This window comes from Zootoca vivipara, chromosome 7 (genome assembly GCF_963506605.1).
Source record: "Zootoca vivipara chromosome 7, rZooViv1.1, whole genome shotgun sequence".
Lineage (NCBI taxonomy): Eukaryota > Metazoa > Chordata > Lepidosauria > Squamata > Lacertidae > Zootoca > Zootoca vivipara.
In genome coordinates, this window is record NC_083282.1 from 78,047,205 (window position 1) to 78,191,383 (window position 144,179).

Below are 144,179 nucleotides of genomic sequence, written 5' to 3' on the forward strand. Positions count from 1 at the left end.
TACCCGACACCATTGACAAATCATTGCCCTCTGAGTGTTTCCCACCTGCTTCTTCCATCATTTGTTAGGCTGCAGAAAACGCAACTTTTCCGGAAAGAACTAAATAGTTATTTGCACATGACAAGCTTAGAACATCAGCCACCCTTGGTTCTCGCGTAACATATTCAAGAGAAATCACATTTCGTTATTCGGTCATGTTGGATGTGCAAGACGCACAGATCCATGAGCCCAGTGGCTTCATTCATTTTTATTGCGGTATCGCAACCATAACATTAAAGGAAAAGAAAGAAAATATTTGTAAGGGCAAATGATGAACACGGCAGAGAGCAAAATGAGCTAATGAAAGCCTAGCATCCAAACACAAGCCCTTCTGTATACAAAAAAGATTTAAGTAAAGCCTTCATTTGCTAGCACTTCAGTTCATAAAGTATGGCTCCACTTTATAATCCCGCAACAGACAGGAAGGAATTCTATATTATTTACTTCATTTCAGAAAGAGCACTGGAGCGCACATTTTTCGAATAGCGTTTTGATGGTAGTTTTGTTTTTTTGGCTCTGTAAACAGAGATCATTGTTTCAATGTTGGTATTTCAACGAAGTGAACTACAACCCTAGTAGTAATGTGTCTTAAGAATTCCCTTTTCTCTAGACCCCCCCTCTCCTCCCCCCTCCAAGTATTTATGGTTTAACAGGAAATGTTCACCCGTGTAAAAATGTCACAGGGCTATCAACCTGATGGATTCAATCTGCAGATCAAGCACAGACTATGTAAACAAGCTAAAAAAAATCCCATAGCAACATGCAAAATTATATCCTATCCCCAAGAAGGGAATCATAAAAACGGAGACCACTTAATAGCAAAGCTAATTGAAGGGACGCCTACCTAAGGGAAGCAGATTTCATGAATTAAAATCACCCATTCAGTACCACCCCACACAGAGAGCAATAGCAGCAACAGTCGGGTGAAGCCTTTACAAAAGGGTGTGTGTGGAGAACAGCCTATACGTTTTGTGGTGCTGCTCCTCTCTGCAGAGTTTGCATTAGGGGTAGGGAGCCTTTGTTAGTCCAGGGGCCACATTCCTTTATATGCAACCTTCTGAGGGCCACCTCCCAGGTGGGCGGGGCCAGAGGCAAAACTAGGCGGAGCTACAAATGTACAAATGCCTCTAACCTTCACCCTGACCAGCAGGGACAATTTGGGGACACATTCTGGCCTGGTGAAAACACTTGGGGAGGGTGCAGAGGGGTGTGGCCTGTAGAGAGTTCCAGGGGCCAAATAGAGATGCCTGAAGGGTATGTTTGGCCCCCAGGCCTCAGGTGCTCCATCCCTGGTTCATATGGGGCGACAACATTCAGCTGGAGGTGAATGTGTCAGTGGTTTACTTTTGAGGCAAACAATGGGAACGCCCTCCCATCAGATGTCAAGGAGATAAATGCCAGTCCTACTCAGAGTAGATCCACAGAAGTTAATGGGCACGGCTCACTTTTTTTAAAGTGCTTTGTCTTGGACCCTTATTAAGTGAGGCCTTGTTAGTGTCACCTCCATTAGGGGCTGCTCAGCTGACAGGGTTTATTCGGTGGCAGGTCCGTTTGTGGAAGGCCATCTCCGGTGAGGTGCATCTTTCTCCTTCATTACAGACTTTCAGGAGAAATTAACTTTCCTGTTTACCCAGGCATTTGGTGGGCGAAGGACACTGTTTATTGCAATCCTGAAATCACTGTTTGTATATTGTCTCCTATGGTTTTGGAATTGTTAATGTGTTTTCCACCCTGGACTGCTTCGGGAGTAAGGACAGGACACACAACAGCAAGAACTCATGTTCGTTTATTTCAGTGTATCTATTCTGAGTACAACATAGTTGGATATAAGCCGGTGGGACATAGAATCATAGAGTTGGAAGGAACCCTGAGGAACATCTAGTCCAACCCCCTGCAATGAAGGAATATGCAGCTGTCCCTTACGGGGATCAACCCTGCAGCCTTGGCGTTATCAGCACCACGGACTAACCAACTGAGCTACCCAACCTTGCCCAAAAGTAAATTGGTTCAGGATTAAGGCAAAGGAAAGTGAGGAGTCCATTGATTAGGAAAGTCCCTCACAATTGCTCACTATAAACAAACACCTATGGAACTAAATAAATTTTGACCCCGAATGACTGAATCTGTGATACGGAAAACAGGAACCCGAACAACAACAACAACAAAGTCCACACTGACACTTGCTTCTGCTGCTTCTTTCTCGTTATCTTTTGATCTTAATTACACTTTGATTTGACATCATTATCTGAAGAGAGAAAAATATGTTATTCCCAGACACCCACCATGTGTTCCTTGCCTGCTCTTTTCCATCACACACACCACCACCAGCACAGATTTTACGACAACTTTTTGCTGAAGGCCATAAAATCTGCTTAAGCAACAAAAACAGGAAAGGGGGGGGAGAAAAGCCCCACACCACATTAAGTTTGATCATATCCTCCTTTTTTTAAAAAAAAGAAAATTAAAATGTCGAACTTTGTGCAAAATTGGTTTTAACCGGTTGAAAGGAGTCTAGGTGCAGCTTTTGTTTTTGAAAGGCTTTTTTTTTTAAAAAAAGGGGGGGATATTTTGCGGTGGGTTGGTGGGGAAGGCCTCGTTTGCTGGGAAGCATGACGACATCTAACGGACTGAGAGAGCGCTCTAAGCCTTCTGGCCTAAATTATCTGCTAACACAAATAATCAAATTCCAGGGACCACACGGCTCTGGCGCCACTAGAGCAAGAGGGTGGGGTGGGAGTCTTGGCCCCAGCATTGAATTAGCAGGTGGCAGCTCAGGCTCAAACCACACAAGATATTCAAGCTACGTACGTACAATTCTGGACGGGTCTCTAAGGAAGGCGTGATCCCTTCACAGCATCGTGGGAAGTTTTTAATGGCCTGCTGAAGGCTAGGCCTCTGCGATGTTTATATTAATACTTGCTTGCCTTGGTCGCCACTCATTTGGCTCTCAGCTGAGATGCATCTGGCCATTAACCTTTTTTTGTTGTTTAGTCGTTTAGTCGTGTCCGACTCTTCGTGACCCCATGGACCATAGCACGCCAGGCACTCCTGTCTTCCACTGCCTCCCGCAGTTTGGTCAAACTCATGTTCGTAGCTTCGAGAACACTGTCCAACCATCTCATCCTCTGTCGTCCCCTTCTCCTAGTGCCCTCCATCTTTCCCAACATCAAGGTCTTTTCCAAGGATTCTTCTCTTCTCATGAGGTGGCCAAAGTATTGGAGCCTCAGCTTCACAATCTGTCCTTCCAGTGAGCACTCAGGGCTGATTTCCTTAAGAATGGATAGGTTTGATCTTCTTGCAGTCCATGGGACTCTCAAGAGTCTCCTCCAGCACCATAATTCAAAAGCATCAATTCTTTGGCGATCAGCCTTCTTTATGGTCCAGCTCTCACTTCCATACATCACTACTGGGAAAACTATGCGGACCTTTGTAGGCAAGGTGATGTCTCTGCTTTTTAAGATGCTGTCTAGGTTTGTCATTGCTTTTCTCCCAAGAAGCAGGCGTCTTTTAATTCCGTGACTGCTGTCACCATCTGCTGTGATCAATTTCGTGACTGCTGTCACCATCTGCAGTGATCAATTTCGTGACTGCTGTCACCATCTGCAGTGATCAAGGAGCCCAAGAAAGTAAAATCTCTCACTGCCTCCATTTCTTCCCCTTCTATTTGCCAGGAGGTGATGGGACCAGTGGCCATGATATTGGTTTTTTTGATGTTGAGCTTATTTTGCTTATTTTGATGTTGACCATATTTTGCACTCTCCTCTTTCACCCTTATTAAAAGGTTCTTTAATTCCTCCTCACTTTCTGCCATCAAGGTTGTGTCATCTGCATATCTGAGGTTGTTGATATTTCTTCCGGCAATCTTAATTCCGGCTTGGGATTCATCTAGTCCAGCCTTTCGCATGATGAATTCTGCATATAAGTTAAATAAGCAGGGAGACAATATACAACCTTGTCATACACCTTTCCCAATTTTGAACCAATCAGTTGTTCCATATCCAGTTCTAACTGTAGCTTCTTGTCCCACATAGAGATTTCTCAGGAGACAGATGAGGTGATCTTAGACTACATCTAATCTGGTAGCCCAGGATCAGAGCGCTCTCTGGAGGGAATGAAGTTTGGCAACTTCACATCACACCAGTCCTAAAGGATCTACATGGGCTCCCATGTAGCACTATTCAAAGTGTTGACGCTGACCTTTAAAGCCCTAAATGGCCTCGGCCCTGTATACCTGAAGGAGCGTCTCCACCCCTGTCGCTCAGCCTGGACACTGAAGTCCAGCTCCGAGAGCCTTCTGGCAATACCCTCACTGCGAGAAGTGAGGTTACAGGGAACAAGGCAGAGGGCCTTTTTGGTGGTGGCGCCTGCCCTGTGGAACGCCCTCCCATCAGATGTCAAACAGACAAACAACAAAAAGATCTCCACCTGCAATGTTATGAGGAGGGTAAGGGTAGCTCAGCTGGTAGAGCATGAGACTCTTAATCTCTAGGTTGTGGGTTCGAGTCCCATGATGGGTGGAAGTATTCCTGCATTGCAGGGGGTTGGACTAGATGATCCTCGTGGTCCCTTGCAACTCTGCAGTTCTATGATTCTATGAAGGAGATGCATGGTGGTTGTTTTTGGAAGCAGGTATGATGATTCTGCATCATTATTAGTTCTGACCAAATAAAAAGCAGGGCATTTTTTTTGGTATTTTTGCTCTCTGCTCTAACCTTATGCATGGGAAACTACTTTTGAAACTTTCAGAAAGCAGCTTGTGATGAACCATGAGGGCCAAACAAAAGAAGTCCAGCTAATATTTAAGCCCTCAGGTGTAATGAAACGAGTTCCCTGGCTGGGAGCCAGTAGACTTAATGAAAATTAAAGTGCTACAAGAACTGTCAGCGGATTAAAGTTATGTTAACTATAAGCGTCTCAGTAGCTTCGGTGATGAATTGGTTTGAGAGCAATCCGTCACCTCGTTCTTAACCTATTCGTTTTATAATCTATTAAAACAGTTACAGTTAGCACGCTCGATGCTGAAGATTCAACTAAATGACTCGAGACAAAATCTTGGAGCACGGGAGAGCCTAATAGATGTGCGTACACAATTTGTTACAACTCCCATCAGTACTGGAATCCTCTCTCATTAATATATGAGAGTCAAATCTCTCTCTCTCTCTCTCTCTCTCTCTCTCTCTCTCACACACACACACACACACACACACACACACACACACACAGTGACAGAACATGCATCTTACAAGAGGGTCTCAGGTTCAATCCCCCGTTATATCCAAATGAGACAGGGAAACACTTCTGATACCATGGAGAGCTGCTGACAGCCAGTGTATAAAATACTGAGCTAGATGGACCAATGGGCCTGACTTGGTAGAAGACAGCTGCTATAGTGAATTTGATAACCAAAAGGACAGCTTTAGACCTATGGGTAAATTCGATTTGGAAGAAGTGGGACAGAAAAAAAGCCAGAAAGGGAGCACTAGTCTTTTCTACTTAGGGTGGAAAAATAACATGCATGCACATGCACACACAACAGAGAGAGGGAGAGAGATCTTTTATTCAGTCTGTGCAAATGACTAGAGCATGGGTAGGCAAACTAAGGCCCGGGGGCTGGATCCGGCCCAATCGCCTTCTAATTCCACCCCGTGGATAGTCCAGGAAGCAGCGTGTTTCTACATGATTAGAATGTGTCCTTTTATTTAAAACTAGTGGAATTCAGCCCGTTTAAAAACGGGCGCTAGAACGCTGCTCTGTGCAGCGCCGGCATGGGACGGAGCTTCGGAGGTCTCCGAAGCCCCGTCTCATGCCGGCGCTGCGTGCTGAGGCGGCGGGGGGGAGGAGCACTTCTCTCCCCCCGCCGCCTCGCCGCGCACCTCCCGCATGAGACGGGGCTTCGGAGAAGGTCTCCGAAGCCCCGTCCCATGTCGGCGCTGCGTGGTGAGGCGGCGGGGGGGAGGAGCGCTTCTCCCCCCCCCCCGCCGCCTCGCCGCGCACCTCCCGCATGAGACGGGGCTTCGGAGAAGGTCTCCGAAGCCCCGTCCCATGTCAGCGCTGCGTGGTGAGGCGGCGGGGGGGAGGAGCGCTTCTCCTCCCCCCCCCGCCGCCTCGCCGCGCACGCCAAGCCAGTCCCCGAGCCGAAGTGCGGCGCGGCGGGTGTTTTTTGCCGTTTGCCTCCCCCTTCGCTCCGGGAAGGCAAACGGCGAAAAGCCCCCGCCGCGCCGCACTTCGGCTCGGGGACTGGCTTAGTGGCGGCGGGAAAAAGGGGAGGAAAAAGCCGGCTTCCCTCGGCTCCCGCTGCCGCTTCGGCTTCCTCGGGGAAGGCAAGCAGGCGGGCTGTCTGCCTGCTTGTGTTCGCCGAGGAAGCGCAGTCCCATGCCGGCGGTGCGCGGCAAGGCTGCCGGGGGGAGCGCTTCTTTCCCCCGCCGCCTCACCGCGCACCTCCAGCATGAGACTGGGCTTCGGAGCGGCGGTTGGCGGAGCGGCGGTTGGCCGTTGTCCCTCCGTCCAATCCCTGTGTCTCTGGGGGACATGCGCAGTGACCCAGGGACACACGGGACAGCTTGGACGCAGGGACAACTTGCATATTATTATATAGGATGCATCTCTGGGTTATTTGTGGGGCATAGGAATTCGTCCATTTCCCCCCCCTTCAAAATATAGTCTGCCCCCCCCCACAAGGTCTGAGGGACGGTGGACCGGCCCCCTGCTGAAAAAGTTTGCTGACCCCTGGACTAGAGAAAGACCTCTTCCCCCTCCCTCTCCCCCCCCTGTGTACTGGCATAAATCAAGCATAAGTGCAAAATGCACCAAGCTCCCACCCCAGAGATTATGCAGATTAAAGAAGTGAACATTAAGAATATAAAAAGCAATGGTGCAGTATGTAGGAGCCAGACTCATTACTAAGGGCAGCAGCACTTGACATGTCTGCTGAATAAGCAAGTTTTCCAAAGTTAAAGGATGGGGGTAGCGGATGGAGGAGGAAGAGAGAAGATCCAACATGTTTCTGCTTTTGATTCCTCCCCGCCCCTGCCCCCTTTAAACTTAGTGGCAGGCAGCATTTCCTGCTCAGAATTTCAGATGAGATTTAGGCACTCTCTCCCTTGAAATTGTCTTTGGGAAAGTGAGAAAATCGTTGCACAGCAGCATCTACCAACACCTGGATCTTTTATGACAGCTCATTTCAGAGATCATGCTACATTATTCAGTGTCAGGGGTGGTGGGGATGGGAAGAGAGAAACTCAAACTGGTTTAATAGTTATTTCTTCTTGCCGGAGAACCCTGGGCCCAGAACAGCAAATGCAAGCAATATGTGATGTGTTTTCCAAGCAAATCCCAGCAGCCTACAGATCGTTCTTCTACTTCAATTTGGGGACTGGGCTTTAAAAACAACCACCCCACACTCACCTAGAAAAAGGCTCTGTGCTAATGCAACGCCAGCAGCAAAGCGTGATAAGAGATTCATAGAGTTGGAAGGGACCCCCCAAGGGTCCTCTAGTCCAACCCTCTGCAGTGCAAGATCTCTTTGCCAGATTAAGAACGTTAAGAGCCTGCTGGATCAGTCCAGTATCCTATTCTCGCTTTGACCAACCAGATTCCTGCAGGAAATCCACAAGCAGGACCTGAGCAAAAGAGCACTTTCCCCTCTTCCAGCAACTGGTATTCAGCATTATTGGCTCAGTGGAAGTGGAACATAGTACCCATTGATACCCTTTAAATCTTCCCGCAGTTGTACTCCTAGAGGTCGCAGCCCTGTTATTCCTTCACCTGAAGGAGGATGGGAAACAATGCCAAGACCGGCAAATAAATAAATGCAGAATCCCCTTCCAAAATACAGTAACGCGAGAGTTTGCATAATTTCACAAACGAACATTTTGAGCTCTTCCCACTGTGTCGGTTTCATTTGAATAAGGAAAGGGCGGCAGGGAGCGGTGCAAGAGAGCTGAACTCTTCAGCTTGAAGGCGGTGTTCAAATCGCTGAACTTCTTATTAAATCAGAAAACGTTACAGGTTATTGCAGTGACAGAACATTGGCAGCACTTGCGCTCAATTGCTGTACAGCTCACTAGCACTCTCTGCTGGGGAAGTGCTTAGGTGCCTGAAAGTTTATAGGACTGCACAGCTCTGCTTCGCTTACACGACTACCGGTAGTTTCAACCGTACATATAGCAGAATTGTAGATTGGACCCTGACGGTTTTCTAGTCCAACCACCTGCCATGCAGGAATATGCAGCTGTCCCTTGCAGGGATCGAATCTGCAACCTTGGCGTTATTGGCACCATGCTCTAACCAACTGAGCTATTTCAGCATTCATGTTGGAAATGTATATCCAACCAAGCACTACTGCGGTTTCCTCTACTTATAGTGACCGTGGTACCTGGGAAAGAAATACCATAACCAAACTTTATTTTGCACTTCGCTGGCAAGAGGAACTTCGCCTGCTGCTTGTTACTGGTGTTCTACCACCGCCAATATTAATTACAGTATAGGGTTTGGTTTGTATCACAATATGCCACATCTGCACAAGTTGCAAGCCTTTAGGATTTGTTCCTTTGAGATACTTATAACCTTGCTTTCCTCTATAGAATCTGCACTCAGTCACTTGGGTCTTGAAGGTTGTAAAGGCATTTTTGGAACAGCAGCACCTACTGAGATCTCAAAAGCAGGAATATGATTTCCAGTGCTCTACACCACTCCCCATGAACAGCAAAGCCAAGACAGGTAAGTTGGTCTAAGGCAGCGTTTCTCAACCGCTGTTCCGCGGCACACTAGTGTGCTGTGAGACGCTGGCTGGTGTGCCGTGACGTGCGGCGACGAGAAGGGCGATATGCATTGTCACGTGCCTGGCGGCCGCCAATAACCTGCACTGACCCACCGGAAAGGAAGCCGGCCGGGTCACGACGCGGGGCGAGCGCAGCTCTCAACAGCCACCACCACGGGAGGGTGGTTTTAGACAAACTTAAAGAAGCTGGCTGGATGAGCTCAACCTGAAACTTGCTGAGCAAAGGATTGTGCTGGCAGAGAAATCAGCGGCTTGTGAAGCCTTATTACAGGAGATTGCAACCAACACAGCAATTGGCAAGTGTTTCTTAGTCATAATTATATACTAGTCAATATAGGGCGGCACAGAGTTAAATTTTTTAACTTTTTTAATGGTGGTGTGCCTCGTGATTTTTTTCATGGAACAAGTGTGCCTTGGCCCCAAAAAGGTTGAGAAACACTGGTCTAAGACACTGTTAAATCTCTGCACAAAATGCTGCTTCAGTATGTTTTTGCAAACTTCAGCTGCATCTCTCTTTTCCCATTTAAAGTCCCTGCACATAAAACACCAAACATGAATATCAACAGGATACGTTGCGAGGTTGATTACAATTGCAATGCACTTATTAAGCAGGTTTGTACTGGAGTACTTCCCTGAAAAGCCAGGCTAGCATCCTTAGTTTGATGAATTGCCTATGCACATCAAACCTTGCACATTTATATCTGAAAGGCAGGGTACGTTTTTAGAATAGGTGACACATGGCACAAATGAAAGCGTTTCAGATTGCAAAGCGCTTTGTGTGCTGCTTGTTCAAATTCGGGCGTAATGCGTTTTTAGCACATTCGTGGAACGTTCGCTGCCTTCGTGCTTGTGGCTGTTTGGAAACGTGTCAGAGGGAACAACACCTCACCATCACAGTTCCAATATTTTGCAGAACACTACGGTAAAATTATTCTGCATCTGAACAAGCTGAAAAGTCTTCAGGAGAATGAAATCAGGCAGCTTTTGAAAACAGTGGCTCAGGTTAAGAGGGCTGCTCCTGGACAATGCTTTCATCTCAAAACATTGCATTATATCAGGCATGTCCAAGAGGTAGATTGCAATCTACTGGTAGATCGCAGGGTCTTCCTGGTGGATCATGGTAGATCTCTGGCCCCTCAGTGATCTCCTTCCCCCCCCAACTACTTTGGCTTCCTAAAAAAAAGCTCAACAACTTTGGTCCATCCAACGACTGGGTAGATCCCTGCCAGTTTTTTTTTAATATTGTGAGTAGATTGCAGTCTATTGGGAGTTGGATGTCCCTGCATTATATTATATGGCGTTGCAGTTTAGGAAGACTGGGTTTCTAGTGTAGGTGGTAGACAAGGTACTCTAACTGAAAGGCTGTCTAATAGATCTATAGTTTATCAGACCACTCACCTTCAGACAAATAATCCCTGGGAATCTAACCTCAGGCCCACAAATGAGGTCTTAAATGCAGAACAGCAAGCACCTGAAACAATATCACATCAACGAGTAAAGCAGACATCCTGCTAGCTGTTCATTTCTATCATCCCACCTACCCAGCCTCTGTTATATGTTGTTGTTTAGTAGTTTAGTCGTGTCCGACTCTTCGTGACCCCATGGACCAGAGCACGCCAGGCACTCCTGTCTTCCACTGCCTCCCGCAGTTTGGTCAAACTCATGTTCGTAGCTTCGAGAACACTGTCCAACCATCTCGTCCTCTGTCGTCCCCTTCTCCTAGTGCCCTCAATCTTTCCCAACATCCGGGTCTTTCCCAGGGAGTCTTCTCTTCTCATGAGGTGGCCAAAGTATTGGAGCCTCAGCTTCCAGTGAGCACTCAGGGCTGATTTCCTTAAGAATGGATAGGTTTGATCTTCTTGCAGTCCATGGGACTCTCAAGTCTCCTCCAGCACCATAATTCAAAAGCATCAATTCTTCGGCAATCAGCCTTCTTTATGGTCCAGCTCTCACTTCCATACATCACTACAGGGAAAACCATAGCTTTAACTATACGGACCTTTGTCGGGAAGGTGACGTCCCTGCTCTTTAAGATACTGTCCAGGTTTGTCATTACTTTTCTCCCAAGAAGCAGGCGTCACCATCTGCAGTGATCAAGGAGCCCAAGAAAGTAAAATCTCTCACTGCCTCTGTTATATAAATGCACAGAATAAGATTTGGTCTAGAGAAATTTAACTGACTGTAGAATAGGAAAAATACTGTCTGCCCCCTCACCATCCATGAAGAAATGACTAGCAGGATTATTTTGCTTTGTTCAGGGATGGGAACCTGAGCCTCCCCCTCAGCCCAGTGCTGTTAAGCTATAACTCCTATTATCCCTGCCCAATGGCCACGCCTGGCTGGGGTTGATGGGAACTGGAGTTCAACATCTGGATGGGCACAGGCTCCCCATCTCTGGTGCAGTTAACAGATTCAGCTTTGTTCGGATGTTGCTAGACCTCAACTCCCATTATCCGCAGCCAGCACAGCCAATAGCAAAGGATGATGGGAGTTGTAGTCCAATATACCTGGAGGGCACCAGGTTTTGGAAGGCTGTACTAGTTTAAAGAACTGTAGAGTTGGAAGGGACCCCAACAGTCATCTAGTTCAACCCTCTGCAATGCAGGAATCTCAACTGGGACCCGCCATCCAATTCAAAACCATTCTGCACCCTGCTTAGCTTTGCAACAAATGGGCTAACACCACTAGGAGGCCTAAGTTTTTGTCAGTTTCCTTCTTAACTCAAGGCATTCATTTCAAGTAAATGGCCTGAAGATGCTTGATGCAGTTCAAACTCCAATCTGCACTGGGTTCACCAGTGCCTGGCTACCAAGGGACCTCTGCTAACAGTGCAAATCCTTTGCAAATTTACCCTGAAGGAAACCCCACTGAGTGCAATGGGGCTTACTCCCAGGGAAGTGTGTTTTGGCTCACAACCCAAGGTAATCTGAGGGAAAGTTGTAATAGGCATGGAGCAAAAAATATAAAGAGGGGAAAGCTGCTAAATGAGAACGCCTCTCCAGCTGCTATTTTCTTACACTTGTCCAAGAAATCAAGTATGCCTTCTGGTTGTGCCTAAATAATGGATCTTCCTATTAAAAACATTTCCCAAAATCTAAGCAAGATGACATTTAACAGCAGCAGACACGGATGAGAGGGGAAACGCCTTGCTGCTAGCCCCAACGCAATCCACGGAAGCTGCTTAAGCAATTCCTCGGTTCTTAATTATTACTTCGATGGGCCATTCGATGCGCCAAACCCTCAGCGGGGATCTCCATTCTAAACATAAATACAATTACAGCACAGTAATATTAATGCACACTTTTATTATATTAAAATCAGGCAATGGTCTGATACAATAAAAAGGCTGCTTATGGAATACTGTTATGTTAAATTTTTAATTACAGAGGATGTTAAATCCTTACAACTAATATTTTCCTCAAAAAGAGTTAATGGAAACATCAATTATTTGTTGACTTGATAAGCTTCTGCTTTTAAACGTGACTTTTTGTCGTTTTCTTTCTTTTTTCTTTTTACACAAACACTGCATTTTTATTCTGTAAAACTCAAAAAGAGAGGACACACTAGATTGTTTGCATTTAAGCTTGCATCCATGTTTCAGCAGTCAGTGGTCCAAAACAAGAAGTCCGAAAAGGAAGTGATTTGCCAGGAAGCCTTGCCGATCACCGTCTCCCTAACCCACTCTGCATGGCATTTAGGAAGTCCTCCTCCTCTCTGCAGTGTGCCAGGACCGAATCTGCCCTGCACAGAGCAGACCTCTCTCTAAGATGTGTCGCTCAAGTGGAGGTAGTAACCTTCAGCTCAGGGAGCTGGAGTGTTTTCTTTCACATTTCCTACGTAAAAGATCATTCCACGCTATCTGGCCATTCTGAAGAGGCGTCAGCAATCCTGGTAAATTACTGCTCTTTTCACCATACCAAAAGCCTACCTAATAGCATCAGCCATGGCCAGCTTGGCGGTGTGGAAGCAGCGCCACAGGGCAGGAAGGGAAGGGGATACTTGCAGGCAAAACAAAACCAAAACAAAACCAGACACTCTTGTTTTCCCAGCTGGCGAAGACTAAAACCGATAGCCCAGAAGAAGTCGAAAGCACGAGGCAAAAATAATAATAATTATAATAATTATAATAATAAAATCAGGCAGTTTGCCAGCCACTTACCTCTTTTTGGGGGGCCAGGTGTAAAAGACAGCATCACAGAAGGGGCAAATAGAAAGCAGCACCCCAACTATGAGAAAAGGGAGAAAGACTGAAAGACACCCCTCCGCCCCAAGGCCCACATTATGGGGGAAAGTGATGGTGCAGAAGTACAATCTATGCCTTAGCCAAAGGTTATGGGGAGAAAGAAGAGCCTCCTCTCACAGCCCCTTGCAAAATTAAAAAAAAAAATACTATAGTATTCTTTTTTTAAAAACCCAGAAAATAAAGAACCCCGAGACACACTCAGCATTTTACTAGAGCCTGCACAAAGGGAGGGATGACTGAGGATACCAACACATCCCATTAGTAGTCCAGATAACCTCAGCCTAGGACTGAGGATTAAAACCTTTGGGCACAGTCCTTTTGAGGCATGGTCCTCAGCAAGCCTTACTGGAATGAATGAGATCTGAGCAACGGCCTGGGACGACACTCTTGCGCAGCCTCGCTTCTTCTCAAAGGTCTAGGAGAACATCCCCGCGGATTGTGCCCTTCGTGTCTACCCTAATAAATAGCCCTGAGCGTCAACCCTATTGCGGACAGACAAGTCAGACGGAAAGGGAAAGAGAAAGGGGGCGGGGAGGGGGGTGGTGGAGAGAGATAAACCCAGGCCAAACACACAGCAATGTGATTGTGTGACATTTGCTTTTTATGCTTTTTCACAGTTGAGTTCAATGTGCCACACTGGTCTTGACAGTAATAAATTTAAATAGACTTTTTCTTGATACCAGAAGTTCAACTATGGACAGTGGTTACACATGACAGCATTATTTGTTATAGCACAACTTATTTTCAAATGGGGGAAAAAAAATTAGTATCATTTACAGTATCTCAAGGTAGACTTTCCTTTGCAAGGGAACTTCCTTTCCAGTACTTTGGAGGTCTACAAGATGCATCTAGAAAATTTACTACCGTGGAAAATGGAGAGAGCTTAAATTGATGAAGGGGCATGATTTTTTGTTGTTGTTGGTTTTTTCCATTAATTACTGTAACATTGTCCTTCAGGTGGTTGAGGGAGTTTCATATTTTCTTTAGACATCATTAGACGCCGGAGCTCTTGCAGAACAACTTTGATACTATAAGAATTCTGCCATTTTGCTAGGACTGATATGGCTCTTGGATCCACCTAGAAACAAATAAAAGAACCACAACCATGAGTTTTAAATTGCTTTGCATTCCCACTGTACCTGTAACACTAAAAATGGCCGTTGCCAGGATCTAAAGCAGGGGTCCCCAGACTTACCGGCGTTTGGGCCGGTTCCCACCGCGCCGATCGCGCGGTGGGCCGACGGGCGGGGGAGCGCACGCCTGTGAGGGCCGGCGGGCGGGGGAGTGCGCGCTCGTGCGCATGCGCACGGGCGCTTACTGGCGCGGCGGCGCGCTTCCAGGGTGGAAAAAGCGCCGAAAATCCGTTGTGCGCATGCGTATGGGCCTCCCCCGACCCGGAAGTGCACCAGAAATGACCTCTTCTGGGTCGGGAGAGGCCCACATGCATGCGCACAAAGGATTTTCGGCGCTTTTTTCCCGACCCAGAAGAGCGCTGCCGCGCCGCGCGCCGTAAGAGCGGGCGGGCGGCGGGGGTCCTCGCGGGCCGGATTGGCAGGCCAATTGGGCCGCATCCGGCCCCCGGGCCGTAGTCTGGGGACCCCTGATCTAAAGACTCACACAAGTACTATCACATGCTCAAGGTGACTTTTGAGTTGTATTTCTTAAAAGAAGAATACCCCCAATGTATTCAGTTCATCACTTTTACCAAACCGGATTTTCAAAAAACCCCACTGGTGGTGGGGAGTTTGCAGAATAAACACATCTAAAGTACTTCGGATTCTGGCCTAAAGTTGTAAATTTTAGTCAGCAAATTAATCAGCCAAAGATTTAGCAAATCAATTAGCTAAAGCCAATTTAAATTAGTAGGGCTAGAAGTTGAAAGGCACATTTGCTTATTTTTAGGCTATTTTGGTTCTGGTTACTGCCACAGGAAATTTACAAAGAAAAAAACTGAAGACCTCTTTTCCATCAATCAGCAGGTTTTGTTTATTAACTGATAAGTCATTGTACTCCCTTCAGTATCTGGAAAAGGCATCTATCTATATTGCAGTTTTGGTTATTACGCAAACTTGTTTAAATTGAACCAGTTAAAAGCTGGATGATGGAAGAACTGAAATTCTTCCAAATGCATACAGCTGTAATGCAGACACTAACTTTGAAGGGAGATTTAACAAAGAAACAGCTATATGCTTACATAGATGAATTAAATTGTTCCCATCTGAAAACTGGCAAACAAAACAGTACAGTGGTACCTCGGTTTATGAACACAATTGGTTCCGGACGTCTGTGCATAAACTGAAGCAAACTTTCCCATTGAAAGTAATGGAAAGTGGATTAATCTGTCCAGATGGTCCACGGAGTACTTAAACTGAAGCGTTCATAAACTGAAGTGAACTTTCCCATTGAACGTAATGGAAAGTGGATTAATCCGTTCCAGATGGGTCCACAGCGTTCGTAAACCAAAAATTCGTAAACCGAGGTGTTCATAAACCGAGGTTCCACTGTACAGTGGAACCTCGGTTTACGACTACCTCTGTTTACGAACGCTTCGGCGAGCTAACGCCGCGGACCCGGAAGTGTTTACATCCGGGTTTCCGCGGCGTCGGATGCACAGAAGCGATCTGTACAGCGTGTGTCTGCGCAGAAGTGCTCTATCGGCACTATGCACAGAAGTGTGCCTTCGGCGAGCGAACGCCTCCGTGGAACGGGTTGCAGTTGCAAACCGAGGTACCACTGTACATGAAATACTGGGACACAAAGGATGTAACACTTACCACTCCGTTAGAACTATTTACTCCATTCATATTAATTTTTGTTACAAATCTTACAAATGGAGGTGCTTCTGGATATTTAGGCCCACATTCTATTTTAAGGCTGTATATTCTGTTTTCATAAATTGTCTGAGGGAGGAAAAAAATTGTGTCAGATGATCTATCACCGAAGGAAGACCACATTCAGGTGATATACAGAGAGATAAGTTTCACATTAGCATAGATAACATTCCCACTCTGCTGTGCCCTCATTGTTTGCATGAACTGATTTCATGATACAATAGGAAACGACTTTTCAATATGGATGGACATTCATGTCTAATGGAAGCGTCAAACGTGTCTTTGTAACTCCAAGATGTAACTGATCACACTCTTCTCTTCTTTTTGACAAATCAATGTTTCTATCACTCAAAACGCCACCCACTTCTGAACAAACTTTGCCCATTTTGTGATGACTGGTTGTCAGGGTCTGCAAATAGGTGGTGGGGGGAGGAAGGAGCTGTAAGCTGGCACTCCACTAAATTAGGAATTCCCAAACATTGGTCTCCAGCTGTTGTTGGATTACAACTCCCATCATCCTTAGCTAGCAGGACCTTTCGTCAGGGATGATGGGAACTGTAGTCTAAATCCAGCTGGAGACCCAACTTTGGGAAACCCAGCACTAAATCATGGCTTGCTTGCAAGGATCCTCCAGCATGAGAAGGACCTTTGCTTCCATATATGGATGCCTGAGAGGGGTCACCAGTCCCTTATCACCTCCCCAGCCTGCTATGGGCAGCCTTCCCATAATTCAGAACCAGTTATGGGATGGGGAATGGAAGGCTTTAGATAGGTGGCACAGCTTGCTCAGTGGAATTGTTGGATCCAGTAAAAGAGTAATGGACCTGGGGCCGCATTCTGACTTAGCTTTCTCAGGAACCAAAAATAAAAAAAAGATTGACAAGTAAAGAACAGCTGGCATTAGGTGCACACTGTTCAATGTGACCCAGTGACTTGCAAATTCAGGATGTGAATTGTGCTAGAGCAGCAGACTTCTGCTAATTGAATAGAAATTGTCTTTCCTTTTGTCTGCAGCAGCAGCAGCAGCACCCCCCCCCCCACATCCACCAAATCTCCTCCAGAAGGTTGGAGGACCCTCTGGAACAGATCTGAGGGCATGCGGGGAAGGGAACTTGCATTGCGTTGAGTAGAACATCATGCACGCAGCATTGGATACGACCTAAATTTGTTAGATTCATACCCTGATCTTCCTCCTAGGAGCTCAAAATGGGTTTACATATGGATTCTGTAATAGCAATCTATAACTTACCAACTTGTTAAGGCACAAGATTTATTAGTTTGGAACTGCTTTGGTAAGAATAAGGGGAGGAATTCAACACAGTGCTATGGTAATTGTTCTGTTACCGACGTATTTCAGCTTGCCAGATGGAACAATCCCCCTTATCTTTTCTCCCCCTGCGTGTTCTGGGGGCTCTCCCAGCAACCCCCCGCCAACAGGGGGCATGGGAGGCACATGAAGGAGGAGAGCAGAGAAAGCCTGCTAGCAGAAGTCCCTTATGTAGGCATCTGCTAGTGGGACTTGTTTGCCAAAGTAACATATGAGAATGTCAAAAAAAGAAAAGAAATAACTGAGAGGGGGAAAGACTTGCAACTATCCAACCAAAGTAAGGAAAAGAAGAAGAGAAGCAGGCAGAAGAGGAGACTTCAGGGTGCATTATTTTACCTGCCTGAGAATGGAGGTGAAAAGAGCAAGTGTCCAAGGCATGTCCGTGTGCATGCACTGTATTTTAAAACTTGTGTCCTGTGGATGGTTGTGTGTGCTTGTGTACATGGTATGACTAAGTACACCTAAGTCCAGCTCAGAGATGCGTCTGCATGCATGCATCTACATGACAGCAAGTTAATCTTTCCATGAGTGAGGGTATTTCAGAATAAAGCACTTTTTTAAAAGAAAGAAAGAGAGGCATCACAGAACATGGTTGACACCACCTACATAGGAAACTCCCCATTTATGACTGTTATTGGACACGGTATGACATTTTACTCCAGGCATCCCCAAACCCGGCCCTCCAGATGTTTTGGGACTACAATTCCCATCATCCCTGACTACTGGTTCTGTTAGCTAGGGATGATGGGAGTTGGAGTCCCAAAACATCTGGAGGGCCGAGTTTGGGGATGCCTGTTTTACACATTTAGATAAACATGCTATTTTCTAGAAATGGTGTAAGAAAAGTCTGATATTTTACTGGTCTGCAAACTGTCACTCAAGGGGTATGCTGGACTCCAGGGGATGAATACAAATTATCTACCAGGCACAGAAAATCACAGCAACATCCCATAATGTTTTTAAAAAGCCAAACTGTGATTTGCTGCTGCTGCAATCTAAAAATGGTTCATACTGTATACTCTTCCAACATTTAGCAGGGATAAAGACAGAAATACTGAACCTAGTTAATTTATTTATTCCCAATTTTGGACAAAAAATCTTACTCCAAGTATTTAGCATGACGTGGTCTATACTGTCCACTACCTATATGACAAAAGCCACAAGCACACTGGCAGAAACAGACATAGAGCAGGGATTTATAGGATATTGTGTTTAAACTTATGCTTACTCTTGGAGGCCCAATAATCATGCCTGTCCATCTTGTAAGTGTCATATCTTCATCATCTTCAAGACCCCAGCTAACTGTCCCATCTCCAACTCCTTTCTGACCTTCTTCAAGTTCTTCCAACAGTCGAAAATTACGAGGAACTTTTACACCTAAAAACAAATCAGGATGCAGTTTTGAGATGAGAACTTATGGTGATAAAATAAGGTAGCTGTTGCTTTTCACCAGTATGTTGAACACTGTATTAATTAATAATGCAATCCTATGTATCAGGGGATTGTTGTGGCTACTCCCGAGTAAAGACGCTCCAGTCCGTTCTGTCTTTAAGGGTTTTATTGTGCATACTATTTACAGTGCAGAGATAGCAGAAAACATGACCTCCTAGTCACTCACAGAATCCAGCAATGGCGCCCTTCTGCTCCGGGGCAAGCCTAATAGCTTGGCCACCCCGAAACACCGCCCTCTAAACCTGCGTTTGGGCGCACGCCTCAATTCGGGCGCCGGAAGCTGCTGTGCTCCCTCTTCCACTTGTTGGCTAGGGCAGTGCAGGGGCTCTGATACATTGCTGAGCCTTCCCTCCTCCATTCTGCTCCACTCCTCCCCCCCCCCACCGTCTGACCTGCTGCTACTGCTCTCGCTGGGTGAAATGCTGGTCAGGATGATGGGGGGAGGCTCCCTGTAGGGAGTCCCCCTGACACTATGAATGTTTACTCAGAAGTAAGTCCTGCTGAATTCAAGGATATGGGTATAGGACTGCAGCCCCAAAAGTGAGATATGGTGCAGTTAGTAAATGGTGCAGTAAGATAATACTAATGTGAGCAACAATGCACATCAATTTCAACTATATACAACATTTTAAGAAAACAACATGCATCTAAGGTTAGTTTCTGCAGAAGGTATCCCATTTGGGCTTTACGGAGAAATTACAAAATCTTAGACTAATACTGAAGAGGAGCTTGGAGAAAAGAGAACCCTCCATGAAGTGGCAGAACAACCACATTATGCTACCAAACTTAAGACGCTATTATGGCATGCCCAAGAGTTATATACTACACTGGGCCGACACAAAGCAAATCTGCTGGCCAACTTCAGGTCCCCAAGAAAAATCACAGGTAACAATTATCTGTGGCCCTTTCTCGTTTCTTTGGGAAGAGAGTAGAGCTGGAGGGGTGTGTGCGAGAGAATGCCCATCAGAATGTCTGCTTTGCTTTGCCTTTCCCTGAATGCAAATACGTACTGTGGAGTTGACAAGTTTCCCCAGAAATTGGCACCCAGCCAGACTTGTGTGCTGGTTTTTATGAGTTCAACAGGTGGCAGAGACAATCAGAAGGAAGATTGGGGGAATGATAGCGATGGAGGAATGGGTTGAAAAACCCACCAAAACTGCAACAAAAATTCTGTTCTACGGGTAATGTGGTGATGCAGCCCTCTCAACTTTATAGAAATGAAGGAGTTCTTAGTGATCTAAACTGTGCTGTAGCACCCCTGTGAAGCAGGACCCAAGTTCAAAGGAAGGTACCCATTGACTGACTAAAGTTGTGGGAAACTAAACATAAGAAGGAAAGAAAGATCTATGCTTTCACCCATCCTGCGCAACCCACCCAGTTTTCACCCATCCTGCGCACATGTCAAAGGAACAAGCAACCTCTCTCCATCAGGTCAATTACCCATTTGGTTCACCGTCTTACTTCACATAATCAACAGTACCAGCTGCTATACTGTCTGCACCAGTGTCTTAGCATGTGTCTAACAAACATTTAGTTTCAATGCAAGGCTTGGGGGGATGCATGCTACTCCAGCAAATTACTACTAGTAATAATAATAATAATAATAATTTATTTGTACTCCGTTCATCTGGCTGGGAAATGCATGAGTTGCTTTTCCACTAAGGTAAAAATATAATAGACGTACAACAGAACCTTACAGAGGCAAACCCCCTTGCCCAACAACTCAAAATACAATGAATTAAGTATACTAGTATATTCCAAATTAGCAGCGAAAAGGTTTTTCTCAAGAAAACAATAGCTATCCAACAGTGATGAAAACTGGAACTCACTGGAACACATTTCAATTACATTCCATGAAGGATGAGAAAGGTAAGAAACAAATATTTAGCTTATATTATTTAATAAGTCTGATGCAGAGGGAAATGCAATATAAACTGTTTATAAGCAACATGAACTAAGCAGAAAACAATTCAGATCTGTTTAGCAGATACTATAAACCATCTGAGTGAACCTACTACATTTTTTTCTTCAGTGAAACCATGACAAATATTAACTCTCCAGGTTCACAGTTTCGGGCAAAGTCAAAGCGTTTGACTGAATTTCTATCCATGTTATTTTCCTTATACCTTTAATTACATCTTCTACTACCTAAAAGGTCAACTCTGGCAGGTCTTCCCTATAGAGTAAGGGCTTATCCATATTTGATCATTATTTAGCAGTTAATCCACACACCCAATTCAGATGAGACCGGTTGTCCACCCCTACACATAATTTGAATTTGTATTTGAGGAGCAATTTGGGTCTTTCCTGTTCATATCAGTAGGCATTCCCTTTTGTCCTTGTTTCTTAATTTGTTGATTATATTATGCCAACAGGGGGGTTGTTAGCAGCTTCAAGAAATACGTTAACTCAAATTAGGCAATATTTCACTGTTTAAAAAGCTACCCTTGGTAAAAACTCTGATTTCTATTATTCAAATTCTACAATATCACCATATGATCTTTCTGCCAAATCTGAATTGATGATCTAAAGGGGGTATTCCAGATCACTGCTGTACAACTGTCAAACGAACACATTTCTATGGAAACATCAGTAATAACCTCAAAATTTTAAGGTGTACTCTCTCCCCTGCAGCTCGGCACTGCAACTAGTTTATTTGAGGAGCCAGATTGCACAAGAAAGGAGGTACCTGGCAAGGTAACCAGCAAATATTTGTTCATGACATCAACCCTGCCCGCCTCCCAAGATGTCATGCTATGTTTTGGAGGCATTCCAAATTTCTTCGAGCCCCTGCAGTCTGGCTGGGTTGGGTTCCCATTTCTTTCCCCACCTTCAAGATAGGGCGGAGGTCAGCATTCTTCCCTGTTGTGCCGAGTCTCAGAAAGCAGCAAACCCTCTTGCTGTTTTCCAGAGCACTCTGGGGCTCAGTGGGAAATTCTTGGAGATTCCTCCCAACCATATTTGGGAGACCCTAAGTACAAGAACGCTGCCAATTCACCCAAAGCATGGCAACAAGCAACACATACTTTTTCTGCCAAGAACATGACCAAACATGTAATGGGAAGGACACAGACATGTACATGGCAGAGCAAATGGTCTGCCTCTGCACCAGAAGGCCTAAATGGCCTAGGGGCTCAGCTAGTTTACCCACCCTATTTTGACTGATGGGAGATTTATCTGGTTTACACAATTGTTTTACTGGAATAGTTTAGCAGGAAGAGAAAACAAGCTCTCAAGCTTGCACCTTGCATCTCTGTGGCGTCATGCCAGTCTGAGATACAGGGTTATATTCAACATTAACCCAGAAAGGCACTTGAGTGTTTCACATTCTATTGCTTCCTGTTCAAAGCTTAATTAAAATATTAATCTGTCATATTAACCAGGCAGAATTTAATGTGGCAATGAAATGCAAACTGCTCCGTCCTATTGGGATCTCATTATGCTTTAAACAGGGGTTTAAAACTCAAATGGTTTCCCACCCCTTTGTCGAAATTAGCATTTAGCAGATCCTTTGATTCACAGCATTTTCTACCGTTCATTTTTACATCTCCCAAGAATTATCACCTGCTTTTGCTACCAATCTCTCCTTGTCTGTCACTTAAAACATCTATACTCTTTTATGCACCTTAGGAAACACCTAGGTATTGTAAAAGGCACAGAGCTTCTGCAATCCATGTCTCATTCTCCTGATCTTAGTACATAATGCAACTGTCACTGAGCTGCAACTTTCCTTCCGCACTGGGGAATACACAGCACATGCAAGAATAAAAAAATTTTTAAGATATTTTGTCTTAACAGAAGCCATAAAACGGATCAGACAAATTCATGTAAGGTACACTTATCAGAAGACATTTGCCATAATAGCTTTATATTCCAAGGCCTTGCACTTCTGCTAGGGATCAATAAGGGGCAGCTATTTCCATCAAGCACTGCTCAAAAACTTCCCAGGGCAGCTCACTGGCCACAATTCGTTACCCAGCTGGGCCTTTGGTCTAAAAACTAGAAAGTCAGTTCTTACAATCTTATGTCAGAGGTTATTCAGAGTTCATGGGTAGATATTACTCACTGTAATCTATGAATACCATTCCATGCCGTTAATAGAAACGGCCAGGCAGCATTACCACAAACAAAATAACATTCACGAGATTACAGTGCTGATCCTTGTGATTTCATAATAAAATTCATTATTTCTAAAGAGATCAGAACTCATTTTTTTTTAAAAAAACCAAACAAACAAATAGAACAGGGTTCTATGGATATTACACAGCTTTGTAAAAACAACAGTTTGGAACATATGTTACAGCTAATCTATTTTAAATTAACCTACTTTTATCTATAATTCCATATAGCCACAAATCTTAAGTTTTCATAATTTTGATAGTTGATAGATCCTGGGGTGCACCCAATGCTACCCCTTGCTACTGATCAAGAGCCAGCTCCATCTGAATCGGAAGCAGGGAGAGAAGGGAATGTTAAACATCTGGCAGAATGGTGACCCAAAGACACTTTGCCCTTATTAGGGTTTCATCCTACTCACAAAGAAGAGAATTGGTTTGGAACTGTCCTAAGTTTTAAATAACCCTTTCAAGATTTTTTGTATACTGAATTCTACATCAATGGAAGCTAGTACCAATGAATCTTGTTGTTTCTACTTTTCACAGCCTATTCTGAATGAACCTAAAACATAAAACTATTTGACATTTTGGACAATGCATTTTAGATTTTCTTTGAACACATAATGCTAAATTTGATATGGGACTAACTTTTTCACCCAAAGGAACATCCCCTTTTGTATGATAAAGCAAATTTCCTCTACAGCCTTTGCTCAAACTCACATAAACATACAGTAGAATATAGCATCGACTTTCCTTTCGCCCACTGTTCAGATAGGCTATAAATTACTAACCTTTCTATTAAAATGTAAGAAAAACCTCCCTTTCTGGACCACAGCATGGGTTTCTGGATATTAGTGTTCATTATTTTTCAAACAAGTAGACCAAAATTTTCCACACAATCCTCTAGAGCTTTTAGGCATTTAGCCTTTCCAAGCTTAGGAACCCACCTTTAACCAGGGATCTATCGTTTTTTTGCTCACCTTGTTAGGAAAGCCAAATATTGTACTCAGCAACCACAGCACCCTCTGCTCCCATCAAGCCCTCCTGGTATCTCTAGGTGGAAAGAGTAGACTGCTGGCTACCAGATCCTGAAGACACCACTGGACAATGCTCTCCCTGCCCACCCTTCCTGCTCTGGAGTTTACAGGTGGTGTGTATTGTTATTTTGGCCCTGCACAGCCAAGGTTCTTTGGGCACCCTGGCTACACAGCTGTCAAACAATCCCTAGCCTTCCTCCAAACTTTGGCACTGGGCTGTTGGCAAGGATTATTGGTAGACAATCGGTAGACACCACTACAGCTTCACAGGTAGAAGGAAGGCTGCCAACTCATCATCACAGGTGCCCAAGATACAGGCATTTCTGGTTGATTTCAAGTAGTAAGACTAGAAAAGCCCCCCTCCCCACTCTGTTTAGAACCCTGGGGAGTTTATGCCAGTCAGAGCAGCCAGTGGTGTGGCGGACCATTTGCCTAACAGCCTCATTTGTTCATATACCACTTATTGCTCACTGCTACTAGAGGAGCGCATGTTTGCCAGCCGCAAAAACAGTCACAGTTGTTACTCCTGTGCTGAATCTTCATGCAATACAAAAGTAATGAGGGGAAAGCACAACAAGAAGAAATTAAGCATGACAAAGGACAAAAGCATGATCCCACCCTAACCTGAATTACTGTTAGAAGTTCTGTACCATGACACTCTGCCCCAAAACGTATTAGGAACTGCCCAAACCCACCCTGCAGGCCCGGGGTAGCAAAGATGGTGCCCTCAATATGTTGCTGTTATTATTATTAGTTGCTTACTTCAAAAAATATTGTCTCAAAATCTTATCTCTCTCTCTCTCACACACACATCTCTATCTATCTATCTATCTATCTATCTATCTATCTATCTATCTATCTATCTATCTATCTATCTAATTCAACATACATCAGAAGAATTTTTTCAGACATGCTGGCAAGGGCTGGTGGGAGTTGGAGTTCAACATCTGTAGGCCACACCTTCTACCTTCAAGATATGACCAAACCCCATTATTTATTTTTCAAATTTAAGCAATAACTGCCAATACACGTGTGCTCTTCCATGATCAAAATTGGAAGCCACCTCTCATTACTTTTAACTGCGCAAGGTCAATATTGCGGTAGAGACTGACAGGCAGGCACAAGAGCAATATTATCTGAATGTGCATGGGCCTGGTACATTCTAAATTACTACCCAGCTATCCTGCTATTTAAGGCATTTTATAAACCACTTACTCAATAAACCTCTGAGCAGTGTACATAACACAGTTAAATTAAATCTCAGTAAAACACAGACAGAACTGACAGAATTTAAAAACAAATATACATGACTGAATTATGTGGCCAGAAAGGCTTGCTGAAATAAATAAATAAAAGCTTTTGGCAGTCGCCTAAAACTGTACAATGAAGGTGCCTACCTAATGTTATGTGGAAGCCACTCACCCAAACTGTAAGTCTGTTTCTTTGAGAAATAGGAGAGTGGCATCTCTCTGTGAATGCTCTCAAAGCCATCCAGGAAAATAAAAGTCATTTGCCTTGTTCTTCTTCCAACCAAGTCTAAACTGCAAAGTCAGCAGCTGCAAAGGATTAAGAGACTGCAGGCTTGACAGGATGAAAGGACAAGAGGTCCCCATGTCAGCATCACATTTTATACAAACAGCCCAGTGCTAGAACTTCCTGCAAGAGCAAACAGAGAATGTACCACCCAATGTTGTAGTGCAATGGCAGAAAACATGGCATTAGGCTGTTACTGCAGTGACAGTACACCAAGCTAGTGCAAGTGCTGTGAACTGGGGTGCCAGCACTTCGAATCTGGTAGCTGAAACAAAACGCATTTATAGGAGGAATGAAAAACATTTCTGTAAAAATGTGAGCCTCAAGCAGGTTTAAGTAATTAACTGACATTTTGCAAAATACTGTTAACCATACTTCCGCCTCAAACTTCTAAAATGAAGGCTGGTTCTAAAAGCAGCAGAGGTAGCTTTTCAATTCCTCATTCAATAATTATTTCCTGTGTGGTAATGTATTTAAGTAGGTCTCTATGCTAAAGTTTCAAGGCAGAACTTGAAAAGAAAACCAATGTTATAGCTCTATTCTGCACAGGCAAGGCAGAAAGTATCAGTTATGAGGAGTGAAGCAAACTTGAACCATTTCTCTGGTTTACGATTTTTGTATTTTTATGATTTTGTATTTTTACTTTTTACATCTACGTTGTTGTTGTTGTTTGTTAAAAAAGAACACCTTTAAAACTAAGAACATGCATTTTTGTCCAACAAGTTCAGGAAACATATTTTTGCTCAACAGAACTTAGCCCGGAAGTAGGAGTGATAACAGAGTGGTATATTGCTTACAGCATCAGACTAGGGAAATGTGAAGTCTACTAGGCCATTTTTGGCCAGTCATATTGACTCAGGCTCACCCACCTCATAAGGCTGCTGTGAGGATAGAGTAACAAAGCCCCTAGATATATACTGTATTCTATCCTAAGCTCTGAAAAGAAGGGTTTCGAGTATTAAATAACCACCTGACCATAGAAGCCTAGCATGCCATTTCCTTTATCAATTTTTGCCTTATGGATTATCAAAATGTCTTGATCAGAGACAATTTGAAGCAACAGCCAGAAAAGAATTTGACAAGATCAATGGTAAACCCTGAGAAAAAAAAATCATCAGTAAAATAAGAATACTTCACCCATCTGACTGGGTTACCCAAACCACCCTGGGCTGCTTCCAAACAAAATATAAAGGGACAAAACAAAACACCAAACATTAAAAGCTTCCTGAAACAGGACTGCTTTCAGGTGCCTATGAAATGTTGCATAAGTGTTTAACTCTTTGACATCTGATGGGAGGGTGTTCCATAGGCTGGGTGCCACTACCAAGAAGGTCCTCTGCCTGGTCTTGTATTGAGGGAACCACCAGAAGACCCTTGGAGCTAATCCTCAGTATTTGGGCTGAACGTTGGGGGTGGAGAGGCTCCTTCATGTACACAGGGCCAAATACGTTTGGGGCTTTAAATGTCAGCACCCTTTGGCATTTTATTAGCTACCAAACCAAGTTGCTTTTAAAGAGAGGTTAAAATACCGATCACCAAACTGCGGGAGGCAGTGGAAGACAGGAGTGCCTGGCGTGCTCTGGTCCATGGGGCCACAAAGAGTCGGACACAACTAAACGACTAAACAACAACAACAACAAAAATACAAGATCATTCTAACTCAAGAGATGGCTACTATTCACACATGAAAAAGCATTCCTGTACTTCTGCCCTGACTTTGTCTATCCTGAATCAGTTTCATTGGACTACTTTGAGTGTGCCTCTGAATGTCAGCTGCTGAGAATCACAACTGGGAGAATACAGTTGCACTCAGATCCTTCCTTTGGTCTTTCCACGGACATCTCGTTGGCCACTGTGAAAACAGTGGTGCTGGACATTGGTCTGATCCAGAAGGCTCTTCTCATAAATTCTGGTATTAAGAGAGAGTAACTTCCCTCTAATCACTTTGTCCACACTGCAGCAATCATGCCAGGTGCATCACAATTGCTCCCATTTTACAGGATGAGATGTGACCACGGAACTTCATGGCTTCCTAAAAGCCATGCAGTTTGTCCACAGCAAAGGTGGAGCTTGAACTCATTTTTCCCAGATCTACGGTAACTAGCTTCCTCACTATATACTGCACTGATTTTCCTAGAAGCCCATCCATTTCTTTACAGGTCAGAAATCTAGAAAAATTGTATACTGACTTATGCCTTATCCTCTTGTTACCAACACCAAAGGTTACTATCACTGACTCTACTACCTCCTGAAAACTAATCACAATTTTATGGACAGTAGCAGTTATAATGCTGAACTTGAACATGGAGAGTAAGGTTCAAAACCCTGTTTAGCTATGATGCTTTCTGATCGTCATTTGTAGACTAACCTAGTACAGTGGTCGTACCTCTGGTTGCGGACACGATTCATTCCTGGGTGCCGTTTGCACCCCAAAAAGTCTGCAACCAGAGTGGCGCTTCTGCACACGCGCAAAGCGCGATAAGACTGCTTCTGCGCATAGCGCGCAGAACGCTTCTGCGCATAGCGCGCAGAACGCTTCTGCGCATAGCGCGCAGAACGCTTCTGCGCGTGCGGTGAAACCCGGAAGTAAACACTTCCAGGTTTGCCACGTTCGCAAGCTGAAAAGACACAGCCTGAAGTGGACGCAACATGAGGTATGACTGTAAATACTTATTATACATATAACGCTTTAGTATCCAAAATGCTTCACTTTACAATGGCAGCAGTCCTTATGATGGCCTGGTTAGGTAGTCCAGTATTGCCATGATAGGCGTGGGGACTGGGCTCAGGATTGGAAAAACCTCCAGCTTACCTAACAATTCCTTACTAGTGAGCTTATAGCAGAGGCATGATCTGAATCAGAGACTTCCTGGTTCATAGCTTAGTTCCTGAACTCTGCTGCCTTCCAGATATTTTGAAGCACAACTCCCATAAGTCTCAACCATTTGTTATGCTAACTGGGGCTACTAGCTGTTACTATGCTACACTAGTCAACCTCTTGGGGCTATTGTGTAGCAAGAGAAGCATTCTGGAGGATGAACGAGACAGTAATAATTAGAGAGCAGCATCCTTGCAAGACCTCTATCTGTCTTCCTGTCTAGCCTGCCTCTTCTCTAAGTAGCATCCTAGAAGTCACACTCCATCCTGTACTAAACAAATGGATTAACATATTTATATCCCATTTTTCTTCCTAGAAGGACTTCCATGCATTTTACAATAAATGAAGATCAATGTACCGTACAGCAGGGGTGGCCTACGTGGTGCACTCCAGGACTACAAATCCCATCACCTGTGAACACTGGCAATTTTAGCTGGGACTGATGGGAGTCATTGTCCAAAATACCTGGAGGCCTCCATCCTGGCAAACCAACATACAGTTAACGTAATTCTTTTTTTAAGGCAGCAGTAGTGACTGAAAAATATACTGTGCTCCAAAAAACCCCAACAACCTTGAACACAGGGCACAGTCTGATGGCACAGGATGCAGCCCCCTTGCTGAACCTAATCAGTGCTGGGGCTGATCAGCATCTGGAATGGAGCCCACCTGGGAGTCCCATGCATGTTGCCTTAAGTTCCAACGTACAGTAGAAGGAAGGCAGGATATAATGCAGCAAGAATATTAAACCGCTGCTTATCATTCCAGGTCCGGATTCCTGAGTGACCACCCCAAATAAAACCGCAAGAGCCAGTGTGGCTTGATGCTTTTAAGAGTGCTTGACTATGGGAGACCAGGGTTCCAATCCTGACTCTGCCACGAAGCTCACTGGGTGACCTTGGGCTAGTCACCATCGTTTCCAGTGTTTCTCAAACTTGTAGCCCAACAACAGCTGGGGACCCAACTCCCATCATCCCTGAACAATGGTTCTGCTATCTAGGAGTGATGGGAGTTGTAGTCTGACAACATTCGGGGCGGGGCCCAGGTTTGAGGAAAAACTGTCATAGCCTAACCTACCTCGCAGGGTTGTTGAGAGGATGAAACAAGGAAGAGGAGGAAAAGCACGTACACCACCTTGAGCTCCTTGGAAGGCAAAGGCGGCATATAATTGTAATTAAAAAGAACAAGAAGAGCAACCCGTCAGATCCTGCTTTCTTAGTCGCAGCCTGCCAGGGAATCGGACAAGGGCAGTTAGAAATTAGGAGGGGGGGCGCGAGGGCCGCCGCAGCGCTGCACAGTCTTCGGAGGTGCAGTGCTTCTGAACATGGAGGCTCTACTTGGCTGCCCGCATGCGGTCCCGTCCATCAGCCTCCCTGACACGTTTCCTGCAGAGCCCACCGGCCCCCTCCCGCCCACACCAGCCTTCCAGCGCCACCCCGGCCCAGGCCCCTGGCCTCCCCGTGCCTCAGCCCCGCTCCGGCCCCACAGCACACCGGCCTCCACGGCCACCGCCCCTCGGGCCCCAGACACACCCAGCCGCGAGCCCCGGCTCCGGGTGGCTCCCGCCGTGGTTGAGGGGGGAGGATGAAGCGGGTCCCTCCTTCCTCCCGCCCCCGAGGACCCCCCGACCCCTCGCTGTCGGGGGAGGAGGCCCCGTGCCCTCCTCCCGCAGGCCAGGCCGGCCTCGGCTGCCGGGTCCCCCGCTCACCCGAGCCCGTGGTGGCCGCCATCTTGCGCCGCTTGTCGCTGCGAGCCCGGCCTCCCTGCCGCCCACGTCACCTCAACGCGGGAAGTGAGCTGCGGCGGCGATAAGTGGCTCCGGGGGCGGGAGGGCGCGGGGCCCGGCAAACCAAAAGAACAAAAGCGCACGCAGACGCACACGCCTTCCGAGGGTAGCTGGCCTGCCCGCAGCGCGCGGGTTTTCGTTTTGCTTTGAAACGTCTTTGCGGTGCACGTATTTCGCAGGGGGAAAGGAAGCGCTCGGGAGGGCGGAACCTTGGAGCATAACAAAAGAGCCCCTGTGGCCCGACTAGGTCAGCATCCTGTTCTCACAGGGGCCAACCAGGTGCCGGGGGGCGGGGTTTAGGACTGGAGCACAAGGGCATTTTCCCCTCCCGTTGGTGTTCAAAAGTATTGCTGCCTCCGATGGCTAGTAGCCATCGATAGCCTTTCTTTTCCATGCATAATCCTCTTTTAAGGCCATCAGAGGATAGTTCATGTTCCATGTTTTATGGATCAATACAGTAACTCGGTTTGTGTGGGGCGCTGCAAAGCACTGGGTTCTCGCTGCAAAACAACTGCAAAAAACCTCGGCGCAGGTTTGCAGATGACCTATTAGCTCTCTTGCAAAATAATAGCATTAATTTACAGGACAAGGTCAGTCCAAGACCATTTACTTCTTCAAGGCAGATGGCATCCCCACCACCCAACAAGTTTAGGAGCCCAAGGCCATCGAAGGGTATAAGTTAAACATTTGCTACCTTTACATGACACCGAAAGCCAGCACTGACCATTTAGGCTGAAGCCGATGGGACCTGGAGTCCAACAGAACTTGGAGGGCCAGATTCCTCATCCTTGCGTGAAGAGACTTGAATTGGGAAACCCTGCTGTCTACGGCTGATGTGTTGCAGCCCAGCAATATCTACAAGGCCACATCCTCTCCACCCCTGGGTTAAAGGTAGGCAGATAGATTCCTATGGGGAAGAGAGACTTCCTGAGATATGTCAGGTCCAGATCCTCAGGGTCTCCTGCTGTAACACACAACCACTCATGCTGCCCTTTAAAAAACAAATGTGTGAGCAAAATTCATAGTTTTCGCTATGCACTGTGTTTCTCTCCAGAATCTTCATTGACCTTCATTTCTAGTCTGAGAGAGGGAGAAAAGCTTTTCTCTATCCACACACATACAACATTTTATTTGTATGCCACCTTTCCATAGTTCAAGCCATGCTCAAGGAGGCTTACATAATTACAAACATAACAAAAGTTGTCGTAGACAATAAAACAGCAAAAAGTACCCATATTCTAGCTAAATAATTTCCAATGAAATCATAAGATCTAAAATTGATGCAAAACAACAACATACATGCACCTAAATAACACCCCAGCCCAAGAGTCTGTTTAGCAGCCTCAACTTTTGTAACTGGAGTCAGTCAGGGCCCCAAACAGTCAGCCTCAAACTTTCTCAAGTCCTGGATAAAATGAGAGTTTAATAGTGGAATTCTACGCATATTTACTCAGAAGTAGGATTCACTGTATTCAGTTATTAGACTTACTCTCAGGTTCAATATGCACTGGGTTGCACTCAAGCCGCTGCCTAAGAATAAACCGAAGGTGCAAGCCAGGTAATATAATCAAATTAAAACTTTGTAGAGGGGTTTCCATTTACTCCAGTGTTATGGATTGTACCTATGCAAATGTATCTTGTTTGTTGGTTATTTAAGTGCTCAACAAACAAGCAACTGTGCTATTCAGGAAAAAGACTTGGGTCTTCCTGGTCTATATTCAACATTTACTCTAACCGCTTAAACCCCATTGCCTCTCAAGCTTGATGTGATGGCGAGACAGTGAGAAAAATGCTGACTGCTTCAGAGTACATGTCACAAAGTGTGTACTGTTCAGGTTTCTGTATTTGTCAAAGGAGCAGTTTTCCTTGAATTTGAAACACACCTTTCCAGTTCATTTTTAAAACTTGGTGTGTACATTATTCAGGCCTCTGTATCTAGACCTCAGGACTTGCTCCAAGCCCCACCTGTCCCTGCCACTGCTGCATGCCCCCTTCAACCGTTTTCACCTAGTTGGAATGTGTTCTTGGACTGTGATAATGCTTCTTGCCTGGAGACACGAATGTGTAGAAACCTCTGACTTCTCCATGACTGGAATGTAGCCTGCTGTACAGAGTCACGTGTTCTGCCCATGCATAGCATGTGGTCCATGGAAAGGTATGCAGTTAAGGACAGAAGGTCCCTGGACTTTATCTGGAAGATCTGTATCTAAAACGGTTGGTGTATATGAAAATATTGACAGACCAAGGTGAAGGTGAATGGTTTAAAATACCCAAAATGTGGGAAGTGTTGTAGGCAGCGTTAGTTTAGAAACACTTCACACAGAAGTTATTTCCCCCCACTACATGCATGACTTTATACTAAAACTTTCTCCCATAGATCAAATGATTAAAAGTTTTTGTTTTTTTTCACATCATGGGCATGATCCAAAAAGCTGCATAGCTACTTAGATGCACCAAAAGAGACTCTGGGTAGTACCTGACAAAATTATACTTGGATCAGAGCCATGTGAGTCATCAAATATCAGCAAAGGAGCACATTGCAGCAGTTTTATCCTTGCGAGCTGCTGCTAAGATGTCTTGCCCTTAATACCAATACCAATTTTTAATACCAATTTTTTTAAAGGACCTGCTCTGTTCCGCCCCCCGCCTCCGCCCCTTTTTTTAGTGGGGGGAGGTTCCATTCTGAGCATGACTTAGTTGGATACCATTGGGCTTCTATTTCTCAAACATTATTTGCACTGCAAACCACTTTTGGAGCCGAAAAAGGTACTCAATCTCTTTTTATACATGACTGCCACAGCTAGAGTTGTATATGCGAAGAAATGGAAAAAGAAAAAAAAGAGGTACCCAGGAAAGAAATTTGGCAGAATAAAACGATAGAATACACAGACTTAGTAACTATGACTGTGAAATTAAGAAATAAGGATGAGTCACAGATAAGAAATGAGTTGGAGGTGTTTTGGAGAGTATCTTAGAGGGTACAACTGTCAATATAACCTTCAAGTAGGAATGAACATATGAGCAGCAGATAGCACTAAATAAAGGAATATTTGAGATGAAAAAGATTGGAATAATAGAATATGCAGCCGACAAGAGACTACGTAGAATGCCATGAAGAGATGGACTGGGAAACCCGAGGATAAAGGATAAAGCACGTCAAAATGCAAGTAGATAAATAGGAACCGCTACAGCGGGAAGGTAAACGGTGTTTCCATGTGCTGCTCTGGTTTGCCAGAAGCGGCTTTGTCATGCTGGCCACATGACCTGGAAGCTATACGCCGGCTCCCTCGGCCAATAATGCGAGATGAGCGTGCAACCCCAGAGGAGCGCGCAGGAGAAAGAGAAAGAGAATTCAAAGAGAAAGAGAAAGCCCTACCCTGTCCAAACCCTTTTGCACCTACAGTAGTTGGATACTTAACCTTTAAAGTAGTCATTGCAACATCCAACTGTGGCCAGCAGGAGTCCCTGTTCACCTAAGGAACTGTAAGAGACAATGGCAAAATGTATCTACTGTATAGCATGACTGATGCCAAAGTTGCAGCTATACGGCCAGCAGTCCCAGCTCTCCGATGTTAAGAATGAGATTGTGTTAAACGACCAACAAGAAAAGCGATCCACTTTAAAAGCCATTTATCCCCTCCAAAGAGAGTTAGAGGATGAAAACCAGACAGCAAGTTTGATATAAATCAAACTGATTTTCATTATACGATTTCTAAAAGGGATATTACAGATACCATTCCCACTCTCTTTTTGACAAAATAAAGAGGGCCATAGCTGCCAAGTTATCCCTTTTTTAAAGGGATTTTCCCTTATGCTGAATAGGCTTCCTCGCGAGAAAAGGGAAAACTTGGCAGCTATGAAGAGGGCCCACCTCCACATTTATAATGAATGTTCTCATTATGGTGGTAAGGTATTTTATTCCTTTTACAGAGTTAGAAGAATAGGGTATTTTGGGGGCGGGGGAGTTTGCTCCCAGATCCATCCTTGTCACTAGAAGTCCACATGGCTTCAGTGGCAAGAACCTTTTTTCAGGTCCATAACTGGTTCCCAAGTTATGTCTGTCTGTGAATTGTGATAGCTTGTCCACTTTTGCATGCAACAGGAACCTCCTGTCTTGAGTACTGAAATGCAGTCTACATGGGGCCACCCTTGGAAGACAGCCCAGAAACTGCAGCTGGTGCAGAATGTTGTTGTCAGGGTCCATGTCTGAGACTTTTGATACTGTGCCACATTGCACTTACTTTGTAGGATCACTGGGTGCTTATATGCTACAAGGCTCGATTTAAGGTGTTTTGACATATGAAAAGCCTCATCAACTTGGGACCTAAAAGGTGCCTTTCCTTGTATCGGCCAGCCAAGGTTCTGAGATTGGCAGAGGGGGCCCTCCTTGTCCCGCTGGCAGGTACCACTGTGTGTGGGGATGTGAAATTCTTATAACGTGGCCTTCCAACTCTTTGTGGCACCATATTCGTTTGCATGTTTTAAAAAAGAAAACAACACCACCTTATCACCTTTTGGCCCTCCAGACTTAGTATTTGCCCTACTCTGGAATTCCCTCACCCTGGAGGCATGGATGGCAATATTTTCAATGTGTTTCTGTTGCTTAATTAAAACATTTCTGCTCTCTCAGGCTTTTTGAAGCTCTAGTTGTATCTGCATTCAGATATAACTATATTTCTGATGCTTCCTGATCTTATCTGTATTCCTTTTCTATTGTTGTCCTGTTTTTTTGTTAACCACCTTGGGACTTACCTTGGGGTGAAAAGTGATTTATGAATTTAATTTTTAAAAATGCTTCCTACAAAAAAAATGCAAATGCACAGGGACTTATAATCAGGTAGCTCAGTTTATTATCTTTTAATGGACTTCAGGGCACAGTTCCCCTGGCAGGTATGTTTAGCCTGAATAAGCAGATTGAGAGGAGATACGATTGCCATCTTCAAATATCTAAAGAGCTATCACCTAGACCAGGCTTCCTCAACCTCGGCCCTCCAGATGTTTTTGGCCTACAACTCCCATGATCCCTAGCTAGCAGGACCAGTGGTTGGGGTGATGGGAACTGTAGCCTCAAAACATCTGGAGGGCCGAGGTTGGGGAAGCCTGACCTAGAAGATGGAGCAAGATTCTTTTCTCTTGCTCTGGAGGGTAGGACGCAAACATTCAACGGCTTCAAGTTACCAGAAAGGAGATTCCAACTTAACCATCACAAAGATCTGTCTGACAGCAAGAGCTGTTCGACAGTGGAATGGTCTCCCGTGGATGGTGGTGGGCTCTCCTTCCTTGGAGGTTTTAAAGCAGAGGTTGGATGGCCATCTGTCATGGACGCTTTAGTTGAGATTCTTGCATTGGACCAGATGAGCCTCGGGAAACCTTCCAATTCTACAATTCTATAATGGTCACACACCCATCCAGGAACTGAACATAAAGAGCAGCTTTATACTGAATCAGACCATTGGTCCATTTAACTCAGTACTGTCTACAGACTCCACACTGACTGACAGTGGTTCTCCTCAGTTTCAGGTTGAGGTCTCCTAGCCCTACTTGCTTCTGCATGCAAAAGAAGATACTTGAGCTGTTCAGAACATGCAGGACAAGTGTTGACAGCCACCAGTCATCTTAGAGACCCATCTGGCATTATCAGCTGATGGCATTGGATAATGCCTTCCCTTTCGTTTTTATTTTATTTGCCTGGAAGGTGTGTTGATTATTATGACAGCTTTTGTAAATGTAAAAATCTATGGTATTGTTTTAATTTAACTCAGTTGATAGAGTCTGAGATTCTTAATTTCAGGGTTTGGGGTTCAAGCCCTAGACTGGGCAATGCAGGGGGTTGGACTAGATGACCCTCGTGGTCCCTTCCAACTCTATGATTCTATGAACTCACTGTTTTGAGGGAGTTACAGGTAGGTAGCCGTGTTGGTCTGAGTCGAAGCAAAATAAAAAAATTCCTAGAGTAGCACCTTAAAGACCAACTAAGTTTTTATTTTGGTATGAGCTTTCGTGTGCATGCACACTTCTTCAGATACACTGGAAACGGAAGTGTCAGACCCTTATAAATATACCCCCACCACCCTCTGTATATATATAAGGGTCTGACACTTCCGTTTGCAGTGTATCTGAAGTGTGCATGCACACGAAAGCTCATACCAAAATAAGGTGCTACTGCAGGAATTTTTTTATTTTGTTTTGAGGGAGTTTGCTTTGTGAACTGCTTTGGTATTTTCTAACTTCAAAGTGTGGTTCATAAAGGAGCCCAAATAGACAAATATTTAGAAGGTCACACCATTTCTAAAAAGAGAGCTAAAGATATTGTGGAACCTGTTAATAACAGCAAGATGGCTCAGAAGTGGTAAACTGTCCCAGGCCCTCCAGATGATACTGGCCTACAACTCCCAATGGCCATGACAATCTGTCATGTTGGCTGAGGTTGATGAGAACTGGGAAGTCCTGAAGGCCAAATAGGTAAAATAAAAATAAAGCACACAAAATGTACACAGCGCCACAAAGTTAATGAAAGGCTTGGTTATAAGAATGAAACCATAAGCAATACCTCTATTTTATCAGAAAGTTAACAGTGTTTGGCCATCAGATTTATATTAAGAAATAAGTATTCAGTGGGAAACTTGAATTAAAATCAACCCACTGCAGCACAAATATCTACATTTCTAATTGTTCTGTAGAGGCACAGAGTTCCATAGATCTACCTTGATGGATTTATTTTCTAGAACACTGACGTTTCAACAGTATTCTGTACAAATCAAGAAATCCACTCACAGTTTCATGGGTTTTGTCAGGGTCAACATGATATATTAAATTGCTCTGTGATTTGTATTTGCCTGCTAGAGATGCGGTTATACCCTCAAACCGCAATAAAAATAAAAATTACAAGGAGACTGAACAAATGCAATTAGTATAATCGAACTGCTTTGTTATAAATATATTATATACATTCAGACCACATTAAAATATTAATCCATGTTACACCAAAAAGATTAAGGCTTTATAATATTTACATGAATGAGCAAGCACCTTTAAAAAAATACACACCATTAACCTATCCCTTTCTAACATATAAATCATGTGCCCAATTTCCTAGAGCTACTTGAACAATGATTATTGGAAGAGGAGTCATACTGAAAGGAACCCCAATTGCTGAACACAAAACGACCTAACACAAGCGCCTTTATGTTTGGACACTTGTGCAGAACACGTTCTGTTCTTCTTCCCAGGTTGCTACCAAGTCAGTTGCAGGCTTATACAGCAACAGTCTGCTCAGATATCAAGGGAGTAAAAACACTTGTTTATTTCAGGAGACAGACGACAATAAGGATCCTTATCCACTAGCAGAACAAGACTCCCAAATGTTCTGTTGCACACCACATAGACTAAGACTGGACATGATAGCAAGATGAAGCAACTGGAAGGTGTACCAAACATTAAATGTATTGAAGTGTTGACAATTTCATAAACTTCCCTTCCCCTCTTGGCTGATTTTTTCCCCATGCAGTTTGAACCTGCTCCTTAAAAACGCAGTGCTCGTCTGCTTATCTTCATTATTCCATATTGGTCTTAACCCTGTTTTCAAAGTGGCAATTCATGTTGATACAACACATTTTACTGTGCCAATGACATATCTTACTAGAAAATGGTGCATTGTCTTCAACTAATGGCTTTTGAGACTCAAGGACAAAAATGGTCAACATCAGCAGATGTGGCTAACAGAAGGTGCTCCGTACAAATGGAATTAGCCATTTGCATTTTCAAGTATTATTTTGAAGAGTGAGTCCTTTAACTGCAGTCTGTTAGCACTTTTTAAAAAGCATTGTGCTTTAGTCCATTATTTCTTTACAAGTCTTTAATTTGGCTGATGGCTTTTTTCTTTTAAAAATATTGGCAACAAGTATAAGGACTGCAGAAGCCTGGCAAGAGTTTATTTTATTTTCTGGGCCCATTTCATGTCATCTGCTCTCGGTTTTTCTCCGGTCAGTCCTTGAATGATAATCTCGAGGAACCTCCAAAATCTTATTTTCTCCAGCGGATAGTTGAGCCAGCCTGGAGAACGATAGAAAGGGAGAATACAGATGTAAATGAAGAAGTACAGTTGTAGATAATTGAATTAATTTGTTTTAAGGTAGTCTAGTAAAAAAGTAAAATGCGAGGGAAATGATTATTTGGGTCATTCAACAGGAGCAGTGTGTACCTCCATCTTATGGCGGTTCAGGTAGAAGCAGGTCACCTGATGTACAATCCCACTAACTTCAATAGGATTGGCTTCAGGTAAGTGTATAAACAATTGCACTCTAAAGCTTTTCGCCTATATGGGACCTTTATTTTTGAAACTAAAAGTGTTCGACACAACACAAGTCTCATTAACCACATTTTTAAGGGCTACTTTCAAACCATGCAAACTGTTAACCAAGTTTGATTTAGTACAGGTTTTCCATACGCCAACCAGCTGATTCAACTTTTACATACAGCTCCTGTTCAACTAGCATGCATTTGTAATTAGTTGCTACACGCCAATGAAAACTGGAATGCCAAGTCCAATTTTGATGAGGTGATGCAAAAGCAGCAACTGATCCCCTTTAAAATTGGGAACCTACTGCGGTAGCTGTGTCAAGGGGAAAGAGGTGTTACTGATACTCTCTGCTGCTCTCCCCTTGCAGGGAAAGTGAAGGACAGGAAATGTGGCAAGATAAATTTTGCAGTTAGTTGAGGGGAAAGAGCTCTGGAGTCGCTCAACATCTCAAATCGGAATCTGGCCACAAAACAAATTTAAGTATGACAAAATTAAGAGTAATTTAGACTGTGCTGGAATGAGTGTTAGCTGTCAAAATACCAAATGCCACAAGCCATAAACGATCAAATATAACGACATTGAACACCAGGTGTTGAATATCACTGAATTCTAGCTATCAGATATAAACCCTGGAATCATGTATTGTTGTCAAACATAGGAAGATCAAGTGTCGAAGCAATGATACCCAATACCATTTATTCCATGTCAAAATTTGCAAAGGAATGAGGGGATGTGGGTTCCACCCAGATTATGAATGCCTTATGTATAAAAGTATTGCTGTAAACAGTAATTAGGTTTGCAACACTGATGTGATTTAATAAATGTAGGGATTCCAAACTTTTATGGGTAGCGCTCTGCTTTGTGCATCCTCCCTCATTCCAGCACCAGCTCCCTGCACACATTTAAAAGTTGACCCTCCAGACCCAGGCAAGGCGCTAGAGAGCTACCGTTGGATGAAAACATTAGCCCCACAGTTGTGTGTACTCAACGAAGCTGCTGACAAACATTTTTATAAATTCACTTCAATATAATATATTCCAGGGTTGCTTACCAGATCATACAAAACAAAATTTTAAAAATGGGATAGAATTGCAGCGTTAAAGCAGTAAGAAATGAAGAGCCTGGGAAAAGAAGGCTCCCCATTTGGTGCAACCGAAAGCTGATGTATATACTGAGTCAAACCACTGGGTCCATCTAGCTTAGCACTGTTTACATTACTGGGCTGGGCTGGGCTGCGGGAGTTTTTGAATGCAGAGAGCATATGCACTTCCAGTGGGCAAAAGCGCCTCCTCACCATGGCAGGTGAACATCCCTGAAGAAGGGGCGCTCGCAGCAATGACAGTTCTCTCCGCAGTCGCTGCCTGCCTCATTCCAAAATGGTGTCGACACCCAGAAGAGGCGACTCGAAAGAGATCTAAATGTACAAGCAGGCTCGTGTTGGAATAGCAAGTTGCTAATGCATGTGTATGATATATCCCCACTGACTAGTCCCAGTCGGCAGCTCTATTGCTGCCCTAACGGAAGTTTCAGATGGCAGCTGCACAGGCAATGCATTACAGGCGACTGCCAGAGTTTGGGTAACTGCATTGCAAGCTATACCTGTCCAAAAGGAATCACAGCAGGTGCACCAACCTTAGCTGGTGGAAGGCACAGTGCACCATGTGGGGGGGGGGGCAGGAGTGAGTAACTGTGAGTAACTGATTCCAGTAATGGTCACCCATACCTGGGGGCTGAGCACATTCACCCTGTTCCTTGACTCTTAACATTTTTCCACACGTTGCACCTGGCTCCAGCTGGTGGGTTTCAGTTTTAGGTTTTTTTTAAAAGAAGCAGAAAAAATAGATCCCATAAGCCTGAAGGCTGCTCATCACTGAAATAGAAGCTTCACTTCTATTTACCTGTAGTAATACAGAAATAAGTTTCATGAGGAGACACGTGATGGATCCGGTGGTGTTTGCGCGGCAGGATAATGTGCCAGTCTTGCAGGAAGATAACCCAGCGAGGAAGACCAAAGTAGGTGTGAGACCACTTGTGAATCTGGTTTGTCAAGGTTCCAAATATAGCCAGGGCAAAGACGTAACACTCCCAAGGGCACGATTGGTGTAATGCTTCTAGAAAGGGGGAGAGAAAAGAGGGAGTAGGATCAACATGACTCTTACTGAAATAAACTGGCAATAGAAGGTGCCTAGATACATAGGTCTCCTCCCAACCCCCCCAAAAATACCAGAACTGTTTCTAAACGATGGGTTACATTTAAGCAGTTCATTGTACAACACCAGAACGCTTCATCAGAGGGAACTCTGTCTGATTCAACAAGCCAATTATTGATAAGGACATGTGTTGTTTACCGCTCAAGATTATATTGTTTTCCCATCCCACTTTGAGGCATTCGGCACTGTGAACATCAGGATACATTTGCCACGCCAAGCGTGAACTGACCTTCAAGTTCAAACTGACAGGCACTTAAGTTCTACTAACTACGCCAGAAACATTTGTCTTGGGGTGCTTCCAGATGGGTAGTTCATGTGGGATGGGTGCTCCCAATGCATGCAAATTTTTTCAGTGTCTGCACAAGATCTCTGGTGTGAAAGTATCAGCCCATATTCCAACCCCCATTTAATCTGGGGTTAAGCTTCCCAGGGAAACCCCAATAAACTAAAAACAAAAGCAAAACACTATTGCCCACAACCCATTTGTGCTAGCTGATCAACCCATTAATAATATCAAGCCCCATTCTGGAAGCACCCTTTCTCCATCCATGTTAAGCTACTCATAAAATAATTGTGTTGGATGTTTAATTACAAGCTACATCCTCAGGGTAGCTCCAAATAGGCTTTGTTTCGCTTCCGAAGCGAAAATGATCACAATATCTCAAGGTAGTCATCTTTCCCATTCTCCCTTCACTAGTGTAAGACTTGCTAGCAACTAGAGCAGGCATCCCCAGACTGCGGCCCTCCAGATGTTTTGGACTACAATTCCCATCATCCCTGACCACTGGTCCTATTAGCTAGGGATCATGGGAGTTGTAGGCTAAAACATCTGGAGGGCCGCAGTTTGGGGATGCCTGAACTCGAGGAATGCTTGGGGCCACCACTTTTAGTATTTGGCTTGGTTCTCTCACCAGGTGCATCTCTTAACATGGGTGTACCTTACAGATTACCTTTGCTTCTGCCACAGTACACACTAGATGAAGTGGTTCCTATATTCAAATACCAGGTTAAGACTAGGTTGATATAAACCTTGCAATTTATGGTTTAAATGCCGTAGTCTAGAAAAATCTTTGAAATGGTGGCAAGTTAGTTCTCATGCCACTCTACTCCTTTACTAACCTGCAACTATTATTTCTTGCTCTGACGCTATACTGCTCCACCCACAAAGATTAAAACTACTGTAAACCACTTGCAGGGGCTGAAAGGCAGTCTGTCTCATAAATACATCCAGCCTTCTCAGCTGTTCCCATACAAATAGCTTCATTCTGCCTGTCTCTTCGGAGGCCAAAGGCCTATTCTCTGTACACCGTGGAAGCTGCAAGTCAAGTTTACTCATGGATTTATAGTCACTTACCTGGTGATAAAGAAACCAGTTTGTAGGCCATGTTTGCCAATGGAACTACCGTCAACATGCAGTTATCTCCATTGGTCTCTATGAAGTCGTGTCTTGTAATTGCTGTTGGGTCAATGTGATGTTCTCTGAAAGGTCTGATAAAAGCCTTAAAAAGTAAATACAGGGGGGGGGGGTATGTCTGTCAGTCGTTGAAGTCCATAGGCTGCGCAAATTTTTACTATATACCCCTGCCCACAAATTACCTACGTAGTTAATTTAGGTCTCAAAAAGAAACATAGCAGTCTGGCCTGTCACCTAGAGAGAATTTTCTTGCCACAAGCAGGCAACTAGCTTATTTTGCAAGTTCTAGGCCACAGTGACTTGGGTTAGGAGAACAGAGGTTATTCTCTCCCCATACTGAAATATGGTGGGCTTGACTGAGGCTATGCTGGAAGTGCTGGGATGCAACACAGCTTGAACTAGAGGCTGATGTGTCTGCATAGGAAAGAATAGAGAGGAAACTCCAAGTTTCCTAGACTGTCCTTTCTGACCTAGCTTGTGCTGACCTTCCCTCAAGTGCTACTCATATTCATAGGTTGCTGATCTCATTTCCTTCTTGCTTCTTCACCCTCATCTTGGTAGACAAGACCTCTTTTGTGTTTCGTCTGTTGCGATACAACAGCAAGAATGGCTCAAGGCCTCTCCACCTGAAGCATGCATTTGCTGTAATAGAGCTTTCTTACTTTCCCAAACTCTGAGTCCCAGATTAAACCCAGGGTAGAGTGCGCTCCTCCAGCAGGGATGCGTACAGTGTTAAGGTGCAATTTCTGCTGGCTGTTTTAACTCCCAACGCGCTGTGAACTCATGGCAGAGGTGAGATTTGAATGCAGGGACTCACAGGTTACAAATAACTCTTAAGCACTGTTACTGGCCTGAATTCAAATGTTAGTGTCTGTATTTATAGGTACAGTGTGATCACCATGCAAGCAAGTGACTAGGTTGTTAGTGAAGTGGGAGCTGGTTTAGCACCACACACACACACACTGTAATCTCAAAGTTAGCAACAGGGCATGTCACAGGGATTGCTATCCAATATATCCTGGCTCACTCAACCTAGAACCAGTTTAACCTTGGGTTACACATCCTTTTTGCTGTTAAGTACACCAAGCTTATTAAGATGGGATAAAGTAGGGAGCAGGGAAGGAGAAAGCAAATGCAGTCTTTCATTAGTCTGATCAACAGAGAAGACACTTGCATTAGTCAGCATTGAGACAGCAAAGAGTGAAGCGAGGGTGAACTGTTAGTACCAAAAGCAGATTGGTAGCTTAGGGGTGGGGGAGAAAGCACAAGCTGTGTACTGCAGATCTCAGTAGCAACATTTGCTTGTTTTGAGTAACACTAAAAAGTCCCAAAGTGGTCAGGAGACATTCTGCATGTGCTCCTGTCATCTTATTCCAAAAGAATGCACATCCAAGTACTGTATATACTGGAGTATAAGCCAACCCGAATATAAGCTGAGGCACCTAATTTTACCTCAAAAAACTGGGGAAACTTATTGACTCAAGTATAAGCCGAGGGTGGGAAATGCAGCAGCTACTGGTAAATTTCAAAAATAAATACTGTCCTATGCCTTTCCCAGCTGTCGGCGGCAGGGTGGGGGGAGAAGCCGGGAGGAAGGATCCCTTCCTCACGGCTTCTCCCTCCCCGCCGCCTCGCACAGAGCAGGCATAGGTTAGTTAACCCCCAGTCCTGTGCCTTTCTCTGCCGCCGCTCACCTCACTCGAGTATAAGCCAAGGGCGGCTTTTTCAGCACATTTTTTGTGCTGAAAAAGTAGGCTTATACTCGAGTATATACAGTAAGTTGTTTTGATCTACGTTGGCATATGGCAGTTTGAACTCTTTGCCATTACACTTTAAGATGTTTGAAAGCATGAGGTCCAGCAACTTTGGCCAGATACAGATTCCAAAGCCAGACTTTAGGAATCTGTTTTGGGTTCACGGAATTCCTCCTCCCTTTGCGTGACTGGATTCCGTTCTTCCCTGGTTCGCAGTTAACTAAAGTTTGCCATAAAATCTGAATCTGGCCAACCATGGTTAGTGCAAACCAAGAAGTGAAAGAGAGAGTTGTAGGGAGTGTGCAAGCCCAAAGCATATTCCCAACAGCCAAATAATAGTTTAGATACAATGACTGTAGGGGATAATTCTGAAAAGGTGAAACTCAGGATTCTCAAGCTATTCAGTGGCTCCGCACACAAATTGTGTCTACTTAAGCAATAGTATTTTGTTCTATTACTGCCTGAAGATTGTTGAAGTTTAGCTGCTTTCCAGTTCATCCTACAACATTTCCCAATAATAAAAAGACAAACCTTTCCAACTATTGGCAGATCGACAGATCCCCAGGTATCTGCTCCCCAGTGCACTAGACCAGAGGCAAAATCAGCAGTAATGATTCCTGCAACTTTAAAAGAGAAAGGGAGGAGGGGAGAGAGATGAAAAGAGGTTTGTGAGACATTCAGATCAATTTTAAGTATGTGTAAATGCTATTTTGATGGATAAAGGCTGACATAGTGACTTCCCTCTCTCGAGACAATAAATTACTTTTGTGACCAACTCCCAAAACACAAGAAAAAACTATCGACCTGCCACTGCTGCATCTATTCACTACCACCTCTATCATATGCAACTTGTACACACAAACACCCATGCTTTTGCAAGTACCAAAGGTAAGCTATGGCATGCCACTGCCCACAAGCACCCATGGAATCTGAGGTCATTAGTCCAACTCCCTGTTCAGCGCAGGATCTGTAGCGCAGATGCAATGGCAGCATCCCTGGCAGATGACCACCAAGTCTCTGCTTCAGTCCAATGAAAGGGAGCAGACCACCTCCCCAAGCAGCTTCTTCTACTGTCAAACAGCTCTTACCATTGGGAAGCTTCTCTTGATGCTAAGCTTCCCTCCTATTTCCAGCCTAGTTCCCGCCCTCCGAAGCAAGAAAGCTCCATCTTCTGCATGTAAACTGAAGTTTGCCATCATGCTCCCTCCCTCCAATCTTCTCCTCTCCAAGCTAAACAAGGTTAACGCTTTCAGCTGTTGCTCATATGACTTGGTTTCCAGACTCTTCACCATCCCAGCCACTCTCTCTGGACATACCATAGTTGGACAGTATCCTCCTTAAATTGCAACACCCAGAACCAACAGCACATTCCAAATGGAGCCTGACCGACACAGAATAGAGTGGGACTACTACTTCCTGTGATTTGGACACTATGCTCCTATTAATGCAGTCTGCAATTGCACTAACCTTAGCAGCTGCACTGCTAGCTCATGTCCTGCTTGAGATCAGCTAATCCACCTAGATCCTTTTCACATGTATTGCTGCCAAGTTGGGTCTGTCTCCATACCACATTTCCACCATTGAAATTTGGTAGCGAAATGCAAGACTTCACATTTATTTCTGGTGGAATTTCATGTTGTTGGTTGTGGCCCAGCATTCTAACCCATCCAACTCAATCCTGACTCTGTCTTTTATGGTGTTTAGCCACCCCTTCCAACAGCTTCCCGTGATCTGCAAATCTGTTAAGCATCCCCTCTCCTCCTTCATTGGAGCCATTTCTAAAGATGTTGAGCAGCACAGGTCCTAAGACAAAGTGGCATTCCACCCAAGCCCTCCCTCTAGGTCGACACAGGAGGCATTTGCTCATAATAAAGCACTTCTAAAAGTTCAAAAAGTTTTATGCATACTTTCTCAGTAATCCTTATGGTATCCTGTAAGCTGGGTCTGTACTACCACTACATTGCAGAAGCAGAACGAAAGCCAAGGGAGTGTAGGATCTGATAGAAACTTTATAGCAGAGGCAAGGTCTGAAGTAGGAGCTTCCCAATTCACAACTGTTTTAACTGTGCTAAACTAGCTCACTGCACTGCAACTTTACAACACACACTGCTGTAGTGTTAACGACATTTATACACCAGTGACTCATCTAACAGGGTAGGGCAGGGGCAAGAGAAAAAGATTAAGTCTACCTCTTGATCCCAACGTTAGCAACCTGACGCGAAGCAAAAGAAATCCCACAAGGTTCCGAAGTTTAGCTTCTACAGTAGTAACATTTGCTTGAGACCTATATAAAGTACTAGTAAACCAGGCTGCACAGTTTTCATTCACAAATAATGATAATGCAGGAGTGATTTGGGTACTTGCTAGGAGTGAGACTGCAAAAAAAACAGAGGAGCAGTAAGGAGAGAGCTGCATTGCAATCAGATTATGAATAAAGAACTTTGATTTGACTAGCAAGGAGTGGCTTGTTTAATCATGGCATTCTGGAAATAGTCATAAAGAGCTTGCAAGCTATTCTGTTCAATAGCATGTTGCAAACAAGCAGCCTAGAAACCAAAAGGAGGCTCATCTTGCGGGCATAGATTTTGCACGTTTTGATTAGTTGGGACAAAGGGCTCGACTACACTTCCTTCTTGGGTTCCATGATCACTGGAGATGGTGACAGCAGTCACGAAATTAAAAGACGCCTGCTTCTTGGGAGAAAAGCAATGACAAACCTGGACAGTATCTTAAAAAGCAGAGACATCACCTTGTCAACAAAGGTCCGTATAGTTAAAGCTATGGTTTTCCCAGTAGTGATGTATGGAAGTGAGAGCTGGACCATAAAGAAGGCTGATCACTGAAGAATTGATGCTTTTGAATTATGGTGCTGGAGGAGACTCTTGAGAGTCCCATGGACTGCAAGAAGATCAAACCTATCCATTCTGAAGGAAATCAGCCCTGAGTGCTCACTGGAAGGACAGATCGTGAAGCTGAGGCTCCAATACTTTGGCCACCTCTTGAGAAGAGAAGACTCCCTGGAAAAGACCCTCATGTTGGGAAAGACTGAGGGCACAAGGAGAAGGGGACGACAGAGGATGAGATGGTTGGACAGTGTTCTTGAAGCTACAAACATGAGTTTGACCAAACTGTGGGAGGCAGTGGAAAACAGGAGTGCCTGGCGTGCTATGGTCCATGGGGTCACGAAGAGTTGGACACGACTAAATGACTAAACAACAACAACGACACATGACGTGTACCGTATACATATATTTGCCATGAAAGCTTCCCTTGGCCAGGACTGTGTGTGGATTAGCCCTTTGGCCCCTGACATGCTCCTGGTGAAAATCCCCTTTCCCAAAGCTACTATCTATCCTGGGTGGGAAGCTCCCATCGGAACCAGCTATAAGAGCCAGGAGAGTGGACGGATTTTCACCAGTAAGACTTAAGTCTACCCTCCCAATGCAACAGCCACTATCCTGCTTAGGGTGTTGCTCAGCATCTATTTACACTCTTGAACATATTCCTTTAATGCAATTAACATTAGGTGTAGCCTGGGCCCAATTCAATAGGCCAAGAAGGTAGTGTTGAGGGAGGCACTGGGTCCAATATATCTTACCCTCTTAACAAGGGAACTCATAACATTTGCCCTGAGCCATGAGCAAATCTGAGCACGTGGCTCACACAAATCATGGCTGGCGAGCCAAACTTCATCTTCCAATCAGGCCACTTAGATCAGCTCTCTTAGATCCCAGTTAACAGGATTTGGTTCAGAATTAGCAGGATTCCAGACAGCAGATAAGTGTAACAATCCGGAAGACAGGTCATTCACTTTTAGCAGCATGCTGCATTTTTCTCATCTATTTGCAGAAAGGAATTATTTTCTACAATAACGCACAGCCAGGCAGGGGTTCACTTTGCTCAATACAAAGAGTGTACTACATCTCTAAAGCAACCATTTACATTCATAAAGGCTATCGGCCTCTTCACCTCCATCACAATACGAGTGTGCATGATTTCGACTGAGCGCATATAATACTCTTGTGAAATCCTCCCAGGCAGAAATGCAAGCATGACATGCCTAAACACTCTACAGTGGTACCTTGGCGTCGCGGCGGCAGCAGGAGCCCCATTAGCTAAAGTGGTGTCTCAGGTTAAGAACAGTTTTAGGTTAAGTACGGACCTCCGGAACGAATTAAGTTCTTAACCAGAGGTACCACTGTATAGCCAAAGCAAGGGACATTGCTTGAGTCAAATGTTGAGATAAATAGCCATGTTTTTGCCTGGTGTTGAAAGTGAGGAGTTGCCTTTTAGGGCAGGTTTCCCCAACCTGGCACCAAGATGTTTCAAATTGCAACATGCATCAGCATCATGCAGCAAAGCTATGCTGGCAGGGGCTGGTGCGAGTTGTAGCCCAGAACATCCGGAGAGCCCTAGGTTGCGGGAGGCTAGTTTTAGGGTGTTTGAGAAGTCGTAAGGCTTTTGAGAGGAGGGCCTCTGATGGCAACAGTTTGAATGCAGACAGTCCTCCCAGCTGTACATCGCAGCCTGGGCAGAAACCGGTACTAGGAAGGAGAAGTTAGCAATTGCATCATCCTGGAAATGGACAGCAACTAAAACTAAAGCTGTGCTGAAACTAGTTTTGGAGAGGAGTGGACAGTGATAATCAGGGAAGGGAGGGGGAGAGTATTTGTTGTGTTAGGACTGGTAGGATTGCAACAGCAGTTGGAAGGGAGTGAAGTCATGTGTGCACAGGCATAAGGGGAGAATGACACAGTGGTTCTGGGGAACGGAAAGCACTTGTTGGGTACACAGGTGGGCATGCTGTACTTCAGAAGAGGTCCTGGATTTTCCATGAGACTGTGCCAGTCCTGTTAATTTTGCTCATGAGGTGACACTGGGAAGTTCAACTCTGAATTCTTAACCTCAGGTTAAGAACTTTGCTTCAGGATGAGAACAGAAATCGTGCTCTGGCAGCACGGCGGCAGCAGGAGGCCCCATTAGCTAAAGTGGTTCTTCAGGTTAAGAACAGTTTCAGGTTAAGAACGGAACGAATTAAGTTCTTAACCAGAGGTGCCACTGTATTCCCACCAAATGCATAACAGAGAACTTTCATGAGAGTTAAAAGGGCATGGTAAACAAGGAAGAGCAGCGCTGAAGCAGGCCAGCTTGCACAAGACGTACAGGCACCGAGGATTTTATTACCCCAGGCATTTTCTTAATTTGGCCTCTGATGCTTTCCCCTGCTACCTTCATTGCTGGACCATTTATTAAGCTTACATTTTATGACTGGTGGCTTTAGAAAGCTGCCTTGTACACATCAGTGTGGAAATGGAGGATAGAAATGGAAGTAAGAAAAAAACCTTGAAGTCAACCCTGATAAATGATGCTATACATCAAAGACCTTGCAGCTATAGAAATCTTGAAAATAGATATCACAGCCCAGGGCTTTTAAGACAGCCTTTGCCAAGCAGTCCAAAACAGCTAGAGGGCATCAGGTTGGCAAAGGCAATTTAAAGCAGATAAACAGCAAATAGCATCAACAACTTTGGCTCAACAACTCTGGCTTTTCCCCACTAAGAAAAGGTCAACAACTCTGGCCTTCCACACGCTCCTTCTCCCTCCAATGACAATAGGTAAATCACTGCGTTTTTTTATACTGGGAGTAGATTGCAGTCTCTTGGGAGTTGGACGTGCCTGGCCTAGAGCAAGGGCGAGGAGCTGTGACTCTTCAAAGACTCATAGAATTGTAGAGTTGGAAGGAACCACAAGGGTCATCTAGCCCAATCCCCTGCAATGCAGGAATCTTTTGCCCAACATGGGTCTCAAACCCACAACCCTGAGATTAAGAGTTTCATGTTCTACCTTCAGATGATGTTGGGACTCTACACCAACAAATCCCAATCCACATAGCCAATGGTCATGCGATGATGAGAGCTGAGGTCGCATAACATCTGGAGCAGCACAGGTCTCCAACCTTGGCCTAGTGAACTTCACCTGAAGAATCTTTTCTTGCGGCCTGCTGCCTGGAAGCACTGGCCATTAGGGGGGAATTTGTGGTAAGCAATCACTTGTACTGCAGTGATTGAATTTGTGGCTTGTGGTTTGCGATTCCCGATAAGCTACACGAAACGTTTCAGGGGAGGCTGTCAAGAATGCATTCCATCTCTAATACACCTTGGCAACACTAAGGCACTATAAGATATGCAGAACGCTAGCAGAAGTATATAAATACTTCACATTACCAGTTATTGCTACCTTCTCTGTATCATTTTGCATGTAGTTGTATTATGTATTGGCATAAAGGCCATGGTCCAACCCAAATCAGTCACATTAATATTAATAGGAGTTATTGGCATCTGTCTGTCTCAAGAGACAATGGAGTGAATTGGGTGGGGGGGAGGAGTCAATCTGCTGTGTTAGCAGCACAAAAGTGACTTACCCGGGGCATAAGCCTGGGCAGTGTATATGGAGGTCCTGGGTTGCCCAAATGACAAGACTGATGTGATCCAAAGGAAAGCAGAGAAATACATTTGGGAGTACTGTACATGTTTAATTATAATTTATCCCTAATTTCTAATCACAGAAACTTGAAAGGTCTCTGATACTCATAAGATGCAAGAGTAAATATGAATGTGGCTGCAAATTATGTCCGCTTTGTCCAATAATCTCTCATCTCTCTTCAGGAAAAGAAACAGGACACTAGTGTGACTTGTTAACCACTTACAAAGCAGAAATACCTGCCAGCTACTGGATAGGGGAGGATGAGAGCCACTCTCACCTGAATTGGACACTTATTCTGCAGTACAGCAATAAGCACGCAGAGATTCATGATTCACAGGTCAGGTATGAGGAGGTCTAATGCAATTTAGCAGCAGCTCTTAACAGAATTTATGTACGGTATTCTGAAACTACTCAGGCAAAGAGCCTCAACAAGTTTCCTAGTGTTCTCAGCAGGGTGTGTAGCTAGCCCTTATATGCTGAGTTTAATGTGAAGTATTCAATGAGTAGAATATCAGAACATAAATTCAGCAACACAGAAATTACATTCGGGGTTTCATAAGTGATCCGGCAGGAAATATATGCATGAATCACCTATAACAGGAATATGAAAGAGTTAAAAGTTGGAAACACTGTAAAGAGAAAGTGAAGTGAGCCCTTTAAAGTCAGACTGGGATGCTGGCCAAGTGACTGATCAAACATTTAATCACAAAGCTTTCATAATTTTTTTGTATGACTTCCCCTACCCCTGTGTTTCTGTGAGCCCTGACCATTTAGCCTTAGGAGTCATAGCTGCTAGCAGAATAGCTGGGCAGCTATTTTCTGCTCCTTGCTGCTCTTAACACCTGTATCTTTGGGGGGGGGGGGAGTTTCATGAGCTATGTAGGATGGCCTGGCATGTTATAAGAGCAGCCACTAGGGGAAGCGGTTCCTTTGAGGTTGTCAGGAGCTGGGACAAGGGCACCACCCTGATTGCCATGAGCTGTGTTTTTTTATGTCCATAGTGTTACGAAGCAGTGATCCTGTGAGCAAGTATTGCTGGGTGAGGCCCCTCAGGAAGGTTGTAACAATTAGTCCCCCCAAGTGGGAGCATGTGATGGAGCTGGCTGGTTGCCAGCATTCCCCAGCCCCTATAAATCTTTGAGTTACCCTGCCGGGTGAGAGCTGGGTGAACGTCTTAGTTAACTGGGTTGGTGTGCTGACAATACTGTTAGTGCCTGGTTCCTGCACTGTGATTTTTGTAATGCCAGGAGTGGTGTGTGATTGCAGAAGCGAGAGGGCTTGAAATATTTACTTGTGAGGGAGGCATGGCTGGGGATGGAATGAGGCTTACAGAAGCCAACACACAAGCTGTCACCACAGTGACAAGAAGCCATAACTTCCCAGGAGACGCATATTTCCATTAGATTTGCTGTGGAGGAAGAGCGCCTCACAGCCATGGTCTGGCATGATATGGTGCAAAGATTCTGGGAAAGAGCAGACTCTTGAATCCAATGCTGCTCTCCAGAAATGCATGCTTTAAATTTGACAAAGTGTTGGCCCTACTTTAGTTTTAGCTTCATAAGTTTGCTAGCAGATTCTGTCTAGGAAGAGATCAGGTAACAAAAACACCAGGCTACATATCAGTTTCTACCTTTATTACTTCATGCATCAAACCTTCCCAATCCGCCATCTTTTCTGCCATACGTTTACTTAGAAATTGCCATTTCATTTGACTTGTTAACGAAAGTGATCCTTTACCACTGGTGAGGAAGACTCCCAAGCAGTGTTAGAAACTCAGATATACTGTATAAACCAATCGCCAAATGGCACCTTAAATCCACAATGGAATGTCTAGGCACCTTTTTTTTGTTTTGTTATTATTATTCTTTGTTTCATTTCCATACCACTTTATATTTTAAAGAACAAATATCAAAGCTGTTCACAACACATTGAAACATCAAATTAAAAAATCCAAAAGAAAACCAATTCAAGCTTCAAGGAAAATATTTCAGATTCTTCAAGTGACATTTTGCTTCCCCCAGTTGCCAACCTGGCATCCAGAGATCTCTTATGTCGTCTCAACTGGACCCGCGCCAGTTGCAAAACGTGCCTGGTGCTTGTTTTATTTCTAACACTGCTCCCAAGAAACAGTAAACAGGTTCTCAGGTATGCTTTAGTCCAGGCATGTCAAACCTGCGGCCCTCCAGATGTTTTGGACCACAATTCCCATCTTCCCCAACCACTGGTCCTGCTAGCTAGGGATCATGGGAGTTGTAGGCCAAAACATCTGGAGGGCCGCAGGTTTGACATGCCTGCTTTAGTCCAAATAAGAAACAGCAGGAATTCGTTCTGCTGATTCTTCTCCTACCCAAGTGTCTGCACAAGGGAGGCAAGGCTGTCTCCCCTCCAGCCCTCTCTGGTTGCTAGAGGGCTCAATAAATTGGGAGCAAGGAGAAATATAAGCTTGCTGGTATGTCAAGCTGACCTATGGAATGGGCCACAGCTCAGTGGAAGAGCATCTGCTTTGCATGCAGAAGGTCCTGAGTTCAATTCCTGGAATCTCCAGGCAGGACTGGGAAGGTTTCCTGCCTTGAAACCCTGAGAGTCATTCCCAATCAGTGTAAGCAACACTGGGCTGGATGGACCACTGGCCTCACCCTGCCCAAGGCAACTTCCTATGTTGTGGGCATTTGTGGACTCCTGCTTCAAGTCACAATCCAAATTTGGAACTGAAAGTTCCTACTGAGACCTCCACAGAATTCATTCTGCCCCTTTTGTGAATGAAAAAGGCTTTTTAGAATGAGACAGAATATTCTTTGTCAACGCGTCCATGCCCTGCCTTCAAGCTCAGTAATAGATTCACTGTTGCCTGCAAACAATGGAGTATTCAGAGTTGAACTTCCCAGTGTCACCTCATGAGCAAAATTAAAAGGACTGGCACAGTCTCATGGAAAATCCAGGACCTCTTCTGAAGTACAGCATGCCCACATGTGTACCCAACAAGTGCTTTCCGTTCCCCAGAGCCACTGTGTCATTCTCCCCTTATGCCTGTGCACACATGACTTCACTCCCTTCCAACTGCTGTTGCAATCCTACCAGTCCTATCACAACAAACACTCTCCCCCTCCCTTCCCTGATTATCACTGTCCACTCCTCTCCAAAACTAGTTTCAGCACAGCTTTAGTTTTAGTTGCTGTCCATTTCCAGGATGATGCAATTGCTAACTTCTCCTTCCTAGTACCGGTTTCTGGCCAGGCTGCGATGTACAGCTGGGAGGACTGTCTGCATTCGAACTGTTGCCATCAGAGGCCCTCCTCTCAAAAGCCTTATGACTTCCTAAACACCCTAAAACTAGCCTTCCGCAACCTAGGGCTCTCCGGATGTTCTGGACTACAACTCGCACCAGCCCCTGCCAGCATAGCTTTGCTGCCTGATGCTGATGCATGTTGCAATTTGAAACATCTCGGTGGCAGGTTGAGGAAACCTGCCCTAAATTTCCATGCCGTGGGCCATGGGCAGGAAAAAAGAAACCCCTCACTTTCAACACCAGGCAAAAACATGGCTATTTATCTCAGCATTTGACTCAAGCAATGTCCCTCGCTTGGCTGTATCTGAAGAAGTGTGCATGCACATGAAAACTCATACGAATAACAAACTTAGTTGGTCTCTAAGGTGCTGCTGGAAGGATTTTTTTTTCCGACTATGGCAGACCAACATGGCTACCTACCTGTAACTTGGCTGCTGGTGTTAGCAAATTGTCTTTGTATATTGTTGTATGCAAAAGAAATATTGTTTTAATAGAATCCTAGAACTGTAGAATTGGAAGTTTAATGTTGATTATTAGTCTGAGATTATAGCAACAAGAAGAGTAGGATATGAATAATGCAAATTAAACAAAAATAGGCCCATCTTGTTTGATAGAACTCAACGCATGGAAGCCTACAGGAAACGGCCAACAGCAACAATGTAAACAATCCTCATATGGGACAGCTGCATATTCCTGCATCATAGGGGGTGGAATAGATGATCCTCAGGGTCCCTTTCCAACTCTACAATTCTATGTTCCAGAAAGGGAGTATTTCCTTGTTTACACTTAAACCAAATTGTTTAGGGAAGTTTTTAAGGACTGATGTTTTTATTATGTTTTTAGATAGACTGTAAGCCACCCAGAGTGGCTGGGGAAACCCAGCCAGATGGGCGAGGTATAAATAATAATAATAATTCAATGAAGTAGTTCTGTTGGAACAAGGATTTCTTGCTGAGCAAGAGAACTTGCCCCTCCTCCCAACCCTCTGGAGCAGATTTGGGGATGGTACACAGAGAAGGACGAAAAAGCTATGTTGTGCATATGGTAATTCTTGAATTAACAGAACTAATTTATTGGATACCACACCTGGTTCTTTTATTCCACTGTATCTGCTGACAAAAATAAACAAATAAACCCTCATCACCTTGTTCAAGGAGCACAGGGGACAATGTTAAAAAGGCAGGCCAAGTTGCAATGCAAGAAACACTTCCAAGTGTAGGAATGCAAGTAATACTCAAGTATCAAATCCAAAAAGGATACAGTATATGTGAGCACCTGGTGCTTTTTGTTTGAAATATCAAGGAAATGTCAGAAAGGACTAGGGCTGAAAAAGGTATGGGAATGGAAAGACATCTGAAGGCAGCCCTGTTTAGGGAAGTTTTTAATATTTAATGCTATATTGTTTTAATATTTGATTGGGAGCCACCCAGAGTGGCTGGGGAGACTCTGCCAGATGGGCAGGGTACAAATAAATTATTATTAAGTACCGAGTAATAGGTCCTATTCTTTAAAAATAGTGATAACAGGACTCATGAGAATTCGTTTTTCTACCAAAGCAACCATAATAGTAGCAGAGTGCCACAGCCTTCTCAAGCAACTGCTCCTTTTGGTTTCTCTGTTAAAGGAGCCAAATACAGGAGACATATTCCTAGAGTATCGGCCCAGAGTTATATTGCAGAGGCAGTTGTGTTAAGCAACGAAATAGTCTTGAGGCACATTCATTAAGAATCAGTGATGATATTTTGACAAAAGCTCTTTTGGGGTAGGACGCTGCTTCATCAAATACACAAAAGAAAAGAAAAAAACAGAATGAAACCAGCCATTTTGCTTCAACCAAAGGTAAAACCAGGTAGCTATATTGAGTGGAATACGTCCTCTTCTAAAATGCTTGATTAAACCATTCAAAAGAAGTCTTGCTTGAGAGGAGGGGAAATGCTCAAGGGTCAGGTGTTTCCAAGTAGTCGAAACTCGCAACACTTGACATCCATTGCTCAGCACTGAAGTTCCCAAGTTTCCTAGTAAACATTTTCAAATTGACAGAACCACTTGAGTAACAGCCTGCCTGTCTTTGGAGAAGAGCTTCAGCACCCATCAGAAGCACACTACGCAACAATAAAGGCAGCTATTTCGGTGGTGGTGATGCCTAATTACAGAAAGCCCAACATCTGGCACCTACATTACCATTTCCCCCAGACACTTTAAATTCCATAATGACATACGGTGGTGTTATGTTTTTAGCTTTTGCTTCTTAATATTGCTAATACAGTACTACCGTTTTATTGTATGGTTTAGTGCAGCGTTAGCCAACCTGGTGCCCTGCAGATGTTTTGGGACTGCAATTCTGACACGTGATTTTAGCCAAGTGTATGTGCTTTTAAATTTCTGGCTTTGTTTTAAACCTGACACCCACTGGGTGTTTTCAACTACAATTCCCAGTTTCTTTTTGGAAACTGCTTAAGAGGTTTTCTTTACAATCAGGTGGTATATAAATTTTACAAAATAAATAACTGCAGTTACCGTATTCTTTCGCTCCATATGGCGCACCTGACCATAGAACACACCTAGTTTTTAGAGGTGGAAAACAAGGAAAAAATATTTTGCTTTCTTGAACTGTCCTAGCCATAGCAGCCAACTCCTAGAGGCGTAGGTGCCTTTGCCCCCCCCCAATATTAAATATTTGAGGAAGCTTATTTTGCAAAGGGGGAAAGCTCCATTTTTTAAAGGATGAGCTCAACGTTGTGCAGCTTTTTCCCCAAATGGGAAAAGCCCCCTTTTGGGGGGGGTCCCAGCTCAGAGTTGTGCATCTTTTTTGCAAAGGGGGAAAGCTCCATTTTTTAAGGAGCAGCTCAAAGTTGCTGAGTTTCCTTGCAAAGGGAAAAATCCTGTTTTTATGGGGTCCAACTCACAGTTCTGCAGCTTCTCTAGGAAAGGAAAGGACCCATTTCTACAGTTACCAGACAGATAATCAAATCAGGCAGTCACATGTCTCCCTCTGCAGACAACAATTGAGGCCTAGGCAGGGGGCTGGGAAGGGAGATAGCTCTCTTATCTCCCTCCCTGATCTCTTGCAATCAGCTGCTGAGTGGGCTCCTTTCTCTTTCCCTCTTGTTAGCCTTTAGCTCTTTCTTTCTTTCTTTCTTTTTTTAAAAAGCACGATCTGCCTTTAGCCCCTGGGCAATTCAGCTCCAGGGACCACGCATTCGCTCCATAAGACGCACAGAATTCCCTCTTACTTTTTTGGGAGGAAAAGAGTGTGTCTTATGGAATGAAAAATACCGTAATCACTCGTTTCTGCTAATTGGGGCTGATGGGAGTTCTAGTCCAAAATATCTGGAGCTTGCCAGATTGGTGAAATCAGCTCTAGAATCTGCAGTGTTTCTCTAGCCGATGAGCGCTGCAAAATACAGACAAGAAACTATCTGCTTTTTTAAAAGAGAAAGGAGGAGCAAGTGTACAACCTCTCAGCGCCCACATCTCATCCAGATACAAAGTGTAGGGAAATGGAGAGACTCTAATACTTGCATTCTCCTACCTGTACACTTGTTAGGATTCCTAGTGCCTGAGCTTATCTGAGGAGCAAGACAGCTCTACCCCTGCAAAACTGTGATAGGAGCAACACCACTGTGAAGCATCTGTTTCAAAATCTAAATCATTTTTCACTAAAAAGAGAACAGCTTGCTTTTCATCCTCCTGTAAAAATTCATTTCTGACATTAGGACAAATGTCAGTTTAAAGTGCATGAACATATTCAGCCTTGTTAGAAAATTGCCAGGCAAGTGAATGGTTACTGCAAAACAACCCACAGATTGAGGGCCCAGTTCTTGAACTTTGCTAACGGGGTGGGGGTGGGGGAGTACAGTAGCTGCCTTGCTCAAGGTACATACAGTACCTTAGAGCTGAAGACTTAAGTGTCAGCTAGTGTGCACACATTTGCACTAAGTTCCTCTTTTCCAGTCAAAGCCGCAGAGCTTAAAGCAACAGGCATTAAAAACGCTCCCCATTTGATACCAAAATAATAATTGAAATAAACATTCAGTTACTCTTGCACACAATCTTGTCAAGGAGCCTCTCTGCTCCAGGCTATAATTCCACATCTAGTTCTCTACAGCCCGTTAATGCAAGACAACAAAGCTCTGTGGCAATATCACAGCTACTCAATGGAAGAGGTTTTGAGATGTGCAGGTTAGATATCAGCTGCTAGAAAGGGAATGAACAAGTCCTCAGGACTAGAACCTACAAGTCAGGACGCCTATGTTTGATTCATGCAATAATCCAATATCCTTGGGCTTCCATCAACAGCACAGTATAACAGCAGCAGCAACCCCTTTATTACTGTTTAAGTTAACAACGGGTGCCTAATGTCCTGAACAATTACTAACCTCGTAATGCCAAACAGTTTTAATTCGTTCAACAGTTTATGGAGTGCCCTCTGAGTAAGTGAATGCAAGCCTACAGAACACACAACTATAGTGTTTAGTAGCCCTGTCAAGTAGAAATTCAGCTTGTCACATGACATTGGAGGAATTCCTCAAGTGCAAGCAACTGGCTACTTCTTTGGATCTAGACCACAGATAAGATTTTTTTTTTAAAAAAAGAGTGTCAGTGGCTACCAGGAAGCTCTGCTTACACTGAATCACAACTCCACTATTTTAATAATTTACTACTATCTAAATAATATTATCAGTTAAGTTGTCAACCTTATCAATTAGTAGCTGAACTGACAACAGATTAGGGACCTTATCACCATAGATGTGAGAAGAAAAGGTAAAGGTAAAGGGACCCCTGACTATCAATTAACGTGAACGAGAACTAAAAGCAGCAGGTGAATCTTCCACTTATATGTCTACAAGCAAGACTGAGCCAAGATAGATAGATAGATAGATAGATAGATAGATAGATAGATAGATATAAAAGAAGAATTCCCCTGAAAAGAGAGAGGTGGTGGCAGTTCGATGCCCATTGAATGAATGCACTGATACATTTCATCCCCAAACAAGCTATAAAAACCCTTCCACTCAAGAACTGCCATGAGTGGCATTGCTGAAACCAAGGATGATATTGAAGGAAGTTTTACTCAGAGAAGACTCACTGAAATTAGTGGACCTATTATTTATTACTGCATTTACTCAAATGCAATGCACACCTTTTGGGGCCAAATCATGTCACAAAAATTAGGGTGTGCATTAGATTTGATGGCGCCAGCAAATGGTTTTAAGGCATGCATGTCCAAAGTCTATTTCGGGGGCCTAATCCAGTCCGCCGGTCGGTTTAATCCCGCCCCTGTGGCAGTTTATTTCCTGGGGTAAAATCCAATAAAAGGTTCAACAACTTCAATAATAATAAAAAAATAGTTCACTTCATCAAATCTGGCCCTCTTTGAAAAAAGTTTGGACACCCCTGGAATTGAGGTGCACATTAATGCAATGGTGCATTAGATTCGTGCAAATACGGTAATTTTAATGGATCTACTCCAAGTATAACTTCATTGAACACCATCCTTGCTTACTATCTTTCAGCAAAACGAATTTATTATCAGTTGAGTTTTCATCGACCAGTGGCCACTTCATGAGCTGCATAAAGTCATAGCAGTTTCTGGTTGCAATCATTTTATTTGTTTTATAATTGTCTATTTTATTATTGTAACCCATCCTGGACAGGTAAGAAATCCAATGAATTAGAATTTTTTTAAAAAAAATTCTTCAGCAGATATGTACAATGACCAAAAGGGAAAACTGCAAATGATTGGGTTAAATGGCTAAATGGTAATAAAATGCAAAAAGGAACAATTTATATGTGAAGGCAATAGACACATTTTTTAAAAGCAAAAAATGCAATAGCAGCTGCAAGGAAATTTAAGCAGCCTATAGATGGTGGGTGGGTGGAGCAGAAGTCTCTCTCTGTCATAGTCCCTGCAAAATTTAACTCTCTGAAGCTGCTCTGTGAAAGCGTCCCTTGAGATGCAAGTAGCAGCTCCAGAGAGGCTGTTTTTGTGAAGCTGCTCCAGATTTGTGGCTGCTCCAGTTTCCGCCACAGCTGCTATTTACATTTAGACAGGACATTAACAGAATCCCAAACCAGAACCAGATCCCAAAGCCAGAGAGAACAAGCCACAAAAAGCTGCTCCTGGGGGACCTGTATTGAGATGAATGGGTTTCACACCAGGCACTCTCATAAGGCACAACACCATACGCAGCATTAATTTGCAGTAATTTCTCTGAAAGTCAACAAATACATTTTATGAATGACAACACCACACTGTATTTTTCGCTCCATAGGACGCACTTTTTTCCTCCTCAAGAGTAAGGGGAAATCTCTGTGCGTCCTATGGAGCGAATGCCATGGCTCCAGCAGCAGGATCCCTTGGCTGCCGCTGCAATCAGGAGCTGAGGGATGCCTCCACCGCTGGAGCCATGGCTCCTGCCCTTCGCTCCTCGGTGCGCTCTATTGACAATTTACAATTAAGTGCCGAGGAGCCAGCCAAATAAAGTTATTGCTTATGTATCAGGTGTCAGAATGATATCTTTGTATTCGTTTAAGTATTTATAAACCACACTTTCATGTAAAATATCACAAGGCAGTATACAGCCTAACAGCACAGTATTACAATAAAAAACAGCTGTAAACATGTCGAACACATTAGTAAAGCTGGTTGGCAAAGAATCTCAGGTTTGAAAGGCCTGTCTGAGTATTAGCTCTTAGAAGACATCTAAAAGCAAGTGATAGTGGCTCCTGCTGAACTGCTTACAGGCAACGCATTCCACAGGGCAGGGCCTACCACAATAAATGCTTGGTCCTGGGAAGGGCTAGCCAAACCTCAGGGTTTCTTGGGCCAGGTGCTGTTATGGTACCAATTTACTGGACAGCACAAGTCAAGGCAGAAATTTACCGTATTTTTTCCGTGTATTGGACGCCCCCAATTTTTGGGGACCTCAAATAAGAAAATGGGGGGAAATTGCCCTGACTTGTTGACATTTGGGGGGGGGGAGGATTGCCCAGAAGCTAACAGCCCCACGCGTCTAACAGGCCACCTATCAGCTGTTCCCTCACCGGCAATCAGTGAGCTTTGGGGGGGGGCAGAGTTAAGCTTTTTTTGGGGGGAAGAGTGGTGAAGTTTTTTTCCCCAATTACTTTTAACACTTTTCGCCTTTCCCGCAGAGCCTCCATACAGTATTCTGCTTGCCTCCTCCCACTCTGCCTGCCCTACAGCTGGGAGGGAGGCTGTAGGCAATCCGTTTTTGCTGTGTGGTGTCTTCGCACGGCTCCATTTGTGCGCGGGCGGCACAACGTTACATAGGAAGAGCGCGGCGATTGAAGTAATATCCCCACTCTGCGCCCTTAACATCACCAAAACATCGTGCCTTGCGCTCCTCCTGTGTAATGTTGCACACAAATGGAGCTGAGCAAAGATGCAGCACAGCAAAAACAGATCGCACACAGCCTCCCCCACACAGCCTCTGTCTACAGGGCGGGCAGAGTGCAAGGAGGCAAGCAGACTTGAGAATGCCCCATGGGAAAGGCGCAGAGGGGAGAGATATCTTTCTTCGCCGCAGCCAACTGGAGAGGCAGTGCCACTGTGCACTTCTGCAATTCGCCTACTGTATTATATAATCAGTTCGTACTTACAAATCCCAAAAATAATTGAGAAGGCATGTTCCAGTCTCAAGCAGAAGAGAAGATGGTAGAAGTTGAAAGACATCAGAGAAAAACACAGGATGACACTAATCCATTCCTGCAGTCTCTTCCCTGTTTAACAAAAAAGAGCATTTTTTTTATTTAACAGGTAGATTGAACAGTGAACACACACACAGCTTATTTTTAAATTCCACATTGAATCAATTAATTGATGAGAACTACAAATTTGTGGAATAAAAGACTTTGCAAGTAAAGTACGGACTAACCAGTGAAACACATTGGCAATATATCCAATTGAAACATGTTGGAAAGGCAGTTTGGTCCTGACACTATAGCAGCATCGGAAACACCCATGCTGTTACAAGATTTAATCCCTGCAACAAAAACAAAAAATCCTACACTAGCACTACATAAAACTTTACTTAACAGGAAGAAATACGATTTAGAATATGAAAGACAAAAATGGAGTAGAGAGCTAGGAGTACAGATAACAAATGATATATGGGAGACAAGTATAAAGTCAATAGAAAAAGCCTCTATGGATTTAAGACTTAGACTTATTCAACAGAAAATAGTATTTAGAGTCCACTGGACTCCAGCAAGATTATATCAGAAGAAAATAACAAGCGCAGATAATTGCTGGAGATGTGGGAGTAAAAATGTGAACCTAATACATATGTTGATTAACTGCCCAATGATCAGACCATTCTGGAGCGAGTTTAGGATATTTATAGCAAAAGTAATAAAAAGAAATTGTTATTTAGGGCAACTGAATTTAATTCTAAATTCCATTCCGGAAACTTGGGGCCAAAAAAGTGGTTGTATCGTGCTATATTAGAAGCAAAAAAAACTTGTTTTGATGAATTGGAAGAGTCACAAAAAGATTCCACTGAGCATATGGATTGATAATATGGACAGGTTAGCTACATACGAAAGAATTGCTTGTTGACACAAAATAAGAATGAATATGAAGAAATTTGGAATGAATATCTAAGTGACAAGACGGATAACAGTGGGAAATAGAGGGGGGAGCCTCAATGGTGCCCCTCTGGAGGCTTCACCCGGGCAAAAAAAAACCCCAGCAAGCCCCCCCTACCCCATAGCTACGGCTCTGCCTGAAAGTCTTACTTGTGGTGGCATTACCCTTGCGTATAGGACTGTATTGCTTAGAAATTAATGAGTGAAATTCTACATTGTGCTATTACAAATGTTACATCTACTCAATAATTTCAGCTTGCCAGATGGAATGATGCCCCCTCTCTCCCCCCACCTCCATTGTTCTAGTACCGGTAGCTCTTCTGACTCCTCCCCACTCCCCGAACCAATTCTTGGAGGGCACAGGGAGGGGCGAGGGAGGAAAGCCCCATTGTGCAAGCAGAAGTCCCTGCACAGGGCTTCTACCGAACCCACGGCCCTGAGATTAAGAGACTCATGCTCTTTAATGTGCCAAATTGAAGAAGTGTATCTTGCATTATCCACCACCCCCAAACACAAGAAATGATTCTCTGAGGTCTCTGTTGGCTTACTATACATACGGTGCTAGGTTTGAGGTGCAAATCTATTACATCCCGTAGGGTAAGAGGTCATTTGAATGCAACTAGAAGCTGCACTCCGAGGAAACACTAACTACAGCTTAGGCCAGGGATCCCCAAACTAAGGCCCGGGGGCTGGATGCGGCCCAACTGCCTTCTAAATCCGGCCCGCGGACGGTCCGGGAATCAGCATGTTTTTACATGAGTAGAATGTGTCCTTTTATTTAAAATGCATCTCTGGGTTACTTGTGGGGCCTGCCTGGTGTTTTTACATGAGTGGAATGTGTCCTTTTACTGTATTTAAAATGCATCTCTGTGTTATTTGTGGGGCATAGGAATTCGTTCATATTTTCAAAATATAGTCCGGCCCCCCACAAGGTCTGAGGGACAGTGGACCGGCCCCCTGCTGAAAAAGTTTGCTGACCCCTGGCTTAGGCATTACAAGAACAAGCCTAGCCCTCCTTCCAGGCTAAAATGCTCTCCAACTAGTATAGCCACAAGGATAAGATCAGAAGCTTCCACTCCCGTTGAAAAATTAACTGCAGTTCAGTATGTCATCTACACATTGAATTTTGGTATGGAAATGGCATTTTTCTATGATCAGACATCTAGCATTAACCGGGTGATCCGTATCAGTGCTCAGACATACCAAGGTCCACCTGTAAGGGAGTGGGAAAGGTAACTGCATGAATGAACATAAATTTGCATAGAGCACACAGTTCACAAGGCCCTCTCTCTGCATAATGGTGAGGATAAGCTCCCTTCTCCACTATGCAAAGACAATGTGAGCCCAAGCAAACGCATGAACCAGGGAAGGATTAAGTGTACCTAAGCAAAGTATGCATAGCTTGCCCACACCCACACAAAGACTGGCCCTGTCTCAAATGAATCAAGCAAACCCGGAAATGTAGCTTTAGGTCAGGCATGGGCAAACTCGGCCCTCCAGATGTTTTGGGACTACAACTCCCATCATCCCTGACCACTGGTCCTCTTGGCTAGGGATGATGGGAGTTGTAGTCCCAAAACATCTGGAGGGCTGATTTTGCCTATGCCTGCTTTAGGTGATACACGAGAAACTGCATGAAGTCAGTCTGTGCAGTTTGCACAAACCCATAGCTGCCACAGGTAGAACATGACAGAATACAAAACCGACAGCATGTTTTCAGACATGGGTATGATCACAACATGGGTATTATTCTAAGTCAGCCTCTATGGCATCCAAGTTAATTAATACCCACATTCTGCAGAGGAGCAACTGCACCCTAAATAGAAGAGCTAAATGCCCAAATCCACAAGGAACAATTAACATGCAGGAAACTTCATGGCTCTTTCATGCATCTCCCAAGGGAAACCATGTTCAAGCTGCTTGTGAAGACAACCCTGCCATTTCAAGTCAAAGCTGAGGATTTTGCAAAGTCAGTGGACCAAGAAGTCACCCCATATGCATGCATCCACGTGGAATCCCAATTTGTCCATATGGCCAAAAATAAACTTAACTGTGTAGTGCCTAGATTTAGATAGACAGCAAGTGCTGATAACGCTGTGGAGCCTTCAGTGACAAATAGCAAAACACCACGTACATTGCAACAACGGATTTTAAAGTGAATCACCATCTACACCAACACATTGTAAAGGTTTCAAGAACTGGTGGTCCAGGAGACAGCTTTCTCTGCAGGAGCCTGAAAACTGCAAGTCCCTACCTTATAGAGGTGCATCCAGCATAATTATTTGCCTTTTGTCACAAGCTGAAGACACACCCTGGCCTTTGACAGCTGAAAAATATTTTGGTGATTTACCTGGAAATTGCTAAATAATGTATGACTAAAATAAAAAAAATTCCTTCAGTAGCACCTTAAAGACCAACTAAGTTTATATTTTGGTATGAGCTTTCGTGTGCATGCACCAGGGTGGATAAAAATCAATGATTTTTTTTAAAAAATCAAAAAAATCGATTTTTTTTGATTTAAATTGGATTTTTTTGCTTTACATTGGATTTTTTTGCTTTAAATCGATTTTTTTGCTTTAAATTGGATTTTTTTAAATAAAATGCTTTTTGAGGAAAGAATATTACCATCCAAAGGTTATTCCATCATGAAATAAAGATTAGTTTTTTTTTATTATGTAGTATAAGGTTGTATATGTTTAATTTATGGGGTAAATAAATTCCATTAATCCATTCACCTCTTCCAGAGGTTTTTGTAAGATTATTGGGCAGTTTCTCTGCCTACAAGATATTATCACAGGTGCTTGGTTTACTTTTGCAGTTCTCAAAACTGAATTTGACTCAACAGAGATCACATGCCTCTTCTTCACAGGAAAAATGTTATAACATGAACAGAGTTGAGAAAAAGACCTTAATCCCATTGTTCTACAAACCTATGAATACAGAAGCAACCCCTTCAGTGCTAAGTTTCAAGAAGTTCAGTGAATAGAATAGAAACAATATTTTTCTGATTGTTTGGACAGTATTTAAGTTTTTCATGTGTAGGCTGGGCTGACAGTCTAAGTTTCTTAAAATATATATGTTTTGTTTTTGTTTAGCCAAATTAGTTAACAAACATGGATGTTTGTTTAAGCAAATAACATTTGCTGAAATGTTATTGTTTCAGTTGAATAAATCTATTTAAATTGTTATTATTAAGGTAATGATTATTTTTCTCCTTCCTAAGTACAACAGTAAAGTTGTCCAAATATGAATGATTAACCTATTAAACTGGGGATAAAAAAACTAATATGAAAAGTTGTTATTCTAAAAATCTTCATCTACTTGCATAATAAAGTTATACCAGCAAGAATTAGTCTTTATGATTTAAATCAACTATGATTTAAATCAAGCCTTACTGACTAGTGATTTAAATCGTCAGTTTGATTTAAATCAAATCCACCCTGGCATGCACACTTCTTCAGATACACAGATGTATGACTGTTGTTGTAATTGTGATTGGGTTCTATGTGGCTTTAAATTCTATTATTTGAGCCAATGTAACCCATCCTGGGAATTTAGAGTGAAGGGCAGGTAACAAACCTTAATAACAATGATTATCATTTGTATTTGTACAGCTGCCAGCTTTGTGACTCCTGAAGGGGAGCTTCAGGACTTTTTAACTGTGCAAATGAATTTAATCCATTTAGTGTGTTCATGATTTATGCCAGGCTTTTGGATCCACAAAGTTAACTACAGTCCACCAGCAGCTTGATAAAACTCCCTTTTTTTTTTTGCCAACTGCCTGAGAAAATGCTTGTCAAGCACCTGGCAAACCACAATTCATGGCCGCTTGGTTGTGTTGTGCTTGGTCATACAGTGTGTAAGTCTGGTGAACACACATTGCATCCACCAAGATTAGCAGATTCCCTTCAAAAGTACTGGGCTTAAATTGCCCACCAATTTTCACACACAAGAGACAGTGAAAGTAATAAGGTGCCTGCTTTGAGGACTGAAACTCTTCCCACAAATAGTCACGTTCATCTAATACAGAACATATTCTAAAGCAAGAGTATTACAGAATCTTCTCTTAACAAATTTAATATATACAAAATACAGATTTAATAAATGATGATGACGATGATAAACATTCAGATACTGGAACAGGCAGATTTGATGTGTTGACAAGCTGCTCACTGTTTCAACCTCAGCGGCAAACAGGTAAACTGTTTGGCTGGCATAGACCACCTGACAAATGCTAAATAGCACAGGAAACCGGAGAGCTGAAAATCCACAATCCGCATATAGTGCACACTCTTACTTATATTTAAACCTGCCTGCTAAGGTGTTTTAGCCCAAAAACAGTTAAGGGTTTTTCTGTTGAAAGCAGCAAAAATGGTCACAGCCACTAAACGCTGCAATGCATTTTATTCACTTGAATGATTTAGGTTGAGCGAAGGGAAAAGTCTGCTGGCAATGTGCCAAAGACACCTGCAATTATCTTGCAACGGCGGCAGAAAATTTCCCACCACGTGAAATTTTGAAGTTATTTTACCTGTTACTGTAACAGTGTAACTGCAAATGAACTGTCAGTTCACATCCATAATGGGTGGTATCCTGGTCTCCCTTTTCTGATGGAAGACATCTCTCAGCAGAATGTGGAGAGAAGCAAATTTCCTATGATACTACCTCTCTATCCATCACCCCCCCCCCGAACCTGCTCTACAGTGTCGCGGAAACCTATATAGAGCAAATTTAAGGGGGCTGTAGGGGGAGGGAGAATTGCTGAAACTGACATATGCCTTTCAACACAGATGGAGAAACAACTTATATGACCCAAGGTTTCTGAACACAGAGATGCACTAAGAGCATTTTGAAATCATCTGCAAATTAAAAACCAAGCATGAAAATCTATGTTGCTAAAAAAAAGTATGGAAGAGACCCTGAGTAGTTAAGAAGAAATGTCTATTAAATCCAAACGCCATGGTCTAATACAAGTTCTCCAGGCTGTCATTTACACTGGTGCATAGCCACATAGAAGTAAGTCAGAGCAAAGTGAATGATATAGTCACAGTAAATCTGCAAGCTGCACAAAGGAAACGTGGAATCACGTCTGCTGCCAACCTACATAATCCCAGTGACATTTAAAACATGTGTAATTCAATGTCATTTTTCTTTCGAAGCAACCGTCAGTGGAGTGAAGCAGAGAGTGGAATGCTCAGTGCCATGACAGCACATATAGATCTAGCTTAATTGTTATGAGAGATTGTTATGTGGTTTACAGCCCCTGCAAAGCCATGATTGTGATCATGGCTCCTGGAACAAGTTAAGTCACCCTCTTGGAGCATGTAAGCTTCCTGTTTCATAGAATCATAGAACTGGAGAACTGGAACGGGACCACAAGGATCATCTAATTCTAGTCCAACCCTCTGCAATGCAGGAATCTTTTGCCCAATGTGGGGCTCGAACCCACAACCCTGAGATTAAGAGCCCATGCTCTACCAACAGAGGTAACCCAGTTTGGCTTGCATAGAATTTTAAAAACTCTGGTTTCTTTTCTCAATTTAGGCTACTTTCTGCACCATCCTCTGGGGAGCACCAGTGATCCACAATTTACATTCAGTGAACTTTTTGTAAAGCATTCAATTTTGGCAAGAACTTGGGTAGCAATCATTAGACTCCTAGAAAAAAATAGGAAACCCTGTCCCCTTTTAAAGCCACACTTGTACAAACAGAACAAAAAACCTGCATTTTCTCAACTTCTTCAGAAATCACCTTAAGAAGAAAGGAAGTGCCACTGGAAATCAAATGTGGATCAACGAGACATTCCACTGCCAGGGTACAATGAACTGACTCAAGTTCCCTCCACCTCACTGTAAGAGGCACATGGGACTAAATCATAATTGCAGGCTTAGATTCTGAACAGAAACCTAGTATTTCCAGCATTACTCACACAAGTTGCCAATTTTCATTTACACATTATGAGTAGCGCAGTATTTAATATCCAAACACTTTAATAGGCTGCTACTCTTCCAGTTTCAGATATTCAGATTGGGATGAGTGCTGGGTCACACATGGCTAAGAAGAAATCTGAAGCGAGAATCTGTTGAGCCAAGTCCAACATTTTATTTTTTAGGCCACAATGTTAGTTACAAACAATGGAAGTGCAGGGCTTCAGATCTAGAAACATAAGGAAAGCTTTTCCAACAGCTTCACTTTTAAGCCTGTTCAGTAACCAGATTGCTTAGACGTCTGTTCTGTGAAAGGGAAGGACTGCTAAGTCCTATTACCACTGATGCCATCCCCTTAATAATACACACCCCTTTCCTCTGGGTTGACAAAAAGTGGGTCAGGCAGTACCCCCTCAGAGGACCTGATTAAAGTGGAGAGCCTTTAGCTGCCGCATTCCTATTTTAAGCCTCTTCCAAACCTTAAAAAGTTCTGATTAAGGAAGCAAACTCCTTTAGGAGCACAAAGGGTTCCTATTCGTGCTGTAACCTTGAACAAGACATATTTGCTGTTCCTACAATAACTGCAAAACAGGGACACTGCCAGCTCTTGCGTGTGCTAGATTTCTGGAACAAAATCAATATAGCCTGACATGTCCTCAGACAACTGGATTTCAGACTCCCCAGACACCTTTAAAAATGTTCAGAATAGCCTGTGAAGGAGACTTAAATGTGGGGTTAATCAGTTGATTCTGCTATGAACATGAGCTTGCTCTAAAACAGACTTGTAAATAGCCGCTCACTCAAGCAGAGTCCCAAGTCACCTGCTGGTGACTAAGACAGTGAAGCTTTTGTAAATTTCAGGAGTTGGATCTTCTGTGGCACACTGATGTGCCATGAATAACACAGACAGGTTAAGTGGGGTGGACTAGTGACTCACAGGCTTATTTGCATGCTTGTCTCAAGAAGTCCAACACAGAATCCTAAGCCTTTCCAAATGCAATTAAGACTGCAGTTAAAAAAAATACCTTAAACACTTTCTTATACACTGAAGAGATGCCAGCTCCTATCAGCAGTGGCTGACAAAACAGAATTGAATCAAGAAGATCAGTTTGCACTGCAACTGCATCCACTAAGGGCTTGCATCTGCAGGCTTCATTCACTAGAGCCTGGGATGGGTGGGGTTTTGTCTTTCAGTACAGCAAGAAAGTGACCTAAAAAGCACACTTATAAGCCTTAGTCACATGAGGCAGGAAAGTTACCGAAGGAAGTACGTGCTATTTCCTGAATAAAGGCGGGACTAGATTCTCAGTGTTTGGCTGGCCAAGACAAAATGTCTTGTGCTGAACTGAAGGAGGACCCAAGTTTCTGAAAGCCATGTATATCTAAGTTACCAGCGAGTTTTGCTGCTTATTATTTCTTAAATGGTTCTATGAAGGGCAAGGGAAATAGGGAATCCTGTGAAGGTCTCTGACTTTTCTCCAGATTCCTGTTCCAACTGCCAGCCATATGGCACTTACTAAAAAAGGATAAAATATTTATGATGGGTCACAAAAAGGATTTCAAATGACTAGCATGCACTGAATTTCTGGCAACACCTCTGACCTTAATGCCCTCTGTTAGGGGTGCTTACCAACAGCGAGCAGGGCCATTCGATCATCTCTCCCTTTTCTGTTTCAGACACCTTTCTCTCACTCTCCCCACCCAGAGGGCAACTGGGGAAAGCAGATCATTCTTGACAGAGTCCTGAACCAATCACTTGCAGTGGGTTTCCACCACTAAATCTACAGTATTTCACTACATCTTTCTCCTCTCACAAAATGGGGCTGAGGGCTGCCTAGCCCAGCACAAAATGTTCTATCAGCCATGTAGCAGCTACCCATGAGGCTGAGATAACAAATATCTGATCAAATCACACTGGCTGGGCCAACAGAATGGTCTGCCCAAAATAATCAGTCTCTGAGATTCAAGGGAAAGGCCAACCAGTCAGGGCCTGTCCTCATGGCTGGGTAAATTATTTTAAGTAGGGTTTCAGCTAGATGCCCGGTAGTGAAACTGAACTTAGAAACTATTAAAAAATGAAACTTTATTGCATGCCCATTTTTCTGTTCACCACACCCAAAGCTGGAAACACAAGAATTACCTGCTTGCTTACCCTCACACCACCTAGAAGAGTAAACTAATGCTAGAGCTGATAGGGGCACCCTCCAGACAGACTTCCACTTCTATCAGCTCCAACCAGCAAGTCTAACTGGCAGGATAATGGGAATTGTAGTCCGAAATCTGGAGGGCCACAGGTTCTCCCCATTACAGGGCTGCAAAAAGGGTTCAAAGAGCTCCTCCATATGATACAGTATATACACCCAACATAGTACGGTAACTCATTTCAGGGAAAAACTGAAATGACCACTGGGCCTTTGTAACACTACTTTTGGAGAAGAAAAAAAGTTTGAAAAGCATTAGGAAAAAAGTAAGGAGGCAGCCAGAATGGAGAGAAAAAGACCATCTGAAGACAGCACTCTAATATGAGCATAGCATCCTACCCCCAAAACAGGAAATGGGCAACTACTCAAACACACTTTTTCGTAAAATGAATCATCATATCCAGATTTTTCTTTAAATTCATATGCAGTGGGAATACTAAAGCACATGTGAATATGTAAGATCATGCCATTCCTCACTGTAAAACGATAGATAATAGGGTTTTTTTTGGCCTTGTAGTCTAAACTTGCCACAAAATATATTACCTGCCCTAACCACCCAAAGCCACTATGAATAAATACATCCAACATCACTTCTGTTAAGATACACAGCCTCAGGCTTTTAGCAAATCTCCTGGGAAATAATCCCTCAGTGGAGACTGTTAAGGACATGGCTACTTTATAGTAGTTATTTGAGTGTAAAAAATGGTCAGGTTTGCCAGTGTGAGCTTTTGCAACATACCTGACTCTATGCCTCCAGAAAATCATCTCACACATTACATGGCAACAACCACACATTTGCCACGCAACAGAGATTTGCAGCTAATCACAGCTGGCAAGGATCCTTTTAATTTTTGTTTGTTGACTTTACAGGTCAAGTTCACAGTCCCATTACTTTTACCAGAAAATCACTACACTGAAAAAAATATCTATATAAAGAAACAGTAGTTAATTAACAATATTCTGCCGACTAAATCTGAATTTCAAGTACTGTATGCATGCCCACATTCCAGCTGGTCTCAAAACCTTCTCTTCCACTTCACATCCACAAGTATTGCCACTTCTAGGATGGACCTGCATATGTCAAAGGACCAATTAGAACAATATTTTCTGGATTCGTTTGATAAATCCGTTTGTTTAGCTAATAAAGGAACCACGGAGTCTCATATATATATATATATGATTAAATAACTGGGCAAATTATTTTCAACCAACTAACCTACCCAATTAGCTAAGCAATAAAATCTAGTCACGACTTGCAGAAAGAAAAGTTGGTTAGAGCATGGTGCCGATTTGCCTTCTCTAGCAGTAGAATATTCCCAGAAACTCCCTTTTCAGGGGAGTCAGTTCACACACCCGGCTGCCATTCCTCAAGTGCGCAACAATCCCGAGTAGTAGAGTAAAGGAGATGTTCCTTGCAGGTGTGAACCAGGCCACGCTTTCCACCAGGGGCGAAGTGTGTGCGTGTGCGGGGAAGGCTTCAAACGTTCCAGGTGCGCGTCCGAAGGCAGATATTGGGCGTCACGTGTGAACAGAACCCTTAACCTGCGTCAGACCCGGAGTCCCACCCGCGCCACGTTTTAACCCAGAGGCAAGAGAAAGAACACCCCCCCTCACGCCGGCCTCACCGGGGGAGTAGAGCTCGGCCAGTTCGCGGGCTCCGGCGTGCTGGGCTCCCCAGCGGGGACCGGCGCCTTCGGGGTCCCCTTGGGTAGTTGACGCAGCGGCCTCCGCCTCGGACACCGCCCTGCTCGCCCGGCTCCGGGCGCACTCGGCCGTGGCCCGGCCGCGGCCTCGCTCCCCGTCTTCGTTCTGCTGCTCACGGAGGCCGGCTTCGTCCTGGAGCTCCGGCCCCGCCATGGCTCGCGCTCCAGCGCCCGGGGCGCCTCCTGGCAGAAGCGACGAGGGCGGCGGCGGCGGCGGGAGCAGCATCGCGAGGCAACCCGCCCAAAGGCCAGCCGCCGCGCGCGACTCGCCGCCTCTTTCTCGCCCTGCAGGAGGGAGGGGGCAGGGAGGGAGGGGGCGGGCCCAGAGGGCCCGGGCCACGCCCCTCCGAGGAGGAAGGCCCGACCAATCAGAGGAGGTTCGCACGCGACCGCGCGCCGCAGCCGGCCAATGGCGCCCGAGCTAAGCGAGCGGGAGGGAGGGGCGACCTCCTCGGGGGGCCGGCGGGTTCAGGTCCCCGCCCACTCCTCTTGAGGGAGGCGCTGGAGGGAACGCCCCCTTTTCCTCGCCGCTCTCTCTCTCTTCTGTCCCTCCCGTAGGGGGCGTTATGGAGGGGGAGGGGAAGGGGGCGGGGCAACCCATGTGGCAGCCTTGGCGCCGCGCGCTAAAGGAAAAGCCCCCCCCCCCCCTGTAGATTCCGAAGCGCGCCTTGGACTTTAGGACGGAGCAATGCAAACGGGGTGGGGGTGGCGCGCTTCTGTAGCATCAAATCCAGATAGGCGGCTATATAGGGTGTTTAAATTAAATGTTCAGGTATTTTTCATAAGGGTGTGTTGTGTCGATCCTGGCTGTTGCAGCAAAAAGCATAGCGTTTGTGGCATCATAAAAGGGAAATAGAAGCTTATTAGGGCGTCAGCTTTCGTAGGCTACAGCTCACTTCACCAGATGCATGAAGTGTTCTGCAGTACTGAGTTACAGGTGTCCGTGTGCACAAACACACGCACAGCTTGCTGCAGGTTGGGTGAGATTCCAAACGGGTCGGAGAAATGCAGAACTGAAACGTCTTGTTCAAATGTGAGGTTGCATTTAAATCATTGTGGATGGCTGTTGCAGGAGTTGCTTTGGCACCAGCCGTGGGAAAGCCGACATATAATTAAAGGCAGCTTTTGCCCTTAAAAGGTGGCCTTTCAAAACAAAATAAATTGTATAGATAAATGAAGCCCGGGTTGCCTCATTCAGAAGTAATGGCAGGGCCGGCCCACCCATGAGGCAAGGTCCGACGATGGTCTCAAGAAGCAGGGTCTCTTGAGTTCCTGGGAGCTGGACTGATTCCCAAATAAGTGTGCTAGAAGAGCGAAGCTGTTAGAAAACCTTCAAGTTCAGAGACATGGGAACACAGAGCTGCCTTTTAGGGAGTTGGACCATCGATCTATCTAGCTCAGTATTCTCTGCAATAACTGGCAGCAGCTCTCCAGGATTTCAGATAGGTTTCCTCACTCTACCTGAAGATGCTGAGGATTGAACCCAGAACCTTCTGCACAAAAAGCAGATGCTCTACCACTGAGCCACAATATACTTTGGGGATGAAATAATAATAATAATAATAATAATAATAATAATAATAATAATAATAATAATAATAATAATTGAGGAATATTGTGGTCTTCATGCCCTTCTTCTGGTCTTTCTGGAGACATCTGGTAGACCAGTTCTGGAAAGAGAAGAAACTGATCTGGGTTGGTGTCATTCTACAGTATTTCGACAATGTCCCCTATTATCTATTTGTTCCTATGTTTCTTATACCCTGGTCCTATGCATATTTACTTGGAAATGTGTCTTACTTGAGTTTGCTCCTAAGCATAAGTGTACATGGGACTTAAAGAATGCCTTTGTCTATCACTATTATGCCCCATCCAGTGATGATAACCATTGTAACCATAGTAGCATCGACTCATAATGTTGTGCCGTGACCACGTCATGGAATGGTTAGCAACGCTGGCATAGTATTATAGGCATGACATTGCATTGGTGCATCTGTCCTGGAGCCTAGATTTATTGATTTATTTGCCAATATTTGTATCTTACAAGACTAGGCCCAAATGAGTCACTGCTCATTCATTATGTCACAATCAACCAGAGGGAAGCGATGGAACATACAAGTGTGAATGTGAAGTGGATAACCAGTGGGTGCCAGAGAAGTCAAAATCTTACTGTTTTATTTATTTGACAATTTTGGGGGAATAATTTTTTTATTGAAATTTGCAAGTAATTGACATATATACTTCAATATATAATAATTTTATCTTTTCTCAACTTCCCGTCCCATTTTCTAGGGTGTTTTAATTCCGTCCCCCCTTTGCTGCACAATACCTTCTATTTCAGGCATCCCCAAACTGCGGCCCTCCAGATGTTTTGGCCTACAACTCCCATGATCCCTAGCTAACAGGACCAGTGGTCGAGGAAGATGGGAATTGTAGTTCAAAACATCTGGAGGGCCGAGTTTGGGGGTGCCTGTTCTATTTCATATACCAACACAATACTGTGTGCTCTAATTCCTTCTGTTGCTTATATTTCAAACCCTGCTTGCAGGTTCATCAAACTAATATTTCTTTAAATAGTTCAAAAAAGGCTTCCATTCTTCCACAAAGCTCTCATTGTTAGATCCTTTTATTTTGGCTGTTAACTTTGCCAATTCTGCATAGTCCGTCGCCTTGCTTATCCATTATTCTTTGGTGGGAACTTAATCTTCCTTTTATTTGCCAAGAATTATATACCGCTTAATTGACGAAAGTCTTTAAGCAGCTTACATGGAACTGTATAAAATCTTTAATTAAAAGTATGAGCCAGATTTTGTACTATTTTGGTTGATATACCCTGCTGTAGATTTTGGATTCTTCACACAATAGCCAACTTTAGCACAGAAGAGTTGCTCAGACAACCTCAGTGTGATATCAGAATGTATGGTCAATAGCACTGCTTTTGTGACAACTGGACAAAAATAATCACCTATACCAGGAGTGAGGACCAGCTGTTGTTGGACTGCAACTCCCATAATCCCTGACCATCAGCCACAAGGGCTGGGGGTGATGGGAGTTGTTGTCCAATAAAAAACTCTAGATCCACAGGTTTCCCACCCCTGGCATAGACTGCGGTGATTTCTAGAGGGCTAGCCCTGTTAGTCTCTAGCAGCAAAATTTACCAAATCTGTCAAAGTCTACAAAACATGCCCCAATTAATATTGTACCTATTTTTTTTAAAGTGCCGCAAGAATCTGGTTGTTTTAGATTGTGATGAGACAGTAAATGTGCATGGACCCCAATAAAAAGGCTGAAAGGAACAGCAGCACACCCAAAGCAATTTCTTTTGGCTGCTTATTGTGGAACATGGGAAGCCTTGTTGCTTTCTTTTGTGCAGGCCACGGAACAGTGCGTCTGAAGAAGCAGCTCTGCCGGGATGCATTATTAAATAGAGAAGGTAAAAGCCAATCTGGAGTAATTTGCACATTGCAGCAAGCCAGGCTTGGGTATGTAGAAGAGGAGTGGGGGGCACATAACCCTCTTTTCCTGAAGGGACCCTAAGTAGGTCTCCCCCACTTCACTTGCTGTGCTCCCTGAGGGGAGCTAGGGTGCAGGCTGTGGTCAGGGGTTTATAAAGGGACCTTTAGTCAGCCCTACAGAGAGAACTCTGTAGTCCTATATACCATTTTTTGCAGTTTTCTTAAAAAAAAAAAGTTAAATGAAAGAATGATGATGATGATGATTAATTGAATTTATATACCGCCCTATACCCAGAGGAATGAATGAATGAATGGCTGCATAACAAATGCAGAAACCAAAGACCACTGGGTGTCAAATACAAATTTAAAAACAACTTTGGAGTATTTGCCAAATATTTGAACATGCAGAAAACAGCTGGGTGGATCTTTCCCCCCAAAGCCTGCTTTTTTAACCCCTTCTGGACATGAAATATTTCTGCTTATGTAGTCTTAAAACACTAGGCTGTGTACACACCATACGTTTAAAACGCATTGTTTACCCAACTGAATCCTGAGAGCTGTGTGTTTACCTCCCACGGAACTACAATTCCCAGCACCCTTAAGAAACTACAGTTCCCAGGATTCTTTGGGGGAAGTCATGTGCTTTAAAGGTATGGTGTGCACCCAGTACAAGAGACCTTTTCATTCCTCTGGGCACATGGAAACCTGCTTCACGTCCAGACACTCTGAAGGCAGCTGTGCATATCAGACTGACCTGTCTGTAATCATTAACCTATTTCTGAAAACAGAAGTTGAATAATTAAAGAAATATGAGTCTATTGAGCAAATGGTTGGCTAATATTCTCTGTTTTTCCTGGATTTACTGGACAGAGACTCTTTAATCAAATCCCATAGCAACTAACAGTGTGAATCTCCATAATTCAAGTTTCCTTATTACAGCCTTGCAGATAAATGCTTCCAAATTTTATATATATATATATATTTAGTGGTACCCAACATGCTAATTGGTGCTTCTGAATTTTGGTGCTGGAGGAGACTCTTGAGAGTCCCATGGACTGCAAGAAGATCAAACCTATCCATTCTGAAGGAAATCAGCCCTGAGTGCTCACTGGAAGGACAGATCGTGAAGCTGAGGCTCCAATACTTTGGCCACCTCATGAGAAGAGAAGAATCCTTGGAAAAGACCTTGATGTTGGGCAAGATGGAGGGCACTAGGAGAAGGGGACGACAGAGGACGAGATGGTTGGACAGTGTTCTCGAAGCTACGAACATGAGTTTGACCAAACTGCGGGAGGCAGTGGAAGACAGGAGTGCCTGGCATGCTCTGGTCCATGGGGTCACGAAGAGTCGGACACAACTAAACGACTAAACAACAACAACAACAACATGCTAATTGCCCAGAAACTGATTTTACTCAACCTAAGGAGATTACTTCATGTCTGCCTTTTAATCTGAACAATATTGATGCCCTGTTTGGTGGTGCCAGATACTGAAAACTAAAACATTTGGAGAACATTATCCAAATATACATACATCCAGAGAACTAGAGGAACAAAATGCATGGGAGAATGTTGAAGTACAAATTCATTTCAGCTCTGCCTGAATTCCTAGCACACAGTGGCCTTGCTAAGTATGCTCTTATTACTGAGCTGTTGATTTAATTAAATAATTAGATAAAATGGTTGGCAGCATCTTTCCAGGTTTTCAAGTAGGGGTCTGCCCCTTCCCTACCAGGGAATGCGAGAGTTTACACTTAAAACCTTCTGCATGCAATCTACCACTGATTGATGGCCCTTTCAGCAGCAGGATGACCGGGAAAGGTACAAAATGTCCCGATTAAAGAATATTCTTGGATGGATTACTCCTGGGGCCATTCTGTATATTGCTTCAATTGAGGTCCACATAAATTTCTGGGTTAGCCAAATTCTGATCCCAAGAAAGATATTGTGTCCATAGGGGTAACACAGTGGACAGTGGCCGCTTCACAGACAGGTGTTTAGCCTGGAAAAGAGAAGGTTAAGGGGTGATATGATAGCCATGTTCAAATATATAAAAGGATGTCATATAGAGGAGGGAGAAAGGTTGTTTTCTGCTGCTCCAGAGAAGCGGACACGGAGCAATGGATTCAAACTACAAGAAAGAAGATTCCACCTAAACGTTAGGAAGAACTTATTGACAGTAAGAGCTGTTCGACAGTGGAATTTGCTGCCAAGGAATGTGGTAGAGTCTCCTTCTTTGGAGGTTTTTAAGCAGAGGCTTGACAGGCATATGTCAAGAATGCTTTGATGGTGTTTCCTGCTTGACAGGGGGTTGGACTGGATGGCCCTTTTGGTCCCTTCCAACTCTATGATTCTAGGTGGTCTCAGTTTCATTTCACCGCATTTCAGCCTTTTAGGGTCTCAGGTCGTGGAGCTAGATCCAGGCAGGTCTCTCCAAATACTTGAAAAGCTGTCAGTCGGAGTAGAGAATATTGGGTGAGGTGGAACATTGGTCCAACTATATATGGATACAGATTATTATTATTTTGGAGGGGGGAATCTGTGCTTCTGTGCTGCCTTATAACCAGGATTATTTGAGTGGCTTACATTTTGAAAATTAAACATGCAAAGACAATAGCATCACGAATGAAGCATAAAGACAAACACTGATAAAGTCAGTCAGTACAATAGCAGCCTCACAGCACACAGCCAGCCTTTTAGAGGCATGCATATATACCGTATATACACACACACTTCACCTAGCATGAAAAGGAAGACAGAGAAGTCTCTCCAGAGTTTTTCACAACTCGGATGCTACCGCTGAGAAGCTCTTTTCCGTTTAATGTGCAAGAAAGGAGACATTTGGCAGTTATAGCTGCACCGGGAATGTGTTGATGGGTGAAATAAAATTGATTCTCACCCCCCTTCCCCTAAAATGAAAGGTACAAGAGAAAAGACAAATCCTTTCCGCCTAAGAGGAATTGCTGGTATAAACTGGTATAAAAATAAATTAGTAAACTCTGCAACAGCTCCATCTTGTGGCTAAGATCCTCGGTTATGTTTGCAACAAGTTAAGCATGTCAACTCTTCCCTCTCTTGTTAAGCATTTACTGATTTTTACGCTTAAATGTAAATGACCTTATGAAGAGAATGCATGGACAAATTAAACCAAACCAAATTTGAAAGCTGGAAATCAGTGCTAGTGAATGTTCATTTACCACACAAGCACTTTTTTTTGTCCAAAATGATGTTGTTGTTGTTGTTTAGTCGTTTAGTCGTGTCCGACTCTTTGTGGCCCCATGGACCATAGCACGCCAGGCACTCCTGTCTTGCACTGCCTCCCGCAGTTTGGTCAAACTCATGTTCGTAGCTTCGAGAACACTGTCCAACCATCTCGTCCTCTGTCGTCCCCTTCTCCTAGTGCCCTCAATCTTTCCCAACATCAGGGTCTTTTCCAAGGATTCTTCTCTTCTCATGAGGTGGCCAAAGTATTGGAGCCTCAGCTTCACGATCTGTCCTTCCAGGGAGCACTCAGGGCTCTTAATACCAGAATTTATAGGAAGAGCCTTCTGGATCAGGCCAATGTCCAGCACCACTCTTCTCACAGTGGCCAACGAGATGTCCGTGGAAAGACCAAAGGAAGGATCTGAGTGCAACTGTATTCTCCCAATTGTGATTCTCAGCAGCTGACATTCAGAGGCACACTCAAAGTAGTCCAATGAAACTGATTCAGGATAGACAAAGTCAGGGCAGAAGTACAGGAATGCTCTTTCACGTGTGAATGGTAGCCATCTCTTGAGTTAGAATGATCTTGTATTTTTGTTGTTGTTGTTGTTGTTGTTGTTGTTGTTTAGTCGCTTAGTTGTGTCCGACTCTTTGTGGCCCCATGGACCAGAGCACGCCAGGCACTCATGTCTCCCACTGCCTCCCGCAGTTTGGTCAAACTCATGTTGGTGATCAGTATTTTAACCTCTCTTTAAAAGCAACTTGGTTTGGTAGCTAATAAAATGCCAAAGGGTGCTGACCTTTAAAACCCCAAATGTATTTGGCCCTGTGTACATGAAGGAGCCTCTCCACCCCCAACGTTCAGCCCAAATACTGAGGATTAGCTCCAAGGGTCTTCTGGTGGTTCCCTCAATACAAGACCAGGCGGAGGACCTTCTTGGTAGTGGCACCCAGCCTATGGAACACCCTCCCATCAGATGTCAAAGAGTTAAACAGTTATGCAACATTTCATAGGCACCTGAAAGCAGTCCTGTTTCAGGAAGCTTTTAATGTTTGGTGTTTTGTTTTGTCCCTTTATATTTTGTTTGGAAGCAGCCCAGAGTGGTTTGGGAACCCAGTCAGATGGGTGAAGTATTAGTCTTTTACTAATGAAGAAATTTTCTCAGGGTTTACCATTGATCTTGTCAAATTCTTTTCTGGCTGTTGCTTCAAATTGGCTCTGATCAAGACATTTTGATAATCCATAAGGCAAAAATTGATAAAGGAAATGGCATGCTAGGCTTCTATGGTCAGGTGGTTATTTAATACTCGAAACCCTTCTTTTCAGAGCTTAGGATAGAATACAGTATATATCTAGGGGCTTTGTTACTCTATCCTCACAGCAGCCTTATGAGGTGGGTGAGCCTGAGTCAATATGACTGGCCAAAAATGGCCTAGTAGACTTCACATTTCCCTAGTCTGATGCTGTAAGCAATATACCACTCTGTTATCACTCCTACTTCCGGGCTAAGTTCTGTTGAGCAAAAATATGTTTCCTGAACTTGTTGGACAAAAATGCATGTTCTTAGTTTTAAAGGTGTTCTTTTTTAACAACAACAACAACAACAACGTAGATGGAAAAAGTAAAAATACAAAATCATAAAAATACAAAAATCGTAAACCAGAGAAATGATTAAAGTTCGCTTCACTCCTCATAACTGATACTTGCACTGCCTCCTGCAGTTTGGTCAAACTCACTTTTATATGCCTGTTGTCTTTGTCCATGGAGTTTTCTTGGCAGGGATACTGGAGTGGCTTGCCAGTTCCTTCTCCAGGTGGATCACGTTTAGTCAAAACTCTCCACTATGACCTGTCCATCTTGGGTGGCCCTGCATGGCATAGCTCATAGCTTCTCTGAGTTATTCAAGCCCCTTCACCACGACAAGGCATTGATCCATGAAGGGGGTCCAAGATGTTACAGTCCTCCAACTACTTGTTATTATGAGCCTATCTTTTCTACAGTTTTATCCCTCTTCAGCAGGTCGCAGTAGCTCCTAGATCTCCTGTCATAGGAGCCCTGAAGACTTAACCGATTTCTAAGCCCTTGCCAGGCGTTCAAAATGTGCAGAGGATGGGAGGCATCTCAGTGGCAGGATCAATGAGATGAACATAAGAGCCTACTGGATCAGACCAATGGCCCATCTGGTCCATCCTCCTGTTCCCACAGTGACTGACCAGATGCCTATGGAAAACATTCAAGCTGGATCTAAGCACACAGGCCCTCTCCCTTCTGGTGCCTCCAGCAACTGGTATTCAGAAATATTACTCCCTGCAGCTGTGAAGGCAGAAGCGCTATCTAAGTTAGTGAACACCACTGCTTCTTGTGGGAGTGAGTTCCACAGATTAACTATGCACTGTGCAGACCCTCCAAGTGTCCCTATTTTCGAGGGACATTCCTGACTTAGAGAAGCCATCCCAGTTTCTGGTTGGATCCTGGAATGTCCCATTCCTGTAGGATGTCCCTATTTTCATTGGAGAAATGATGGAGGGTATGGATTTATCGGACCCCCCCCAAACTCTTTGAAGGCAATCCTGTATAGGGAACATTTTCTTCTTTAAAAAAAGTTTAATATTTCATTATGTTTTATATATATGTTGGACACTGCCCAGAGTGGCTGGGCCAACCCAGTAAGATGTGTGGGGTGTTGTTGTTGTTTAGTCGTTTAGTCGTGTCCGACTCTTCGTGACCCCATGGACCAGAGCACGCCGGGGCCTCCTGTCTTCCACTGCCTCCTGCAGTTTGGTCAAACTCATGTTCGTAGCTTCGAGAACACTGTCCAACCATCTCGTCCTCTGTTGTCCCCTTCTCCTTGTGCCCTGAATCTTTTCCAACATCAGGGTCTTTTCCAGGGAGTCTTCTCTTCTCATGAGGTGGCCAAAGTATTGGAGCCTCAGCTTCACGATCTGTCCTTCTAGTGAGCACTCAGGGCTGATCTCCTTAAGAATGGATAGGTTTGATCTTCTTGCAGTCCATGGGACTCTCAAGAGTCTCCTCCAGCACCATAATTCAAAAGCATCAATTCTTCGGCGATCAGCCTTCTTTATGGTCCAGCTCTCACTTCCATACATCACTACTGGGAAAACCATAGCTTTAACTATACAGACCTTTTACTATTTATACCCCAATGTGTGGGGTATAAATAGTAAACTTATCATTATGGAATGGGACGTCCCTATTTTCATTGGGAAAATGTTGGAGGATATGACTGCATGAAGAAATACTTCTAGTTGCCTGTCCTGAATCTTCCAACATTGGATGCTCATGAGTTCTAGAGTTATGAGAGGAGCAAAACTTTCTCCATGCCATGCAATAAACTTCTCTTACTCGCCTTTTCTCCAAGCTAAAAAGTTGCAAAAGCTGCAGCCTTTCTTCATAACAAACCTTTTCTCTTCCCCCAAAGAACTGTGGGAACTGTAGCTTGTTAAAGAGTGAATTATTCCCAGAGTGAGAATTCTGAGCACCCTTAACAAACTACAGTTAGAATCATAGTATCGTAGAGTTGGAAGAGACCACAAGGGCCATCCAGTCCAACCCCCTGCCGAGCAGGAAACACCATCAAAGCATTCTTGACATATGCCTGTCAAGCCTCTGCTTAAAGACCTCCAAAGAAGGAGACTCCACCATACTCCTTGGTAGCAAATTCCACTGCCGAACAGCTCTTACTGTCAGGAAGTTCTTCCTAATGTTTAGGTGGAATCTTCTTTCTTGGAGTTTGAATCCATTGCTCCGTGTCTGCTTCTCTGGAGCAGCAGAAAACAATCTTTCTCCCTCCTCTATATGACATCCTTTTATGTATTTGAACATGGCTATCATATCACCCCTTACCCTTCTCTTCTCCAGGCTAAACATACCCAGCTCCCTATGCCGTTCTTCATAAGGCATCGTTTCCAGGCCTTTGATCATTTTGGTTGCCCTCTTCTGGACACGTTCCAGCTTGTCAGTATCCTTCTTGAACTGTGGTGCCCAGAACTGGACACAGTACTCCAGGTGAGGTCTGACCAGAGCAGAATACAGTGGTAATATTACTTCCCTTGATCTAGATGCTAACTCCTATTGATGCAGCCCAGAATTGCAGTTCTTTTAGGGAAACCATGACTGTGCTTTATATTGTAAATATCATGTTCCTCGGATGAAGGGCGGTACAGAAATCTGATAAATATTAAATGAGAATAAATATGATAATTAATGCCAGGTATGGTGGCGCTGTGGGTTAAACCACTGAGCCTAGGGCTTGCTGATCAGAAGGTCGGCGGTTCGAATCCCTGTGATGGGGTGAGCTCCCGTTGCTTGGTCCCAGCTCCTGCCAACCTAGCAGTTCGAAAGCACGTCAAAATGCAAGTAGATAAATAGGAACCGCTACAGCAGGAAGGTAAACGGCGTTTCCATGTGCTGCTCTGGTTTGCCAGAAGCGGCTTTGTCATGCTGGCCACATGACCTGGAAGCTATACGCCGGCTCCCTTGGCCAATAATGCGAGATGAGCGCACAACCCCAGAGTCGGTCACGACTGGACCTAATGGTCAGGGGTCCCTTTACCTTTACCCTTATGGAAGCGTTCACGTTTTGGAGGAAAAGGCATTTCTTTTTCTTTTGTTAGGTCACTAGATGGCAGCATGAGCTTGCTGCCAGCTCTTTTGAAGTCACTAAAAATCCTAGGGAGAAATCTCAAGGCAAGGGCAAGGAATTTGAGTGTTAAGACTTCAGGCATGCAGAATGAGCTGCACACGTACAGCGTCCCAAATCCACAGGGAGACATCCCCCATGCAAAATGTTGTCACTCTAGAGCAGGCATAGATAACCTTGGCTCTCCAGATGTTTTGGAACTACAACTCCCATGATCCCTAGCTAACAGGGCCAGTGGTAAGGGCTCATGGGAGTTGTAGTTCCAAAACATCTGGAGAGCCAAGGTTGCCTATGCCTGGTCCAGAGTAGCGCAGAAAGGACTGTCCAAATTGGTAGGCGCTGTCCCGATAAGCCAAAAAGAAGACCTCTTTAGCGGACTTCAAGGATGCCAACTTGAATAAAATCTTGAGTGGAGGGCTGGCGAGCCCAGCCTGGCATAATCAATCACAAGTCACAGCACATGCAAACCATTTGAACGACAATGCCTAACAACCCCAGCCCCCTCAAACATTTTATTGGGGGGAAACAAAAGGACTTCGGCCCTCTGGGAATTGGCTCCTATGGCCGCAAAGATACACTGGCTGTGGGAAGGTGTCACCCAAACACTTCTCCTTGGGCTTTAGCAGCAGCTACTCTGTACTCATATCTTGGAAGTTCCAGTAAATATTTTGATCGGCCTTGCCTAACGTGGTGGCTCCCCAGATGTTTGGTACTACAGCTCCCATCATCCCTTACCATTGTCCATTTTGGCTGAGGCTGATGGGTTTTGGAGTCTGACAGCACTCAGAGAGCACTGGACCTGTGTTGCACGCAGCGGTTTCCACAACTTTCCCCTAACTGTTAATGTCTGCGTTATGTTTGAGCTTTCAAACGGCATAAAAGCCAGTTCCAGAAATACAGTGGCACACGGGGCAAGTTTAGTGTTCATTTCCATGCTTCCGGGGGGAGGGGGGGATTCAAAGAACAATGAAACTTTTATTTGTTTGTTTATATCTCCTGCCCCTCCTGTCCAGGGCAGAGAACAGCAAGTGAAAAAACAAAAACGTCCTAAAAACCAATTCCAGTACAGATACAGATTATCTGCTTAGAGATGGCACCTATATTCAAGGAGAGCTCATTCCTTTTTCAATTATTATTATTTTATTTATGATTTTCAATTTTATACATTTCAACAATTTTACAATCATTTTAACATTTCAAAACTCGACTTCCTTCCCTCTCTTTCTGCGGTTCCTTAAATTTATTTTTTATATTTTCTGCATATTTCAAATTAACACTGCTTTAAATATATACTCTTATCAAACTGCAGGCTATTACGATAATCCTGCCAATGTTCTTATCCGTTCACGGTTTATTTGTAAATATTCAATAAACCATTTCCATTCTTTTATAAAAAAGTTTGTTATCTTGATTTCTTATTTTTCCGGTAAGGAGAGCTCCTTCCAAAGGGTAGGTGCCACAGCACTATGGCCCGGTTCCTGAACCGTATGCTGCACCTGATCACCTAATGAGATGGCACCACATAGAATCATAGAACTGGAGAGTTGGAAGGGACCCCTGAGGGTCATCTACCCCACCCCGCTGCGATGCATGAACCTCACCTGCAGAGTGAAGTGATCAATTAGGGTATATGAAGTGTTTCAATTTCAACATATGAGCTGAAACAATATTTCAGGTATCCTGGTCCTAACCTGTGTTATTACTACTAGTCCTACCATGTTTTCCCTTTTTTAAGACACTGTCTTATAACTTTTTTTCCTCAAAAAAACACAGGGTGGCTTACTTTCGGTGGGCTGTCTTATTTTTTTTATCACCAGTATGGTTTTTACGGCTCAGGGCGCTGCTGGGCTCTCTTGAGTGCTCGGCGCTGCAGCAGCCACCGGTTCTGGCTGGCAGGGCGGCAGGCATCCTTGGCTGGGCTAGGCGGAGGCCGCTGGCTCAGGCGCTCCGCCTGCCGCTGCAGGGCGCTCCAAGCTCCTTGGCCGGGCCAGGCAAGGAAGAAGCAGTGAGCCCAGCGGTGGCGGTAAGCACGGAAGCAGCAGGGACGGCGGTGGACGAGAAGGCGGAGCGCGGGGATGCAGCCAGCAAGGCAGGGGCGCGATCAGCTGTTAAGCGGAGCTCTTGGAGCGCCGCTTCACAGCTGATCGCGCTCCTGCAGTGCCGGCCGCATGGAGAGACTCTGTGAGTGGAGGTGCCTGTGGGGGTTGGTTTCTGCGGCGTGGAAGTATGGCTTATTTTCAGGGTATGTCTTATATTTCTCAAATGCTTAAAAACCCTGCCATGGGTACTACTAACACTATCAATTTTGCCTTCCCTTCACCCTGAGGTGCAACCATTTAAAATACAACAGTGAAAATAGTATGAAACAACTTACAGTCACAAAAATAGGAGGCCTCCTAAAAACATACCCCTTATGTGTCAAAGGCCAGAGTGAAGAGATGTTTATACCACTTTATATTCCAAAAACAGCACCCAGTAGCTAATTAGCAGCCAATTTTTGCTATTGTTCTCATTATTATGTTATGTTGTTGCTAATTGTTGTTGTCTCTGTCTAACCCCCCCCCCCTTTCCGACTATGTACCCATGCATCTATCTCGGCATTCAAAAACTCATTGCAATCTGTCAAAATCTGGACCGAGGAAATAAACTGAAATGATGTCAATAGCTTCAGGGAGTAAGCGAGCACAGAGCAATTAAACAAAGGGAAAAGAAGAATAAAGTAATTGTTTGGGCTGCATGGGCTTGTCTTAAATGGGTTTGTGTTGGCAGCTATAAAAAACAAGCAAGCTGCTATTGCACAAAGGCGGAGAGATCGTTCCAAGAGCATTTTGCACCTACGGTAGGTAGATGTTTGGAAAGTCAGTCGGTGTGTGATTGGGTGGAGGGGGAGGGGAAGAGGATATCCATGCTTTCCACTGACAAATCCATTGCTGCATCCCACTATGATGGGGACAGCTCTTGCGGGAGTGACTAGGGAAGAAGGTAAGATACAGCCATGCAAGGCCTGAGTGTATGGTGTGTTGGACTTACTGACTGACTTACTTATTATTCTGTCCTTCATTCGAAGATCTCAGGGCAGTTCACAAGATAAAAGATACAGGATAAAAGAACAAATAATTAGAATAAAAACAAAACAATAACACCCCTTCCCACAAACACATTTAAAAGGCCGTATAATATTCATCAACGAAAGGAACGTTTTCGCTGGGCGCACTGTTCATTTTGATTGTTTGCAAGTATCTGGCATTGTATACGATCAGAGTTACATTGTGAAATGCTTAGTTCAAATCCCAATGTGAACATGTTAGGTTGTCTCAGTCAAGCTTGTTGTTGTTTAGTCGTTTCCGACTCTTCATGACCCCATGGACCAGAGCACGCCAGGCACTCCTGTCTTCCATTGCCTCCCGCAATTTGGTCAGACTCATGTTGGTGGCTTCGAGAACACTATCCAACCACCTCGTCCTCTGTCGTTCCCTTCTCCTTGTGCCCTCTACTGTCCCTCAATTTGTAGTATAAAGGTGGTAATACTGGCCAAGCTTACTATTATTGCATTTGGAATGCACTACAGATTCCAAGTACAATGGTATCTTGGAAGTCAAATGGAATCTGTTCTGGACATCCATTCGACTTCCAAAACGTTCGAAAACCAAAGCACGGCTTCTGATTGGCTACAGGAAGCTCCTGCAGCCAATTGGAAGCTGTGGAAGCCCCGTCAGATGTTCAGCTTCCAAAAATGGTTCGCAAACCGGAGCAGTCACTTCTGGGTTTGCGACATTTGGGAGCCAAAACATTTTGGAGTTAAGCTGGTCGACTTCCAAGGTACGACTCTTAATATACACAATATCCTGTGTGTATATAACAAATATTAGTATACTGTACAATGCTTGATTTTGTTTGATAATCAATTTCTTGTGTTTATATTGCATGAGAAAGCCATTTTATATGAATTTCCCTAGAAACAGAGATGCAAATGGGGACTTTACAACTTAGGAAGGGCTTTCTCACGTCTTGTATTCACTATCCATTTCCTATGGATTGCAGTGATTAAGCCATAAGCAGACCAAGCAACGAATTAGCCAATGAATGAATGAAAGTCAGCAATGCTCGCTTCCTAGAGATTAGTAATTATGTTGTAAAGCTATAGTAGTAAGCCTACTTACCTGGAAATAAGACTCGCAGGTACCATGGGATAGATATGGGGTCTGGCTGCAAAAAAAGCTCAGAGAAGTGGGCATTTATTCAGCTCAGACTTTACATATGAAGGTATGTGTGGCCTGATTTCATGTTTGAGTACTTGTAAAAGGCAAAGTGGCCTCCTTTCAGTCAAAGCGTCTGAAGCAAAAATTCCATTTTGCCTTTGTCGAAAATGCCCCGTCAGTGTGGGTTAGTCCTTCCAGCAGTTTCCTCCATAAAGACGAGAAACGCAGCTGCTACTTTGACCTCTCTGGTGCACTGGGAATTTTCCGAGAGGTAGAGGAAAGCATTTTGGTCATTTGGTCCCACAGGCAACAGGCAGGAGCTGCCGATGGCCAGGTGACGTCTTTCATGTACCCTGTAGGGCAAAGAGCATCGCTTGGGCAGATAAAGTAAAAGGTTGTGCAACCTCACATGCTACAAAGGTTGGGAGTGCTGGGTCAGGGGTGAGCCTGGAACAGGATGAGTTTAAAGCACGGTGGAGACCAGAAGCAGCAAGGGCTAGGAAGATAGGCTCATCTTTTCTAACAACTCCTGTTCGCTTTCCTAGGGCGTGCTTTGAATATTGGACCCAGGGATCGTCTTCTCTTTAGAGGGCTCATCCAGAACTCATTTTGGCACTCCCCCCCCCCAAACTTCATACCTGCCAAGTTGCTGTCAGAGAAATAAGGGACCGGGCGGAAATAGCAGACCGGAAGTAGCGCTGCTGCCATTTTGGAACTGGGCGGAGCATGCTCAGAAGTGACCTTTGATGCTGCGTTGCCCAGTTCCAAAATGGCCACCACGCCAGAAGTCGCACTGCAGCCATTTTGGAACTGGGCAAAGCAGCATCAAAAGTTGCTTCTGAGCATGCTCCGCCCAGTTCCAAAATGGCCGCCGCGCCAGAATAAATCAGAAAAAAAACAAAAAAAATCGGGTTTTTTCAGCTAGGAACAGCTGGAAAAATTGGGATTTCCCGGGGAAAACGGGAGACTTGACATCTATGGCCATTTGCTTCACATCAGCCCAGTGGCTCTCAAAGGGTGTGGCAGCAGAGGAGAGCAAGTGTGGCGAAGAGATTCAAGGACAATCAAAGAAACGTTTAAAGATTTAGGTGTCTGAAAACACTGGTTTTGTTGGACCATTTGTAAAGACAGACCAAAAAGATTAGCATTTACAAAACTGTTGTCTTCTGCAGGTGAAGCATTAATAACAGTTATAGTGACTCATGCATTCCCAATCTTGATTTTTTAAAACCACTGGATGTTGTGCAATATTAAGAGAGAAAACTTATATTTACAGCTTATTTGGAATGCAATGTACTTTGAAGACAAAATGGCGTTGGCCTCACCTTTGTGTGAAAATTTGTCCAAGGAGCCTATCACATGGCTAGGTAGAGTTGAAATATGGCTTTTGAGCACTAGGAGTAGTAAATCGACATCACATCTCTTTATCTGGCAGTACTGACAAGTGTCAAAAGCAGGACTGTGGCAAACTCAGAGCCCATCTCTTGAAACTGCCTACCAATGAAAACTGGGGGACAACTTTAATTTTCTATCGTGGAGTCTGGAGGTCATTGTAATGTGAATACTATACACAAAGCAATAGAATGAATGCAAGACACATTTATAGCTAGCACCCCAACCCTATAGAGGTTTTCTTGAATGCAAGCCCCACTGACTTGGGTGAGCCTTGCAGACAAACGAACATTCTTCAGATTATAGCCTTGCAGAATCAGGAGAAAGCTTTCATTTCATACTACATGTGTTGATGGTCTTTCGATTAACAGCAACTTCTTGTGTGTGGGAATGGCCGCTATTAGTAATTACCGTGCTATGTACTTTACTGCACTTTCCCCCTCTTCTGACCTCGCTGTTTACAGTCCTCATTCCAATCATGTGTATATACAGTACCTCTCAGGACAACACTTCATGCAACTGATGGAGTGGATCGTAATCTTGTGCCGTAATAAATGTGTTAGTCTTTCAAAGTGGATGATCACAAGCTTTGCATGTGGAAAGGTTGAGGTCCAATCCCTGGGATTTCCAGGTAAGGCTGAGAGTGGATTCCGCTTGCTCGTCTGAGCTACAGATAAGGGATAGGGAACCCGTGGCCTGCCAAATGCAATAGGACTCCAACTCCCATCAGCCCCAGGCAGGATGGCCAATAATAATAATAATAATAATAATAATAATAATAATAATAATAATTTATTTATACCCCGCCCATCTGGCTGGGTTTCCCTAGCCACTCTGGGCGGCTTCCAACAGAAATATTAAAATACAATAATTTATTAAACATTAAAAGCTTCCCTAAACAGGGCTGCCCTCAGATGTCCTCTAAAAGTCTGGTAGTTGTTTTTCTCTTTGACATCTGGTGGGAGGGCGTTCCACAGGGCAGTGCCACTACCGAGAAGGCCCTCTGCCTAGTTCCCTGTAAGGAATGATGGGCAATGTAGCCAGTGTGGTGTGAGAGCCAGCATGGTGTAGTGGTTAAGAGCAGTGGACTCGTGATCTGGTGAACCGGGTTCGCATCCCCGGTCCTCCACATGCAGCTGCTGGGTGACCTTGGGCTAGTCACTTCTCTCTGAAGTCTCTCAGCCTCACTCACGTCACAGAGTGTCTGTTGTGGGGGAGGAAGGGAAAGGAGATTGTTAGCAGCTTTGAGACCCCTTAGGGGTAGTGATAAAGGGGGATATCAAATCCAAACTACTACTACTCTTCTTCTTCTTCTTCTTCTTCTTCTTCTTCTTCTTCTTCTTCTTCTTCTTCTTCTTCTTCTTCTTCTTCTTCTTCTTCTTCTTCAGCAACATTGACCTGGTCATTCTTGTAGGGAAGTTGATCTTATTCCTGTTATGGTCACACAAGTCAATAATAGCGAAGGAATTAGCATGTTGCTGTCCTTCAGGAATGAGTCTACCCTTTCGCTTTTGCCCAACTTCAACTGGTAGGAACAGGTTACTAAAGATTGGTGGAGAAGATTAAGGCTACGATTGGTTATGAAATTCTAATTAGTCCTACTAGTAACTATCTTTGGATCCTTGAAACACAATGTGATGAAGAAATACAGAGACTTTATGGGGAATCCATTTAGACATGTCAAAATATTATTGAGAATGAGAAAGAAGGGGTGGGTGGGTGTTGACACGCAAGAGAGCCATGAAAAAGCAACAACAGAAAGCCTCAAAACGGCACTGGGGAAAAATACATGGCAATTGATAATAAGCAGCTAACAGCCCAATAGCTTATTCAGGCATTCATATAAATAAATATTAACATGTATCGTGGTTTATTTATGGGGCCATACACTTCTGGTTATTTTAGTGAAGAAGGCCTTAATCAAAAACAAGCTGCATATTTTAGGCTCCCACTTACTTGGTAGTAAGCCCATTAAACCCAATGGGACTTACTTCTGAGTAGACTTATGTAGTATTGAACTTATTTACTGTTTTATTACTAGGCAGTCCAGTGGACCCAATTGGTTTTAATTCCATGTAGCCATTAATATATTTCTGCTACAATTTAAATATTTTTTCAGTACCTTTGTGAGGCTTTGCCCTTCCTTCCTTCCTTCCTTCCTTCCTTCCTTCCTTCCTTCCTTCCTTCCTTCCTTCCTTCCTTCCTTCCTTCCTTCCTTCCTTCCTTCCTTCCTTCTGCTAAAACATTACTAGCAAAGTACTGGGACAACAAGGAACCACATTAAGCTAACAAACAAATTAATTCCAGACTCTTATGGAACCTTGTTATGGAATACCAATGTCAGAAAAATGGTGCCATTTCATTTTATTTTGGAGTGCCCATAAACTAGAAAATAACAGGCCACCAGTACCATAGTTTAATACTATGTATAAAACAAAAGGGTTTTTTTCTATTTGGAAATTGCAATCTTTTATATGTCAACTTTACATAGCTGCCAAGTTATCCCTTTTTTTCAGGGATTTTCTCTTATGCTGAATAGGCTTCCTCGCGAGAAAAGGGAAAACTTGGCAGCTATGACTTTAGAAAAACGCATTCCAGATTTAAAGCAGCAACTCTACATCCAGTTAGCTGGAAGGAAGCCCCACTGAATACAATGAGATTTATTTCTGAGTAGACATGTACAGAATTTGGGGTGTTAGTAGGTTTCACTATGTGATCTGGGGGAGAGCAAGTGAAATCTAGGGAGATCATGAAATCCTGAGCCCAGACTTGATTGAAGATCAGTTGCTTATCCCTTTGCCTCTTCAAAAAGATTAATCACACTACATTCTTTTGGCAGCAGCACCTCTCCTTTCCATAACAGGAGGGGGGGGAAAATCCACACACACTCTTTAAAAAAAAAAAAAAAACCAACCAGCAATAGAAATACTGTACTGCTATTCTTAGCTTTTTGGAAAGGGCTTCTCAGCCTTTGATGAGAGGAGTGTCTATGTCTTGAAATGCAGGTGCAGCAGCTGTAATCCACTCTGCAAGAGGATAATGGGACAGAAAAGGAAGAGAACAACATACAGAACTAGCTATCGGTGGTATTCACCTAAATTTAACCATTTAAAAATAATGTGCATCGAAGATGGAGCAAACTTGTTTTCTCCTGATCCAGAAGCTAGGAAAAAATCAATGGATTCTGGTTACAAGAAAGTAAGTTAATCCATTATTATTATTATTATTATTATTATTATTATTATTATTATGGTCAAGGACCAGTTCAGTTAATCCATTTATTCCAATAAGTTTACTCTGAGGAAAAGTTAGTTGAATGCCACCCTATAACACTCTCTCTCTCTCTCTCTCTCTCTCTCTCTCTCTCTCTCTCTCTCTCTCTCTTCTCTCTCTCTCTCTGTGTGTGTGTATGTATGTAATTATTATTGTCCATTTGGCTTTCGAAATTAACCTTTATATCATTGCATTTTACACGTTTTCCAATTCTAATGATACTCATTACAAAATGGCTCAAAATTTAAATAAATATAGAAAGGTGGAAAGTTTCTCATTACAAGTCTTCAGACAACCCTGCTAGTGATGTTAATTGCTTACAACAATCTTTCAGATATTGTATAAATCTACTCCAATCCTTTTGGAATACTGGATCGTGCTGGTTTCGGATAGTTCTCCTGTCAGCTTCGCCAGTTCTGCAAAGTCCATCATCTTCATCTGTAATTCTTCTTCCGTTGGCACTTCTTGTTGTTTCCATTTTTTGGGCTAAGAGAGTTCTTGCCGCAGTTGTTACATACATAAACAGTCTTTTATCTTCCCTTGGTACCTCTTCACCCACTATACCCAGTAAAATGGCTTCTGGTTTTTTAACTTTGAACCAGAGCAACTTACTAACCACCAGCAGCCTGCACAAGATGCCATGGTACCCACAGAGATGAAGTTGCTTGCCTTCACACTCAGCTCTGAAGGTGGGCACAGAGCAGGGATGGAGAACCTGCGGCCATTCAAGATGTTGTTGGACTTCCAACTCCCATCAGACCCAGCCAACCCGGCCATTGGTGAGGGACTTGAAAACACATGTTTGATTTGGGCCTCAGGGCTTGCCTACACTTCTGCTTGTCCCATGCCTAGAGAGCACAGGTCTGAGCAGCTTTCCACATTCCCCGGGGAAAACACACTTTTTAGTGTGTTTTAGCAACCCTTAACAAACAAGAGTGCCCAGAAATCTTTGATGGAAATAATGTGCTTTAAAGGTACAGCATGTGCACACAGCCTCCTCATGTCCTCAGCTTTTCTCAGCGTTTGGCATATAAAACGTACAATGCTTCAAAGGACTAGGAACCATGAGGACTAGAAACCTACTTTTAAGGAGGAAAAACTTTAAAAACAAAACAAAGCAACAAGCAACCCAAAAGGCCACAAAGCCAAAGGAGTGCACATATGGTACAACAGCCCTGCAGGCTTCTAGGTGTTCTGTCATTACTGCATTTCCAATGAAGAAAATCATTTTCAAAATAGATGAGAGAGAGAGGGAGAGGGAGAGGGAGGGAGAGAGAAGGCAAGGGAACACAGTTCTCTACAACCCGATTTTCAAATTCTTCCTCTTTTTGAATCTCTCTGAGGTTTGAGCCCTCGTGAACTGTTGACTGTTTGAATCACATAATGCAATACCTGTTCCTCTGGCTTAACGTTACAATGCTTCTCACACCGCAGAATTGCTTCACATCACTCTGAGATGCAATGCCATGTTCTCTTCAGCGCTGGGTCGTCTTTGCAAAGGACACTCCTACTTTCTTTAATTATATGTTTTGTTTTAAATTGATGTCCTTTATTCTGGGAGTGAGTCACTATCTTGTAAACAGGTAAATGTGGGAGTGAAAGAGGGTAAAATATATGCTTGGCTCCAAAGGTGGGTGTCTTTAATTAAACAGGGTACCAGGGTTCATTCCCCCCCCCCAAGCTTGCTTCGGCTCTTCCAGCTCAGTCTCCCCAGTCCTGGTGGGAGACTACAGCAGCCCGTCAGGGCTGTATTTTGCCATTTAATGTGACTGCCCTACCAAGCAAGCCTTCTTAAAGTGTGGTACCTGCCACTACCAGGTCAAACTTAGGCCTGCAGCAGTTGCAAAACAACAGAAAAATCTCATGTTGGAAAGAGGAGAGCTTTCTGTCTGGGCACGTCTGAAGTTGCTAGACCCAAATAGTGACAATTTAGTATCTGGCCCACAGCCTTTGCAAGAAGAAATTGCCCAGCCAGGTTAATCTCAGAATTCATGCAGCTCTCTGGGGCAATTCAAATATTAGAAGCCCATTGTTTTCCAAGGCTTGGAAAGTATTCCGTGCCAAGGCAGAACTCAGGAATGCGTGAAGCAAGGAAGTAGTTCTCCCATCATTCCAGAACCAGATCTAGGATTAAGGAGGTCTACTGGGCAGGTGGTGTGATGCCCAGGCATGCTCAAGCCTTAAAGGCTGACACACACATAGACACACAATGACCATTTCCTTCTTTTAGCCTGCTTGTTTGAATCCAATCTAGGACATGGCTCCCTTACCCGATTTCTCTTCCCATTTCTCAAACAGGTGGCCATCTCTGAAGCATGTGAAAGAGAAGGAGAGAGAGAAAAGGCTCAGGGTTCTAAAATGGAATGTGCAGGATCTCACCCCCAAACTTGAGTAAGATCACTTTGCCTCACTGGCCTCAGTTTTGCACTTGTGGACACTTCTTCCTCATTTGCTTCAATGTGAAACAGAACTGGCTCTGTTCCTGCGCTCAGAATCCCTGAGGTGCACAAACTGAGGCTCAGGTATTAAAGGAAGAAAAAAAGACCTGCTGTATTCAATGGGTCTGGTCCCTAGTTGTGTGTTTAGCATTGCAGCCTTAAACAGATTTTAACCCCCCCCCCAAAGCAAAGAGGCCCTCCTCTGATCCTAACCCTTCCTTCCTCAGAAGCTCCACTCTGTTCAGAGGAACTTCCTCCTCACCCTGCTGAGCCCCCAATCCTCAGCACGTTTACTCCAGAGTAAGTAAGCATAGCTGCCAAGTTATCCCTTTTTTAAAGGGATTTTCCCTTATGCTGAATAGGCTTCCTCGCGAGAAAAGGGAAAACTTGGCAGCTATGGTAAGTAAGCCCTGCTTAGTAAGCCCGGACCAGGAGGCAAAAGTAAACAATTTTGAGTGTGCATCTTGAACATGAAACACACTGGACAAATGGTTCCTCTTATTGAGTGTGTGTCTCCCAGGACCAGGCTGCAAAAGAGCCGGTGGATTTGGCTGCAAGGTCGCATCGCCTGTGTTCTTGCCTTGGAAAGATCCAAGCAGCGACGGAAAGAGAGACAGACAGAGAGAGAGTTAGGCAGATCGAACTTTTTGAAATGAAAACTTTGTCCCGGCTGGGGAGAATAAAAAGCCCCACCCCGGGCCAAACCCAGTCCACCCATCCCTCCGTCCTCCCCTCCCCTCGATCCGCGCCTTGTTGTTGTTGTTATGAATGGCCCAGGCTCCGGGAGGTCCACACGCACTCGGAGCGCGCTCCTTTGAGGCTGCAGCCAGCGGGCGAGGCGTTTTCGTGCGCTGCGCGAGCTCGTGGCAGCCCGCCAGCTAGGCGTGACGTCCCGTTGCCAAGGGACGCGCCGCCCCTATAAATAACTGCGCGCAAAGGAACTTTCCCAAGTCCGGAGACATTTAAGCGACGGCGCGGCACCCGGAGCAACCAGATGGTCCGCAGCGAACTTCACCCGCAGCCACAGAGCCCGGCAGCCAGCGGCCGCAGCACCAGCACCACCAGCGGGGTCCAGGCGAGCCCTGGCGCTTCGGGGTTTCTGAAGCACTAGCGGGCGCGGACGGTCAGCGGGTGCGCTGGGGAAAGGAGCCCTCTCCAAGGAACGCAAGGGCTTTGGGCGACCGATCGTGCTCGCCGTCTGAAGCCAGCGACTCGACCGCCCCAGAAGCTCCGGGGGGCCGGGACTCCCCCTTTCTCCCTCGCCCCCTTCCCCGTCAGCTCCCCGCCTCTCCTTTTGCTTTCATGCAACGCCTGGTGGCCTGGGACCAGGCATGCCTCCCGCTCCAGCCGCCGGCCTTTAAATCCATGGAAGTGGCTAATTTCTATTACGAGGCGGACTGTCTGGCTGCTCTGAGCAAGCTGCACCCCCGGGCTCCAGGGGGCCGCTCCATGACCGAGCTCACCGTCGGAGACCACGAGAGAGCCATCGACTTCAGCCCTTACCTGGACCCTTTAGCATCGCAGCAGCAACAGGCGCAGCAGCAGCAGCAGCAGCAGCCGCCTCCTTCCGCGGCAGCAGGGGGCAACTTTGAGCCGGTTTGCAGCAGCAGCGGAGGCAGCAGCAGCGGCGGCGGGAACAGCAGCCAAGATTTTCTCTCCGACCTCTTCTCGGAGCAGGACTATAAAGGCGGCGGGAAAAAGCACCCCGATTACGCGTACATCAGCCTAGCCAGGCACGGCCACCACCACCACCCGGGCGTCGGGCAAGCAGGCCACAAGGCCGGCACGCTGCTGGGCTGCTACCCGCCCATGGTGGAAACCAAAGTGGAGCCGGTCTTCGAGCACTTGGACTCTTGCAAAGGGCCCCGCAAAGACGAGGGCGGCGGCGGCGGCGCGGGCGGCGGCGGCGCAGGGCCCGGCCTGGGGGGAATGTCCTCTCCTTACGGCAGCACCGTGCGCTCCTACTTGGGCTACCAGTCGGTGCCGAGCGGCAGCAGCGGCAACCTCTCCACGTCGTCGTCTTCCAGCCCGCCGGGCACCCCGAACCCGTCTGATTCCTCGAAGTCCGCCTCGGCCGGAGGAGGAAGTGGCGGCGGCGGCGGCGTTTACCCGGCAGGCCCCGGTAGTGGCGGCGGCGGAGGTGGCGGCGGCAAGCACAAGTCGAAGAAGTGCGTGGACAAGCACAGCGAGGAGTACAAGCTGCGGCGCGAGAGGAACAACATCGCCGTGCGCAAGAGCCGCGACAAAGCCAAGCTGCGCAACATGGAGACGCAGCACAAAGTCTTGGAACTGACGGCCGAGAACGAGAGGCTGCAAAAGAAAGTGGACCAGCTCTCCCGGGAGCTCAGCACGCTCAGGAACTTGTTCAAACAGCTGCCCGAGCCGCTCTTGGCCACCTCCGGACACTGCTAACCCCCAGCCGATCCCCCGACGAGAGCTGAGGGGGAAGGGGTTTGAGCTGGGGAGGGGGGCGCAGGCGGCGCATGGAGTTTGGGGGAAGGATCGGCGAGGTTGGGGCGGTGGGATCTGGGGTGGGTTTGAACACGCGCGTCTCCCCGCTCCTTACAAGACGAGGCAGAATCGGGGGGGGGGGGAGAGAAGTCAAGGGAGAGAGAGAGCCCAGAGGGTTTACATATATGAATGCGTATCATTTTTATTTTTATTACTTCACCTTTAATTCGCGCTCTTAAGGTGGGAGAAGCCTTCCGCTCTAAGCTACGTGCTGTCCAACTCCTTCGGCTGGCGCGGGGAGTCTCCTGGCGGTTTCCATTTACCTCTGCAAACCTCATGGAGGAATCGTGATTTGTTTTTGTTTTTTACCCCCTCCAACTTTTCTTGTTACTGTTTTTTTTCTAAGAAAAAAAAAGGTGACGGCAAACCCGACACAAGCCACTTAATTTCCGATCTGATGTCTCTGCAGCGGTTGTCCCCCCCCCCCTTTTTTCCTTTTTTTTCTTTTTTGGGTTGAATGCTTGTGTTATTTAAGAAGAGAGAGAGAATAAAGTAGAGAGAAAGAGAGGCCAGAGTGATGCAATCTTTAAAACATGGCTGGAAAAGCTGGCTACACATGATGCAACCTCGTGTAACTGTCAGTCATGGATTGAGTAATCTGTTAAAGATGTTCCTACAGTTGTTTTTTATTATAAAGAATGGTCTATTTCTATAAGGAAAAAAAAGACATATGTATATTTTGGAATCTATGCATTCTTGCTGCACATGAAGCATTAATGAACAATTTTAATAAAACTTTATTGTCAGGACGGAAAATGAGAGCTTGTTTTCTTCAAGGTGCTAACCCTCCACTATATCAGGGGGGAGGGGGGGGTCAATCTAGGACCCTTAAAATAACTGAGTGGTGTCCCACCGGCTGAAATAGAATATAGATTTCTTCCAGTTCTTCATTCAGCAGAAATTCCCAAGAGAACCAGCTTGGAAGCAAAGCAGTCACTCCTTCCAGTTCACTGCCTTGTTGCTGAAACTGTCTACAGTATCTGCTTGTGAATTACTACTACAAATTGGGGGGACCTGAAACTGCAGGTAAAGTATGAGGGAATGACAAAAATGGTCTTGTTTTCTTTATTTCTCATTTCTTTTATTTTCTTGGTGTGATGATCCAATATTTCCGATCTGTTTAAGTAACTGCAGAGAATGGGGGGAAAGCAATAAGAAAATGATAGATTTGTGTGTCATAGGGATACATTTGAGTTGGTTATGCTGAGAATGCATTCATCAGGAGAGGTTGAAAGAAATTCTTTCAGGCATATCTATTTCACAAACTTTTCCAGAATTTCTGAAAGAGTGGTGGGCAGCCTACTTCTCCGCAGTCCGTTTTTGTGGGGGCCCAGGAGCAGGAGCCTGCTTTTGTGAATGCCCAGATTTTTGTTTTAAGGGCGGGGAAAGTTTCTAAGCCTCATGACATAGATTAGGCTGAGAATGATACAGGGTCAAAACACAGACGCCAAGTAAGGTGTTCAAATTCTTTTTCGTATCTCATTGCTTTTATCTTTTTTAAAAAAAAGATGTACTTTTAAATGTCAAACTAACTAGTTCGTGATGATCTTGAGCAACATTCTTGCATAGGCAATTAACAATGACAGAAAGAAGGGATTGCAGAATAAGTGTGATCTATGTCCCCCAAGCCTACGGTAGCAGCTACCATATTAAAGTGAATTAGATGCAAAGTGTGTTAATTGCAGGTAAAAATAAGGCAATTAACCCCCGCCTCTGGCGTGCGGATTTCCAGTGTTCTTTATTTATAGAGCATGCCTAGCCTAGCATCTTCCATCCAACTTTATTTAGTTAGTTACTTTAGTGAGGCAACCTGTGGCAAAAGCAGTGATGTTCATGCTAGCGATTGTGGAATCTGTGATTTCTCAAGACCAGGAAGCTGAATGTTCCTAGCCTTACATAGTTTGCTCATGTGTCTATACTGCTAGTAAAATGTTAACAGTATGTGAAGTTGGTGTGTGTGTGTGTGTGTGTGTGTGTGTGTGTGTGTGTGTGTAGAGGAGAGCTGGGTAAAGGACTGGACTTAATCAGCAATTTACTATGAATTTAGGCCCTTTTAAAGTACTTCTAGGCTCTGAATTCTGATATCTAACAAAAAAGCTTCAAATCTTCCCTGCTGGCCTTTGCAGTGATGAAATGCAGAATTCGCTTTGCTTGAAGGCGATTGACCAAACATTGTTCTTGTCGATATCCCCTTCAGGGAAAAGAAGCAGCAACTCTTAATTCTCTGCTTGCTGATGAAACTTAGGTTTCCGTTAACAACGAATGCGGCTTCATGGAAAAGCTTGGTTTTTACCTACACTGGTCCACAGCCCAGTTACGTTCAGGCCAAGCTGTATTATGACCTCCCCAAGAGGCTTGCAAAGGTGTACCATGAAGAACAAGGGTATAATGTCTTTATGTTCCTTTGCAGATTGTGCGTAGGTTAAGGGAATGTGAAAATCGGCGTGAGACGTTTCTGTTCATTGGCCCCCGGAGAGGGGGAACCTGTGGCCCTGCAGATCTTGCTGGACTCCATCTCCGATCCATCAGATCCAAGCATGATCAATGGTCAGGGATGATGGGAGTTGTAGTCCAACAGCAGCTGAAAGGCCACAGGTTCCCCAACCAGAACTGATCAACCTCTCTGCAAAGTAGGGTCTTTTATCTAACTTACTGTTTTCACGCAAATTATTGCCCTCCTCAGATTGCTGTTCTGTGCGTGCTTCCTTGGGAAAACATGTCATTGAATTTGCTGGTCTGCTGAATAAATAGGCGGTGGCAGACCTTGGGGTCTCAAATTTCAGCAGCGCCCTGTGTGACACCAAAATTTTGCGCTCCCTGCCTCTTGTGCTCCATTCTAAATAATAGTTGTGGTGTCCCCATTGTTGCTGAACTGGTCAAGCTCCCCTAAATCCGCCTTTGTAACTATGCACAGGATCAGTCTCTTAGAGTGCAACCCTGTATATGTCTCCTTGGAAGTAGGTTTCATAGAGCTCTGTGGGACTTAATCCTAAATAAGTGGGAATCAGATTTCAGCCTTAGCCTGGGAAAAGCAACAGCCCGGAGTAAGTGTGTATTCAGGTGCAATGCATTGTAAAAGGGTAGTATCTTGGGGCAAGCGCTAACTTCTTAGTTGCAAAATGCAGGCCACAATCCCGAGAACTGAACAAGCTCTGTGTGCCCAGGAGGCCTTTAAGACCTGTATTTCTTGTACAGCAGTCCCCTATGCCCCATAGCAGAAGCAGTTTATGATCTCATGGAAAAAATCTGTTGGGTACGAGTGGGAATAAAGGTTCGTAAAGTATGTAGTTTTTTGAGTTGTGGCTTTAAGGTTGCAATTGCACTTCATCAAACTCATTTAAGGCCTAGAATTTTAAAAGGTTTTCCTATGCTCGTTTGATTTTTTTGTTGAGGAAGGGTTATTTGAATAGCAAGCTGTCCTCTTATATCACAAGCCGCTTTTGAAACTTGAAAATAGTTTGCTGTGCACTATGTGAGGCTGCTGCTCAAGATACAAAAGGCCAAACCAACTCTTGTTCCATGACGCTAATAGCAACAGTTCTTTGACAGATTTTCCTGCTGATTCCTGTATGTGTTTCTGCGAGGCAATTTTTAATGGCTCTTAACAGAGAGAATAATTATCCTTTGCCTTTTCTGATATCCCTCTTCTGGCCTAGCACTTATGTGATAAGTTATTTCAGAACTAAAGACAAATTTCCAGAATTTTTGAAAAGTTCACAGTTCCAGGTGTGATCCCGGCAGGGTTAAGCACTTTAAAATCAATTTACTTAAGTGGGAGAGATTTAAGTATGTGCTTAGCTCTCCCTCTGGAGCTAATGGGACACAAAAGTGGTTAACACTGGGTGGATTGTACTTTAAATTTCTGAAATGGCTAAAAACAAAACAAAACAAATATTAAATGTATGTAAGTGAGTTTCACCACGGACAGAGTTGACCAGACTGCTAGATTCCCGGGTTTTAAAATAGTGGTTATATATATATTCCAGTACTTGCTAGTTAATTTAAAGTTCAGTGTTAATTAGTACCTCAACCTTATCTGTTTTTTTTTAAATTAAATATAAAATGATTTGATTCAAACAATTAAAAATTCCATCTCACCACTAGGCATAATATATTATCTTGAACTCGGTAGTAGCATTTGTTGTGTTCTTGGGAGATTTGTGGATCTAAATAAATTTAACGCCTTATTTCTCTCCCTTCAACAATGGCTTGTGGTTGCCTTCCCTATGTCCCAAAATTTTCTTCTTTGGCAATCACTCGTATCTGAGTAAGATTGTCTTCCATAAACACGGTTTTAGCAATGAGTCCATAAGTGACTGTGGAGTCCAATTCTGGATCCACACGTCCTTCCACAGTGGGGACATGGGTTTCTGGGCAGGAGTTGATCACGGTGTGGATTTGCCAAGCGTGCCTTCCCTCTTAGCACGTTTCTCCCTTGCGTCCTGAGATCGAGTGTCTTCAAAGCCCATGACACCTTTGGTAAAGGCTGTTCTCCAACTGGAGCGCTTGCAGGCCAGTGTTTCCCAGTTGTCAGTGTTTATACTACAGTACATTTTTTTAGATTTGCCTTGAGACAGTCTTTAAACCTCTTTTGTTGACCACCAGCATTACGCTTTCCATTTTTAAGTTTGGAATAGAGTAGTGGCTTTGGAAGACAATCATCAGGCATCCGCACAACAATATGAATGTACATACATTTTAATTTTTTTTAAAAAAATAATAAACAACAAACAAACAAACTTAGATTACAATTTCATGGTACTGTATTAACAATTGTTAGTCTGTTACCACAGCAAAATCAGTTTTTTGGAATCTTTAAAAATCTTGGGTTCCCCCCCCCCCATTCTGATTATTTGTAGCCCATTTTTCTTTCCAAAAAGAAGCCCAAGGCAGCTGACTACATCATAGAAAAATTACTAAAGTGGTACTTTAAAGATTTCTGTAGCATAAGCAGACTCCTTCACAAAGGTTTTTGCTACAATAGACTTAAGGAATTGTAAGACTCCTTCTGAATGCAATTGTGCACTGATAAAATAAACTCTGTGTGATTTTACCAATATGCTACATTGAAATATATTTACTAGCAAATGGGTTTCAGAAGATTATGTAACTAGTCTCATAAATCTAAAACAAAATGTAAGCAATAATTTCTTTGCATTTATAAACAAACTTTCATCCAGCATGCAACTCAATGTGGCAAAAAAGGATTCTCAGGTGACCTCCTTTTTGGTCTGATCAGAACCAGACCTGATTAGCTTCCTATAGTGTGCTTTCAGATCAGTTAACTTAACCTGTCTCAGGGATGTGGATTTGCAGGCTCCCCTATTGCAAAGAGATTCATTTTTTTAAAAAAGACTGCATGTGTACACACATGAGTGTGCGAATGAGAGATATAGTATACATGCTAGCTAGGTCATTCTTTGCGTTTTTCAAGCAGTGCTAGATTAGTCATAATTATTTAAAAAGAAAAACATATTTTGAATTAGATTAATGCAAGTTAAAGCAGAAGGGGCCCCCAATATCCCAGAGCAGTTGCAGTTCCCCCCCCAAGGGTGTGGCAGTTTTCAGGACAGATGAGAGGAAGCAACAGTCCTGTTTGCATGAACACCAAACCATTGTGCAAGCAGGCCACCATGGTTTCATATCACCCTCAATATTTAAATAAAACAAGTGCATTTATCTTGCATCATTTTCTCAAGTGCATTCTTCTTGCATCACTGTTAATTGGGGGGGGTTGTTCTGTTTTCAAAATCAATCTCCCCACTTTTTTACTTTTGAAAAGAAAAACTCGAGAGAATGTTAGAAATCAACCTATATATAGGAATCTTTTTTTTTAAAAAAAAGACAGTAATCCTAGGTGGATTATGTTTAAGCCTAGACTGTACATTCATTCATTCATTTATTTGGAAATATGTGGATTATCCTTAGGCACAAGCAAAGCAAACTGTTGGATCCTTTCCCCCCTTTTACATTATCATCCAAGTTGTGTCACAATCCCATCTCCTAGAGCCCAGAGATTTCCATGTGTATAGTGAGGTGACTGCTTGGGATAAGGGGTGGGGGTGGGGTGGGGACCCAGATTGAAATCCCACCACACAGCCCTGAAGTTTACTGGATGAACTATTTGGAGGAAAGTTGGGATATACTTTAAAAAAAAAAAGCTGCACTGATCACATACATACATTATGCCATGGCATAGTGAAGAGGGCATTCTATGTCTCACAAAGACATGCAAAGTTCAGGGCCAGAATTGGGCTTCACATAGGTGTTGTTGATGCTCAGACCACAGGAAAACTTTGACCAGAGCTAGTCTTGTTCAGAGAGCTGTCAGTGTAGGGCCACCACCTGCCTTTGCACATCAGCTCGTATTGGGAGGCACCAGTCCATGTCTTGGGAATTGAGAGGGAGGTGGAAGGGGCCATTTAAGTTACATTGCATCAGTTCCTCCCGGATCTACTGAATGTTGCCTAGTCAACCGCCTTCCTTCCAACTCTTGGATGGAGCCTGCTGAATCAGATGTCCCACTAGCCTGGTAAGGACTGTAGCACAGACAGACACCCCTTGCAGGAGCTGCCTCTCTCTTCATTGGCTCTGCATAGCACAGGTCTCAGGCACAGCTGTGGTTTTTCCATTCATGTGAAAAAGTGCCTGGTTTGTGTCCACACCCATATTTGGAACGGAAGAAGTAAAAGGCTGTCATCAAATGCAGGGGTGGCTTGTATAATCCCCATGAAAATCAATGGACAGTTTCCCAAGTAAATGGGGTTGAGAAAGTCCTTATTACAATGTGAGTTTTCAACGTTCTCCTTCATCTGACTTACAATGGGCTGGCTATCCGAAGGCTTCTTCTTTTAGCACTCAGTCTTTCCATCCTCCTGCATATTAGGCTTCGTTGAAGAGGGGGAAAAGAAGACCCTAGAGCTGAATAAATAAATCTGTCAGCCACTGGGACCCGGCCAACTTTGGGGGACTTTGAGAAATCCTGAAGCTAGCACATGAAAGGAAGCAACGATTTGCAGAGGGTGGGTCCTGGGGGAGATGGCCTTGCACTCATTTTATATAGATCTCTCTCTCCTCTGGGACACTGAAGCAATCAGACTGGCTGTCCTCTCTCCTTGCCCATTTTCTGCTCAGGGCCAAGAAGGCCAGACAGAATAAGATATGGGGGAATGGGCCAAGAATTCAAATGATGACAATGGAGCACAAAGGGGATAAGCAGCAGGCTTAGGAGAGAGAGGTCAGAAGATTAGAACCCCCAGGTGTGGCCTGGATAAGATAAGGAATGTCTCCTTCCAAAAGGCCTTCAGGCATATTCCTCTTAACAATTACGAGTTAGAAAGCTCCCCTCTCCTACGCACGCGCGCAAAGGCACAGTGCCTCAACACTCCTGGCAAATTGGCACAGATGTCCCGTTCCAAATAGGCACGTAAATAATTCTAAAGCATTGCTGGAACACCAATATGTCCTTTGGCTAATGCTGCTTCCACCTTTGGAAAGCCAGTTCAGGCAGTCTCACAATAGAGAGCCCTTTACCCTGCCTCAGCTTGTTAGCTTTGTCCCATTGTCAGTAATACGCAGAGGAATATGGGATAGCTTCTCAGGTGTCATCAGTGTCACAAGGGAGAAATGTAAAGGCCGGTTGCTTTTGCAAAAAGTCGAAAGAACATGCCAACGAACCACTGCAGAAGTGAACAAGGTGGTAAGGTAAGTATCCTGGGGAAAAAAACACAGGTAAGGCCATGAAGTTATTGAAATATTGGGCGTTTTCTGAGCTGAGAATTGAGAACAAGCAGGTACGATATGATCCTAAGCACCCCAAGATAAGTCCTGATTTCAGTGAGACTACACACTTCCAGGTATGTGTGCTTAGGACTACAGCCGACGCTTGCACTCCAATACACATTTACTAAGGAGTAGGTCCCCCTGGACCCAGGTGGCGCTGTGGGTTAAACCACAGAGCCTAGGGCTTGCTGATCAGAAGGTTGGCGGTTCAAATCCCTGCAACGGGGTGAGCTCCCGTTGCTTGGTCCCAGCTCCTGCCAACCTAGCAGTTCGAAAGCACCTCAAAATGCAAGTAGATAAATAGGAACCGCTACAGCGGGAAGGTAAACGGCGTTACCATGTGCTGCTCTGGTTTGCCAAAAGTGGCTTTGTCATGCTGGCCACATGACCTGGAAGCTATACGCCGGCTCCCTCGGCCAATAATGCGAGATGAGCGCGCAACCCCAGAGTCGGTCACAACTGGACCTAATGGTCAGGGGTCCCTTTACCTTTACCTTTACCTTTACCTAGGTCCCCCTGGACTCAGCAGGCTGAGCAAGCAGGCCAAGGGCCAGGATGTGAGACTCCAATGGACCAATGTTCACATTTGAATGGAATGCTGATGGCCATACCTTTGAAACAAAAAGATATGCTAACCCAATTGCAAAAAATACAAACAAATCCAGTATCTGTCAGATCGCAAGCCAGCTCAGTTTTAGCATATCTGTGATCAAGCCCTAAAGTCAGGGGGAAACCACATAAATCATAAAGACAAGAGTTGACAAGCATTGAACGAACGTATATGCAGAAGCTGCTGCTCTTGCTGGCAAGGAGTCCTCAAGCAAGAAAAGGAACTTGCAATTCCCCAGGAAATGTCTAGGTGCAACATGGGAGATCATCCTTGGAAAACTGGGATGTCATACAGCGGCCAGGCTAAGATCCCAATTGCACTCCCCTTTGATCCAGATTGGGTGAACTCTCAGAAGGATGGTGCAGGAATTGGGCACAAAACACAGATTCTCCTGAATGAGAACCTTGTGGGTGGATAACCAAACTGCTGGGAGTGTTTACAGTTGCCAGCTCTCCACTGACTTCATGCTCCTGTACCCTTTCCAAGGTCAGAAGTGGGAGGAACCAGCTCGGGTTGTTTCGTTTTTCTTCCCTGCTGCAAAGATGCAAAAATGAGCCCATATATTTTGGTGTTGGAGGCAGCAAATTCAAATGCCACCCTCTCTCTGGTGATTAAAATACAGTGGTACCTCGGGTTACAGACGCTTCAGGTTACAGACGCTTCAGGTTACAGACTCCGCTAACCCAGAAATAGTACCTCGGGTTAAGAACTTTGCTTCAGGATGAGAACAGAAATTGTGTGGCGGCAGCAGAAGGCCCCATTAGCTAAAGTGGTACCTCAGGTTAAGAACAGTTTCAGGTTAAGAACAAGACTTCCAGAACAAATTAAGTTCTTAACCCGAGGTACTACTGTATGATAATAAATGAAAGAATATACAGATTTGTTCCACCTTAAGGGTACCCCAAAACCTCTTCTGGTAGACAAGGTTGGCCCAATACATTTATCAGCCTGAGGTGGCGTTTCAGGTAATACCCTCATGCAAGGGTACCAGTTGAAGTGCTAGTCGAAATTATTTTGGCACTTGAAGTCTGGCAGAGAAAAAGATGGCCGAGTAGAAGCCAGTAGGATTTACACTGGCTTAAATTAAACTGGTGCAAATTACCCCTGTTCTAAGCCTTTAATAAGCCTTTAAAACAGAGTTTGACTTGCTCTTTTTACTTGCGTAAGTTCTGCCAGGTCACCAGGTCACATGACCAAGCTGAATGGAGTTAGGGTCCAGCATAAGTCTCTGCTCAATCCTGCCTTTGCCATTCCTCTGGAACACCCATTTTTCAGGACTTAAACTGGTGTAAGATCCACTGGATTCAGCTCAGCTGGAGGAGCCCTGAATAAGCCCAGATCAGGGAGTTAACACAGACTGGGATCAGTTTAACTGGGATGTGTGGTTTATGCTGTTGTAGTTAAGCTGGGCCAGAAATTGGTCAGTGTGGGACTAACAAAACATTTGAGAACAGTGCAAACTTTCAAGTTACATATATAGAAGAACAATGCCTGATGAGTAGTTCTGTCTGCCTCAAAAGCTTGCATGCTTTCACAGAGATCTTTTTTTTCTTTCAGTTAAGGATATATCTCCCTGCCAGGTTTATATGTTGAGGAATCAGTGCACAGAAAATTGTTGCTGCAAATTCACTACGTACCTAAATTCCATTCACTTTTCACACAGAGACATTTTTTTTTAAAAAAGTTAATAAACTGCTTTCTGATTCGCTCCCTAACCCAGGCCTATACAGTTGTGAGCCAATCAGAGTGAAGATTCAAAGGAAGGGAGTGAGAAAGTACAGCTGTGAAGTCCAGCTCAGTGTAAATTACCGTTGCCCTCCCTTTCAAAACAAGCATGGGGACTTGTTTGTTTTCTATAAATACCTTGGGTTTGTCATCTGATTGCAACAGCAATTCATAAGTATCAGGGGAAGATTGTCAAATCGGCCTCCAAATGACAGTAATGGCGATCAGGACCCCACCTCCTCCTACGCTGGGCTGCCAGCGATCTGTGTCCACAGGAGTTTTACAAGCCAGATTTGTGCATATGTCAGTGAGCTGAAATTAACGTTGCAGTGCTGCAATGGGAAAAAAATGTTTCTTTGCAACATGATGAAACAGTTACTTGGCTGGAATAAAACAGAAGGAGGCTTGCAGGGATAAAGGAAGCTGCCGAAGCCTACTGAGGGGGGGTGAGGATCTGCTGGCTGGCTGAGTCTTTTGTTCAGTTCCTGTTCTTATTCCTACATGGTGTTTAATCGTCTTTTCTTTTTTAGGATGTTGTCATGGCAGGCCAGAGGGGCGAACTCACTGGGGCCCTGAGCACCCACAAAATTCCCCATGAAGGAACCAGCAAATTTCGGCGCCAGGGCCGTGCACGCTGCGTGGCGGTGGCACCCACAGCCCCAGGAACCCACGGTCAAGCTGGCACTTCTGGGGCAGGCCCAAGACATTTTGCTACCTGAGGCAAAGCAACAAACGACAACCCCTAACTACCCCCTGCTGCCTCCAGTCATGGTGCATTGCTCCCAAAGGCAGCAAATAAAATAAAAAATAGTCACCTGAGGCAGGAAAACCATCCAGCAGCTCCCCCAGCTTTACAACTGCAACAATAAAAAAATCAAGACCTCCTAAATAAGTCCAATTAGATTCATAGGGCTTTCTTCTTTTCTCCCACCCTCCTCCTCCTATTTATTTTCGTTGTCTTACCTGCTCTTCACCCTAAGATTCCAAGACTGGTCACAGAGATTTAAAATTTATTTTAGAAACGGAGTCTTGCTTAAGTTTTGAGCAGAAGTGTTTGAAGACCACCAAGAGGCCCAAGTTCTTTTCACAGTTGTGGAACCATTCCCAGGCCAGATCTCTTGCTTCAGGCCAGGCAACCCTGAATGCACCTGTTGTTCTAGTGATAATTGCAACTCTTCATCTGATAGCATGGCTCTACAAAATAATGATAATGCAACATTACATAGTGCTATAGTGCTCCCCACTTCTTCCTATAGAGTTCACCCACGGGATTCAAAGGTAAAATGAATTCAAACAAGGGGGAAACATAGGAATCAATGAAAATTAACCAAGGGCTCCTGTCCAGTTTTGAGACAATAATAAAAGACAAAGATGTATTATAGTATTAAACTCATTAAAGGCTCTCTCTCTCTCTCTCTGGTGTGTGTGTGTGTGTGTGTGTGTGGACACATGTGTGCATGCACACCCACATTTACATCCATATCGATGTAGAGAGCAGGTTGTGTGTTTGTGTGCTAACAGTGATGTCAAAGAGGAACAAAATGCAACGTGGCAATTGCATTTGAAGCAAATCTGTCTATAAAACTGTCCCAAGGACCTTTCACAAAGCAGTGCTGTTGATAACACAAGCATCCTGGCACTGGAAAGCCAATTAGCACAAACGTTGGGATTAAAAACAGCCGCTGCCATCTCATTTCAGGAAGAAAATCCCAGGTTAAATTCCTGCTGCCTCCAGGTAGGCTGGGAATGTCAGTTTAGACAACAGTGAGTTGCATGGACCAATTGTCTGACTAAGTATAAAACAACTTCCTATGTTCTGTTAAGTTCAAGAAACTTTATGCCCATAATAAATTTGTTAGTCTACCTGTATAAGGTGTCACAAGACTCTTTTTGCTTACAACAGACTAAGATGACGACCCATCTGGATAAAAGCATCATGTTTATTTTATTTTATTAAATTTATATCCCACTTTTTTCTCCCAAAGGAGCTCAGGATGGCAAATGGTAAGGTATAATCAGATCAAAGTGTTGTTGTTTAGTCGTGTCCGACTCTTTGTGACCCCATGGACCAGAGCACGCCAAGCACTCCTGTCTTCCACTGCCTCCCGCCGTTTGCTTAAGGTATATGTAGTCAAACACAGTGTTACCTCGGTTTAAGTACACAATTCGTTCCGGAAGTCTGTACTTAACCTGAAACATACTTAACCTGAAGCAAACTTTCCCATTGAAAGTAATGGAAAGTTGATTACTGTACAGTAATCCATTCCAGATGGTCCGCGGAGTACTTAAACTGAAGCATACTTAACCTGAAGCAAACTTTCCCATTGAAAGGAATAGAAAGTGGATTAATCCATTGCAGACGGGTCCACGGAGTACTAAACCTGAAGCGTACTTAACCCGAAGTATGAGTGTAATTGGTTCTGGAAGTCCATACTAAACCTGAAACGTACTTAACCTGAAGCAAACTTTCCCATTGAAAGTTGATTAATCCGTTCCAGACTGTCCGCGGAGTACTTAAACTGAAGTGTACTTAACCTGAAGCAAACTTTCCCATTGAAAGGAATGGAAAGTGGATTAATCTGTTCCAGACAGGTCCGCAGAGTACTTAAACTGAAAGTACTCAAACCGAAGCGTACTTAAACTGAGGTATGACTGTATATATTTCCCAAAGGACGGATCGCTTAATGGGAGCTTAAGAAATGGGCCATGATTAATATGTGACACAGCAATAATAAGCAGTGTATAAAGGGGTTGGCAAGCTCTTTTGGCCCGTAGGCTCCTACAGATTATTGAGAAAATGCTATGGGTGACACCCAGTTGGTCATTTCTCTTGTCTCTCCCTTGGATCAGTCCCCGGCCCCGAGAGACAGAAAGAGTGAAAGCTCACAGACATACTTTGCTTTCCCGAGGGATCTGGGTAAAAGTCAGACCCAGTAAAATTAATCTGAGCCTTGAAAAGCACACAGAGCTGGAAGAGGAAGTGGGAACTTTCAACTTCCTCCTTCAGCTCTATGGACTTTTCAAGGGAGAAAAATGGTAATCTCCTTCATGGAGTGGGGAAGGGACTTTGTGGGCCCCAGTTTTGCAGGAGGGATTCAAGTGCACGCCATAAAGTTAGGTTTGCTCACTTAAACTGGATCAAAATACTCGATCCCTCTATCACAACGAATCCACTTTAAGAAAGACTGACTTTTTGCAGTTAGGAAAGTGATGAGGAAACACAGTAGAAAATGTGCAATGGGTGAATAATGAAAGAGAAGGTCTGTAAGCACTGTGCATGCAAATCAGGATGAAATCAGGAGGAATGTTCATTGTCTTATAACTGTGCAAACAAATAAGATGTTCAGGAAAGACTGGACATTGACTAACCTCCACATAAGCTTTGTGCAAGCAAAGCAGGATGAATGCTCAATAAATATGTTATCTAGAGAAGCCTTCACTGTGACAAAGCAGATAAGCACTTGTCTTTCACCAGAGAAACCAAGCATTCTAGGCAAACTCATCTTCTTCTGCTTATGCAGGGTATACAAATCTCCCCATTAATCATCCATCCTCACACTTTTCATTGCATTTCCCCTTCACTTTCCTAACTGCAAAAAGTCAATTTTTTAAAAGTGGATTTGTTGTGTCAGGGCAAATGAGCGCTGCAATCCACTTAAATTGTGCAAGCCTTGATTGCCAGTATGTGTTCGAATCCCTCTCATAAAATACGGACAGTCTGGAGATGGCCTGAGGCTTATTCAGAGATGTGCTTTCTATTGCGGCCTTGAGGTGGTTATGGTGTGCGCCTGGCGAATGCAGTGCAGAACCTGGGTCTCCAGAATGAAGGTACAGACTTCCCAATCTAGGTCAACTCAAGCTCAGGCAGGCCGCTAAGAATTCTGGTTCTTCTCAGTGACACAAGGAGAGTTCCCTCTTATATGGAATGTATGTGCCTGGCCTACCTAACAGGGTGTTAGCAACTGGCTGGGGATCAGAGACTTGTGAAGCAATAGCTTATTAATTTAGCAATGTCTGGTGCCAAGATCCATAGGCTCCAGCAGTTTGGAAGACAATAGCTGAAGCCAGTGGAGCCTTACCAGGAAAGATAATATAGTAGTTGGGTTAGTCTGTTGGCCTTCAGATTGTTGCAACCGACTATGGAATGTTCTTTGTGCACCTGCCGGGATCTGAGCACTCAAAACTGGAAGATTAGACTTCTCCTCTTGTCCTAGATCGTGGACAAGGGAGCCACGAGGAATACCATCCAGGCTGTTGAAAACCCAACCTGGCAGATAAAAAAATGGCTAAGCAGAGATCCTACCAGTACTTACAGAGCAATCCCAAGTATATGAAGCTAGTGAAATGTACTGTCCCAGCCAGTCCCAGATAAAGAAGACACACTTCTGATAGTTTAAGCTTTATTGACAAGTATCAAACATCTCAAGGGCTGTCTCATGGGAGATGGAACAAGCTTGTTTTCTCCGGCTCTGGAGGACAGGACTTGAACCAATGACTTCAAATGACAAGGAAAAAGATTCTAGCTAAATATCAGGAAAAACTTTCTGACCCTAAGAGCTGTTTGACAGTGGAACGGACTCTCCTCCACTGGAGGTTTTCAAGTAGAGGTTGGATGGCCATCTGTCATGGATTCTTTAATTGAGATTCCAAGGGGTTGGACTAGATGACCCCTGGGGGTCCCTTCCAACTCTACAATTCTTTGATTCTATGTGAAACATAACAGCTCCCACAGCGCTCCCGATACACACAAGCTCACACACTTCTAGGCTCTAGGTAGCAGTCCACAGGCCTGGGCCCTGTGAAGCAGTCACAGCAAGAGTAGGGCCTGCTCCCGCTCTGGCTTATATACCTTCCTCTGACGGGTTTCGTGCTTTCAACCTGAGACTTCTCCTGCATGGATGTCATCGCTGCTCTTCCCTTTTCAAGCCCCTCCTGGTTCTAGGAGACAGTCTTCCTCAGACTGCCCTGACTCTCATTCCTCCCCTGGCTCCTGCCTTGTGGGTGGCATGACACCCCAGATATCACTGGTCCCCTCTCCTGGTCCCCTACCTCCACCACGCTCTCTTCTGAGCCCTGCCAGTCCCTGACACTTACATCAGCTACAGTTTGTTTCCCCAATTCCAAACTCAGTTCTGGAGTGCAGATATCCTTGGCTGAGCTGGCCTAAGGCTGGCAAAGGGAAAACTAGAGTTTGACTTACATTATCTTTTTTGTTGTTCCACCAGGTTGCCAGATCATGTGGCCAAGCTGAATAGAGTTAGGATCCACCACAAGTCCCCCCTGCCCCTTCCTGCCCACCTCTTCCCCGGAACCCCCATTATTTGGGGCTTACACTTGTGTATTTTCAGCTGAGGTGGTATGTAGGGCTTATGCCAGCATAGCCTGGCTGTGCCAGGAATCTGCCAGCTGAGCTGGAGATCTGCTGGATCTTAACTGGATCTTATCGTGGTAGATCTTGGGTTTGGACCACTCCCTTAGATGTCTCCATTCCTTGTCACATTCAGCATCTCAAGGTCTTGCCGAAGCTCAAGAAAACTAGGTCAGATGCACTACAACAGGGACAGCCAACTCCCACCAGCCCCAGGCAGCATGGCCAAGGGTCAGGGTTGGTGGGAGTCCACATCATCTGGCAAGCACCATGATGGCCATTGCTGAGCCATCACTGAGTACACAGCAGCTTTCCCCCTGAGACATAGAATCAAAATAGCAGGACTGTTGGCAGGCGATCCCAAGCTGAGTGTTTTGAGGACAATGCCCTAACATTCATACTTGCAACCAAGTAAGAGGTCATGCACTGAAATCAGGAGGAATTCACATTTGTGCAAAGGGCCCCTCCAGTCTGCTGTCTGATTGTGAGTGCACTCTGTTCCTAACACAACAACAGAGCGTTCGTGGTGGATTTAGTTTGCTTTAGTTTGGTCTGTGATGCTTCCACAATGGTACCACATGATTGCTGTCTGCAAGAGCTATAGCACAATGAAAGCAGGACGTAAAAAAGCTCCAAAATGTTTGCAGGTGTGAAGTGTGTCAAAAAGCGAGGCAGCCACCAATGGGATGTCTATAAGGGGCCCACCTAGGCAGGCAGGTGCTGGAGCTCTTCCCTGCCAGTTGCTAACTCACATGGTTTCACTGTGCATGTGATGATTACCTCTCGGTTAGGGAGAACTTAGTGGGACATTGTCATGTCCTGAGTACCTGTGGATGTCATGCATGCCACCTGCCCCAAGAAGACAGGGAGGGAGAAAGAGCAGCTTTATTGGGCTCACTGTGGATCTCCATCTGGAATGTGGCAAGCTATGTAAAGCAAAAGAAGGCACCTTTCATCATATGTGGTGGATGTGTAAGGTAATAAAAGCATTCTGGGAAATGATATATAATGGATTGGAAAAAAATGTTTCAAGTAACTTTTATAAAAAACAACAACAACCTAGAAGCCTTCCTATTAGGAATTGTAGGTGCTGATATTCCAATGGAGCAGAAAAGACTTTTTATGTATGTGATGACAGCCGCACGGATGTTATGAGCCCAGAGAAGATAAAGTCCCTACCAGAGAAGAATGGCAAATTAAACTGTTGGACGATGCCAAGATGGCAAAACTGACCGGAACGCTCAAGAACCAAGAAGACCAAAACTTTAACAAAGAATGGGGAAAATTTATAATTTATCTTGGAGACTACTGTAAGCAGATGAAAACATTAGCAGGATTGCAATAACACTCACAATGTAGCAAGTGCCATGGAGGTAATGGACGTGTATAAAATATGGACTATTGAAAAAGATGCAGTAGAAAAGGTTTAATAATAGGACACATGGAGGGGAAGGTGGGAAGAACAAAGATTCGGAGGAATCTTTAAATGTGGGTGTGTATTGTTATAATTTTATATTTTAAAAATCAAATATAAATTATTTCCAAAAAAGGGGTGGAAAGACAAGCTATGCTCAGCAGGAGCAGAGGCGGCCCAGACAGGCTCATTTTCATGTGCAGACTGAATGTTATTATCACAAACAACAATCCAGTTGTTTGCTGTGGAAGGAAAATGGGAGAAAGGGGAGGCGAGATCAACTGGCATAGTTCTGTCCAGCCAAGCGACTGACTTTAGCTAACAGTGACAGGCAGCTCTTGCTCCACTTCTATCCACTTTTCACGGAGCTGTTTATATAAGGGTGTCCCCACAAATGTCGGCTTCACACAGTTTGAAGTGGAACAGCCTCGATAGGTTTTTTTTTTTTTTTTTTTTTTTACAGAAGGAGCTTTCAGACGGTTGCTAGTTTCAGGTGGGATCCCCTCGTGCACCAACCATTTCAGCTTATGCAGTTACAGTTGGAGGTCCACCACAACAAAGCCACTTCCCAAAAAGATAGGACCTTTTGCAACAAGAAAAGTGCTGGGGAAACGCACCGGAAAGCGTGCAATAGCATTTGCTTGATGGGAACGTCATCCAAACTCCTCGTGAACAAGATCAGAAGGCATGCTCAATAAATAGGCAGCTTCGTCTAACCTCCCTGAAAACAAATCAGGACGAAGGCACAATAAACAGGTCACCTGAAAGCACACAGAGAGTAAACAGGCACAATTCCTCAGAGAAAATTAGTGTTGGATGCTGCTGCAATTGAGTTTATGGGATTTTGAAATTTTAACGATGTGCTGTGTTCTATCTACTATTTTAAAATTGTATTGGATCCGTTTTTGCCTTTTAATTGTACAATAAGTCCACAACTTAATGCACATTTAACTTGTGTGTAGCCAGCTTTATGCGCTTGGCAAAAATATTTTAAAAATTAGAAAAGGGAGCGGAAATGGGGTGGGCATCCAGGAAAAAGGCTTTGGCAATCTCACACATCCTTGAACCCAATGCATTTTGACTATGCACAATTTTGGCTTTACGTCTGATCCCCGGAATGTGACCCTTGCGTAATTGTGGACTTTACTGTATTGTGGCCTACCCTGGCATTGTCTGTTTGAAGGGTGAGATAAACGTAATCTTAATAAATAAATGATAAATACGGTGACTCTTCTGGACCTCTCCCTCCATGCAAAAGAGGCTGGGATTCTACTTATCGTTTTCAAAGTCACCCAAAGCAGGGGGGAAGAAATCCACGGCTTCACAGTGTCGCAATCCCTTCTGCCTCAAAGTGGGAATTACCCCTTGAAGGGCTTGTCATTCATTCTTGAGGCTCCATGGCATCTTCTTTGAGGAAGTGGAGACAGGCTGGGGCAGATGGGAAAGAGCATGAATCACCTTCCTACGTAACGAGCGTTTCATCATGGGCAAACCCCCACCAGCTGAGCGACAGTCTGGCCTTTTACCCCTGCACTATCATCTTCTGGAAACAGTGACTGGCTCCGTTCCCATACCCTGATGGTGGTTCGGGTTTGTGACTACGTGGCCATCAGAGGCACCTCCCTTGGCTGGAAGAGCTCCCTTGAAATCGGAACGATGACCTACCTAGTATTGACCCAAGAGCACCAGAGATATCAATAACTGCTGCTCAACACTTTTCGTAGAAAAATGTAAACAAATTCAGGGTTATAAATTTTAAATCTGGGCCTGGGAGAGGTGTGAGTGGCTTGGGCAAATGTCTGAGACCCGCAGCCTCAATTGGCCAGTTGGAGAAAGTTTACGAGCATGTGATGCTTCTTTTTATCAAGTCCAGCCACCAACCTAATGAGCACAGCATTAGCCTAGTTTCTACAACACTAAGCCATAGTTTATTAAGCTACAGTTTATTCAGCCATGGCTTAACATCTGCCCAACACAGCTTAACTATGGTTTAAGCTTTGAAGGTGACTCGGAAACTACAATTAATCCAGAATGCAGCAGCTAGACTGGTGACTGGGAGCAGCCGCTGAGACCACATAACACCGGTCTTGAAAGACCTACATTGGCTCCCAGTACGTTTCCGAGCACAATTCAAAGTGTTGGCCCTAAACGGCCTCGATCCGTTTCTGAGTACTCTGAATGTTAATCTGTATTATCAGTTCTACCAACAGCAAACCCGAGGAGTCAAATGTCTATCAGTTTGTAGGTGAAAAAGGGTGACACTACAACAACTGTGGCACAACAATAACAGGAGCAGGGGATTACTTAGTTACACCAAAGTATTTGCCAATTAAACAAATAATAATAATAATAATGCTTAAAACCCAAGATGTACAAAATGCTGATGTATCAATTAACTGAATTAACCTTGTGAAGTCCTGAGGGATAGCTCAGTTGGTAAAGCATAAGACTCTTAATCTTCAGGGTTGTGGGTTTGAGCCCCACATTGGGCAAAACATTCCTGCACTACAGGGAGTTGGACTAAATGGTCCTCATAGTCCCAACTCTACAATTATATGATTCTATAAAGTCCCTAACAGTTTATAATAAGCATCCTGGGATAGGCTTGGGCAGGAGAATACTGTGAATTTTTAACCTCCCCCCCCCCGCACTATAAACCAGGGATTTATGATTCTTTCTGAGAGAAAAGAAGCCTCCCAACTCTCCCACTTTCTAGAATTAACCCGGTTCCCACTAGCACTATGTAGTACTATATTCCTCTGAGGAAGAGGCCTCAGGGAGAAGCAGTAGCAGCCCATGTAATGGGAGGAGGCTACTCCACAGCCAGGGTGCCAACACTGAGAAGGCCCTCTCCATATTAGCCACCCACCTGACTTCACTGGGCAGAGGACACAGGGAGCAAGGCCAATGAAGAGGATCTTAAGATTTGGGCAGGTATATTGCTGAGCTGCTACCGCCACTTGCCTGAATACTCACAAGTTAAGATCCTCAGTTGTTGCGGCTTGGGAAGGAGAAAAGACAAGCTTTATTATTATTATTATTATTATTATTATTATTATTATTATTATTATTATTCTTAGGACAGTGGTACGTGTGAGCTTGATGCTTTTGAATTATGGTGCTGGAGGAGACTCTTGAGAGTCCCATGGACTGCAAGAAGATCAAACCTATCCATTCTTAAGGAAATCAGCCCTGAGTGCTCACTGGAAGGACAGATCGTGAAGCTGAGGCTCCAATACTTTGGCCACCTCATGAGAAGAGAAGAATCCTTGGAAAAGACCCTGATGTTGGGAAAGATGGAGGGCACTAGGAGAAGGGGACGACAGAGGACGAGATGGTTGGACAGTGTTCTCGAAGCTACGAACATGAGTTTGACCAAACTGCGGGAGGCAGTGCAAGACAGGAGTGCCTGGCGTGCTATGGTCCATGGGGTCACGAAGAGTTGGACACGACTAAACGACTAAACAACAACAATGTGTGAGCTTTTGAACTGCACAGAGCTGTAGTTTCTAAACTTTTATATGTATATGTCAGGGGGTAGTTGTGGCTACTCTCAAGTAAAGATGCTCCAGTCTGCACTGTCTTTAAGAGTTTTATTGTGCATACTATTTACAGTGCAGAGATAGCAGAAAACATGACTGCCTAGTCCGATTCAGAACCTGGCAATGGCCTCCGTCTGCTTTTCAGCCAGCATAAAAGCCTGGGCACCCCAAAATGCCGCCCCTTCGCCCTACGTGTGGGCACGCGCCTCAATTTGGGCGCCGGAAGGAGAGGTCTCCCCTCTTGCTGGCTGGGGTCAGCCTTGGGTCCGACGTCTCGCCGAGCCCCTCCTCTGCTGACCCTCGACCAGAGCAGTGCCAAGGCTCTGACACGTCTCTGAGCCCCTCCTGCCCATTCTGTTCCCCATAGCATTGCCAGGGCTCAGACACCTCACTGAGCCCTCTCTCCATTCCACTCCATTCCTCATTTCCTCCTCCTGACTCGCTGCTCGTGCTGTCCTGGGCGAAGTGCTGGTCAGGATGACCGGGGGGGGGGAGGCTCCCTGTAGGGAGTCCCCCTGACAGTATATAAAAAACTGGACAATACTCCTTCAAGAACACATGGTGTGAACTTTGCTGCTTGATTTAGTCCTGAGATGGCAGAAGCGGACGCCCTGTCTGCTTATTATTGGCCCGTGCTAGCTGCTGCCCACTCTCTGGATGCAACCTTAAATTACCTTGTCTCTTACCTTACCTTACCCCTTCAGTTGCTGCGCAGTAATGGTGATTTAACTCACCTCCTACGCTTACGTCACTGATAACCATCTATGCACCCAAGAGAGGAGCTTCATGAGATGAAACTACTGCTCCTTTAAGGGGAGGAAAGCCACATCTTGTGTTCCTCCAGCAGAGCTCTTTGGCCGCCTTGATGTCCAAAATCTCTGAAGGCTGAAACAATTGTAGCTTGCAAAATGAATGAACTTTGCTGCTATTGCTCCAATCTGAAATATGCCTTCAGGCTGGGTAAAAGGGGGATTTGTAATTTTGTTCCTTTCCTTTTCCTTTTTCTCAGTGGTGTGTTTGCGTTCTGAAATGACCGGCCAAAATTTGGTCCGAAATTGGTCCGAGAGTGCACTTGTGTTATCGCACGCACACACACACTGCTAGTTTTGCTGCCAGCCCTCCAGCCTAGTTGCCTTCCCCTTAGGCTGCAGGACATTCCCTAGGCTGGTGGGAATAGTCAGTTTTATTAAGTACCTAATAATACACTTTACAGTGACAGCATGTAATAGCAATAAACACTCTCTGTAATTCTGCTTGACTCATCAAACAAAGTGGGGCAACTATGATTGATTGGGTTTCAGTAAACACAGCTTGAAAGAAAGCTCTTGGCAAAGGAGAGACAGTTTAATCCTCAGAGAAATTAGCAGGGCAGCCCCAAGTTTTAAATTGTTAGTTTAGTTTTTTTAAAACACATTTTTGCAGAGCAGGAAAATAACATACAGTACCTAAATTGCAAAATGCATTGGCTGCTGCTGGTGTGTTCGGGATTAAAACAAAAGCAATCAATTCTTGCTATATGCAAACTGACTCTGCTACTTGAGTTATCTAGACTGCTTACTTCTGCATCAGGTGCCTGTGTAAGACTCTTTTATTCGACAAAGTATGTCTTCGTAAAATGTTTTCTTGTGGTGCTCAAGTAAGTTGACCTTCAGCAAGCTACAGGAAGGGTGGGGCTCCTTTTTTTGGACTTCTTGCCCAAGTCTTCCGGATCAAAATCTGCCCCCACCCCCTGGCTGCTTTCTCTCCTGAAGGGGAAAAGAAAATGGGTTGCTGTAGGCATTCTTTGAAGGGAGAAAAGTAGCTGGGATTTTGATTTGAAAATGGCAAATATGGAAAATGTCCACCGTTGCCACCACACCCACAGCTCCAGTGAAATCCACAGACTTCTGACATTGCATCTGAGCTTTGCTAAAAACAGAAATCAGGAGATGGCTTCTGCATTTCCGACTCTTGTTTAGCTTGGCTCGTTGTTCTGATGTGCATATAATACAGATCAACAATGGATTGGTTGTGTAAACTGAGAATGAAAAATGCTAGTACAGGGGAATCAACACAGGATATCTGTGGCAGAGAATATAGCTCCATGTAATGAGGGCAGATCCACACCACACATTTAAAGTAAACCTACTGCACATTCAAAGCAGATGGCTTCCCAACAAAATAATCCTGGGAACTATAGTTTGTTAAAGGTGCTGGGAATTGTAGTACTGTGTTGAGGGAAAACTACAGTTCCCATGGTTCTTTGGAAGAAGTCATGTTCTATAACGAATGAATTGATTTATTATGGACACAGACCAAAGATTATGTGCTATAACCGTTCACTGAATGTGCTCTGAAATTATGCCGTGGATCTGTCCCTCAAGCAACAAAGTCAAGCTGTATTATTAGCAAGCATTGTTTTCCCTCAAAGAACAAGAATGCAGATTGATGGCCCTTCAAATGTGGAAATCTTGGAATGACCTTGGCAGGAATCAGGGCCGTCTTAAGCACATCCAGCGCCATGGCGCAAAGGTCCCTCTGGCACCCCCTCCCTTTCCCAAAATTTAAAACATGGGGCCCAACTTGTGGACCACCGTGTAGCCCCGGGAGCAAGACGGGCAGCTGGAGCAGCGCCAGCAGGAGACAACTGCATGGGAGAAACGGGAGGGGGTGTCAGACAGCGGAGCGGGAAGCTTCTGTTGGGGGGGCGAGGGGGGGCTCCGGAGCTGGACCAGCTTTTCCAGTAAGCGGCCGCAGCGGGGCTGAGCGACGGGGAAGAGGCGGGGGTCGGGCCAGGCCACCTCTCATCACGGTGGGCTGCTTTGCCAGCCGAGTGCTGGGGCGGAGGGCCTGACTACAGCCCGCTGCCGGTGCTCTCGCTGCTGCCCAGCGGCCTGAGGAGCAGGAGGTGGTTGCCACGCCGCGGCCAGTGCCCTGGGAGTGGTGGTGGTGGGGCAGCAGGCACCGGTGACATGGAGGAGGCCCCTCGGGAGCCGCTCCCGCCACAGCCGCTTCCTCAGGCGACAGCGACTCGGCGGGCTGCGGCTGAGACATAGCTGCCAAGTACCCCGTTTTCCCCAGGAAACCCCCATTTTTACTTACCTTTTCCCGGTGGTCCCCTGTATCACTTCGTCTCCCGTTTTTCTCCGTTATTTTCTCCTGCCGGCGGCCATTTTTTTCTTTCTGATTTGCCCTTCTATGGGCACAAAAATGGCCACCGCCGGCTTCAAAAGGCGCATCTACGCATGACCAGAAGTGCGTAGACGCAACTTCCGGTGTTGGCGGCGGCCATTTTTGGTGCCCATAGATGGGCGGGGCGACACCGGAAGCGTCGATGCACTTCCGGTCATGCGTAGAAGCTATTTTTGAAACCGCTGGCGGCCATTTTTTGTGCCCATAGAAGGGCAAAGCGACACAACTTCCGGTGTCACATGGCTGCCGGTCCCAGATTCTGCAGTCCGGGACTTGGAAGGTAAGGGCTGAGAGGATTCCCGCAGCCGAGGGAGAGGAGGCAGTGGCAGCGGCGAAGCCATAGGGCTTAGTGGCTTGTTGCGCCCTGCCAACGCTGGGGCGCCCCTGAGAGGCCGGTGCCCTGGCGCAATGAGCCACTAGGCCCTATGGGAAAGACACCTCTGAGCAGAATGGATCTTCTGCCCATCTAAGCTGGGAATCCTCTCTCAAGAAGAAAGCAAGCAAGAAAGACATGATGCCCCCCCATGAACACATTAGCAACAAGCTAGTGTCTTCTTGCAGCCTAAGTAAGCTCTTGCCTGCTCTTCAAAACCACGGGTGCAGTGTGTCTTTTTTGCAAAAGGACTAGACAAGAGACCCCTCCTGAAATAATTTTTTTTAAAAAATGCATTCAGGATTATTTGTGCTGATGGCATCAGGGCAATTAGATGTGCTCCTGAGCCACAGCAGGTATCGCTAGAACAGGCTTGTCCACCAAGGAAGTCCAGCGATGTCCTCTCTGTAGAAGCTCTGGAGCCAACTGACACCTCACAGGTAAGATTCACCTTCCATTGTGTGGGCAGGGCAGTCCCTCCTCCTACCTGGCCAATCCCCTGGCAAGGATTGGGCGATTGGCTGAGGTAGGCGGAGACCTCCAGGTATCCAGCCTGGGGAGGATGAAGCCAGCCTGTACTACTGGGAGCCGCACTGGGATCCGGGGGGCTGCACACGACCACGCAAAAGGCACCCCCCCATTTGATGTGGGGAGCGGTCATTGTGACTACAAAATGTTCGGGGCAGACATACAGCTTTGTTTCTAACCAGTGCATGTCCTGTAGATTGCTGAAATCCTGCAACTTTTCATACCACTAATGTGCAGTCGGGGGTGGGGGGAAGGGGAGTGTCCTGCTTTTGATACACAATAGTGCAAGAGTGCCCCTCCATGTAGCAACCTTGCAGTAACGCCGGGGACCCATTGCAGAACAACTAACAAAGCAGAATGATGTGTGGACGTCTCGTATAAATCCACAAATGCTGGGAAAAGCACACAGAGAGAAGAAATGCCATGGTGCACCTGTAGCAGCAAAATTGGATGTCTTCATCTGCCCCACCTGCAATAAAACATGTCTCTCCCATATCAGTCTCTGCAGCCCCAGCAGGCGTTGTAACTCTCCAAAATTTTGACTTTGCCCCTGAAGGCACACTCTTCCATTGTCTCCCGAGACAGACGGATGCCAACAGTAATGCATGCATCTGTGACATGTTGCAGAATACACTGGCCAAAGCAAGCAAGCAAGCAAACAAACCACCAATATTGGGCGGGGACAATATAGCTTCCCAGCATCACCGTCCCTTCTCCCCCCCCCCCCCTCATAATTTGTCAACTCCATGCTGTGTTTCTGGACAGAAAGCACGACTCTCCAAGGTCTCTGAAAGCTGGGGCCAGCTCAAGACATTTTGACACCCGAGGTGAGCCACAAAATGGCACCCTCCTCCCCACCAGGGAAGAAGCGGTGAGTGAAGATCTGTATCAGGAACAAGGTGGAATCATAGCTGCCAAGTTATCCCTTTTTTAAAGGGATTTTCCCTTATGCTGAATAGGCTTCCTCATGAGAAAAGGGGAAACTTGGCAGCTATGCGGTGGAATAAAGATCTACATTGGGGTCTGCTGCCTCTGTGTCTCCTGCCACCCACCTTAGGGGCTGCACTCAGGATTTTTGTAGGGTTTGCTCCTTAGCCCCTTCTTCTCCTGAAGATGTCCCACAATGTAGTGGGTATGGAATTTTTGTGAGGGTTTACTCAGTGTTCTTCATTATGCCATGTGACTTTTCAGATTATTCCTCCTTCCCCTTTTACACGAAGAGAACACAGGTAGATTTAAGAAAAGGAACAGGGGAGTTGCATTTAACTATTCCTGATCCGAAACACCCTTTTCAATAAATCTGATGGGGGGGGAGGTATTGCAATCAATTGTTGCATTTGAGCCAGGGCCCATTAGAGAACAGCAGAATGTATTTGCAATGCAAGGCTCAACCCAGAAAATGTGATGTAATGATCTCTGCTCATATGAGCCTCTGTTATGTCTGAGAGCTTAAACACATGACCTTTCACACATGCTTTCAAATACATGTATTTGGAGAGTATCCCTAACTTGGCAAAGAGAGAGAGGACTTGAAATACAGGACAATAGCATTTTACACTGAAATACGGGACAATTCTGTTATTATACAGGACAGGTGGGAACCCTATAACATATGTAGATGAGGAAGTGTACTGCTCAGGGGTGCCCAAAGGAGAAGGAGAATTGTCCTAATCTTTTAATTTCCCTACATTTGTATTTTCTTGCATTTGTGTAATATTATGATGGAGGAGCCGAATGATGTTCACAAATTGGGCAGCCAGTTTTCGGAAGGACAGTCCACAGGGTATTATGATTTACAGTGTCAAAGGCCTTAAAGGTAAAGGACCCCTGACAGTTAAGTCCAGTGGCAGATGACTCTGGGGTTGCAGTGCTCATCTCGCTTTACAGGCCGAGGGAGCCGGCGTTTGTCTGCAGACAGTTTTTCTGGGTCAGGTGGCCAGCATGACTAAGTCGCTTCTGGTGCAACAGAACACTGAAACCAGAGCAGCGCACAGAAATTCCGTTTACCTTCCCACCGGAGCGGTACCTATTTCTTTACTTGCACTTTTTTCCTTTTTTTGGGGGGGGGGCGTGCTTTCGAACTGGTAGGTTGGCACGAGCTGGGACTGAGCAACGGGAGCTCACCTCGTCAGGGAAATTTGAACCGCCGACCTTCTGATCGACGCAGGGGCTGGTTTTGCTCTTTGCATTTTTCTTGAAGCTTTTGAGTGGTGAAAATCATGTCCATTGCCCCCTTAGAAGGTCTAAAACCATTTTGGGATTCAGGAAGGGTCACCTCGGGTATTGTTAAGAGATGGTTTGCCAAGATCCTTGCAAGAATTTTGCCGGCCGCAGCTAATAAAGAGATGCCTCGATAGTTCTGCAATCCATTCTGTCACCTTTTTTTTTAAAAAAAGAGATTGATAATTATGGCATCCCTAAATTCTGCTGGCATCTCCCCTCTCTCCCAGACTGCAGAACATACATGTAGTTCCCAGGCAGTCTCCCCACATCCATGCACTGACCACACCCAGATTTGGGTATCCTTAGCTAGGTGGTGGCCTCTTGCTGCTTCATACCAGGGGTTGGGAAACCTTCTTAGCTCATGGCCAACCCTCCAAGGGTTGCCTGCCACTGTTGGTTGGGGCCAGAGGCAAAGGTGGCCAGAGTAGCACATGTAAATTTTACCTCTGTAAGTTATGTTACTTTACACACACATGCACACACACAAACAAACACACCTAGGGTTGCCAGACTCAATAGAGGACAGGACTTCTGTGCCTTTAATTGCCCTGCTCTCTTTTGAGTCTGGAAACCTTAAAGAGAAACCAGCAGACCCTTTGTTTAATTTCCAAGCAAAGGGTCTGCTGGTTTCTCTTTAAGGTTTCCAGACTCAAAAGAGAGCAGGGCAATTAAAGGCACAGAAGTCCTGTCCTCTATTGAGTCTGGCAACCCTAAACACTCTAACCTCCACACAAACAACATTAATGGAGTTCAAGGGCATATTCCAGCCAAGGAGAACTAAAGAGAAAAAGGAAGCTTCCAGGATAGTCACACTTTCTTTTCTTCCCATGTCTGGAATGATTTTAATCCTTCCAGCTTTCTCCCACACACCTATCAGATAAGCTTTGCCCTGGGAAATGATGGGCTGCACCTGGCCCTCACTTCTTCTTCTTCTTCTTCCCATCCACCTGAGTTCACCAACTCCAAACCTCTCCCTTTCCTAAGTGTGCTGAAATACATAGACCAAGCAAAAGAGCTCTCGATAAGCAGACATACGCAGTGGTGCGAGGGGTTAAAACAAGACACCCAGAGCCCTCACTGGCCACGAAAGCACTTAAGGCAACACATCCCATGTCAAATGATTTCGTTTCCAGCTCCAGCTTTAATTATAAGATGTCATGTAGAATGATGACATAGTGTTATAATAGGCACATATAACACACTAATCTGATATTATATCTTGGCTTTCAACAATAGGCGCAGTGAACCAGCCTCAGCTGCTAACTCGTTCTGGACGCATCTGCAAACTCCACCTAGATACTTATCGGTCTCTTTAATTAAGTGGAGGGAAACATCTCGAGGCCATGCCCATAAAGCCAGACACTGGTGAGAGTAGAGTCGCTGCGAGCTGCCAGTAACTTCTGACGCCCACAGAGTGGGGTCAGTTTCTGAGCTTGGTCCTCAGCCCAAAGGCATGGGGGGGGGGCACCATGTGTGGTTTCAGAGTGAAAGCAAGTCGAAAGTGCATGGAAAGAAAGGAGGATGCACCATCATGGATTTCAGCAGGGGCAGAAAAGCACCTGGAAAGTTAGGGGGAAATCCATCATCCAGAAGTCATCGTACTACTCTATTCTTCCTTGGTCAGAGCACACCTGGAATACTGTGTCCAATTCTGGGCACCACAATTTAAGAAGGATATGGACAAGCTGGACCGTGTGCAGAGGAGGGCAACCAAGATGATCAAAGGTCTGGAAACCAAGCCTTGTGAGGAACGGTTGAAGGAGCTGGATATGTTTAGTCTGGAAAGGGGGAGATTGAGAGAAGATATGATCGCCATCTTCAAATATCTCAAGGGCTGTCACATGGAAGAGGGAGCAAGCTTATTTTCTCCATCTCTGGACTTGAACCAATGGCTTCAAGTTACAAGAAAGGAGATTCCAACTAAACATCAGGAAGAACTTTCTGACAGTAAGAGCTGTTCACATTGGAACAGACTCTCTTGGGAGGTTGTGGACTCTCCTTCCTTGGAGGTTTTTAAGTAGAGGTTGGATGGCCATCTGTCACCGATGCTTTAGCTGAGATTCCTGCATTGCAGAGGGTTGGATCCATAGCTGCCAAGTCTCCCATTTTCCCCGGGAAAGCCCCGTTTTTACTTACCTTTTCCCGATGGTCCCCCGTATCACTTCGTCTCCGTTATTTTCTCCTGCCAGCGGCGATTTTTTTTCCTGATTTGCCCTTCTATGAGCACAAAAATGGCTGCCGCCGGCTTCAAAAGTCGCATCTACGCATGACTGGAAGTGCATAGGTGCGACTTCCGGTGTTGGCGGCGGCCATTTTGGTGCCCATAAATGGGCGGGGCGACACCGGAAGTTGCGTCGACGCACTTCTGGTCATGCGTAGAAGCTACTTTTGAAGCCGGCGGTGGCCATTTTTGGTGCCCATAGAAGGGCAAAGCGACACCGGAAGTTATGTCGACGCAACTTCCGGTGTCACACGGCTGCCTTTCCCAGATTCTGCAGTCGGGGACATGGAATGTAAGGTTGGATCCCTTCCAGGATCCCTTCCAACTCTACAACATATATAATTCTATGATTCCAGTTATTCCTGAAGGTGTGTCTCCACCCCATTGTTCAGCCCGGACACTGAGGTCCAGCTCCGAGGGCCTTCGGGCAGTTCCCTCACTGAGAGAAGTGAGACTACAGGGAACCAAGTAGAGGGCCTTCTTGGTAGTGGCGCCCACCCTCTGTAACACCCTCCCTTCAGATGTCAAGGAAATAAAGAACTCTCTGACATTTAGAAGACACCTGAAGGCAGCCTTGTTTAGGGAAGTTTTTAATGTTTGATGTTTTATCAGCCAGATGGTGGAGTATAAATAAATTACCATCATCATCATCATCATTGATTATTTTCCATAAACTGCTTACAGGTTCTACTTACAATCCAGGGGTATATACATTTTGTGACATAAGTAAAATAAGCTGAGTGCATTCGTGCTGGGGAGGTTAAGATGAATCCTCATCCTAAATCTGATCCTATGCACCTTATCAGAGCCTTTTTCATCCCGAGGGCCACATTCCCTCATGCACAACCTTCCAGGGGCCACATACCAGTGTTGTGTGGCCCTTGATACAAAAGCCGGCAGAGCCATGGACGTGATCTTTACCTTTGCACCATAGACTACATCCCACCTGGTCACAAGTCTGATCTTTCTACCCACCCACATGCCTCTCCATTCTCCTTCCAGGCAAGCAAGAGGCAGTATCGCATTTTACAAGCAGTCCGTGATCACCGGAGTGGGGCAGTGGAGCTTGCCTGATTTCCCATCACCGGCTTCAGTGTGGTGCTCCAGGAGAGATTGCGGGAGGGTTGAGGGGGCAGTGAGGTCAGTGTGGTGCAAATGCAGTGGCGGAGCCAATCTGAAACTGTTTGCTCTGCACTGACCTCAGCATCGCCTCACGCTCTCATGCCAAGTATCCCCCGCAGTGATGCAGATGACAGGTGAAGAAAGCGCCACCGGACCACCAGCCGCTTCCGTTTATGAACCAAGGAAAAGGATGTGAGGAGGGTGTGGCCTGTGAGAGGGGGTGTGGCCTATAGAGAGTCCTGAGGACCAAGTACAGAGGCCTGGGGGGGTCTGCATTTGGCTTCTGAGCCAAGGGTTCTCCACCCCTAATATTCACAGAGGGGGAGCTAAAATATCCCAACCCCAGTTTCTGGCATCCTTGGCGATCGAAATGAGGGTCAAACTGCACATTGAGCACAGTTATGTTTACTATTATTGTTGTTAGTAATAATATTTGCGCTCTCTCTCTCTCTGTGTGTGTGTGTGTGTGAATTTTCTGTGGGGAAGGTCACAGTTTGGAGAGGGCAGGGGAAAAGATTTATCTGATAAACTTCCCCTTGCAATCCAAATAACAATAAGCATAGCACATATAGTTGAATCCAAAGGCTGTAAGACTGGTGAGCCCGTGTGGTGTAGTGTTGAGAAGGATGGATGGGGACTGAAGATGACGCAGGTTCAAATCCCCACTCAGCCATGTATTAGGGAATTCTCTGGGTGACCTGAGCTCAGCCACTATCTATCAACCCGGCCTACTTCACAGGGTTTCTGTGGGAGGCAATGCATAAATAACACAGTCTGCAACAGTTACGTCCAACGCTTCTAAGCTGATTTTGTGTAGTATATTTCCCAGATGGAATCTGATCATTGGACACGTAGCCTGGGAATGGGCTTCATGAGCATCGGTCAGATTCAAGCACTATGGCCCAGAGGAATCGGGTAGAAATCAGGGGGAAGTTACTCCCTGGTTTTCTCCACATAGGTGGGGTAGATCGGAAAGAGGCATTGTCTAGTTTGACCCATAAATGGTCATTCGTGGGTCTCTTTGGGCTGGTCTACACATGCATGTTCATCACGACTGCAACATCAAGTGACGATCAGCTGGCATGAATGAGCCATCACAGACTTAGTGCTGCTAATCATATAGCCCTGCAGATGCAATGTTTTTCAAAGGAGTCATGATGCCATGCAAATTTCAGGGCCAAACTGCACATTACATGGGAGACTTGTGATTCAATTTCAAACCTTCCTTAAACAAAACACAGACATACTGCAGTGGATGAGGGTGCAACTGCAAATCTGATCACAGCAGGAGAAGGGTTCTTTAATTCTTCGCATATGTGTCATTTCCTTCCAGCTGCTGTTTGTACCACTGGAGGAGGGAATAGAGGCTCCACAGCTGCATTTCATTGCAGTTGAAAAATAATAATAATTAAGGGATCCAGTCCTGGCTCTTTCACATTCATGCATAGTTTGGTCCTCAGCTGTCTGTCACCAGGTATCATAGCTGCCAAGTTATCCCTTTTTTAAAGGGATTTTCCCTTATGCTGAATAGGCTTCCTCGCGAGAAAAGGGAAAACTTGGCAGCTATGCCAGGTATACAAGACTCAAGTGTTGAGTCTGCTCTGTATTTTTAAAAAATTATATTCATTATTACATATATATCTCACGTTTCCTCCAAGGAGATCGAGGTGGCACCGTCTCCCTCCCCATTTTATTCTCACAACAAACCTGTGAGGTAGGTTAGGCTGAAAGACAGTGACTGGCCGAAGGTCACCCAGTGAGCTTCAGAGCTGAGTGAGGATATGAACTCAGATCTCCCAGGTGACAGGATCCACAGTTCAACACTAACCACTCTGGCTCTCTCTCTAGATATGTGAATTGACTCGCCTCTGATGATTGCAATATCAAGCGACAACAGGCATATGTGAACTGGCAATCTCTGATCTAACACACCAAAGTTGAAACTGTCGCCCATTTTGCATTGCCTCAATTGCAATATTTTTAGTTGAGTTAGCTTTCCGACGTTGGGTCTGTTCTGGATGAAAGCAAAAGCCATACACTGGCTGGGAAAGAGGGTCAACAACCTTGTTTTGCACGTTCATTTTGTAATCACGAGACCTATAAAAATACAATGGAGCAAAAGTTTCTTATTGCCACAGTTTTCAGTGAAATCACTTCACAAATGACAATAATCAAGTGTTGAGCCTTCAAGTGAGGAGCATGCATGTTTGAACCAATTCCAGGTGTTGGTTTGTATGTGTGAGTGAGCAATCGTGAATCGAGCTATCACAAATATAGCAGCACAGACAGGAGATTTCATGCCTCCTTACCATGCCTTCATTGCGATAATCAATTCATAGAATCAAATGGCGCACAATGTAAGGATGCACGTGCATCGGTGAATCAGGAGCAAGATATTGCCTTATTTCCCACAGCTCGGCCTTACTGATAAACTTTGACAAGGGAGGTAGGTATCTCTTGCTTTTTCATTTAAGAGGTACTGCTAAACTTGTACAGTGTGCCTTGTCATACCGCAGGTGTGGAGAACCTTTGGCCCTCCAGATGTTGCTGAACTGCAACTCCCATCCTCTCTGACCATGGGCCAGTTTGAAAGAAGTTATGGTTAAGTTAATATAATTTACTTGGTAAGCAAAATATATGTAAAATTGCACAGAAATCATTAAAAATGATTGCCAAGTACTTGCAGTTATTGATTAGTAGTAGTAGTTTTAAGACCCTTGCTGAAGAAATGTGCAAGAATTAAGCTTCGTCCCCTACAATGACACTCCCTAGCAGATCTGCTCTCTTGACACTGGTGTTGCTGCTATTTTCCTCCATGGGGCAGGGTGGCAATGGGGTTGTGCCATGGGGCTGCACTGGCGGGAACGCTGCATTGGCAACAGCAGTCTTTCTGGTGCAACTGCAGAGCCCCACCCAAGCCCTGTCCAGGTCAGCAGTGATGGTGCCGGTATCAGACAGACAGCAGCGTTGCCTCCCACACGCATAGCTACTGGTTCTCCCAGTTTCTGCTTGTGCAGTTCTGTACACCGGGTGCCGTGGGTCAAAAGGTTGCTTGGAGAAGGAGTTTTCTGCTTTAATTCAGAAGATTAGACTGGATGACCTTTGGGTCTTTGGTGGCTCCGAATGCTGATGGGTCCAAAACATCTGGAAAGCACCAGGATGGGAAAGGATGCACGCCCTAGAGATTTGCAATCCTAGAGCCTGCTTTTTGGTGAGAACCTCATTTCTGAGCTGTCTGATGTGCAAAGGAGATCAGCTAGTCCACAACGAGGAACCAAGTGTGTGTGGGCAGATCACAGGGCTGCCAACTCACAAGTCTGTCATTACCCTTGTGCTATAGGTGGGTGTTTTGTGTGAAAAAGCTCGTGAGCTGATGGTTTGTTTGTTTAAAAGAAGAAAAACCAGGAAGGGAAAGAAGCGACGTTACCCCCCCCCCCCCAAAAAAATACTGCCATAGATCTAGAGTACCAGAGTCGGTTAGTGAATGGTAGAAATTAATAAATGGTAGCATTTAGATAATATTGGGAACATGAAGGGAAAAGGGGAAAAGGCAAGCTGCAGAACTGTGTCAGCAAGAAACGCCTGGGTTAGCTTATGCAAACCAGCCTGGCCAGGCTAGCTAAGTGCAGAGCTGTAGAAAAACAAAGGGGAACCAAGTCCTGGGCCATTGAGGGCCATTGGCAATGCAAAAAGCTATTCCCCCCCCCTTTAAGGAGTAGACAGAGACAGGAGATTTGGGATGTTGCCAAGGTAACAAGAGGGGTGCGTGATGTCACAGGAAATTGTGTCCTTTTTGAAACAAGAAGGAGGAAGTAAGCAGAACTCCATGCAGCGCTGGCTGAAGGAGGCTGCACCGAGAGACCAGGCGCCGTGACTGACTGCTGCTTTTTGGTGCCTCTTCTCATAGCAAGTGTTTTAGCAGCTTCTTGCAATCTGATCCTATGCACATTTACTCAGATGTGTGACATGGAACTCAATAGGGCTTGTTGTTGTTGTTGTTTAGTCGTTTAGTTGTGTCCAAATCTTCGTGACCCCAGGGCTGTCTCTAGCAGGTCAGGCGCCCTGACGCTGAGGCGCGGAGATCGCACCGGCGCCCCCCGCCCTCAAAAGCGTGCAGCACGGCTTCCGTGCGGCTTTGTCGCGCAGCGCCCCCCCTGCTGGCCCCGCGCCCCGCGCCACCGGGACAGCATCTAGAGCCGGGCCTGCGTGACCCCATGGACCAGAGCACGCCAGGCACTCCTGTCTTCCACTGCCTCCCGCAGTTTGGTCAGATTCATGTTGGTAGCTTCGAGAGCACTGTCCAACCATCTCGTCCTCTGCCGTCCCCTTCTCCTTGAGCCCTCAATCTTTCCCAACATCAGGGTCTTTCCAGGGAGTCTTCTCTTCTTATGAGGAGGCCAAAGTACTGGAGCCTCAGCTTCAGGATCTGTCCTTCCAGTGAGCACTCAGGGCTGATTTCCTTCAGAATGGATAGGTTTGATCTTCTTGAAGTCCATGGGACTCTCAAGAGTCTCCTCCAACACCATAATTCAGAAGCGATCAACCTTCTTTATGGTCCAGCTCTCACTTCCATACATCACTACTGGGAAAACCATAGCTTTAACTATACGGACCTTTTTTAGCAAGGTGACAAATAGGGCTTACTCCCAAGTAAATGTGCATAGGATTGCAGCTATGCAGGCCAATCTAGAGTTTGGAATGTGCAGACCACCCCACAGAAATGTCATTAGTCTTGACAACTTTCCTGTTTAAATTATAATAGTTATTTCAAAATATAAATCCACCCCTATAAATGAGCATATGCAATTTTATGTAAATCTGCACTTTTTTGGGTGTGGGTGTGTGCAATGTGTTTCTTCTTTTTCTGGCAGTGCATATGTGCGCCCTAAGACAAGATCAGAATGAGACTATTGATTTCAGGAACCGCTGAAAATGTATAACCGCCTCCTCTCGTAAATTTGAAGTTGTTGTTTTCAAACATTTGCTTTTAGTAACCAGAGGCTGACAGCACATCTAGTGGTGATATCAGTTAAATGATTGTTGATGCTGCTTTCTCTCTCTCTCTCTCTCTCTCCCCCCCTTGATTCTCTCTCGGCTCCAAATGCTCTTTCATTGCCCTTTGGAGACATCTAATTAGTTCTGTTAAGTAAGACCTCCTTAATCATGTAGCAGCACCTCCTTGCTACATAGTGGCAGGTAAATGCTGGTTGATGACAGACTGGTAGATAAAACGTTGTCAAGGTTTGATGCGTTTAATAATTTAGCTACAAGTACAATGTACCTGGTGTGAGTTTATTTCCACACTGCAAATTAAATTAGAGCTTGCATTTCAATTTTGAATTTAATTGCAACACAAAAACAAATTACCCATCTAGGTTGCAATCCACAGCCGCTTTGAAATCCTAAATGTAGCCCACCGACCATCTGTGTGCTCAACAACCCCCCTGTTTTTCCAGAGGCGGGTGAAGATATACCCTGTTTCTCATATTTTAAGACATACCCATAAAATAAGCCATAGCAGGATTTTTAAGCATTCAAGGAATATAAGCCATACCCCGAAAATAAGACATAGTGATAGGCGCAGCAGCAATGCCGGCCGCGGCAGGAGGAGGAGGAAAAAAATAAGACATCCCTTGAAAATAAGCCATAATGTGTTTTTTTGAGGAAAAAATAAATATAAGACATGTCTTATAATATGAGAAACACGGTAGTCTCTGGTAGGCTACCATACTCAGCTGATACGGAAAATAATGTTTATTTTTTGCATAAAGGTAAAGGGACCCCTGACCATTAGGTCCAGTCGTGACCGACTCTGGGGTTGCGCGCTCATCTCGCATTATTGGCCGAGGGAGCCGGCGTATAGCTTCCAGGTCATGTGGCCAGCATGACAAAGCCGCTTCTGGTAAACCAGAGCAGCACATGGAAACGCCGTTTACCTTCCCGCTGTAGCGGTTCCTATTTATCTACTTGCATTTTGACATGCTTTCGAACTGCTAGGTTGGCAGGAGCTGGGACCAAGCAACGGGAACTCACCCCGTCACAGGGATTCGAACCGCCGACCTTCTGATCAGCAAGCCCTAGGCTCAGTGGTTTAACCACAGCGCCACCTGGGCATACTTCCACTTTATTTATATTTGAAAATTTTTCTCCTGCTTTTTCTAATTGCAGAGTCTTTGATCAGATCCTCAGATCTTACGTAACACATCTGCTTGTATACTTAGAGTAGAGGTAAGGCATGTAACCGGCCTTGTTGCATACTGTAGTTGTACTGTTGGGATTTTTAATACACTTCAACTGAAAAAATGAACGCTCAGCTGAGCCATTTGGTTTGTTTTATTCACTTATGATTTTCAATTTTATAAATTTCAATAATTTTACAATAATTTTAACATTTCAACTTGACTTTCCCCTCTTTCTGCGGTTCCTTAAATTTATTTATTTTATATTTTCTGTGTATTCCAAATTAACTTACTCATTTATTTATCTACTTTAAATATATACGTTTATAAAACTGCAGATTATTACAATAATCCTGACAATGTTCTTATCTGTTTACAGTTTATTTGTAAATATTCAACAAACCATTTCCATTCTTCTATAGAAAAGTTTGTTATCTTGATTTCTTATTTTTCCGGCAAGTTTTGCCATTTCTGCATATTCCATAAGTTTTTGTATCCGTTCTTCTTTTGTTGGGACTTCTTCTTGTTTCCATTTTGGGGCAAGTAACATTCTTGCCTCTGTAGTCGCATATGTGAATAAATTTCTTTATAGTTTGGGAAGTTCTGTCCCTATAATTCCCAAAAGGAAAGCTTCTGTTTTTTGTTTTTTTACAAACCTTATTTTAAACATCTTTTTCAATTCATTATATATCATTTCCCAGTAAGCTTTAACCTTACTACAAGACCACCTCATACGATAAAAAGAACCTTCTTTCTCTTTACATTTCCAACACTTATTTGATCTCAGCTGAGCTTTTTGTGGCCATTAATGTTAAAAATCCACCGATGGAAAATGTCTGTGGTGCCCCTCTCACTCCCTTGATGCCCTAAGCATGTGCTTATTTCCCTTGATGATTACCGTATTTTCCCGTGTATAAGACTAGGCTTTTAAACCAAAAAAATAGGTTTAAAATTGGGGCTTGTCTTATACACAGGTAGTGCTGAGGGGTGTTTTCTTAATTTGGAGTCCCAAAAAATAGGGGGTGCCTTATACATGGAAAAATACAGAAATTCAGCCCTGCAATGCCCTCTCTTTCTCTGGTCACATTCATGCCATACATTTAAAGAACATGGCTCTCCCCCCAAAGAACCCTGGGAACTGTAGTTTGCTAAGCGTTCTGGTTATTGCAGCTCTGTGAGGGGTAAACAAAGAGGATTAATTGGAGGAAGTCGTGTTTTAAACGTATGTGTGCAGCCTTAATTCAAAAATCAAGGTTGAATAGACATTTCAAGGTTTAACAGATAATTCGCTTCCATCAGGTATTATTTGGAATTAGGATATGCGTGTGCAGCTGCAAGACTGTTGATAGGCCATAAGTGGAAAAACGAAGAGGCACCTACAATACAAGAATGGCAGTTAAAATTAGTGGATTTTATGAATTTGGATAGAATGACTGCGGCAATTAAGAATAAGTCGAAACAAATGTCTAGCAAGAAATGGGAATATGTAGAGGATTATTTTAAGAAAAAAGATATTAAAACGGAGCTTGTGATCTGTTTAGCCTAGAGAGACACGGGGAAAATTGAGAGAAATTATGACAAGGAAAAGAAACATATAATAGGTTTTTGTCTTAGGAGGATAACAACGCAAGAAATGGGGGAAATTTAAAGCTAAGTGATGTGTTAGAGTTTGGAAGTTAATTTTACTTATTTACATAGCTGCCAAGTTTTCCCTTTTCTCGCGAGGAAGCCTATTCAGCATAAGGGAAAATCCCTTAAAAAAAGGGATAACTTGGCAGCTATGCTTATTTATATATAAGGATTTGATATTTGAATTGTGATACTGTGATGATGGAGAAATTGTTTGCTTTGTTCTTAGTTGTAATGTCTTTTTAAAATGTTTCAATGAAGTATGTTTTAATTTTTTTTTAAAAAGGTATTATTTGGAATTAGTATAGGTTTTAATCTCCAGAGGTCACAGTTTTTATCTGTGATATGTTGGGGGATCTGGTGCTTCATTCTCCCACCAAAACCAACAGGATGCTGAAGTGCTATGCTGAAGTTGTTTGAAACCCGCATTTGCGCCTGCCTTTGGCTAAAAGACAGACAATCAGGAATTCTAACTGAAGCGCAAGCCAAAAACACACCATCCCCTTGTGCTGACTTGTGGAATGAATAGCAGCTAGCATCATTCATATTGCTAAAATAAGCCGTCGCTTGTAGTACTAAATATAAACCTGGCACAAAAATTGACGCTGGGAATGTCTGGCATGCAAACTGTTTCAGGCGAGGGGAAACAACAAGCAAACACAAAGCAAGTTTTCTGGATGAGTTCAAGCCAAACGCATTGCCTCAAACCCCTTCTTAATCTCACCGTTTCCCCATTTGCTTTTCTACTGAAAGGAAAAGCCACAAAATGAAGAACAACAGCAGACCCAATTACTCCGGAAGAGATGGCCAGTTTCACCCATTGCAACATCAACCTCGCTCCAAGTTACTACTCCTCTAGCTAAAAGTAGAACCAATTTGAGCTAATTTTGATGTCTGAACGTCCTTGCCCCTTGATGGATGTGAAATAGTATGCTTGATATGCCTCAGGCAGCTTCATGTGACATGATTGGGGAACCTGCTACTATAGCCCCATTGAGACATTGCAAAATTGTAAGCACTGAGGCAAGAGAGTGTGCTCCTCCCTCCCTGGAACTTGCTGCATTGAGCAGCAAGATCCAAAAGGGGCTTATGAACATAATGTGAGCCCGCAGGTTCAGGCCATTGTCCCATCTAGTCTAGCATCCTATCCTCAAGGTGGCCAATCAGATGCCTGTGAGAAGCCTGGAAGCTGGATGTGAACACAACAGCACTCTGCCCACCAGCAGTTCCCACCAATCGTTTGTGCTCTCTTTGACTGTGGGGGTAGAGCATAGTCATTGTGCCACATTTTAGCCCCTTTATGGAAATTCTGGCCAAACACCCTAGTGACCAGTAGCTGTTGATAGCCTTCTCCTCTGTGAAGGACCCAAGCACAAAAGCTTTCTCCCAACCCACAGTTTCCAGAAACTAGTTAACTTCTGTGCACATTCACCTAAACAGACTCGCAAGGCTCCTCACAACCAGAAACCCAAATTTAATAGAATCATAGAATTTGAAAGCTGGAAGGGACCCTGGGAGTGGGGGTGGTCTTCTGGTCCAACCCCCTGCAATGCAGGAATCTCAGCTAAAGCATCCATGACAGATGGCCATCCAACCTCTGCTTAAACACCTCGAAGGAAGAGGAGTCCACAACTTACCTTCCAAGTCCTGGACTGCAGAATTCGGGACCGGCAGCCATGTGACACCGGAAGTTGCTTTGCCCTTCTATGGGCACAAAAAATGGCCGCCGCCGGCTTCAAAAGTAGCTTCTGCACATGACCGGAAGTGTGTGGATGCAACTTCCGGTGTCGGCCCACCCATCTATGGGCACCAAAAATGGCTGCCGCCGACACCGGAAGTCCCGTCTATGCACTTCCGGTCATGCGTAGATGCAACTTTTGAAGCTGGCGGCGGCCATTTTTTGTGCCCATAGAAGGGCAAATCAGAAGAAAAAAAAAGGCCGCCGGCAGGAGAAAATAACGGAGAAAAACGGGAGACGAAGTGATACGGGGGACCACCGGGAAAAGGTAAGTAAAAACGGGGGTTTCCCGGGGAAAACGGGGTACTTGGCTGCTATGGTCCACAACCTCCAGACTCTACTCTGGGAGCATCACGCTTGGGGGCATCATGACTTGCCTCAGGGGTGTGGCTATGCGTGCTGTCTTGGTGAGGATCCTCACTTCAGGATTTCCAGTTGCACCATTGCCAGCAAATGCAATCTCTAGCCAGTCACAACCCACACCAAATAGCTCTTGTGTGGGAGCTATTACAATTTCTGAAGGCAGCGGCAGTCGGGACAAATCTAATGCAACAACCACCTTTCCCAGTACTGTTTACACTGACAGACAGAAGCTCACTAAGGATTCATGCAGGTAGAGGCTATGTTTGCTGGTCTCAATGTGGGAGATCATTCTGCTGTGGGAGACTTTCTGCTGTAGGAGATCATTCTGCTGTAGGAGATTTTCTCACCAAATATAATCTGCTTTTAGGTCTGAAGCTCTACAGGGACTGGGTGGTGCTGTGAATAATGTGTGAAGTTCAAAAAAACCTGACTCTTATTACCCAAATATAAGATGTGAGTGGATTATTCATTTCAGTGTTGTTAACAGATATACTGGCAGGCATATTCCTTTCTTTTTTAAAATAGACTCGAACCACAACTCTGTTACAGCACTAAAGGGATAATGCTTTCAAACCACAGGGTTTTTAGTGCCATCACACCTCTTGAAAGCACTTCACAAACATTAACTAATAAAATACTCATATATCTCCAAGGGAAATCTTCATTGTACAATAAACAAACAATCAGGAAAAGTGAACTTAATCCCGTTTGAAGCTGAGGAAATTTGATTGAAATTTTGGGCGGAGGTTTGGTCGTTTCATTGTCATCTTTTATCTGAGATGCCTCACTCAGCCCTAATCATCCCCATCTAAACCACATTATTAACAAACCAAATAATTTTTTTGAAGAAGACCAGGTCTTGGCAGGAAATAGCATGTCCTATCTTGTCTCGACAACATTCGCCAGAAAAATCATTGTGGTTGGTTCAGTTAAGGAGAGGGGATGAGGGAGGGGGAAGCTCAAACAGGTTTTTGTAGAAAAACTGTTTGTTTGCTCTTTAGTGGAATGATAAATTTAATGGCGGTAGAGATCCTTCTGATTGTGCATGTGTTTATATGCATATCCAGGCCCTATCCATGCTACAAAACTCCTGCAGGCAAACGTTTGGTGGGCAAATGCCAACGCGCGCAACCTCTGCCAATCGTCAGATCGTGGGAGAATCTTTCAATTCTCCCCTGTGTAAAAAACTGTGCAATGAACAAAAACAGCACATGATGAAGAAGGAGCCCACTCGCTGCTGTGATGGTTTTATATTTGCAGTGTAGGACAGGGGATAGCCACATTTTATAGTCAGGGTTCTTCCTCATAAGGAAGCTGCACCAGAGTACATCTGTACTATTCCTCTCCAACATCCATTAGTACACTTGGTAGCAGTAGTGGCAGGTCTGGATGGCAAGACCCTGCAACCATGCATTCCTTCGCCATATGGAAGGTGTTGTGTATTCAGTGGTCAGTGTTTGCTCGAGCTTCAGTCTGGACTAAGGATTCTGAGCCCCCGTGTTCCGATTTGATACATGACACCCAATCACAGAACATCTCAGGATTTAGGCCTCTGCCATTGGCCCTTAAACTCTGAGTCTTGATTCACCCACCTACACTTCAGAGGGGTTTATGGTAACCCCCACTATGGAAAGCTAGAGGGAGGGAGGGAGATGGTGTGGAGCTCATACCCTCCAAATGTCCCAATTTTCCAGGTACAGTCCTAGAATTATGAAAGCTACCCTGTTCACATGTTAGCACAAGATCCACGCACATTTATGCTTCTCTGGAGTACAACCATATGACTTTTGAAATTGAGAAAATTATAAGGAGACATTGGCATATTCTTAAGGACATCCCAGGATGTGATATGATGCCCCTTTTCGCCAAACGTCACACAAAATCATTAAGAGATACTGTATACTGGTGCACACGGATTTAAAATCTACACCCACACAACGTACTCTATCTAATCCTCCACGTGGCTTTTTCAGATGTGGTCATTGTACCTCCTGTAAATATGCACCGCAGGTTAAAGAATTTACTAACAAAGAAGGTTTTAAGTTTGTTTTACAGGCATTTGCTACATGTGCGACTCCACGTGCAATTTATGTGATTAGATGCCCTTGTGGATTGTTATATGTAGGGCATACTATATACTATTAAAGTAAGAATATCAGAACATCGGTCTAGGATTAGGAACAATGTAATTGATGCTCCTTTAGCACAGCATTTTATTCAAGCGTCCCATTCAGATGAAGATACGACATTTTTCGTAATTTGGGTATATCTTGGTCCTGTAGAACGGGCAAAGAAAATTCTTATGCAGAAAGAAACTAGAAACTACTTGATTCTTTGCATCCCTCAGGTTTGAATACTGAAATTGATTACAGTTGCTTTCTATGAGTCATTACTAATGCTTGTATGTCACCTGTGCATGGATAAAGTTTGTTTTACATTTGTTGTTTTTAAAGGGGTCGCTTTAAGAAGAAAACCTCACAGCTGCAGATTGCTGTCACCTGTAACTAAAATCTATGCTGCGCCCGGCTATATAATCTTACATTGTAACAGTTGTTGTTCACTGCAGAAACCACTATGTTATAAGTTCTATTATCTTGATACTTCATATCTGGTATGTACTTCTATAGCACAATTGTTTAAACAATTTCAAATTGTTAAAATATGTTGAATTACGACATCATATTCATTTATATTACTTAGAATATGTACAACTGATGAAACCCATGAGAGCGAAACAAGGCATTATTCTGGAAATCCTTGTCAACTCCGTGGAACTGTAGTAGGCTCCAATTTGCACTTTATGAACATACGTGGAACAAAAACTAGCAGATATTTGGTCTTTATGAATGAACTGATCTATTGGGACTTCCGTCTACTGTATATTATTGCACTTTATGTGTTGTTTATGTGCAAGATAAACATTTGATATTGTGATAAGAATATATAGAAGAGTATTGTTTATGCGAATGCACAGCCACAGTTACATCTTGTGTGTTTGTCGAATCTCTGAGGGGCAGGACCACACTGGTCACGAAGAAAGGGAGAGAGGAGAGGATCGCAAAGAGCATATATTTGTGCGTCTGCATCTCATTTTGCCCCTTTCTAAAATGTATTTATTGCTGCGTGTTTTTCTTTTTTTGTCAATCTTACCAAACAATCAAATCAAATCAAATTGGGATTAAGGGGTTTTCTCAGGGCGGTGGAAGGGATGTTGTGCTGTGTCCCGTTGGTGAAGTGGTGGCAACACTTTTTCTGATAGGAAATGCTCTGCGGTGGGTGGGTGGGGGGACAATGGCAAGAAAATAGGGTCAGCTGGGCACGAGCGAGAAATGTCCCTGTTTTCACCTGAGGAATGTTGGAGGGTATGGCAAGCTTTCTGGAAAAATGCACAGCTAGCAATGAGGAACAACCCACACTGCAAAACATGGTTCCAGACCCCACTTGTGAATATTACAGTGACCAGGTGGAATGCCCTCTGACTGAGTAAGACCATTATGGCACTACATTCCAGCCAAGCTGAGGGTCTTCTTCCAATTGCCCCTGTCCTCCAGATCCATCCTGGTGGGGTATGAGGTCTCACCTGCAGTCTGAAGGGCTATAGCCGTTTCCCCTGCCACATAAGGGTTCTCCTGCCTCACTTGCATAACCTTAAAACGCTTTTCTAGATGCATTTTGCATTCCTGTGGCTCCGTGAAACATGGCGTACTCCCAAATGCTCTAGGAAGATTGTGTGGGTCAGACTGACCTGGTCTATAATCATTAACTATTTCTGTCAACAGATAAGAAGTTGAATACTTAGAAAAGAGATGAGCGTACTGGGGAAAAGGTTGGCCATTTACTCTCTGTTTGTCCTGTGCCTTGCACTATGAGCCCAGATGTGCCGGGCAGAGTCTCTGAAATCAAGTCTCATAGCAGCTATCAGGGTGAAGAGCGCCTCATCGTTTGAATCACCACCATTCAAGTGCACTCATTAGAGCCTTGGAGGTAAATGCAAAAATAAATAAATACACGACTAGCCTACCCTCTTTGTAAAATATACAGCTAACAAGGCTGGGGACCTAGGAAGCTGCCTTGTAGAAAATCAGACCACTGGTCTTTCTAGATTAGCACAGACTCATAGTGGCTCTCTGGAGCTTCAGATAAGGGTCTTTTCCACCTCTTCCTGAAGATGCTGTGGATTGAACCTGGGATCTACTTCATGTAAAGCATAAGCTACAGTCCTTCTGCTTGATTAGCGATTCCTGGATTATTTAGTTATTTGATTTATTGATTTACTGATTTATTCATTGGGAGGAGCTGCTTTCATTCTGGGTGAAATCGGTCCCCATCTACCAGGACCAAAAAAGAAAGAAAGAAAGAAATTAAAAAAATGTCTTTTGTGGTTTTGCAGATATGAGATGGAAGCTGAGCAGTGGCCACGATTGCAAAACACAAGGAGCTTTTAAAAAAATGTGGTACAGGCTTGTCACTGCGCAATACGGGGTCAACGGGAGTGGTTTTCGGATTTCAGGGCAAGTGTGTGTGCCTGCCTGGAAGAGGGAGATGTTTCTGTTAGGTGGTCTCCTTGTGGAGGAACAAAGAAGTGGAACCTTTTTGGAATTTTTCGAAGTGACACTTTTTTTGGAAACCTATCCACGTCTTGCCTGATGTACTTTCTCTGGACACCTTCCTAGATTCTGTGTATGTTTGACTAAGCAGTTGGCATTTTTTACTAATAGCTGATGATGTAGGCACCAACTTGGCCTCACTTGCTTCCTGGAAGGGAGAATGGGAGGGGCAAGGCGTCAGGAGGGGTGGAGCCAAAATGGCACCCTTGTTGTTGCATTTGCACCGCAACAACTTCCCTGCTCCCTCAAACCTCCCCCTCTTTCTCAACCGCCACGCTGTCCATTACTTTTTTTAAAAAAACTGCACTGAAGCCATGCTTCATCCAATAAAAACATCAAAAGGGCCTTCCGGGATCAGAGTGAAGATCTTTTCTGCCATTCACAAAAGCCAACCAGGTAGAGCTGAAGGACGTTTGCTTATCTAACACAAGAATAGCCATGGATAGGCCTCTCGTTCATATATGCGGTGCCTGGTATTTTAGAGGGAAGCCAGCAAACTATTAAACTGCACTGGCTGCTGATTTGCTGTTGAGTCAAATCCAAGGTTGACTGAAGGGCTTATTCACACTTGCCTTATTCCAGGTCTGCACTTTAAATCTCTGTGTCTGAGTGCCCTTTCCCCCGCCGGAGCTTCCCCCACAAAAACCTGCTCTCTAGTGCTCAATTGGAACAAACGTCAAATTAACCCAAATTAATGTTTGCTCTGACTGAGCTCTAAAAAGCAGGTTTTTGCAGAGAAAGCTCAGGGGCAACCCCTCTCCCCAAACTGCTCAGACACAGAACTTTAATGTGCAGCCGTGTGCTTGGAAAGAGTGGGGCAAAAGCTGAGTGTGGACAAGCCCTTATAAGGCTCTGTATAAATCAGGGTCTTGCTCCTTGAAGGAGCATCTTCTTTCATATAGTGGTCTCTCTGTGGGGAAGTCTTTCTTAGTGGTGCCACAGCCAACAGATCTCTGTTGCTGGATGCTATCCAGAAACCCACTGTGAGGGTGATCTGGCTACTGTTTTATTATATATGTGTACTTTCACCTTTTTTTGTAACTTCTTCCATACCTGCCAATTGTCCCGGGAAAAATGGGAAAGCCCGTGAGATTGTGGCAGCCATTTTGAGTGCTGTCATCTTGTGCTGCACTCCCCTCACCAGCACTTTTCCATGGCTGTGGTCTCATGCAGCATCCCAAAACATGTGTTTTTGGCCACCGTGCAGGACCGCCCCCCCCTGAACAAAATGCATTTTTCACTGCAAGATTGCAGCGCAGGTCACGTGACTTGCCTGGGAGCACTTCTTGGAAGACACACCCCCTGGTTTTTGACCTGAAAAAGTTGGACGGTTTGTTGTTCTCGGATTGCTGTTGTAATGAAGAGTGGGCAATAAATATTTTAAACCAACAAAGAAAGGAAGCTCCAAATTTTGCCTGGCTCTGTTGATGACCTAGCAGACTCCGCCAGGTTCTCCGCCAGGTTCTGGCTCACTCATGACCCACAGGCAAGGTGCCCACGTGTGCATCACCCAAACCAGGAAATGCACCACCAAAATGGAGGATAAAGATTTGCATAAAATTAGCATACAGTAATGTGTATGTAGAGGCACAGATTTAGAAATTATTGCAATAAACAGAAATATAATACATATTTCACCATAATGGGGATGAATGTGGCCATGTAACCTACGCGTCTGGTCAGTGCTTGTTTCCTGCCGCTCCACACATGGATTAATTAAAATCCTAATTAAATCCTAATTAAATCCTAATTAAACTTAGGTTCTTGAACTGGGTCTTAAACCAGATCTACCCTATTGTACTTGGCAACACAGCTATGGAACTAATGGGTGGGAGTGCTGGCCTGTGGTCTGTTCACTAGAAAGCCACATCCCTAACAGCTTTTATGGTCAGTTGCATTGGGCAGCAGAAGCAATAGCAGGAAAGTTGTTGTTGGGTTGTTTTTGGTTTTTTTTGCATGTTGCACACTTCTCCTTGCTAATCCCTGGAATCGTTATTTTCCTGATTCTACCTGACTAGGCTCTGCTCCTGTCATGATCGCAAAGGGGTTTTAAAATAAAAACCTGGCAATCCTGCCCTTCAATGGGCAACAGACATGACTTGGCCCTTCCCACCCACCCGTACTCTGCATTGAAAGCAACATGCTCTCTCTCTCTCTCTCTCTCTCTCTCTCTCTCTCTCTCTCTCTCTCTCTCTCTCTGTGTGTGTGTGTGTGTGTGTGTGTACACACAAATTTTTATTATTTTATTGCATTGCATTTATTTCTCACCATTTTCTCCAAGGTGCTCAAGGTGGCATACATGGGCTCTCCCTCTCCTCCTTTCATCCTCCCAACAACCCTAAAAGGTAGGTTAGATTGAGAGGCAGTGACTGGTCTGAGGTGACCCAGCGAGCTTTCAGGCCAAGCGGGGATCTGCACCCAGGTCTCCCAGGTCCCAGTCTGACACTAATTGCTACACCACAATGATTTTACAAAAGGTGCCCAGCTAATAGTTGTGGGCCGCTTGAGCAATTTCCCTCTAAATGAACCCCTGCGACACTGTGGCTTC

At 44.6% G+C, this 144,179-nt stretch overlaps 3 protein-coding genes across 8 annotated transcripts; 1 reads left to right on the forward strand and 2 right to left on the reverse strand.

The window, feature by feature from the left end:
* Window positions 1-12,989: 12,989 nt before the first annotated feature.
* On the reverse strand, window positions 12,990-30,041 carry UBE2V1 (ubiquitin conjugating enzyme E2 V1). 5 transcript variants are annotated; one of them, XM_060277298.1, is made up of 5 exons: window positions 29,940-29,962; window positions 22,999-23,113; window positions 18,448-18,596; window positions 15,836-15,961; window positions 12,990-14,139 (listed from the first exon to the last, which is right to left on the reverse strand). In XM_060277298.1, the coding sequence occupies exons 3-5, from the start codon at window positions 18,490-18,492 to the stop codon at window positions 13,993-13,995; spliced, it is 318 nt and encodes a 105-aa protein (XP_060133281.1). In that variant the 5' UTR covers window positions 18,493-18,596; window positions 22,999-23,113; window positions 29,940-29,962; the 3' UTR covers window positions 12,990-13,992. The 5 variants fall into 5 exon arrangements, with proteins under 5 accessions (XP_060133281.1, XP_034977560.1, XP_060133280.1 ...); XM_035121669.2 differs by lacking the exon at window positions 29,940-29,962 and adding an exon at window positions 25,246-29,716; XM_060277297.1 differs by lacking the exon at window positions 29,940-29,962 and adding an exon at window positions 23,767-25,231.
* A 6,874-nt stretch (window positions 30,042-36,915) lies between these two features.
* On the reverse strand, window positions 36,916-72,203 carry PEDS1 (plasmanylethanolamine desaturase 1). 2 transcript variants are annotated; one of them, XM_035121665.2, is made up of 7 exons: window positions 71,827-72,203; window positions 61,087-61,206; window positions 44,226-44,317; window positions 41,881-42,025; window positions 40,215-40,427; window positions 39,611-39,730; window positions 36,916-38,069 (listed from the first exon to the last, which is right to left on the reverse strand). In XM_035121665.2, the coding sequence occupies exons 1-7, from the start codon at window positions 72,128-72,130 to the stop codon at window positions 37,948-37,950; spliced, it is 1,116 nt and encodes a 371-aa protein (XP_034977556.1). In that variant the 5' UTR covers window positions 72,131-72,203; the 3' UTR covers window positions 36,916-37,947. The 2 variants fall into 2 exon arrangements, with proteins under 2 accessions (XP_034977556.1, XP_034977557.1); XM_035121666.2 differs by lacking the exon at window positions 39,611-39,730 and having other exon boundaries at window positions 71,827-72,199.
* Window positions 72,204-95,271: 23,068 nt separating this feature from the next.
* On the forward strand, window positions 95,272-102,379 carry CEBPB (CCAAT enhancer binding protein beta). The gene has a single exon (XM_060277299.1). It carries the CDS (start codon window positions 95,828-95,830, stop codon window positions 96,935-96,937), a length of 1,110 nt encoding a protein of 369 aa, XP_060133282.1. The 5' UTR covers window positions 95,272-95,827; the 3' UTR covers window positions 96,938-102,379.
* Window positions 102,380-144,179: the final 41,800 nt, after the last annotated feature.

What these genes read in the sequence shown, in the direction of transcription:
- UBE2V1 (XM_035121667.2), bottom strand. Translation starts at nt 25,333, where the DNA reads ATGACTTTTATTTTCCTGGATGGCTTTGAGAGCATTCACAGAGAGATG. An exon ending in GAAACAGACTTACAGTTTGG is followed by an intron (nt 18,597 to 25,245) that starts GTGAGTGGCTTC and finishes ATTTGTTTTTAG; the next exon opens with GTGTAAAAGTTCCTCGTAAT. An exon ending in TGATTATTGGGCCTCCAAGA is followed by an intron (nt 15,962 to 18,447) that starts GTAAGCATAAGT and finishes TTCCTCCCTCAG; the next exon opens with ACAATTTATGAAAACAGAAT.
- CEBPB (XM_060277299.1), top strand. Translation starts at nt 95,828, where the DNA reads ATGCAACGCCTGGTGGCCTGGGACCAGGCATGCCTCCCGCTCCAGCCG.
- PEDS1 (XM_035121665.2), bottom strand. Translation starts at nt 72,130, where the DNA reads ATGCTGCTCCCGCCGCCGCCGCCGCCCTCGTCGCTTCTGCCAGGAGGC. An exon ending in GGCCGAGCTCTACTCCCCCG is followed by an intron (nt 61,207 to 71,826) that starts GTGAGGCCGGCG and finishes TTTGTTAAACAG; the next exon opens with GGAAGAGACTGCAGGAATGG. An exon ending in CTCAATTATTTTTGGGATTT is followed by an intron (nt 44,318 to 61,086) that starts GTAAGTACGAAC and finishes TCTCTTTTAAAG; the next exon opens with TTGCAGGAATCATTACTGCT.